Consider the following 144,179-nt stretch of genomic DNA (forward strand, 5'->3'; position numbering starts at 1 on the left):
GCCGTGAAAACATTGACATGGCAAAAGGTAAAGAAAATGCAGGTGAGTGGGTAGATTGTCGGGGGGGGGGGTATAGTAAAGGTGATACAAGAAAATGGAAATGTTAGAGAAGTAACTTATTTTTAATTAGAAAGTCTTTATCATATTTTTTGCACGCCACTGCATCATCTTCAGGTGGGATCTTTTGACGGCTTGTGTGCTGCTCAGTCCTCCTTGTGAATTTCCTTGTTCACCCAACTCATCCATTTGCGCAATTTGAATACCAGGGGAAAGCTGAATCACAGAAGGTGTAACACACAACGCAGATTTATAGACCAGCTTAGCATAATGGATGCTAATAATGAAGCGCATGAGCACATGCCTGTTTGGCCTAAACTGGAATCCCAAGAAACTATTTGGTCATTTTTCCTATTGGAGTCTCTGGACAGTCCTATTTATAGTTTGTAACTCTTAGAGCCTTTGCTAACCATCTGGTATTCAATTGCCGGTTTGCAGTCTAAGGTATTTGGATTTGAATGGTCAGCCATGAGTACCCAAAAAGACAAGGTAATTCTGTTTACGTTCTTCGTTGGATTGGGGGTTGCTGGGTAAATAGATTCACAATCTGCACCACTTTTCTTTTGCAGGTTTGAGAGACCGTACTATGAATACAATTGCACAGGCAGAACAAACAGGTAATTGTTTGGTAGAGTTAAACTGGTGCATCTTGTACATTGTAGCATAACAACATACCTAACCCGTGTTTTCTTCTGTTGTAGGTTTCGCAGACAGTACATCACACATTTCAACGGGCAAACAGGAGTATAAGCACAGCAGGTAATTGTTTTAGTAGAGTTCTGTAGTATCCTGGCTATGGACTCAGTTACTACCAGTTCACTTATGGTGCACACGGTATATTGCTGTATCACAATGTGCCGCAACAGTCTTTACTTCTATTGAAGGCTCTAGGGACAGTGCTACATATAGGTTTTGGAAGGGCATGGCAGAGAACAGAAAAATCCAGGTAATTACACTTTACATTTTGCCGGCGATGCCTCAGTACTATGTGACAGATTGCATTCATGAGCATAGGCATCAACTTAAGCCATGTTCCTTTATTTTGCCGGCTTTGTGGCACAGCAGGTTAAAACCAGCTGGCATGAAAATGTTCAATGACAAAGCTGTAACTTCGGGAGACTGCAGTGCTTCACCACAAAGGAAGAAATGTTGCCTTGTATGCAAGGAAGAGTGGATCAAAGAAATTGTGGAGGCTGAGACACAGAAATCACGAAGCAAGGTTCGCGTGCAACTCAGGGAACTATTTCAATACAGTCCAGACATGTGCTTCATTTGCAAAGCATGTGCAGAAGCCAAGATTGTTGGGGACTTTTCTACAGGAAAGAAATGGACTGATGGCTGGAAACTGGATTACATGAAACTCCACCTGATTAGCAAAGTTCACGAGTCTTCCTTGGTGATATTGAGAAACAGAAGTGCTGCTGCCAGGTTTGGTTATGGAGTGCGGGGAATGCTGACAGAAACTGCCACTGACAAAGCAAATAGAATGGAAGTGGTTGAACGACAAAGATCCCTGCCTGAGGAGATAAAGATTCTCATCAACAACATGTTGCTGGCAGTCAAGATGAATGCTTCAATGTTGTCTGTACAGGACAGCCATGACCACCTAGCTTTGTATGTGAAGATACCAGACAGCTGGAGGAGCAAGAACAATGCCTTTGAGTTCCTTGCGACCATCAATAGCGTGATACACTGTGAAGCTATGGCAGAACTTTGTAACGCTTTGTATCACACATTGATAATTGATGAGAGCACAGATATTTCTGTTACAAAAATGCTCATGCTGTACTTCAAGTTCCGACCTGTAACATCAACAGAGCACAAAACACTGTTTGGGCGCATAGTGTAGTTGACTAGTTGTAATGCTAAGGCTATCACTACTGCTGTGAAAGAATTCTACACTGCCAATAAACTGGACCTTATGAAAATTGTCATGTTTACATCTGATGAGGTCTGTGATGCTGAGTAAGTATAATGGTGTTGCTACTCGCCTTAAACAATCCATTCCTAATCTTGTTGAGCAGCATTGAGTCACCCATTGAGAAGGTTTTGGGAGTTGATGATGCCTGGAAGAGGGTTCCAATGATTAAAGAGATGGAGACATTATTGAGGACTGTCTACACTGTTTTCTCCAGATCTCCTGCAAGGAAGTCCAAGCTGGATTAAATCGTATCGGTCACTGAATGTGAAGTGGTCTCTGTTCGACCACTGAATGAAGTCCAGTGACTTTCAAGGCATTTTGCTGTTGGTGCACTAATTCGGAAGTACAAGGCTGTTCTTAAGTACTCTGAGCATGAGAAAGTTGAGGAGAATGATCCAGTTGCTAAATATTGCTACAAAAAGCTATCCGACGGAAACTATCATATTTCCCTTGCATTAATTAATGACATTCTGGGTGAATTTGCATTTTTGTGCAAATTAATCCACAGAAGTTCTTTGACTACTGTTGAAGCTGTACAGTATGCTAGAGCAAAGATTGGCCAAATTAAGGAACAGTATTTGGGGGACACTGTCGTTTGGAGCAGCACTGTAAGAGATCTGATGGTGTTGTACAAGGAAAGGCAAGAGTTTAACAGTGGGCCTATTTTGCCTTTTATTTCCCTTCTTTGTGAGCACATGCAAAAAAGGTTCCCTGAAGATGAACTGAAACAATGGGCAAGTTTTGAATTCCAGGCAATAGCAACACAATCACATTTTGATTTTGGGACTGAGAATGTAGAAAGACTTGTTGAAAAGTATAAAAATGTCTTGGTCCTGCGTGATTGTGAAACACCGCAAGATGTTGTTCGACAATACAGAGAATATAAATATGTGGTGGCAGAACATGTAAAGGGTGGGTTATTTACCATCTTTCAAGACATGGTGAATTTCACTGTAAGCATTGCTGCTCAGTATAGTGTGGTGTCTCAGCTTGTTGATATCTGCGCAACATTTCAAGCATCTAGTGCAGATTGTGAACGAGGATTCAGCCTCGTGAATACTATCAAGAGTAAATTGAGAAATAGACTAGAGCAGAAGCATTTGGATATGCTGATGAGGACAAAGGCCTACCTCCTGAATTTGGAAGTTGACCTCAATAGTTTATCAGCACTGGAAAAATGGCAAGGATTGATGTGAGAAGCAACCATGTCCCCATCTAGTGATGGCACTGGACTTGTGTGACCGGCCCTCTCCCACAGTCTATTTTTGCCTGGCTGTCACACTTTTACAAACTATCTTTGACGGGATAGCCCGACATTACTCAGTAGCATTCACATCAAATTGTAAATATGTTATGTAATTTTGTAGATGTGATCTTGTATAGGCTCTCAACTTTTCCCTACCAAATGAGCAGTGCTCCAGTTAAGAATCTTTAGTAAAATGTTATGATGGTACCACCGTTGGAGTCTTGTGCTTTTCTAAACCTGAAGTGTACTTGCCTGTGTAACCAATTCATGTCATGGCGTGTGTATCCAAATTGCAAACCTGCCTTAAGATCCTTAACGTGGCGCTGTATGTGTGGAAATGCACTGTCTTTTTAAGCAAAAGTTTGGAGTGCTATTTGGAGCTGCTCAAACGCGTGGTCTGGTTCCTGGTGCACATAGCTATGGTTGCCATGAACAGAGACCCTCCACTGCCGCACACATAGGGGAAATATTAGAGGGAACATTGGCAGGAACTGCACGGCACTACAACTAGGATTACTTTTAATTGTGCTAACACTCTTTCATTGCCAGTCAGAGAGAGCAGTGTTGTTGCCACAACTATGTCTTGCCAGTGTTTTTGTAGATTTAAAGATTAGAGTCAGGTGGACCTTAGAAACACCACTCCCCTTGGTACAACCTATATTTTAAAGAGGGGGGGGGGGGGGGTGTATCGCCGCAAAGGATATTACAGGTAGGTGTCACCAATGTTCACACAAGGAAGAAAAAAAAAAAAAAGGTGGGCATGATGTTTATCTCCATCATCTTCTAATTCCTACTCTAAAGCGTTTGCCCGGCAGTCCACCTACTTGGCTCCCTTGAAGTCCTGAAGGTTGGTATGCAAAGGAGAGCCCCCATTAACAATCAGAAGAGCACGGATGCCAGCCATGGTGCATGCACGTCACACACGGGGCATGTCTCACCTGCGCCATGAGGTCACACGAACAGCATGTATACTGCAGCCTCCAATGATACGGTGTGGGTTATTCATAACCAATTGTCCTCATTTGGCCTAACTGCTTTGTTTATACTGTGGTACATAGGAAAACGCCTTCTTGGCATCTTTATTATGGTCACATTACGATGCACATGAAATATATTCTAAGCATTTTTATGGTTTCGTGATCATATTTAGCATACATATCGAATGCTTTGTTGGCAAAATCTAATACATATAATCAACATTAGGAATTATAGAAACTGTCCGATGTTGGGGACCTACTACAGCCTGAATGTTATAGTATGGTACACATAATGCATGTGTATGAATGTGCCATCTAATGTTTGTTTTTTTAAGGTTGCGAGGGTATAATAGGATAAAATGGTACCCACTCTTTTTTATTCCAATATGTCACTATATTTCATTAACCATAAAATGTCATCATTCAGGACCCCTTTCTTATAATAATAAAAAAAACTTTTGTTTTTATTGGCTGCAAAATAAAGATGCCATATAAAGAAAATGAGAAATGCCAAAATACAATGACCTTAGGTTACAAGGATAACACATTTGCCAGTTTTCCAAGAATCCATATCCTGTAACGTCTGACAAAGGAGAACTCTGCCAGTTTCTGACATTTTTTTGCCTTAAAATGGTCGCAAATGTAAATCATAAGGTAATTCAGCACTCAGCCCCGCCCTGACCCATAGGTTAAGCAACACAGTACAAACATCTTGTCGATCATACAAGTACTATACATGGCTGTTTCAACAGTCTAGACAGGTGACAATCCGAAAATCAGTTATTGAGGGTAAGTGAGCCATTGAGAAACACAGAGGTTTCGGCCAGCCATACAAACTGTAAACAATGTGAGGACGATCACCCCCCCTACCCACAAACCCAATGTGCCCAAGGTAAGTAAGAGAAGAACAAAATATAATCCAAGGGGGTTTGACCGACACCTAGGGAGTTCTCTGTGAAGGATGAATGTCCCCTTCCAATCAGGAGGTGAGGATAGTACATATGCAGTTTGTGTGACCTCATCACACAAGCAGGACATGGCCCCTGTGTGTGACGCGCATGCAACACAGCTGACGTTCACGCATTTCCAATTGAAAAATTAGGGGGGGCTCTTCCCTCGCATACAAATATACAGGACTTACAGGGAGCCAGGTAGGTGGTCTGCCAGACGCACACTTTTGAGTAGTAGGTAGAATGTGTCAGATTCTGTCGCTTGAGGTAAACTTTGTGCAAATTAGATGACAGAGACCAGTATCATGTCCACTTTTTCTTCCCCCAATGTGTGAACATTGGCGACTCCTGCACATAATATCCTATGGGGCGAAAGCACCAATTTTAACAGCAGGTTATACGAAAAAGAGATGTGTTTCTAAGGTCATCACGACTCAATCTTTAAATAATCTACAAAAAACTCTGGCAAGACATAGCTGTGGCAGCAACACTACTCTCTCCCATTGGCAGTGAAAGAGTGTTAACTTAATTAAAAGTAATTGTAGTAGGAGCATGGGGTTATTCCCAAGTGAATGAGCCACGGCATGAACACAGATGGCTCAACAATAGGAATGCTACACTTTACTAGTGTGTGCAGCGAATCACATTACAATATTTAATATGGGTGAAAATTAATACTGTCTCATAAAATGTGTTACTTATTTCCAGAGAACTCAAATAACTGTTAATATCCAGACCTCAGGATGACATACAAAGCTGAGAAATGACAGTTGAAGTAATGGGTAAGAATGTAAGAGTGGAGTGAGCATGAGTGCGCACATCCACAATACTCATACAAACAAAAAAGAAAAACAATCATTATAATACCAAACGGAATCTGTACGGTCCTCATGTAAGCCGGGTGACCTCTTGGGCTACATCTAACAGCAGAAATATGTTGACCTGTGGATGCTGTACCCAATAGAGTCTCCTCAAATATCCCACCCTGTTTTTTAACAGCCAAGGGTGCCCTATGAGTAAAATAATTTTGGGTACACCTGAAGGCTATTTTAATATTAAAAAAAACAATCCCTTCCAAATCCTTAGGACTACCATCAAAGTGCTTACCCCATACGCAGGGTTGTGCAATTGCACAACAATAGCTGTGCCGATTTAGGACTCAATGGTGACGCATGCCACACATCTGTGTGGTAGATAGTCCTTTTTTTTTAAAACATAAGGACTTTTTTCCAGATTGCTGATAAGAAATAGGTGGTACATGAGCAATTACTCAGTAGGACTCCTCCTTAAATATTAACACTAGGCTGTTAGAAACTGAGCTGTCCTACCATAAACTTCTCACTCCTTCACGTGATTAGGGCTACCCTTCAAAACTACCCACACATTCTTCTTGCCGGTTTACACGCTAAAGTCCTGTCCACACTTTCTGTCCTTTTCTGGGCAGGTATGACCCACAAAAAGTTGCCATTCTCAATATTAGGCAGGATTGGTCTGGGCGGATGTCAAACTTTATTATTAGGCCGCACAAATGATTCCATTAATGAATGGCCACATGGGAACAGAAATTACCCCTTTCACAAAATGAAACTCGCATATATTGAGAGACATGGTACACTACATATGCTGTATGGATGACTGATTCCACATTCTATTTGTCCAGTCACCAGATTGACCCTGCCGTGTTGGCAAGAAGTGTTGAAATACATTTGGTGCCATGGTATTCCTACTGCAGCCACGCCTCTTTGGCAGGGAGCATGGTTTCGGCATGTGGTGTACCTTCAACAGTTTGTTTGCACAATGGGATCTCTACACTGGGGTATGTGTGGACACACAATCATATCAAATCCTCTGCAGACCTTAAGACAGAATCCTCACTGCGTAAGTCTCAATTGTTTAGATATCTTCAGTTGAGACATGCCCTAGCTTTTCATGGGGACTGGAAAAATAAATCAAGGACAGCAACTCCATTTAGTAATAAACAGGATGGGGGATAAGGTGACCTCTGGTATCTAATGCCCCAACCCTCTCACACAGCTTCTTAGTAGGTGGAATTTAGATCTTGGTGAGCTAGACGACAACTGGGCAGAGGTGAGGATGGCCCCTCGGTCTCTCGTTGTGTCATTGTATCTGTCTCATCCAATTTAAATACCTTCATCAATATTACTACCCACCTATGCATCTTTGGCGCATGGGAAGAACGTAATACCCTAACTATACTAGACCTAATTCTACGGAAGGCTATTTTTTTTCAAATTACCTGGACATGCCCTGTGGTGGTTATATGCTGGGGTAAAATCTGTTCCACTCTTAGTAAGGTGCCAGACCGTACTATCAAGCCGGATCGTTCTACTGGGCCTGCTTAAGGAATGGGGTGGTTCGCATTATACCACTCTATTTGTGGTCATTGGCTTCTCGGTGACGAAGAGAGACCTCAGGCAGAATTGGCCGAAGCACTACATGTAATGAGTGGACCAAGGTTATGGGCTTTTGTGCAAATGTGGAGTAATTGGTTTACAAACCTTGTGGAGCCAGCAAGAAATAAACAAATATGGGACAGTTGGAGGGAATTCCCACAACCCTGACGTGTGTCCCAGCTTATATGTTGGCCTGAGTCTACAATCTGTCTAGGTAAATTATTATTGCTTTTTATGACGTTTCCGGTGAACTTCACGATACAGAGCACTGCCTGGGTATTACAGTTTTGATGTTGCATAATTTTGAAAACCCAATAAAATCTTTATATATTTTTAAGAAAAAGTAGGACATGTAAAAATGTATTGCAAAACTTACAGTCACAAGGTCGCAAAAGCTATTTTCATGTAGCAGGGTTAGCTGTTACCTAGGAAAACAATGGGATAGAATATTAATACAAATTAAATAATGTTTTCTTTGCCTATGAAGGAGCTAAACATGTAATTCTTGGAATTTTCTAAATATTTTTATAAGTCCAATTAATTCGTAAAGTCAGATTTGTAATAAATATTTCACAAAAGATAAATTTACCAGTCTAAAACCTGTAGAAGCCCATTTGCGTGGGCTCCCAACTGTCACCAAAGTCCCTCATAGCCCCTTGATGAGGAGCAAGCGTGCTCCCAGAGCTGAGACAAAGGCCTTGAGTGTGGGGAGATGTTCTGTTCCTCTGATAGGATGATCATCTGGGCAGTTGCCAGGAACTTAATTAACCTAGAAATGCCCCCTCTTTTGTCCTTCTAGTCAGTCAGGCACCAATTCTAGTCAGAGATGAAAAGCCCCCAGAACCAGTAGAGTGACCCTCTAGGAGGGGTCATTTCCCTGGCCCCACCTCTAGAGTGGACACAGGAGCTCTGCAATGGGGGACGGTTTTGGATTTAGGTAAAGCTGGGCTCTGTGGGATTGTTTACAGTAGGGCACACAGGAACTGCTTCAAAAGTAGGTAGGGCTACTTCAGATAACTTTCTCTGATTTTTTCCTACCCACAGGCTAGTGGCAGGGACGAATGTAGTACTCCTGGGGTCCCTCTCAAGAATACTAGTGGACCTGTGGGAAACAGAAGATCTGTACCTCCGGTTGAGATCTGTGAGGAGAACCCTAAAGGTTGGGCCTGCTCCCTCTGTACCCAGGACAAAAGAGTGGATTTCGAGGCTCCGTTGGCTGATCTCCTGTTAAGCTACAGGGAAGCAAAAGCTACAGAAACCCATTTTCCTGGAATAGCCCAGCTGACCAGTTTCCACAATACCTTCACTGGACCCTGCTAGTGCCTCCTGTTGGAGTATTTCCTGACCCCCAAGTGTTGTTCCTGAGGTCCTGGAACCCTTAGTTACCACATAGTCATGATGGAGGCTGTGAATAATCTTGCGGCAGGCCAGAGTCAATGCCTCCTTCTTCCCTACTATCAGGCAGTTTCTGGAAAACAGAAGACCATCTTTAAAACAGCACAGGAGCCTCCAGCAGTCCTGGAGGTCTGAGGGTGTGAATGTTCCTGGGGGAAAAAACATACATTACAGATTCACGCTGTATCAGGACCCCAAGCTCCGTGCTTAGGGTCCTCAGCAAGTCCTGAGCATAGGCGCCTCCCAATAAGACATGGCAGGACATATCATCTGCCGTGCATCCACTCTGACTGGACCTGAATCGGTTGTGTCCTTGCTTGTGCATGAAGGCTCTCACTAGCAGACTTCCTTGGATGGCCTACCAGGCAATGACTGTTCTTGTTGGTCAGCCATCTCGAGGTGAAATTCTTCCACATGTGGTCTACTGTTGAAGAGGGGATGGTGCCCATCTGTTTACTGCCGTCTCTTTCAGAGATCTGTTACGGGACAATCTTCGGCGTTCACTGGTATACTGTTTCCACACTGGACTCTCAGGATAACAAGTGTAGTAGTCAAAGGCTTCTCAGGGAGGTAGTGATAGAAGCAAAGACTCAGAAATTACCAATCAAACAACAAAACACAATTACGTACTGTCCAGCCTAGTAGTTGTCTTAGCAAAAAGACTCATTTTAATAGCACAGCAAAATTTAACTACACACATTAATGGGGTTAAGCTCAATTGCAACAGTTTCTGCTCCACTCCAGCATCCTGCAGTGCCTACACTATTTTTGTTGAACAAGCAGAAAGGCAAATCTCCTGAGCTAAAAATGGCCATGGGTTCTCATTACGGAAGCATCACAGCATTCCTTTTCAGCATCTTCTGCAGCTGCAGCGTCCAGGCTGTTGAGGAGTCTTCTCCCACACCGGTGATGACATCCCTCTCCAAAGCACATTAAACAGCAGCAGAACAAATTCCTAAGATTGGTGAAGGGATGTTAAACGGCAACTTATAGAAGCTAAAGGTTGTGGTCGCTTCGTGCACTTCGCCACATGAATCACACAGCTTAGGTCGGCACCAGTCACACTCCAGATTGTATTTTGGCTTCCTTTAGGTGTAAAACACCTGGCACATGGCTGGGCGTCTCGTCCTGTACAATCTCTCCTCTTGCAGTACCAGGCACTCATGATTCTCTCTCTGGGCAGGCAGGCATCTAGGTGCTAGGCAGCCCTTAGCTCTCCAGCAACTGAGCAGACTTCAGGTGATAGCCCGTCTCCCAGGGTCGATGCAGACACCAGGTCTTGATCACAGCAGCTTTTCAAGTACTCTGTGGAGTTCTCCTTTCACTTGGTCAGCAAGACTTGGAACTGGAACAAAGTGTAATACACTTCCACTGCTTAATAAAGCAATTCCCAATGCACCAAAAGAACACATTACTTACCTTCGGTAACGCTTTTCCTGGTGCACACAGTATTTACCTGTGGTTTCTTCACCTTTCAAATACCCCAATGCGCCAGCATTCCATGGACGTTTCTTATCAGCTCTCCTATGAGGACGTAACAAAGCTCATGTCCCTACGTGACATCATTGGAGCCATAAGCAGCCATCGTCGGCGTGCTGACATTAGTTTCACCCTTTTTTTTGTGCCGTCGAGGTGAACGGGTGAAACCTCACAAATGCAATAGCATGTTGTAAACTTTATATCAAAGATTTATATTTATGCACACATTTATACATGGAATGCAAACTACATGCACAATATACAAATAGACTTCTTTTTGGTATAAGCAGACTAGCAACGGGGAGGAGGTGGGTTAATGAGGAATCCCCAGCTAGATACTGTATCCACCAGAAAAAGCATAACAGAAGATAAGTAACTTGTTCTTCTAATGGATACATTGTCCTCAACTTTTGAATAAAATCAATAAGCAGTTCTGCATTCGTGCAAAACAGAATGAGCAAAGTGACCACCTCTCCCCACTTCAGAGTCAAAGCAATAGTGCTGCTTTAAAGATGTCAACTATAGGGACATCTCTTGCTAAAGCAGAAATAGAAGACTTGGGTTTAGTGGAATGAGCTCAAATACCTTATGGTGGTTCTTTGTTAGCCATGGCATAGCAGATTTTCATGCACAGGATAAGCCCTCTGGATAATGTTCTTTAATGCACAGCTTTTCCTTTTAACTTTACTACATAGCCAACCAACAGCTGATCATCCAGCCGGAGATCACCTGTCCTGTCTATGTTAAAAAGCTAAAAGCCCTTTTTTAGGGTCAATGAAGTCTTTCCACCTCTTTAGATGGATGTGGAGGAGGATAGAATGTAGAAAGGGTGATAGACTGGCCCAAGTGAAAGGAAGTAACCACCTTTTGCAGGAAGCAGCCCTGGTCCTCTAAACCAACTTATCCGCATAGAAAGTCATCAAGGGAGGCTGAACACTTAGGGCCTGGAACCAACGAAGAAGTCTAGCAGACATTATGGCAACAAGAAAAATTGTCCTAAAAGTAAGTAGTCTTTAAGGACAACTATGTAAAGGTTCAAATGGATAATCCATAAGGTAAGTTAGTACCAAATTTAAGATCGCACTGAGGCATGATAAAGGGAGTGGGAGGGTATTTGTTAGTAAGTCTCTTAAGAAACCGTATCAATGTAGGAGACTTAAAAAGAGAAGGTTGATCAGGTAAACAAAGAAATGCCGAAAGCGCAGACAAATATCCCTTAATTGTTGCAACTGCACAAACATGGCGCGCTAGGGAAAGCGCAAAACGTAAAATACCAGACAAATAGGCCCTTAAGGGGTCAATAAAATTTTCTTCACACCACTTTACAAACCTAGACCATCTGCCAGCATAACCTGGCTTGCTGGAGTGTCTTCTGGCCGATAAAATAGCAGCCAGTACATAAGGGGTGGGGGGGGGGGGAACTCAGGTTGCCCCGTTTAATCTCCAGGAATAAAGGTGCAGGTTCTGAAGGTAGGGGTGCCTGCCACTGTGACTGGGAGATGGAACAAAGGGTACAGTGATCGGTGTAGAAGGTCTGTATACCACACCCTTCGCAGACAATGGGGGCTAATATGACTTGGGCCCGGTCTTGGTGAATCTTCCACAGAACCAGAGTAATTAAAGGTATGGGGTAAAACGTGTACAACAGCTAGGAGCCTCAGTTCAATTGAAACACGTCCCCAATGCTCCCTGCATCGGATACTGGAGGCTGCAGGATGACGGGCAGTGCATCTTCTCTTGAGTGGCAAAAAGGTCTATCTGAAGAGTCCCACATGACCAGAAAATGTGCAGCACCACTTCTGGATGAAGATGCCACTCGTGATCGACTGCGAAAATGCCGACTGAGATTGTCGGCACCCAACGTTCTGAACTCTGGCCCAGGACCAGAGTCGTAGAGCTTCTCTGCAGGGAACATACGACCCTGCTCCTCCCGGTTTGCTTTTGTACCAAATTGCGGTAGAACTGTATGTTAAGACCTGCACTGACTGACCGCAAATGGAAGGGAGGAAGGCCTGTAGAGTCAGACGTATCACCCTTAATTCCATCAGATTGATATGAAACAAATTTTCTTTTGGAGACCAATGTCCTTTGACCTCCTGATCCCGAGATGAGCTCCCCACCTTAGAGTGGAGGCATCTGTTATCACTGTGATCACCGGAGGTGGAGGGTGAGCCAGCTTCCCTTGAGACAGACTGCCGAACACACCCCACCATTGAAGGTCCGCTGCAGTGCCTCCCGAGATCATGACCGACTCTTTGAGATTCATCACTGTTGCGGAAGCACAGCTGAAGGGCCCTCATGTGACAGCATACATGGATGACCAACAGAATGCAGGAGGCTATCAGACCCAGCAGGCGCAAGACCTTCAGGACTGGAACCGTAGCGCCATTCTGAAACATCAGAATTTTATTGATTTATTTTAATTTATTTTATGAGTTTTATAGAGCGCGAACATGACCCGTTAGGGTACCAGAGCGCTTTAAAGGAAAATATAACAATAAACTGAACAGATTAAACATCAACCAGTTATGGATCGAGTAGAAGAGGACAAGGTGCAGGATACACGAGGGAGATAGGGGCATGTATTTGTAGGTTACATATCCAAATACTCATGACACAATAACATATTACAGATTACATTTACAAATGTACAAGACAAGGCTCCAAGTTTCTGATGGGGTAACTAGATAATCCGAAGGGAGGCAATAGACAGCCATAGATCAGGGCCATAGTGATGGAGGAGGTCAAGTTTAAGCTAGAAATGTACCCATAAGGAAGGTTTTGGCCTCCTTCTTGAAGCGAGTCAGAGAGGGGATTCTTCTGATGTCGGGTGGGAGAGAGTTCCATATTCTTGGAGCAGCCCCAGAGAAAGCCCGATTGTAAATTATTTTCTTCCGAAATCGCGCAGGTTTGAGCAGGTCGTCTCTGGCAGATCGGGAGTTTCTGGTTCCTCCAGAGATCACAAGTTCGTGCGCCAGATATGCAGGGGATTGAGAGTATAAGGCTTTGTGCGTGATGCAAGCTACTTTGAGCTGTATTCTTGCCTCCAGGCGAAGCCAGTTGAGAGCTTTCAGGTGTGGTCTTATTTCCTCGTGCCGGTGAGTAGTCTGGCGGCCGCATTGAGGCAGGCTCTTAGAGGTGCCAGGGAGATCTTGGGTAACCCCGAGAGGGTAGAACAGTCATATTCCAGTCTGGAGATGACAAGTACTTGGACTGCCATTTTTAGGTCTGGAGCATCGAGGAAGGGTTTCAATTTCCTAAGGTAGCTCAGGTGGAATCTGGCTGATTTGGCCATCGAATTGATGTTATGTTATGTTATGTTAACAATGATTTGTATAGCGCACTGACACCGGTTGGTTTCCTGGCGCTGTAGAGACAGGGGACAGTCAGAGTTGGGAGCCAGCGGAGTTAGTAGTAGGCTTGTTGGTAAAGCCAGGTCTTTAGGGATTTCCTGAATGATATGAGGTTGGGGCATAGCCGGATCTCAAGGGGAAGGGCATTCCACAGACGGGGTGCCAAAGTGCCAATTCTGCAGCCACCCGAGCGTTTACGTTTAAAGGAAGGGGTTTGTAAAAGGCATTGTTGGGCTGAGCGAAGGCTACGGGACGGGCATACTTTATAATGAGTTTAGTGATGAAGGTAGGGCTTTTACAGTGGAGCGCTTTAAAGATCATACAACTGACTTTGAAGGTGCAGCGTTGGGCGACTGGGAGCCAGTGAAGACTTTTCAAAAGAGGGGTGGCAGAATGCCATCTAGGCTGGTTCAAAATCAGTTTTGCTGCCTGATTCTGCACCATCTGAAGTCGTTTCAGAAGGAACTGGGGGAGGCCCAGATATATCGAGTTAGCGTAGTCTATATGGGAGATCACGGTTGCGATCACCACCTGTAACAGGGCTTCTTGGGTCAAGAGGCGGCGAACCTTCCGGATTTTTCTCATTTGAAAGTGGCACTTGGATATCACCTGGCCTACTTGCGTTTTTAGAGAGAGGTCACTGTTTAGGGCGATACCAAGCGTCTTTGCCGAAGATGAAGGGATCGGAGCTTGACCCATTTCTGTTGGCCAATACTGTGGGCCCCAGTATTTAGCACTGTCCCCAGTCAGGACCAGCTCGGTTTTTCCTGGGTTCAATTTCAGATGATTTTGGTTCATCCAAGCTTGGATGAACCTCATTGTTGATTGAAAGAAGGAGATGGACGTATCTGAGTTGTCAATTGTGAAAAGGAGCTGAAGGTCGTCCGCGTAGTTCAGCACCGTTACCTGTTTATCTCTAAGAGCTTGGATTAAAGGGGAAATATAGAGATTAAACAGGTGGGGTGACAGGGACGAACCCTGGGGTACACCGCATGTAATGGTCAGCTTAGTGCCCGCTAGGTTACCCAGGTGGACTGCCTGGGAACGATTTACTAGAAAGGACCTCAGCCAACCGGCTGCCATGCCCCGGATGCCAGCCTGAGAGACACGGTCGATCAAGATGGTATGATCGACCGTGTCGAATGCGGCTGACAAATCCAGGAGCACTAGAGCCTGTGGAATGCGATTGTCTGCGCAGTCCCTAAGGGTGTCCATTACTGCCACTACCACCGCCTCAGTTGAATGGGTTGGGCCAAAGCCCGCCTGATGTGGATCAAGGCAGTTGGATGTCTCTATGAAGTTGGACAAGCAGTTGCCGACATGAGCCTCCAACACTTTAGCAAGAAAGGGAAGAAGGGAAATTGGGCGATAATTTGCATTGCAGGTCGGGTCTGCACCTGGTTTCTTCAGGAGAGGTATTACAATCGCTTCTTTAAATGCAAGGGGAACTAATCCAGTGGCCAAAGAGTTGTTTAGAAGGGTACAGGCGGGGGCCGGAATAGCTGCTAAGCAGTCTTTCAGGATATAAGGAGGGCATCTATCAGATGGGGCGCCAGATTTTACTCTTACCAGTAATTCCTGGAATAATTCTGGGGTAATGGGGGGGAAACTGCTAAGTGAATCGATAGTGTTGGGGCTTGGAACAAAAAAGAGAGGACTTGAGGTTTGAGGAATACTGGCTTTGAGGGATGTGGTCCCGCATGTTCAGGTTGCTGTCGAGGGTGATTCCCAAGGATTTGGCCGAATCCACGATGGTTGGTGGGAAGTTTAAGGCTGTGATAGACTTGATCCATGATTGAATCTCAAGGTTGGTATTGGGCGGGGAGATCAGGAGAAATTCTGTTATCTTTGCATTGAGTTTGAGTTCATTGGATGTGAGCCATTGGACAGTGAGTTTCAAGGCTTCGTTCAGGGAGAGAATCTCTTAGAGTGATGAGGTTTTGATGTAGATCTGGGTGTCATCAGCATACATATGATAGGAGATCTTAGCAGTGCGTAATACCTCTGTAAGCAGTTCCAGGTAGAGGTTGAAGAGGGTGGGGGACAGAGTTGATCCTTGAGGGACTCCAACCGTGACAGGGGATGGTGCCAATAGGTTGCCGTTGATAAGGAATCTCTGGGACCAGTTTTGGAGGAAGGACCTAAACCATTCTAGAACAGTGCCTTCCAATCCCATCCTGCGTTTGAAGCGTTCGAGTAGTTTTTCATGGTTGACCGTGTCGAAGGCCTAAGATAGGTCCAGGAGGATTAGGAGACAGGTTTTGCCTTGGTCAAGGGCTTGGAGAGCATCATCAATAATGTGGAGCATGGTGGTTTCGGTGCTGTGCCCTGGTCTAAATCTGGATTGGAAGTCGTCGAGCAGGTGGAAGTTGTTGATGTGTTGACTTAGCTGCTGCTGCACACTTTTCTCCATCACTTTGGCTAAGAGCGGGATGTTGGAGATTGGTCTGAAGTTGTCAGGGGAGGCTGGATCCAGCAACGTTTTTTTCAGAATGGGGAAGACTTGGCCGGCTTTTAGAGCGTCTGGCATCGTTCCCTGCCGGAGAGAGGCGTTAATTATTGTAGTCCAGCAAGGAAAAATGGATTGGGCAACGGCAGCTAGGCAGTTGGAAGGGAGCAGGTCATTAAAATGGTTATTAGGGTTTAAGGTAGATAGGATTTTAGAAACTGAGTTTTCGTCAGACTTTGAAGTCAGTCCAGTGAGCTTGGTTTTTGGGTGGAGCCTGTGGGGGCGACGTGGCTGGAGGAGGGGGGGGGGGTCAGGAAGTGTTTGAGGGTATGTGATGGAACTGAGTTCTTTTCCAAGGGCTGAGATTTTTTCAGTGAAGAAAGTGGAGAATTCCTCTGAGGAAATAAGAGAGTTGGGGGGATTCTTTTGAGGTTTTAGCCAGTTTATTAGATTGGTGTTTGACCAGTTCGAAGAGCTTGTGGGGTCTGTTCTTGGCCTTCTCTAGTTCAGTTCTGAAGAATTATTTTTTAGACTTGAGTATGTTCCTGTAGTAGACATTTCTGGCATGGCGCAGGAGTTTTAAGTGTGCTGCAGACGGGTGCTGCTTCCAAGATCTTTCAGCTTGCCGGAGGGCTCTCTCATTATTGAGGGATCCCGTGAACCAGGGGTTTCTGTCCTTGATTTGGATTCTTTTCAGTTTTAGTGGGGCTAGCTCATCCAGGATGTTCGATATAGTGGCAGAGTAGTGATCGTTGAGGCCACTGACTGTTGTGATATGCGAGGGGGAGGGGAGGTCGGATTTGCAGCGAGCCTCAAGTTCCCTGCGGTCCAGGTTCTTGGTGTCTCTGATCCAGCGTTTAGGGCTCACCGGTTGCGGTGCTCTTGTCTTGTGGGTGCCAGGTAGAAGGAAGGTGATGGTGTGGTGGTCAGACCAGTCGCATGGGTCTATAGAGATAAGTTTGACTGTTGATTCTTTGGAGATGATCCAGTCAAGAGTGGCCCCTTTTGAGTGAGTTGGTACTGAGCAGGCTTGGGTCAGAGCTTGATCAGCCAGGAGGTCTTTGATGGTGTTGACATGTGAGTCCTTAGGGTCGTTCCAGTGCAAGTTAAAGTCACCCAGGAAAATATCTTTGGCATTGTTGGAACTCTTGGCTGTGATGATTTCCATGACGTGTTCAGTGAAGGAGTCGTTCATGCCTGGAGGGTGGTAAAAGATGTGCAGATTGCAAATAGATTGTGAATAGCGAGGTATTCGCAGGATTCGGTGGTGTCTGCCAGAAGTTCCGTCACCAGAAGGTTGGAGCGGTAGATGCAGGCAATGCCTCCTCCTTTCTTGTTCGATTGTCTGTCCAGCCTTGCGATGTTGTAGTTAGGAGGGACTAGGAGGTCCAGGCATGGGGATGAAGAGTCGTTGAGCCATGATTCTGTAAGGATCACTAAGTTGAAATGTTTGTAATGGATGAGATCCGCAATATCCGCGGCGTGCTTAGCTGCCGATCCGCAACTGATTAAAACACCATCCGCAGCACTTAAAGACTTGCACTGGCTGCCCATTTCTCAGCGGGTCGAGTTTAAAGCTTTATGCTTGGTCTTCCGGGCCCTTCATGGCTTGGGACCGTTGCCCCTACAGGAGATGTTCTCTTGGTACATCCCTACTAGATCTCTCCGCTCTGCTTCAGACTACTTGGTAGTTGTCCCCAAGATCCGGAGAAAGCGGATGGGTGGCCGTTCCTTTGGCTTTACGGCATCCAAGTTGTGGAATGATCTGCCACTGCCGCTCAGATGCTTAGGAGACCTTCTCTCCTTTAAAAAAGAACTAAAAACTCACCTGTTCCCTAGGATAGTGTAGCTTGCTGATATAGTATTGACTGTGTTTCAGGATCTGTTAGATCACAGCGCCAGGATGCCCGTTGGGTGACAGGAGCGCTTTATAAGTGTGTTATACATACATACATACATACCAGACAGAGAAGATTTGGAAGGAGATTTGAGAGTCTGGGCGGACAGGTGAACAGGCGCTAGATTACTCTTGACCACAATTCTGTTGCGGATGGTAGCTGGTCTGTTGGGGTTGATAGTGACCGTGCGAATGGCATGTTCGGCCTTTACGTCGAAAGGATAAGAGGTAGCTGGGGTAGAGTCGTAGTCCCGGAGGATGGCGAGGATTTCCATTTCATTGAGGTCTAGTGGACTTGGGGTGGCAAAGGTAGAGTTGTAGGATAGGACAAGAGCCCGGGTCTCTTCCTCAGAGAGGCAGCATGGGTGCTTGCGGGGACGGAGATTTCTCAAGGATAGCAGAAGCGGTTGTTTAGAGAGCTCTGTCAAATGCGGGGGGGGGTGGTGTTAGGCAGGGGCATGAGGTTGGCGAGGGAGAGTTCAGTGAGGTGAAGGAGGTTCATTAGCTCCAAGATGGAAATATGAACGCTCTTGGTGAGATTGGCAGCTCTGGCATGCAGGGATTCGATGTCCCTATAAGAGGGAGGTGCTGGAGGGCAGGGGGGCAGAGGTTCGGGAGCAGTTCTGACAGTGTGTATAGGTGATAGGGAGGGGAAGGACTAGTGCGGCCAGTGCTGTGAGCCATTGGATCTAGGATGGAGTCCCTTTGCAAGTTGGATTGAGGGCTTAAAGTGCAAGCGCGACCTTTGTTGTAGGTTATTGGGGGCGTACTGGTGATATAGTCTACTTGGGGAGCTAGTAGGGAGGGGACCAAAGGTCTAGGGGTGATTCTGTTGGCAAGGCTGGGAGACGTACTGGAGTGGATAGGGTGGTCAGTGTTGGGAGACCTAAGAGGGGTTTGTGAGAGGCTAGCCACGCTGGAATGGCTGGATGAGGACTCATCAGGACAGAAAGGGAAAGCCCAACCTGTATCACAGTTCCTTAGGGGCGTACCAGTGGCATGGTCTACTTGGGGAGCTGGTAGGGAGGGGACCAGAGGTCTAGGGCTGACTCTATTGGCAAGGCCAGGAGATGTACTGGGGTGGATAGAGTGGTCAGTGTAGGGAGACCTTAGAGGTGTTTGTGCGTGGCTAGCCACGCTGGATGGGCTGGATGAGGACTCATCCAGACAGGAAGGGCAAGCGCGAACTGCATCATAGTACTTAGGGGGCGTATCGGTGGCATGGTCTACTTGGGGAGCTAGTAGGGAGGGGATCGAAGGTCTAGAGGTGATTGTGCTGGCAAGGCCGATAGACGTGCTGGAGTGATTAGGGTGGCCTGTGTTGGAGGACATTAGCTGGGTTTGAGAGAGGTTAGCCATGTTGGATGGGCTGGATGAGGACTCATCAGGGCGGGAGTTAGTTACCCTGCCAGTGTCGTGCACGTGGTTTCATGGCCTGAAAGTCCAAAATCCTCTGAGGAGGATGGTAGGATTGCTTCACCGTAGTGTCCAGTACTGCCAGTATGAACAGGGTGCACTGAGCGGGCTCTAGGTGGGACTTGGGTTTGTTGATAAAAAAGGCCCAGGTTGAACAACAGCAAGTGATGCAAAACCAACTCTGGAGACTTTGCTTTGATCAGTTAATCTTCAAAGGAAAGAAATACTGTTATTTCCCACCTTCTGAGATGTGCTATGACCACCGACATAATTTTCATAAAGACTCAAGGTAAAGAGGAAAGACCAAACAGAAGACCCGCAAACTGGTAATGTGGAGACTCCATGTGAAATGGAGATACTTCCTGTGTGACTGCGGAATGGGGATGTGAAAATATGCATCCTGCAAATCTATCGAGACCATCTAGTCTTCCTTCTCCAGTGCAAGAAGCACCTGTGCTAGGGACAGCACTTCGAACTTTTCCTGCTTCAGACACCTGTTCAAAATCCTGAGGTCCAGGATCGGACGCAAGCGACCATCCTTTTTGGAAATCAGGTACCAGGAAGAGAATCCCCGTTCCTGCTCTAGAACCAACTCTACTGCACGTTTTTGAAGTACGGATTGGACCGCCTGTTGAATTAGCAGAAGATGGTCTTTTGAACAAAAACCTTGTTGGGGAGGAATGGGTCGTGAGATTTTCTTGGAAAGGTAGGGCTTACCCATTTTCTACAATATTCAAAGCCCACTGATTCAATCTTAAGGATCTCCAATGTGGTACAAAATGGAACAACAGTCCTCCCACCGGCAAAGCATGCTCCTAGATTGCTAAACTAGGGCTGCTTTACTGTGACGTTGGTATGGGAAGAGGTGCAAGAGGAGGAGGAAGATGTTTGACGGGTGGCTCATCATTGTCTACCTCTGTCCCACGCTCTATACTCCTATAGAGGAGATTGGTTGGCTGCTGGTATTGCTGCCTTACACAAAGTAGAAGTTCGGCCTAACCCCTGGAACCTCTGAAACTGCATGTAATCTCTGGGCTGTGATTGAAAGCCCAAAGATCTTGCTGTTGCTTTACAATCCTTGAATCTATCCAAGGTAGAATCAGCTTTAGCGCCAAACAGTCTTGATGCATCAAATGCCAAATCCATCAGAGTAGCTTGCATATCCGGCATGAAACCAGAACCTCTCAGCCATGTATGCCTCCTTGTAGCGACTGAAGTCTCCCTGGCTCTTGCCACCATAGCAGCCATATCCAGGCCAGACTGAATAACCTGTCAAGTGAGGCCTGGCTTTCATTCAACAAAGTGTCGCTGAACATCCACAGGTAGTTTTGGGAACACTGTTTTGACTGACTCCATCAGAGCATGAATGTTTCGTCCCAGCAAACTGGTGCGTTGGTTGACTTTAAAGCCATGCTACCAGAGGAAAACACCTTTTTTGCAGACTGGTACATTTTCTTTGATTCCTTGTCAGCAAGGGACGTCGGAAAAGAACATAGGAGTTAACTTAAAAGAACAGGAAGCCTGTACCACCAAACTCTCAGGGAAAGGGTGAGTGGATACAAACAGAGGCTCCCCTGGAGCAGGCTTGTAGCTCCACGCAATGGGTCTGGATACTGCAGAGGAGGACATAGGCTTCTGCCTAATCGCTAGAATCGGCTCAGACAGTGCTTCATTAAAAGCCAATAAAGGCTCTGATATCAAAGAAGTAGAATGCAGTACTTCTGTAAGCAAATTAGATTTGAGTTCAGCTGAAGGAAGAGTCAGTTCCAACATACCAGCCACCTTCCTTATCGCTGAATGGTACATGACCTCAGGTGGAGGAATGCCTTTTGGCGACAGCAGTTCTCATTCTGAGTGGAAGTGTCTAGACCACTTACCACTTCCAAACCCTCGATCCGGATCAAGTGACACTATTTCTCCCAATTCCAGTTCAGGGTCTCTTTCCCCCAAAAAACTGCTACTCTCCAATAAGCCTCTGTGCCTTCCTTCGAGAGCTTTGTATGGACTATAACAATGGTGTCATCTAGGCAGTACCGGCGCCGGTGATGTCAGTAACGGCGCCGGTAATGTCAGTAACGGCGCCGGTAATGTCAGTAACGGCGCCGGTAATGTCAGTAACGGCGCCGGTAATGTCAGTAACGGCGCCGGTAATGTCAGTAACGGCGCCGGTAATGTCAGTAACGGCGCCGGTAATGTCAGTAACGGCGCCGGTAATGTCAGTAACGGCGCCGGTAATGTCAGTAACAGCGCCGGTAATGTCAGTAACAGCGCCGGTAATGTCAGTAACAGCGCCGGTGACTTCGGCACCCGAGTAGAAAAGGCTAATGGCAGTCCAGTGATGCGACGCCACAGTGGATCCAGCTGGCGGTGGAGAGCGTGCAACCGGTGCTGGAGACTCCTGTCGAAGGAGTTGGCTTTCTCTGTGTCGAAGGCCAGGATACCTGGGTCATCTGCATAAATGGCAGGAACGGCACCTGCTGATATTTTGCCAGCAAACAACACAATGAAAAGGAAAGCAGACCCACTGGGCCTGCAGGCACATCGGATAGAGTTATCGCCCTGCTGAAAATGCTGTATATAGCATTTAGGCAATTCAGAGGGTCAGCCCTGGAGCCAGGAAAGTTGATACTCCTGACGAGAGGGTGGAGGTGGAGCAGGAGGAGGAACTGGATCTACCTCTAGCTCCACATTAAGATGTCCAGGCAAAGTCAGAGGCTGCCTTGGACTCAACAGTGATGCCAGAAGGGCTACTGGAGACAGGGTCAGAGTCCTCTCACTTCTATCTTCATGCGACTTCGGACGTGGAGACACTGACCTCGGAGACTCCTCCCTCGAAGATCGATGCCGGGGACTATGATACTGCTGATTCTGGTGCTTCCTCTTTGATGACTTGGAGGAATGGAGAGACAACGACTGAACGAAGATGAGATTTCTGATGTCCTCTCTTCTCATTCCTTGCCTTGGCATGAAGAGCTTCGGTTCTCTCTCCTTCAGTGCCTTTGGGTTCATATTTTGGCATGATGAACAGGCATCGACTTTGTGGTATAAACTAAGACATCAAAGACAATCTTGATGAGGATCAGTGATTGGCATCTGACCCTCAAACTCCCTGCAGGGCATGAACCCAGACTTCCTTGGTGGAGACATTTCTTCCTGCATCAACGCTGTGTTTTCTTGAAAAAATGTTGCAAGACTCCTAACACAAATCAGAGTCTAGGGAAAAAAAGTTATGCATCCAAGGTGCGGAAAAAAGGGAACGGACATCAGCACGCCAATGAGAGCCTCTTATGACTCCGATGACGTCACACTGAGCCGTTTGTGGAGCCATAGGCCTTGTCGATGTGGGAGAGCTGATGAGAAAAGTTTCAGGGGAATGTTGGTGCACTGGGATATTCAAAAGGTGAGGAACCCACAGGTGGATCTATCCATCAGAAAAACACTGTTTATGCAGATTTACTATTCTCTAGATGTCAGCCCATTTTTTCAGCTTACAGATAAAAATAACCAAGCCATGCAACACTTTTTGGACAATTGGGGTTCTTGGATCTTCCAATGAGTGATAATATTGCCAAAGCCAGACATGCCTTTTATTTCACCAGGAATTTTCCCACTGGGTTGCAGCTCTTGTAGGATGGTTTTGAAAGCCCAGGGCTGCTCCTTGTGTCTCTGTCACTTTCCCCAGCTCACCAAAATTAATTGCAGTAAGCACATATAGGCTTCAAGAGAAAGAGAGGGAAGGGGAAGGTAGAGAGAAAGCAACCAGAAGAGAGGAGAGTAAGAGAATGCATGGATGGGGAAAAGATTGCACAAGGAAAAGGGAGTGGGGCTGATTTGAGCATCTTTGTCAAGGCTGCTTTTGGTTTGTCAGTCCGGCCCTGAACATTGCTCATTTTACATAGAAAGATGCCCATCAGCTTCCCTGCTGCCTACAGCATGCAGTTCAAGATCCGATTACATAAATATCCACAGAGTGCGCTGCTGAATTCAGGTGCAGTTGCTAAAAACCATGACTGTGTGTGCCAGGTTTGAAGGCACTGTCAGAGCATTTAGCTGCTGCTGGCACTGTAGCTTGCCTGGAGCTGAGAGGTAGATGTGTTAGTGGCATTTGGCTAGTCCCAGCTTCCCTCTGCGTTGGGACTGGATTGGCCTGGCACCAGAGAGGGGCATGTTATGAGCGGTGTTGTGAAAGCTGCTGACTTGCAGCACATGCAGTGTCTCTACTTAGACTAATGACAAAACTATTAGTGTGGGACCTGAGTATCACACCCATGCCAGCAAGAAGGGGGAGCGGATGGGTGAGACAGCCTGTTCCTCGTTTCCATGCCTGTTAGCAAATGACATGGTTACGGATACTTCCTGAAAATCAGGAGCCTGCAACCTGCTTCTGAACTTGAGAAGATGTTTGGTAGCAGGTGCAGCACACCATAAATCATCCAGTGACTGGAGTGGGTGCTGACTGGATTTGGGTGCCTCAATCCCACCCAAGCAGATCTAGCAAAGAACAGGCACTTAGAAAATGCTCTGTCAATTAATTACCCTCATCTTTGCTCTGAAGGAGGCAGGGCAGATAGGACAGCATTGGATTGGGATTTTCCCCACTTCCTAGTGAGGCATAGAAATCACAGAGACTGACTTGTGGTGCGGCATTGGAGGAGGGGCTCTGCCTCCATTCGGATTCTTTTAAAGGAGTGGGTCGCTACAGGAGTGTCTCATTTTCAGCCGACTAACGTGCGACATTCTTGTTTTCCGCGTGATACAGTATTGCATTTTGACATCCTAGATATGACACCTTGAGTAACATTTCACTCTACTGTGCATCTAACACTAAAGTAAATGCTAACAAGTGCACTTGGATGTGCTTCGGAGGAATCATATCGGTTCTCTAGCATGGCACATTATTTTGTATTTCACATCTCTCGTGATGTCGTGGAAGTTGTAATATTAGTCAATACTGCCTAATTCAAATAATCCAATTGTTTATGAAACTTTTTCCTTGAAAAGTTATGAAACTTAAGATCGATATAGCTAAATCCCTGCTGCAGCACTAATGCTTGGTACATTAATCCTAGTTTCTTTCTAGCAATCCCATTTAAATCATCATTAGCAAAACCAATAGGTCTGTTTTGCTTTTTTGAGACAAAGCAGAGCTTTGCCAATACTTGTTAGTTTTGGAAATGGTTTGTTAGTGGACGTCCTTCAACCTTGTGCTGTACCTCGTACATCAGCCCATACAAATCAAAAATCTTTTTTCTCAACTGAAATACTCTGTGCTGGAATTCCAGTCTATAGTCATTGACCAAGGGTCTATATTCTGTTCTCAAAGGATTGGTCAGGAATAAAGGTCTCCTTTTGAATGCCAAGCTTATGCTCGATTACCAAAATATGTGCCATTTACATTAGTTCTTTTTATTTTTCCTTAAAGACTGCTCTTTATGAAGGTATGTTTATTGCCTTTTCTTTCTGTACTATGCTATAGTAGGTGGCTCAGTCTCTAATAGAATATGCAAGTGGGTTAGGAGTTAGATTGGGATATAGAGTACATTCCTGGGGCTACAAATAGAATCACAAACTGTTTGTCAACACTATACTATGATAATCGCAATGAAACTGGAGTCGAATCAGTTGATAGTGTGTGAGAAGTACAGGGCATGCGAGGTCACATGTAGAGCAAAAAGTGAGTTTAAATGGAACCAAAAAGACTTAAGAGTTATAAGAAGTAAAACAATGAATCCAAACAGAATGGGGCTCTAAACATTCTTGTACTATGGGAAGCAAGACATTTTGGCATATTAAAGAACAGCTTGCCGAGGATGAAGGACTGCTTTTTAGAGGGACCAGATTAGTTCCTACTGCAAGCTTGAGGTTGGTACTGATTGAAGGAGTGCATGATCATCATCTTGGTATTTGTAAGACCAAAGAGAGATTACAAACCTACTTTTGGTGGACAGGTTTAGATGAAAGGGTGGTACAAGACTTCACAGAAATTCTGCATAAATAGTGACAAGATATACAAACCCAGAGGACAGCCTATGATCTTTAGAAGATTAATGGAGAAACCTAGGGAAGATATTGCTCAGACATAATAAGACCTGTACATGCGCACAATGTTCAACAAACTGTCATTGTTCTCATGGACATGCATTCCTGGGGCCGTATTACGTATTGGCATTGTTTGCGCCCAGCCACACCTTTGAAAAGGTGCGCGGGATGCAAACAATGCCAATGCGCCCCATTATGGTGAATGTGCTACCCTGGGGGCAGCCGCAAACTTGCGGTGCCCTGGGGGCAGCGCATTCACAGTGCAGGCGGCACCCACCTGCAAGGGGTTGTCTGGGGGTCCATGGGACCCAATGTAGCCCCTGCAGAGGGCTGCTGTCAGGAGGCGCACTGACAGCGCACCACCTTTTAAATAGCGCATTGCCAGTGCGCCTCCCCAGGGCTTCTTTGACTCTGCGCCCGCGTTTGTAATATGGGGTGGGCAAAGGGTCAAAGGAATTCCCTCATCTGCATAGGGTACATCCCTTTGCAAATGAGCGAACACCCTCTGTTGATAGCGCTGGCGTTTTAAGTGAGTCAGCGCAATTGGCATTATAGAAGGGGACGCACAAGAGTCTGCGCCCCCTTCTATAATACAAAAGTGCCCCAGAAGCGTGCAAAGCGGGCGCAAACGTCCGTTGCGCCCCCAGGCACCTTATGTAATATGGCCCCAGGTGGCCAGAAATACAGAGCATCAACAATATTGAAAACAAGACTTTGGTAAAATGTCTTGTTTTCAATATCTTCTATAGAGGGGGACTCCAGAGCATACTATTTGCTGACAATGGAGTCTAATTAGTATCTAAAGAGATGGAAGAGAATCTGGAGAAAAAGAGGGATGAAGTGAATGGCATGAGATATTAAACAGAGTACTGAAATAAAACAACTTGCCAAATCATGTAAAGAGAACTGGAAGGAAGAAATATTTAAAAGGGTAGAGAAATACAGACTAACTTTACACACCACAACAGGGCGCAAACCGTTTGAACTATGAGGAGGCAGCCAACTGAACACCATGCTGTCCCCGGCATCAACGGTAGATAAAGGTATTGGCAATTCCACTGATGCGGATTAGAGAGATAAAAGGATGGGAATGCACGTAAGAAATGGTTTGACTAAAAAATGGTACAAGAAAAACACATGTCCTGATTAGGGATATTGTCAAAATTAAAAGTTCTGTAAACAAGTGTAACAATTCTAACGATCCAAAGTCATGCAAATGTGTTAAAGTTGTTATCAAGGTGATGAAAACCAAGAATCTGGCAAATGAACAGAGTGGCTCTAGTAAAAGCCTGTGTGAGTGATGGCCCTGGTAATGAGCGGGTAAGAAAAGAGGTGACAAGAAAGTCGAAAAGGAAAATGTTATCATCAGTGCTTCTGAAAGATTAAAAAAGAACATAAGAGCTGTGCCTCATTCCTTTGTTTTTCTCATTGTCTCAGTCATATTTACTCATCCACCATCTTCCAAATGGATTTTTGTTGCTTATGCATTAATTTTATGTTTTACACGTTTTAAAGCTAATTTCTTATTTTAAGAGCAGTTTTAGGAGGGAGGTGGGTAGTGTTTGGTTTGTGGAGATCGACAAGCATTGGTGCATGGTTTGGAGAATCGGAGAGTGGAACCCTTGTATGCAACTATGTGAAGTTGTGCTTCATTTATTGGAGAGAAGATAGATGAGCTGGGTGATGGGCATCTCTTCTGCAGATGGGGATTGGGGGCTATGATATCTGCAGAAGTGTGGTGGATTGCTGAACACTGAACTTAACTACGTCTTCCCAACTCATTGACAGGATCGTTATGTATTACAAGTCCTTCCCATGCGCTCAAGCAACCAACCTATTATGAAGTTTAAGGAAATTTGATTATGTACACCCTGCATAGAGAGGGCTGCACCGAATTCCGGGATCACATAGGATTAAACTCTGGGCTGAAGTAGGGACTAAAATGTGCAGACTTGATTCTGATCTCAATGTTACCGTCAACAATCTCAGGAGGTTAATCCACCTTGCAGTGGTTTGTTAGCAGCCCTTATGATGAATTTTAGGAAGCTGTTGCTGCAAGAGCAAAATGGTCTCATTTCCCGTACCCAAAAATATGGCAACGTTATAATCCATAGGCAGAACATCTGTTAGGACTGTTTGAACCGATCACTTGACTGTCTCTCTAAAACTGACTACACCAAAAGGACTCGTGAATAAATGCATAAGCAAAAGAAGTAAAAAAAGGTGGCTGGGTTCGATCCGGTGCACTCAACCAAGTTACAGTATTTTTATAACCAATAATAGTTTACAAGATTGGAGCTCAAGGAGGGATGTGTGCCCAACTAAACAGACCTCACCTGGAACAGAGTACAAATATATCAAATGGCCTCAGCGAGCTCCAGCAAAGCAGGGTGAAGACTGCCAGAAAAAAAGGATGAAAGACTGGTCTCTCTCTACTTTTCTGGAGTCCTCAGAGGCAATTTGATAAACACATAGGCAGTTGAGGAAAAGCAAGTTACACTGACGATTCAAACAGAAAGCAGCATTCTGATACCTTAGACATTCATAAATGTCCTCAGAGTATTCTCTCTAGCAATAAGAGGTTTCCTGAATAGGAAAGAAAATAAGAGTAAACAAAGAAACAGAAGATAAGAAGCCAGAACAAAGACTTTGCAGGTACATATGTGGCGAATTAGTGTGCAGATAGAAATAAGTGCAAAATTGTCTGCTAGTTTAGCAGAGGCAACATCCCCAAGATAGGGTAAGGCATTCAGGATCCTGTTCTAATTTACTATAGGATCTGGAAGCACCATCAGTTTGCCTCATTCCTTTCCACAGGGCCTCAGGTACTTCATTAATGTTGTTGTTCACCACTACAGAAGGGATTGCGTCACTGTGCTGGGATGTTTAGGGTTTTCCCCAGACAACATCCATAGAGATCGGTTCTAAAGTCTGACAAAAAGTTTTAAACTGGTTTCTAGCAGACAACTCTACAAATAATGAATTTCTCAGTAGTCCTTAATTCTGTTCTTGTTTTTATTCCTTGCTTTCACCCAGTACAGTTCCAGCCTGCCAACGTTTCGGAGGTTTACACAGAAGACACTGTGGGACACTCTTGAGCAAGATAGCATTCATGAGGAAAGCTGCTGGCTCTTAAAGGGCACACAGCAATACTGACTAAAGCAGTACATCGGGCTTTCCTACAGAAAATGATGAATTAATCTGTTTTAAGTTGAAATATGTTTAACACTAGAAATCTGACCCCTGACTAAGTCCGTGGTTAACACCCATTTTGACGAAACAGGTGTAGGCTGGCTAGAACAGTAGTGACTAAAAGCTCGAAATAAAAATAACTTAATTAAGGACTACTGAGAAAAAAGCTATTTGCAGGGTGGTGTGGTAGCAACCCGTTTAAAATGAATTTTGTTTCCAACCTGGAGAGCATGGAAGTTGCTGTGTTCCCTACCTGCTGAGCACTCAAAGGACCTGTTACTTGAATGGACATTTACTTGTGGATTGTTATATCCACAGAGTAGAGACGTGAGCAGACATTTCTCTAGTCACACGATCTTATAAAGCCCGATTATATTCAGCACATATTTTTGTTGTGAAACAAAACTGTAATTGAAATCTAAAATCTATATTAAAGTTGAAAATGTAAAGTAATCAGCAACACAATGAAGTATGTTGTCTTCCTTCAACCAAATGCGGTTTCATGTGGTGGATGACATTTCAAAGCATTTGGACTCCTTGTACAAGGTCAACGTTTAATCCTAGGCACAGAAAAAACAGTATGCTCTTCTAAGGGTATGGAACATCAGGTTTGGGCCCATGTGTTAATGTTAAAGTTAAACCAATAAACTATGCTGGTTGTTAGTAAAAGAAATATTCTAGGACTACAGATTGTATTGTTAATAGCTACTAAGCAAATATTAGATATGTTTACGTTATGAACATTTTAGTTTGAAAAGCTTTTTGTTTGAAGCACTTAGCTTTAAAACATGTTTAGTCTGAAAATATGTAGTTTGGTTTTGGGCATGGGTACGTGCCCCAACTTGCTGTAGCCCAAATCAGCTATGGCTGGAGATGAGATCGTTATCTGTTCAGTTGAAGTAATGATAAATCAAGTTAATGGTAAAGATTTCAAATATGGCCATGGCAAAACATTATCAATTTTAAACCTTTCGTTTCCAAACTAATCAACAAAAATTATTTCAAAATAAATTTAAAAAAAAAAGTTAATTTTGAACTCAAAGTTACAAAATTTTAACCAAGATTCAGAGAAGCAGCACACTAGACTTCAATTTCTGAAGTTGAGACTTACCCCCTCCAATTTAAAAGGGCTGTATACAATTATTTGGGAAGTAAAAAAGTATTACATCGGAGTTGTATGCAGATGTGAATTATTTTTATTGTACTAGAATTATGTAACATCTCTACAAGGAAACATCCAGATACCAACCTAGCTAATGCACCTGTAAAAAACATGTGATCATTAAACATGAAATCATTGCAGACAAAATAGAATTTAATTAAATTAGACTTGTTTATTCAAGTTACATAGTCAGTTTATTTATTAGACATGATGGCTGCAGGTATACCAAAATGAACGCAGTACAGTATTCTAAATGTCAACACTGAAGCGGTAACTAACAATATATATAACCACCATCCTAGGGAGCAGGAGGGTAGAAATGACTTTGTAAAGGAGTACCACAAAACACGCTCTAGTCTAGGCCAGCATAAACCCTATCTCAACAAGCGAGTTGTCGCTGCATGCATGCTGCGGTACATCTCTCAGTGAGCGGTGACAGAACTGCATAGAATAAAGTACAATTGCTTTTTGTCAAAAATCGAGGCCCTCTGGTTTAAATTAACTAAAAAAATGCAATAAATGTATGCTGCAATTTTCAAAACTTCAACATAAAAATAAATCTTAAAAACATTGACAAAAAAAGATTCATAACTGATGACCGTAAACACTCAGGAGAAACAAAGAAAAACACAAAAAAAAAACGATAAGACGTGAAAAAGCACACAATTAAATGACTCACTGAAACAAAATCTTCAAATTACATTCAACCTAAAAGCATGAAGGCAAACTGTTCAAAAATTTAAAAAATGGCATTCGATCACCTCAAAAAATTATAAAGGAGAAACTGTTTTAATCAGTAAAATCCGCTGCTCTCGTAAATGCACTCTCAAATATGCCGCTAAGCAACTTAAATTTACATTCCTTTGAAAGATGACATTAGGAAATCTTACTGATCTTGCAAAATGTATTTATTGCAGCATAAATGTTATAGTTTTAAATGCTGCAACCGTTTCAGCCCACATTCGAAACATGCCTTGTAGTATTCATGCTATGCATTTAAAATTACAAAATGGGTGGAAAGGGCAGACTTGTGGAATGCTCCTTAATCTACTAAGAGAGAAAATGAACCTTGCGTAGAACCTAAGATGATAATTAACACATAATTCCTTGAAAATTATTTTTAAAAACCTATTAGGTGAAGATGTTCTATGAATGATCACTAACCTATCCCTTGCTATGCCATCTGAGCTCTTCACTCTAAAGAAACATTTTATGTTGAAGCCAGGGGGTATGATTCTGTAGGTGGCATGAGACAAGACACTGACATGCATAACAACTTTTATTGCAGATTTTCAGAAGTCTTTCCCAAAATGGAGGATAAAAATGTATATCACACTAAAGGGAGCATGCCGGCTTGCCTTCCAAGTTGTCCGCTCTAAAAATTCATGCTTACCAGAAGTAGTATTTTCTGTTCAGGTAGTGAGCAAAGGCAATCAAAATGCAGGGTGACATACGTGTATTGAACAGAGGTCCGTCGACATGCGCTCCATATTAAGGCGGACTGGAATGAGACTCTGGCATACTACCTTCAAAGGACAATCATCTGCTTCTTGTTGAAGCATGAGATCCTCAGAGGTTTTACTTTAATGCCCTCTACCCATGTCCACTTCTAGTGAGAACAACCGCTTTCATGTCTTTCGGACTGTAAGCCATTTGTGATTGCACCTTGTGTGTGAACGGCTTGCCCCTACTGCTTTTGTACAGTTTGTCATTACACTTAAAGTCACGGCACTGAATCATTAACATTGAATGTGAAGGGGGTATTTTAGGGGGTGATCAAATCTGCAAGAATCAACATCTGAACAGTGGCAACTGCATATGTGCACAATATTTTAGCCTATCATGCTTTTATGTATATATTATCTAAGTACTTACCCAATCATACAGATGAGAATGGAGTAAAATAAAGAACACGTCTGCATGTGGTTTTCCCTTTATGCTACAGCACTGTTCAGATCAGAGTACCTCATAATTCTCGTTGTGTAGAATATGAGCTAAAGTTAATTCAAAAACTTCATTTAGAATAACACAGAAAATTGACTCAGCAGTGAAGCTTACAGCCTTTATATAAATAAGAAAGAAACGTCTCCTCCAAAATTTAGCAGTTCAGCGTTACTCAGAAGGATCACTACACTTTTTGTGGTGCCTTACAGCCAAGAACTAACCTTCCACCGTCAGGAGCTTAATGGACGATGTTCCATTCAGTCCTATAAAATTGGAGATTGTACACAGATCAGTGCAAGTACATATTTATCCACAAGCCTACACAATGTTTGCTGTGCATTTATCTTAACTTATTTCTCATCTTCCTTCATGAATGTGCAACTCAGATTCTTAAAGAATTTCCATGGTTAGGCAGTACATTGGCTGATTTCCAGGTTCTGGAAGAGGCCCTGATTAGTAACAAGCAGTCCGACACCATTCGTTGTTCTTGTATTAGGCACCATTTTAAACATACTATTTAAGTTAAAAACACTGGTAAAAGCAATGAGTACATAAAAAAAACATTTTTCAGTAAAAAGAACAATTTGAACAGTTTAACAGTGAAATATGTAGGAAATGCCCAGAAAAACCTTTCAGTAGAATAATTTTCTCTAAATAAAATAACAGGTGAAATTAAGTAAGATTTAAACACACATACGCAGGAAACCAGGATAAAAAGTGGAAATACTATGAATAGCCAGGTCTTATGATTAAAAGGTATCATATCATTCTTGCTGTGGTGGGATTGAGAGGGTAATTGAAAATTTCCTGATGGCCAATAAGGCAGCCAATGTTTGGCTTCAACTTCTAATGTATCACCTCCAAAGGACCTACAAAGTGTACACAAGAAGGAAGGATCCCAAAACAGGTATCTTTATTTTTGGTGTCTCCCTCAAGGTGCAGTACTGATGAATTGTGTGAGACATGAAACATCTAGAGAGGCGTGTTGTACCAATTATTTTCAAAGCATTTTTCGGTGTCAATTCTTGATTATATTCTATAAGACTTGAAACTTTTTCTAATGCATGTTTCCACATTCTCTTAGATTTTAGCTATGCCTCTGTGCACGATTACATTTTATACCCAAAAATGAACGCAGACATTGCATCAAATTGCATGCACCATTCCCACACTGTAGTTTTGGAAGATGTCTGGGTTAACTTATTTTGCATTTTATTGGTTTTACTTATGGGACCTTTTACAAGCACCTGATCTCTGACTGACCAACTGGGGTATACTACCAGCTATCTATCATTTATATTCGATGTTGGCTTAACACGTACATTTTCAACATAATTTTGTAGATAATGGATATGGGGAGGTGAAGTGAAATTCTTCAGTATTCAAAAGATATACCTTGTGGGAACTGGGAAGCTCTGCTTGGCGGAACACCTATACTAGAGAAGAAGTTGCGCGAATGGAAATTAACACAAAAAAAAGGGCACAGCCTACAAACTAACAGAAGTGGCAATATGCTTTCAACCCGTAGTGTCAGAGGATGGTAACTGTGCTCAAGAGCATGCCGGGCATTGTTAGGTTTGTAGGACCATTATTCTGCAAGTTTCTGACCTTCTTTCCATACTACAGTTACAAGGAACAAAGACACAGAAGATACCACCTTTCAGGGTTTCCATCTTGAAGGGCTAAGGAAACGAACAGGCTTTACAAGAACTAGAAGGGTTTTCAGTCACGGAAACCTCTGCAGAGCACACGTTGATTCAAGGTTTACCACAGACAAATGCTGCATGTGCATTCTGCTTCTAATGAGAATGGAAGATGTTCTACACACCATTATATTAGGGAGGGCACGGGATTAATGCCTGACTTACACATTTTATATGAGTTCCCTAGATAATTTAAGGTCTGGGAATAGGGGTCCTCCTTCAATATCAACATCAGCTTATGGTGCCCCCTCTCTTAAACCGTTCATCTTCATGATTCATTATGTGCGACTCACGTTTTCTACATCTTTTGAGTCACGTTAACTGCACCAAATATCCAACAAGTGACCACAATACCTAAACAGAAAAATAAACCAAAGCTTTCCATAGTGTTCCAGCACTCCCTCACGCTGACACTAGGTACACAAACATGCACTATGTACTACGATTCTGAACAATCAAGCTTACAATACACATACAATCTGATATCTACGGAAACTTACATCCCTGTAACAAATGACGTCATTTGAGGCACGGCCTCAAGGTGGACATAACCGAGAAAAGTATACAAAAAAGCTGTTTCCTCTTGACATGATTTCAGGGGTTGCTGCTGCACACTTGCCAAAGATGTTTGAGCAAGTGTGGCAAAGTAAGTGACAATTAAGAAATGGGAACCAGTAGGGATTTTCTTTTTGCTTATACCGTTACACAGCAGACGGGTGCGCAATTGTTTTTACAAAACCCATGGGGGTTCTCGATGGGAAGCATAGTTTTTAGCTAAGGACAATATCCATCGTCAATAATACAGAGATACTGCCAGTACTGGCCCGTCAGATTAAGATGTGCCTCTCACCACCAAGGCAATATCTAATAAATAAAACCACAATGTTGTATGTGGTCGTGCGACCCGTGGAAATGAAGTAGTTCCTTCTGTTCCCTTTAAAGAAAAATAACACAGGACAGACAAGTATTGTGCTCGTCCAAACAAGTACAATGAACAGACTGAGTCTTGTTAAAAGTGGATATGCGCCCGTGCCTGAAAGCAGTCCTTTGGAGGAACACATGCAATGCAATCCACTTGCTAATAACACAAGACATATTCACGACACACATTCGGCATTTTAGGTGAATAGTGTTAACCTTAAAAAAAACAATTTTCTAACAGGTTTTACAGACAATAGTGTGCAGTACAAGTCAATGACTTAAAGGCCTACTTCAGTTGTTTTAAAATAGGAGTTCGCGTAGGAGGTTATTGTGGGGGTTCCAATCAGAACTCCATGTATTTCCACGTACTTCGAGCCTCTGGTAAGTGAGTCAATGACGCCCTAAGGTATTTGTCACCACTGGCTTACGATTGACAGCAAAAGAAAATTAATTCTTCACTGATGTTTTTTTTTTTAAACTTTGAAAAAAGGCCGCTCCTTTCTTTGGCGCGGCTGTGTTCTCCTTCCTTCCCTGGGTGGCCGGCTGTGGTGCGTACAATGCAAAAGTTCAGAAACGCTTCAAATCCTTGAAGTAGTAGGCACTTCCATTCCTGTTTCAGGACTGCATGGTGGTAACAAACACTGCTACTAAGTCAGACACGTTTCAGTGGCCTTCTGCGCTTTTCTATGGGCTTGAGTCCAATTCTCCCACAGTGAGATAAACCCTTCATTCAACACGTCCAGTGAAATAGTCACCCAAAAATTGTGTGGATTTCTTCATCTTGTTCCTACCCGAGGCAGCAGGGTACTCTACATTGCACATGCCGGACAAAGTACGATTGAAAGGGCAACTGGACGGTTTCCACGTGTTCAGAAGACTTGTAACTGTCTTCAACATGTTGCACTTCCTTGAAATTCTCATTTCAATTAAACTAAACCACCCTTGTTTTCAGAAACAGTTAACTTGGATACAACATTGTCTTTTAAGATAAGGTACCTTCCCTGTGCGATGGCATTACCATCAACCACCAACAGATTTGTGGAGCTTTCCCACTGTAGGAAAGGGAATAATATCCATTTTTGTCATCCTCATCCAAATAAATGGTGGGCAATTGAGATACTCCTAAATAACAGCCACAAACATACATAACGAGAAAACAGAGTTATCATTTCAGGATAAGGTGCCAGTTGAAAGTTGAGTATGCTGGTGGAGAGCTGAAGTGGAAAACCCCTTTAGTCGTGGTTTGGCAACATTCATCTTCTAATCATCAATTCAACGTCCATGCCTGTAATCCAGCACCGTGCATCACTTCAATTCCACACATATACCCGTAGCAATGATGTTCATTGGATCCTTTGAATCATTTCATCATTACTGTAAGGCAGGAAATTAAGTAGCATAGTGGGGGTAGAGGGGTTCTACAGAGCTACATGTATCTCTGCTGATGTAAACGTTCCTAAAGTGACACCTCTTTAAGTTGCTTCTTTTGCAGGTGCCCGCCGCTGCCGTGCTGACTTAGGTCGAGGTCTGGGCGGAGTGGACTGCGCTTCTTGCTCAGTTTCGGACTCCGATGGCTCATGTTCCCCTTGCAGAGCAACTGTGTCTCCTATAAGCTCTCGGAGGAACTTAAATTTGGACAAGAACAGCTGCCAGACCACATACCAACCTGCAGAGATTGGGGGAAAAGATGCAGAAGAATTAGCCAATTGATTTCAAAAAGCAAACCCACATTTTCTATATAATTTAGAGTCTGCTGATTGTTAGTCAAAGATAGGCCAGCCCATGAATAATATATTTTTTTAATAGAGCAGAAAAATGTTCAGATTAATGACAAGTGATCATAAGGGGTGGTATACTTCACAGGCCAAATTATAAAATTGCTACATGCTATCCTCTTGGACGGCTGACCAAATGCATTTAAGAAGTAACGCTATGCTAATGCAAGAGGTTAGAATGACGGCAATGCAAACAAAATCACAATGCAAAATGTCCTTGCTGAGTACATTTTTGTTTCTGATCTCAAGCCATGGGATTGCTGAGCTAGCTGTACATTCTTCAGTAAAAGGCCTCCTTGATGCACCCTGAGAAGGGAATTACCCATGTGGGAGACAGCAAATACCACACAGCCTTAACCGCGCAATGCCTGAAATATGCATGTAATAGTGAGACTACATTTAGGGTTTTGAGATGGGAAGTGGTAAAAGGGAGGTTAGCATAATTTAAAGGTTTAGGGCTGGGTAGTGGTAAAAGAATATTAGAAGTAAATTTAAAAAATGCGTGGTAAAGGCAAGCGTAGTAAAGTCATACAACAACCCACATGCACTATGTAGGCTTTACTTCAGAATCCGCTTTTGCCTTAATAAGTCACACCATATTTCTTCTTTGTTTTAAAGGCGAACTCCAACAAGGCATTTTACCTTTACCCCACAGTTTTTAGCCCCAATAGCCTTTACCCGCTGTCTTTACTGCGCAGGCAAGTACAACACAGGTAAGTATGTGCAATAGGTTTTTACTATTTCCATGCATTCTTTAACCTGCAGTACTTTACTACAGAAGTATATACATTTTTTAAAGAACACATTTTTATACCATATTAAAAAAAGGGGGGGTTTAGGTGTGGGTAGAGGTAAATGGGGGTAAGGATAATTTTGTGGTTTGGGGTGGGCAGAGATAACAGGAATTAAGGGTGACTTTAAGGTTTAAGGGTTGGTAGAGGGAAAGTGAAGTAAGAGAAATTAAAAAAGGCGGTAGCTGAAACGTTGTAGTGAAAATATTTTTGTTCCTTGAGGAGTCCATCTGTTTGAGGCCTGTTTGAGGCATTTCTTTCTTGGATATGGATATATATCGGACTTTAAAAGATGCAATGTGGGCTAAAGGTATGCGTCGTAAAGCCCTGCATGGTATTACAATGTGTTGTTATGTCAATATTTTGTAATGCCCCTAAGTAGAGGCATGCAGAGTAAAGACCCGTGTTGTAAATTTGATATTCCTTCAGAAAACCCACCATTCAAACCTCACCTACCCTCCAAACATTTTTATAAAAATGTTTTTGACCTACACGTGGAAACATTAAGGTTGTAGCAAAGTTATTCCTCGGTCATCGTTGAAGAGAGGAAAGGGAGGGCACCAGACACCCTGCAGGTGACACATCACAATGTCAAAACAAGCATTGGCATAGCCAATAGGTCTCGCCTTTGGGACCTTATAAGTGTTTAGCCATGCAACAGTTGCATAACTAAATACTTATAAGGTCCCAAAGGCGAGACCTATTGGCTATGCCAAGCGGCTGTGTGGCCGCGAAAGTGATCGCGATCAAACATCAAAGCGAAAGTGAAAGTACTTGCGTCAAGCACGGCGGGCGCGCCCGCGCACATGCACTGTCTGGGCTTAACAAACATATCCCACATATGCCTTGCTTTCACTTATGTGCACACATACACAATGTACGCACAGACATGCACGCTTGACAGGGACACAGGATGTCAGTTCAATGGTCTAGGTGTCACCTGGAAGTGGAGCATTCACCAGAATAGAAATCATGGGACACACATATCTTGCTGACAGAAAAAAAGGTCTATTCAGGACTATCAATTTGCAAAACCGGTAAACTGCCACCACTGCTTCATGTTAACAACCCAGGGCATGGCCAGTAGTTCCGAGTCAGCAAAAGAGGGCATGCTTGTTGCACCCACCAATGTCATGGAGCTATATTACTATGGATAGGCCTAGGGCACAATGTGCATGGTAGATTTCACATGGGGTAAGTCAATCCAGGCAGGGGTACATGTCCGATGCCATGTAGTGGACATTTCCGTCCACACACAAACACGGTTTTCAGGATCTCCTTCCAATATCTTAGAACACCAAGTATAAATTTTCTGGTCTCCCTTTTTACCCATACGGCTTAAGCTTTCATGTCCGAATTATGTCAAAGCCCAGTATCTAGATGCACATGATTATGTAGATGAAAGATGCAGAACGCTGTGGCAAGACGTCTGCTGCATCTCCAGCCACCTTACCAGATCAGCCCACCACACTGCACCCAAACCATAGAAGAGCACAAGTTACCAGCACATTACTTTTACCTTGTACTAGACTACTGTAAATCAACAGGTATCTGCCAGACTGTCAACACTTCCAAATATTGGGGAACTGATGGGTATGCTAATCACTCAGCATAGATAAACCTGCCAACTTCTGCGCATATTCAAAACACAGTTTTGGCACTCACACAAGTAGCCTTTCTGATTCTACATGCATTCACTTATACGATTCAAACTGCGAGATTATGGTGTATCGGCCATACTAGTGGCTTCACTGTCCTATAGAAACAGCAGTGACAATTCTCTTCCCCACCAACTCCCAAAAGCCCATAATCAGGACTGGTTCTTGAAAATAAAGGTTGAGAACTTTACTCTACAACTCACTTCCAACACAAAATACCTAGGATTATTCCACAATCACTGCTACTTCAAGATCCACACAAGCTAAACCATTCACTCTGCCTGGTATAAAATGTTAACTATTGTGAAAAACACAGTCCAAATCCTGGCACAGCTAAAAAGGGGCAAGAGCCAACGCATCATATTTAAATAGTGATGGACTACTTGCTGTGATGGAATGCATACTGATGAAGTGCAGGCTGATGGTTCAGCAAAGTAATGCAACACCAAATTGAATCACAGAGTAGTAAAAATTGGTTTTAGTTAAACGTTTTGCATCAAAATAACTTTCTCCCATCATTTTCTTGTAAGGCCATGGCCACTGCTGACAAGCTTTGCAGGCATGCTGTGGGATTTATAATATCCTTCGTCCCTCATAGAGGTATACTGTTTAAGCTCCACAACCCAAGAAGAACATTTACCAACATTTCAATGAAAGACTACTCCCTAAAAAAATTTGAGGATTACCAAAGGTGGGATGCATAGACACTAACATGTGTGCAGTGCTTAACTTGTAAAAAAAAAAAAACAAGTGCCAGGGCTCTTTACGGGAGGCCTTTGCAGCTTGCACTACCCATTGTCACTTCCAGCGTTGCCAATGACAGTGCCTACACACCTATTAACTAGCACACTGTTAAAAGTGTGACAATTCAGACTATTCAAGGCCTCCAAAGCTATAAAAATTGCTTGGGCGCCAGGTATTAGTTGTTTTAATGCATACTGAATTAATAAATAATTGCTGCTCTGCTCATTTCTAAATTATACAAACAACGCCACCACGTGGCAGCTGTCATAAGTACCGGTGTTGAAAATTAAGTGCCGGTGGGCAAGCACGGGAACCACCAACTCAGATTAAGCACTGTGTATGTGACCGCAAACAAGGCCCCATGATGGTGTGCCTTAAGGTTCTTGTTATATTTAGATACTGCTTCCTTGTTCATAAATCAGTTTGTCAGTGCAGTTGTATTTAAATAATAAATTTAAGAGCTACACTCCTACAAGAATATTAAGATCCAAATGTCTACATTCACTAGTGGTAGCCACATTCAAAATAGTATTTCTAGGAAGGCGAACCTTTACAGTACAAACACTTTCAGTTGGAATGCCTTTCAAACTAATTTGAAAAAAACTGAAAGCCATGTTGAATGCTAACACCTTTCGTATACAATCTATTGTTTGGCTAAGCCTCATGATAGCTTTTGCAGGTCGGCTCTAAATGTATATAACTTCAGATATGTCATTTCTGTGTACATTCACTGATCGAGCTAAGTCATTCTACCCTAGCAGTCTCAAAAAGTAGCATTGACAAAGCCAAAAGGTCGTAACTTTTAAACCTATTGGATTTGCCAATGCTGGCCAAAACGAAAAGCTTTTTGCCAATTCTGTGCAGCATCGATGGGCCAAGGGAGGAAAAAAAACACAATCAAGTTGACTTGATCCAGCACATGCATCATGACGTATAGAATCACAGGTGTCTCCCTGTAAGAGTAAGCATATGGCATGACATGTCAACCATTTTTTTTTTTACTGTTCAAAGATACGAGACCCAATGGGGCAGGAGAGCAATAGAGGTGCTGAGGTAGTGAAGTAAAAAAAAAAAATGTAAAAACAAAAAAATGCCAGGAGGGGATGGGGAGCAATGGATACGCTGGGGGTGAAGTAGAGGAGGAAGCAACACGAAGTCAGTGGGACGAGTATATAAGAGGATAAATAGCACAAGGAGACAGCTAGAAAATGAATGCAATCTTGTGCAGTACTGAAAGAAAAAGGGCAATGTGGTCCCCTGAATGTGAGCAGTAAAAGAATAATCCATCCAATAAAAAGTATGGTAAAGAAGCTATGCTACAGAGGCGGGACAAACACAGGAAGGGGACGGGAAGCCATCAAATAAGAAGCCAACAAATGGTAAGCATGGGCTACCTCTAACCTCCCTTCAAGGTTTTGGTTTTGTACTCAAGAAATCTTTGAAAAACAGTGAGAGCTATAAGAGGAATATAGGTGAGATCTAACTATGAATGATTGCTTGTCAATTATATCTGTGTTTTATAAATTCCAATGGTTCATTTTTTTTTTCTCAAATCAATCTTTATTCAATCACAACCATTAAAGATAAAATTACAGAGCAAATACTTTTAGATAGAATATCATAAATGCGATAAAATTGAATAAAAAAACATTTAAACAATATACAATAAAATATATCGACAAAATATCAGTCGAGTTCGACTGTCTTGACCTAAAAGCTACCCGAAGAACAGAAGTTACAGCAAAAACAGTGTACTCATTTGACAAAAGTTGCAAATGCATGAGCAGCACGCGGGCTTGGGTAAAATTCTGATCTTTCAGGAGAGGTCCCAGATACGGCTTCCTAGGCAAGCTAAAATATTTAGATAAAAGCACAAAATGCATGGTGTCTTGTGGAGACCTACGCACGTAGCCATAGGGCCCTCTCATACTGCATTTAGCCCAGCCGGATAGAGTGGCCAAAAGATGGTGAAGCTGCTTAAACCTAAAACGGGCCACCAAAACCCTGTCTCTTTCACTAGTAAGAAGAACAAGCATTAAAAATGCAACAGGTCTCGCCTTTCATTAAGTAAAAGCCATTTGCTTTGCTATACAATACCATTAGCAAAGCAAATGACTTTACCTTGCATTTTCAATGCTTATTTCTTGTTGTAGTGGGAGTTACAGTACACCGTGGGGGTCAGCGGGGCACACAACTCCTGTTTGCTGCGAAGCATAAACAGAAACATGTAACGCAGGCAAAATAGTCAAAACCAGATGTCTCTCAGTGACGCGGCAGAGGCCAATATGGCGCAGGGTGTAGTGCTTGCAATGTTGAGACTAAGAGTCGACAACCCCACAACCCCACTGACACCCCAGTTCGTTCAAAAGCAAACTGCAATAATATGCTTGCCTATTAACCATTGCTTTATTTTTGTTATGAAAGCTCCAACATTTCCGAGGTATAAATCAATAACGTCTAAATTAATAACTGCTGTCTTTGTGGTTATACTATCTCAAAATTAATTTCAGCAATCTTATTCATACCTGCGCTTGTGGCTTCTGTGTCAGGGGAAGATCTCCAAAAGGTTTCTCTCCAACAAGTTAAAAAATTGAGGAAAGTACTTTACAAAACAGTCCAGGAAGTCGGACATGCATCCTATGAATGAAAAGCAGGCGCAGTGCTGGTCACCCACGCCCATACACAGAATCATTTCAGTTTGCACGGGCACATCACATATTTTATATTTTGTTCATGGAGAAACCTTCATCTAAATCGCAGCACTACTCCACTCCAATAGGCGATGCTGGATCTGTTGCCATGACCCAGCACATTAGTGACCTATGCTGTTTACAGATCCTATTTAATGTGACCGGGTTGACTGGGGAATAGTTTTGGCACGATTGCATGCCCTTTCATTCGTATGTGTACGCTAGAATAAGTCCTTTGTGTTTTCGTTAACACGTCCGTGTGTACATGACGAATTGTGATAACTATTAATAAAATAACGTTGCAGTAAATACGCATGGTAAAATGCACGCAGATATGTCTTTTGATGCCATTATGTATTTCGATGTCATTAAAATTGCATTACACTGAAAAGGAGTCCTTATTATAAGATTTAGGCAGGCACTCACTCACAATAAGGTCTTAAAAGATGAGAATCTATTCAGTCGATCATACAATGCAATTAAATGACTGACTGCTATCTAGAACCACAGTTATTCTCCATCAAGTATGTGGTAACATTTCGAAAAACTAGAAAATATGTGTGAATAATGGATTTTTGTGCACATGCGGCCAGTCCATGAAGTTTAGTTTTTTACTTGGGCGATTCACATTTCTTTTTTAAGGGTGCGGAGTGAAGCCCTTTTGGTACGTGTTGGTGACATTTCACAACTTCGCTTGATGTAAATATTTGTTTCCAGTCCCTGCCCTAGTGCTTCGCTCAAAAACTCTGAAACGGGGAACGCTTGTGAGTTAAGGTAATATTATTTATGAGCAGCCTGAATGGTTGGGTTCATTGGCATTCCCTCAACTTAAAAGACAGATCGACCGAGAGGCGAGAAAGAAGCAGCAAACACAAGCCCGCGAGTGGTGGGCGCAAGCCACAGCGAGGCATCTGTTTTGAATTATCGCACACACGTCTGGGCACAATAATTCAAAACTGATGGTGCCTGTACGGGTAACCGCAAGCAATAGGCCACAAGCACGAGCGTGTGGTGAGCTTTTTGAAGCCCCCTTACTATAGGTCTCGCCAGAGGAGCGCATGAGCGCTGCACTAGGCTCGACCTAAAAAGGTCACTCTCAATGCCCTGCACAGTTTTCAGCAATAAATGCCCCCCTCACGGCAGGCTTCTAAAGCTCAACGCTTTCAAATGAGAGAGGGCATACTTAAAGAACAGATTCCTTTACATTCCTAAGCTCACAAGAACTTAGAGTCATAGTAGGGAAAGATATCTGCCCTGCCTAACGTGGAAAAAGACGTCTTTACGTAAGAAATCCAGGGAATTTTATGCACATTGTTAAGTGACAATCAGACGATTTAGCTGAGCACACTCACTGGACCATATCTCCACCTAAGACAACAGACGCTTTACAGCAGAGTCAGCAATATACTGGACGCCAAGCTCTTCATGTACAGAAAAGGACAAAGTCCACTGGGGCACCCTCATGATCCGCCTTAAAAACTTGTTTTGTGCAAGCTGTATCTGGTGCCTCCATATAAAACCTTAGAGAGGTATTTCGAGTAATAAAGATTTATTAGCACACTAGTCAACCAGGAGCCCAGTCTCTGGGCATAACTAGCTATAGCCTCTATTGACGTATTCATATTGCACAGTATTCCCTCTACCAAAGGTTTTCAATTCAGTTTAACATCAAACAGCATTCCAAAGTGAGAGAAAACCGGGACCTTTTCCATGGTGTGGTTCCCAATCTTAAATGTTTTGGACCTAGTCGACTGAGGGCCAACTAGTACAATGTAAGATTTTGTGAAGTTGACTGTCCGGTCCAATCTGTCCATAAAAGAAACAAACCTGTCTATTAAAGCTTGAAAACCCACTGCGTTACGGCCATAAGCACCGCCTGATCTGCCTACAATAAGACTGTCAATGACTTTGCGCCTCCTCTAGCCATCAATATACAAGGTGAACAGGAAGGGCGCAAGTATGCCCTTGAAGAACACCGCTTACACAACTGAACTGTTCTGTACGGCCTGCCCCTTGTAAATATCTCACTGCTACTGTGGTGTGAGCGTGGAGGTTCTTTAATAGGATTACAATACCCGGGTCAGCGCCCAAAGAGGAGCACGTCCCAAAGCTTCTAACGATTTACCCTATCAAATGCAGACGTAAGATCCATGAATGCTAAAAACATTGAGCCAGGCTGGGTACAGTATATTTCTTAATTATTAGATAGAGGTTTAGACACTGATCAATCGTTGATTTGCTCGGACGAAAACCATACTGAGCCTCTGTTAATAGCTCATTTGTGTTTGTCCATAGCGACAATCTATCTAGTAAAACCCTAACAAGGACCTTAACGACTGCATCGATCAGAGAAATGGGGAGATTAACAAGGTGGGTTATCCTTGTCACCTTTTTTGAAAACCATTACTATAGTGGCAGAGGTCCAAGATGACGGGACACCCTCCCTTCATTTAAAACGAGGGTCAAAACTGGTCCCTAAACCTCTATATTGTCTCGAAAAAGTTCAGGTGGAATACAGTCAGGCCCTGGAGCCTTATAGCAGGACAGAGCCTGAATTCTCTGACAAACTTCCTCAAGGGAAAAAGAGACATTAGTTTTCCTCAAAGCCAGGTCTACCTCCACCTCTGTCCCTTCATGGAGTCCACAATTATGCACACCCTTAAAATGTTCTACCCATTGCTGTGCAGTGATATGATGACATAAAGCTGGCCCTATAGGCTCCAAAAAGCAAGGTCTATTTATGACCCGCCTAAAGAGCTCACTAACCCTCAACTCATTGCTTTGATAAGATCGTCCCAGGCCCTCTTCTGTAAGGTTTGCTTCGGTTTGAGTGCCCACTTATAGTGTATGCGACAACCAGCTATAAGTTCCTTGTCACGGAGAGACTGCTTAAGAGCTCACTTCCGATGGCAAAGGGCCCTTGAGCACTCGCTATCAAACCATTTAGGGTTATCTGGGCGACCCCTAACCCCGGGGACCGTTAGCAATCCTGAAACCCTCTGTGCGATTGTTACGAAAGAACATAAAATCTCTCTTCCCCAAGATTAGAGGGTCCAAACAGGTAATTATCTGCTGTTGGCATGCTGAAAAACGTGAATGGTTACCCTGGTCAGTTAGGGTGAGTGAGCCTGTCAATTTACAAGAGGTCCCCAACCAACACCTGGTCCCTCAGCTACCTGGGACAGGGGCTTATGACCGCTAAAAGGACTATGGATAATATTAAAGATCACAGAGGACAGGTTTAGGGGAGCTAAACAAAAATGAAATAGATTACAGTAGCACTACTCCTCCCTTTTAAATGTGGGCGGGAATTGCTCGCCTGATTAATTTATCAGCTTATCCAGGGAAATAAAACAAATTATGGGTAAAAAAAAATTATTGTTTAGAACCTTCAGGAGTATGTTCTGTGTGAAGACCCTCCATAATCATGCATCTTGATTAGATACGAGTAGGTGTTAGAGGGTTAAAACACAGGTGGCAGTAAAGTCCCCTGCTAAGACAAGCTTCTCCCGTTCACGGCCACCCCCTATAATGAATCAATAGGGCCACATATGGCTGCGAGATTTGAGGTCCCTTGCGCCCCCCTTTTTGAATTATAGTAATTAATCAGGACAAAGAAAATAGATCTCCCAACATGCACTTTAAGGCCCTGAAAACATGAGAATCCAACCTGAGATCTTTAATGGAGTCACAAAGCTGTGAAGCAACAAAGATGATTAGACTCCCCCACCCCACTTGCCTTCTCAAAAGCTGACTCCACTGCTGGGCAGAAAAAGGTTTTACACCCCTCCAAGAAAAAGTATTCTTAATTTCCCACGTTTCCTGCAGACATTTGATGTAATAAGACTTGACAAACGAAATCCACCTCTCATTTGAGATTTTTCGAATAAGCCTGCAATATTCCAAGAAACAAGCCTTAAATCCTTCTAGATGCCCGATACAGGGCCTGCTTGAGGAGTTGAGGGCCCTACTGGAAGAGAGGGAACCTAGGGGGAGTGCTTCCTTAGAGAAAGGTGGCTAGTGCATGATTGTGCAAGAGATAGATACATAATGTGCAAGAGATAGATACATAATGTTAGAGGGGGTCAAACTAGCATATTTTCCATAACTTGGATAGAAGTCCCTGGGAGAGTACTCTGAGACAGAGTCGCAGTAACACAATCAGGGAGTCAGTCTAGATCATTAAGATCCACAAGAGGAGCGAACCGATTTGGCTGTGCCAGCTGGAAAGCAGAAACATGGTCAACAACCCCAAAGCATCTAAGCTGGGTGGAGCTTGAAACAAAGGAAGGGGGTCTATAGAAGCAACCCAAAGGCAGATATTTAATGCTGTTATCCGAGGAAGGGGTCTGACCAGTCCCACTCAGAATGTTACATATAATTTCTGGGTATCTACATTTAACAATCACACAGTCTACCTCAATAGACTCCCATGAGGTCCCAATCCATGATACCCGCCAAGCCATCAGAATGTTCTTGTAATCCAAGATGTTGAATCTGGAGTATTTTACGAGTCAGTGGGATACCTTCGTAATCAGTTGACCAGTGGACTCCTGCTTATAAGTGGAGAGCACAGGGACACCAGTCAGAACCACAATATAGAGGTAACAAGCTGGGGAAAGATTAATCATGAGTAACAAAGATCTGTTAACGGGGTTGAAGGAAGTGAAATCCGCAGGGGCAGACATGGGGGGAGCGCAATATACAACAGGCAGGATCACGGTTAGAAGAAGAGATACCTTGATGCTGAGTGTCAGCAATCAAGCCCTCTTGGCCTGGGAAGGAAGGTGTACAAGTATGAGACAAGCTGGTCCTTAAGTTAACACTGGAGATAGCACCTATTTGGGTAACAGAGGGCATCAGGGGTGATGGATCATTGACAACAGGAGTCAGTTGTTTCTCAAATCTGCTTAACATTTCCCCAATGCTTAGATGAAAATTCAACACATCAGCCTTCCTATTTATCATTTACTGATGCAACACCTAACACGACAATGTAGACAAAAAAAATTGGACTATGTGCTGGTCAGTACCACACCCATAAGTGTGAAAGAATGGGCACCAGTGTTCTTTTTATTTTTTACATTTCAAAACAGACTTGCTTGCCTCCGACACATACACAGTTCAAGAAAATATATTTATGGCATACGGAGCATTTGATGAACTGCATGACATTTATTTCACTAACACTGGGCTTTTCCTATAGGAGGTTCAAAGGAATACACAGGCTAATTAAAAAGTGATCTGTTTAGCCACGAAGGGCCGGTGTAGTTGATTTAAGTACTAGTGTTACGTGCAATCTTTTACATTCACTTTCAGGACCAAGGATCAAAGTATTTGGGAAAGCAGAGTTACATGCTATTAGCATAATCAAGCTCTGCAATAGACAGGGCTAAAACATTGTGATTAAGGGCCATCTACAGCCCAACGTTCAATCAAAGAGAAATTCAAAAATACTTGCAGAAATAGAATCTTTCGCTGCAGACAGCCACTCTTGCTGAGCATCTCGTCTTACAAGAAGATGGACACGGTGTTACCTCCCAACTTCCTGGGACATTTCAGCAGCTAAATTATAGCATTCCCTCCCAGCAAAGCCTCAAAAAAAATCTGGAAGACTGGGAATTCAGGACGTCACTACAGACCGGACTCTTTCCTAAACAGACGAACCAGACCTATGCAAGGAGGGTGTGATCACAGATGTCGCAGGAGCATTCCCAGCTGAAAAGCAGAACCATATCTTCCTCACTTGGTTAGGACGCACGATGGCCTGCACAACTATATCTCACTCTACTCCACTTGATTCCATGCATAAAAGAAGCAACACAAGAAATGGAAGCCCTACTAAGTGTACACAATAGCAAGACTCCCCACAGACACTACACTCACCATTTAAATTCTTCGAAAACTACATTACAATTTAAAGATTTAACGTTCCATTCTGCACTCTATTTGTTCAATTACGTGCTCAAGCACACAATACATGACAATCAATATTCTTTTTCCTTCTCAACTTCAACTGGTTAGCACTCAAGAAATTCCCCTGATTCTAACTAAAATAAAATCTAGGGAGTTTCTTAAAGAACCTGAATCCCCCTGGCCTTTAAGACGACAATCCACTCTTTTTGCACCCATTCTTCATTACCCTATCTAAGTTTCCCATGGTTATGGATTATTGAAAGACCACCTAATAAGCCCTCTCATTAAGAAATTAGCTTGTTTCCTTTGGATGTACTGAACTTGCTTCCAATACCCTTCTTACCAAAATTAGCTGAGCTGCTCAGTGTAGTTCAACAACTTCAAACCTTTAAGGACTTTAATGGGGTTTTTCGGTCCATCCAATCATCTCATGGACCTGAATCAGCTATACTAGGGTACTTGGATGGAATGCTTACATTTATCGATGAGGGTGTGGCGTCCCTGTTACTGATGCTGGATCTATATGCAGCCTTTGACAACGTGGCCCATGACATTTTCTTGGGAGCACCAGGCCCCCACAGAAAGGTCCCCAGCAAACTCCATCAAATGGTTCCATTCTCTCCTGGATGACAGGCACCAGCATGCTGAAATTAGACATTTTTGTTCCAAATCTTGTACACCAATTCAGGGTTACTCAAGGGTCAGCATTCTCCCCGGCACTGTTTAACATTTATGCACATCCACTGATTAATCTTGCTAAGGATCATAGCGCTTCCATTAAAGCTTATGCAGATGACTGTTAGATCTAAAGCAGGCTCTCATAGGGCATCCATTTAATGCAACCTACTGTTGATGTTCCACTCCTGCTAGGGGAGATACAGATACATTTCTTTAGCTGAACCAAGTTAAGACATAGCTGATAACTTCTGGAGTCAAGGGATGGCCGCCTCCGACACCCCTAATGCTTTCTGCATAAACTTGGCAGGTAGACAAAGTAAAAAATCTAGGGTTTCTGTTCGACACAGAGGTCACTCTTTTTTTATAACCCTTCTTATTGTATTTTCTGTCGAACTAATGCATATCATACAGTATGAAAATTAATTAACATTGAAGCTCACACTCTGAGATATCCTAGCTTTGAACAGCGAATCCTAGATATAGTTGTAAAATGTATGCAGCCCATTAATATCCCCTATCCGCATCAGACTCCCTACCTGGGAGTCACTTCCAACACCTAATGCATCATGTTCCACCGTGGTGAACATCTTTTTTTGTGTATTTCTGCAGGCCATCCTACCCCACAAATCCCCTTTAAGCAGCAGTGCAAAAGTCCATCACTCTAGCCCTCTGGAACATTGGCAGGACATCTGAGGATCTCCAATGCCAGACAATCTCCCTTTTTTGCAATTATCAAACCCAGTGCAACCAATTTTTTTTTACCTGTCCAGTTCCACTCCCATCTGACATTATTTCCTGTGTTGCCAGCTGGGGAGTAGATGTAAGGTGGGATCTAACCACCCAGGCCAATGTTGCATCTATTCCAGTCCAGCAACAAAATATCACCGGGCATTCCCAGCCAATATGGATAAAGATACCCATGTCTCTTCGACATCTAGTGCAGGTTGGTTCAGGACTTCTTCGCAGCTTGTATAGGCATGCTGACATGAAGTAGACTCTGTGAAAATATTTTAATTGAATGAGGCTAAGCCTCACCAGTATCATTGGCTCCCTGGCTGCCAGTCCACCTCTTTTAGGGGGCCCACATTCCCTTCCCACCAGTACGAGAGTCTGCATTGGGTTTGGCAGATACACAACAAACAGCCTACATAAGCAAGAGATGACCTTCTTCCCCTGCCTTTTTAACAACATTTTGCATCCAGTGGATTAAAATCTGGGCCATTCTGTATGTGCACTATCGATTCCTCCATTGCATGTTTGACCTGGACATATTGAAAATATTGTGCTTTAGGACGATCGAACACCTTCTGCAATTGATGAAAGGATGTCTCTCAAATAACACCTATTCTGGATACCCAGTAACGTCCCATCCAAAGAATCTACTCAACAGAGACACCTTCGGCACTCATGTGCCCTGCCTTAGAGGTGTAGCTTTCATAAGCCTTTTATGCCATTTAATATAAAGTGCCCAATGCCAGTAGTCAAGCATGATTCTGGTAACTTTGGAGACGGCCCTGTTCACAAAATAGCTATGTAATGTGGTTTTGTAGAGCACTGAATGTCACCAGTGAGAATATCCAGGCGCTGAGTAGGTGTGTAGGCTTGTGGTGAGGCTAGGCCAGTGTACAGGCAGTCTCGATGGTTCCGCAAAAAGACTAATTGAAAAGCCAGGTCTCCAGCTTCTTGTGGAATTCAAGAAGTGAGCAGGAGGTCATAATGTGTTGTGGGATATCATTTTGAAAGAAGCAGAAGTATTCCTGCAGTTGTTGCCTTTAGCTGCATTGTGGAGTCTGCCCCATCTGCATAGCACCATTCATTTATGGGCAAAAGCTGGGAAGCTTGATGGTAGCTTCTAATGTCTGCCAATCCTAGACCCCCTATCATAAGGTGATTGCATGCAGTTACTAAAGGCTACCTTCAGTGTTTTCTCAGTCCATATATAATTAGTAATGGCAGCTTGCAAGGAGGTGAAGAAATCACTCTGGAGGAGTCTTTCTCAAGCACCAGCACAATCCTTGTTAGGGTGAACCATAGAAAGTCACTAAATTTACCTCTTCTTAACCCCCTGGTAGTTTGGCACAAAAGCAGTCAGCCTTAAATCAGAGGCAATGCGTTAAGTAGTTATGCAGCATTTCATACAGTAATATATTGAAAACACAAGTAAAATCCTACATTAATTTAGAAAATACAGTATATTTTAGTAAATTATTTGAAACCAAAATGACAACCATCCAATCAGTAGAGCTGGATTTACCCTTTTTTTAAAGTGAAAAATACCACCTAAAAGACTAAAGCTCTAACCATGTACATCTAGTAGTGCAAGACCGGGGCAAAGCCGAAAGTTAGGACCGATCACGAGGGAGCAAGGTTCTGATACACAAAGTGGATTGGACTCAGTCTCCGCTTACCTTCGGAAGAAATTTCGGAAAAATTGTCTAAGGACAGTTCAGCGGGGCAAGGCAGCCACCGGTGTCCAAAGAGGAGGCGTGGTCATCGGGGAGCCGCAGGAAAAAGCTGTGGTGAAGATTTCTATGTTCGGACTAAGTCTCTTTTTTGGAAGTCGAAATCTCCAGCAGGGCAAAGCTGCAGGCTGCAGCTGACAAAGGCTCTATGAGGCCAGCAACTCTTCTGGACAGGAGCCGCTGAACAGGATTTCTTGCGGCAGAGAAAAATTTAGCAAGAGCTACAGTGAAGTCAGGGTGACCGGTGATGCACCTTCGGCAGACCAGCAAGCAAGTAGGTCCTGGTCTCCTTTCTGACTTTTTCTAAGTTCCAAGGTTTGGATTTGGGCTATCTGGGCACCTTCAGTACCACGTCCAAGAGTCCAGGACTGGAGGGGCACCACCTGGAGGGCCAGGACTCACTCAGGCTGGCTCCACATACAGGTTCAAGGTGGTTGGCGCCTTTTCTGTCCCTGAGGCTATGATCAGGAGACCAGTCAACTAGCCCTTGGAGTCACTCTGGAAGTCTCGGGTTCAAGCAGAGAAACATGCCTCAAGCAGCAGGGCTCTCCTTCAAAGGCACAGGACAGGCTTCATGCAGCAGGGAAGTTCTCTGAAGTACTTTGCAGGCCACAGGTAGAAGGGCAGTCCTCTGAGAGTCCTCCACATGTCCAGAAGTGAACCGAAAAGTTGGTCTGATGGTCCTAGTTGTATACGTAGGGCCAGCTTTGAAGTGGAAGAAACTTTTGGAGTTCTTCCCCACCCCCCACAGAAGTGTCTGGAATAATTGCAGGATGTCTAGAGTCACAAAAGAATAATAGTGTGAGGTTCTTTTTATCTGAGCTGAGGCAGTGTCTTTGAAGTACAAATGGGGCTGTGCACAGCTCTAGCTCCCATCCTGTCAACGCCTGGTCCCCCCTATTGTATGGCTGTCAGGGAGGAATACACAAAGGCCAACTGTACCTAGTCATATGACCCAGACACAGGCTGCAGGCACCAAATACTTAAGGACAAGAAAATACCAACTTTCTAATAGAGGCTATTTAGAATTGTGCCTTAAAACCTGACTAAAGATGATTTAAAATTGCAATTCGTTAGACACCAAACATGAGATTCCCATCTGTTCCCAAACAAAAGTTATCAATTATTAAATCCAATAAGGTATCCCACAGGTAGGCCTCTCAGTAGTAAAAAAACGAATTGGTAAATGTTTCACTACCAGGACATGCAAAACTTAAAAGTACATTCCCAACTTTTTAAATGCACTGCACCGTGCCCTATAAGGTGTTTAGGGAAGACCTTAGGGGTGAAATATGTATTCAAAAGGGGTTTTTAGGCCTGGCAAGGAGTTTATTTTGCAGGGTTGAGTTAACAGTTTGACAATTCACACACAGGCTGCAATGGCAGGCCCAAGACATGTTTTAAAGAGTTACTTTAGTGGGCGACAGAATAACTGCTGCAGACCCATTAGTAGAATGTCATTTACTAGCCCTGGTTATATGGTATACCACTTTACTAAAGACTTATGAGTAAATGTAATATGCCAATTGGGTGGAAGCCAATTTTACTATGTTTTAGAGAGTGAGCACAACCATTTTAATTAACACTGGTAGCAGTGGCCAATAACACTTTTTAGCTTGCACCCATAATTTAGTTTTCAGCGCTTGGATAGCTATTTCAAATCTGCAAAGCACTGGTTGGTGAGAAATTGAGAGGCCTTCTTCTCTAGCTCCATCATTGCACGTTCAAGAGCTGTTACTTCCATCCGCTTTCCTATCTTTTTTTGTCTTTTGTAGGAGATAATGTACCCCCGGATGACTGCCTTAAGAGACTCCTACAGAATGATCTCAGATAGGACTGAGCCTTATTTCTAAAAATTGTTCAATAGCTTCACGAGTTGCCACTAGAAAATCTACCTCCAACAGGAGCCAAGTAGTCAAACTCCAGTTTACCCAGCTTCCCAATTCACCCCAGCACTATACCCCATATAGAATACAATGATCAGTTCGACAGTGGATGATAAGTATCTCGGGAGGATTCTCGAGTTTGTGACCTGAAGTAATCCAGCTGGGACAAGGATGTAGTCTAATCTGGATTGAGGGAGCTGCTTATATGAGGAAAAAGTGTATATGCAGTCATGACGGTGCATGATTCTCCTGACATCACATAAGCCCATCGATTGTGCCCAGCTCCTGACACCCATTTTTCTAGACTCCAGACTAAAATCCATAACAGAATTAAAGTCCCCAACTTATATCAATGTGCTTGGGGGAACTTTTGTAGGAGCGCTAGAGTCTTCTGGACTGTACCATCGATCAGCGTACGTTCACTGTACTGACAGGGTGGGATATGTACCCTCCATATGTACCTTTCCCATGATTAGCATCCAGTAACCCAGAGGATTGTGAAAAACCTCTTTAAATCAAAGGGGAAAGAGCAATGAAGCAGGATTACCGCCAACCTGGAGACCATGGTATATCCGGGGGGTGGAAGACCCTGAAATAGTCATGTCTGCCCAGAAACTGACAGTTTGTGCCCTAGAGATGCATTTCTTGTAGCAACAATACAACTGGGGCCCCATTTCCTGGCCTGCAAAATAACTGACCCCCCGTAATCTTAGCTAACCCATTCACATTTCAAGAGACCATTCTGTATAGGGCTTGAGGTACCTCCATCCCAATACATGCAGAGAAAGAACATTGAGGCACATCTCCGAGCAAAACCATTTGAGCTGCATATCAACAAGATAACAGAACCCCAAAAGTCCCTCACCCACCCCAGCCCACACTTTGAGAAATTAATGATTTGTTGGCCATTAAACAAGGACTAGCAAGTTATCTAAGGTTTGGTTTTCGATAGTTTCATTTGCGGAGCATAAAGTACTAAGACCAAATTGTGGACAGGCAGCAAGCTGTAATGGTAGCCTAAGTTCAAAACGCCACTCCACCGCAACCCTCTGCCAATCAGTGTTATCTGAAAACGTCAGAGTGACCAAAAAACATCTGGGCTGACGACCAGCACGAGGATTACAAGCAGTACGGTAAAGGTCACTGGGAGCACCCTCACGTTGTCATCCTATTTGCCTATTCCAGTCACTCGCCTCCGACTAGGATGCTCCATCCATTTTGTTTGTTAATCTAGGTTTCTGCCTCGGCCGGCGGCATTTCCTCCTCCACATACTCAGACCAACCGACCTGGTTTGGTCCCCCTGGTCCCTGTCTCCATTTCGGTCAGTCAGTGAATTCTTCTGCTTCAGTAAATTCTTACTTATGCATTCCCCAACCTGGATGTCTAGGGTGGGTGTTCTGACAAAAATCCCCCATTGGATGATCTAAATCCCCATTACTTAAAGATAAGGTATGTAGGTCACTGCCTTGGTCACAGGTTGCAAAAGAAACACAGATGATGGACGGAATGCAGAGCAAATCAAACATTTGTCCCCAGTCAAGAAATCTGGGTTAAATACATTGTTCTTTTGCTCACCATGCCACCCTAGTTTAGACCCAGCCATATGCAAATCAGGCTTGACCCTGTTCCTCATGGGAACAGTCCAGCTGGAACTGCCAAGCCAGACCCTCCCTGTACCAGAAACAAGTACCCGGATACCAGTTTTGGGTTCCCAGCCGTCCTCGCACATGGCACTGGAAATCCCTCTGGTGGGTCCAAAATCCACAGCTAGGCACATTGCGAATAAGGGTCAGTTTTCACTAGAAAGATGTGATACGTCCATGTTGCGTTTCGGGTCATTTCCTGTCGCAGGCACTAGGCCTTCCCACACAAGTGAGGTACCATTTTTATCTGGAGTCTTAAGGGAACACGGAATTGTAGAGCAACTGTTATTACCTATTGACTTACCTGGAAGTAGGATGAAAGCCCAAAAAGTAGCAAAAATAGGGTATGTCCCAGTAAAATGCCAAAACTGTGTAAAAAAATGTGGTTTTTCCGACAAAAGTCTGTCTGTCCCTGAAAGCTGGGAAGCTGGTGATTTCAGCACCACCAACCCGTCGTTGATACCATTTGCAGGGGGGAAAAACAGACCCTTTCTTCTGCAGCACTTTTTTCGCATTTTTTCCAAACAAAATGTAGCTGTATTTTGGCTAATTTCTGGGTCCTCTCCAGGGGAATCCACAAACCCTGGGTACCTCTCAAATCCCCATGATGTTGGAAGAAAAGGACGCAAATTTGGCATGCATACCGTATGTGGACAAAAAGTTACAGGGGCCTAAGCGCGGACTACCACAAATAGCACGGGGGGGGTGCGAGGCCTAGCGAAAGGGTTAATGGGCAACTGTGTTATTAGTCTCAATAAACAGTACAGCTGATCTTTATTGTTCTGGCCTTAAAAGTAACTTTAGCCTTTTATCATCTTCTGTGTTTTCTTTACGCTGTGCTTTCAAAAGCCTGTCATTTGTTCATTTCACAAACCATGTTGTTCTATTTCTCAACTGAATCAAACAAATAAAATCTATAAATCCATCAACGTACTGCCTGTATGTACATTGTGTTTCCAAGCACATTCAATGCACAATATTTGCAGAAGAACGTCACTAAGAGTAGACTATTGTTCATTGTGCCAAAGCTCGATAGTAGTAATGCAAAAGTTTTATTTTCTACCTGCCTCTTGTCCAAGAATGAGTTTACTCCATTATCTAATAACCATGGATCATCAGGATTATAGGAGCCATTGGGAAATATATACAGCGGAGTATGGAAGTAGTTTATGGAATAATGCACAAAAATAAATACCAGAAATAAACAGCATTCTTATTCTTCCACAATTCCCATGCTTTGCTCAATATATAATAACTTAATAAAAGGCAGTTTGAGCTGCTTGTTCTGCAGAATGTAATCGCCACATTGCATGTCTGCCCTACACACACGCTCTTCCACAATACCTGCTTGCACAAGTCATGCAGCATTTCCACCTAAATAGCATTACAGAGGAAAATTGGCACAAACCACTATAAGGGAATACACTGCCATAGTTTTGAAGGCGAGTATGAATGCAATTCGGAGGATCTCCTCCCAGATAAGGAACTCTCATTAGCTGTTCCACTATCCAGGCAAATTTGCAAAGCTCTTCCTCTCCAGGACATAATATTTCTACTGTGCTAGTGAAAAACAGGTATGGTCCATAGGTCTTATGTTAACTAATTCTGAAGAACAGCCACATATAGATTAAAAGTTTAATATCACTTGTAGCCATGGCCTCAAAACGTGATGGAAACAGCATGGGCAGAAGAAAATAAAACTTCTCCTGTAGATATGTACCCCTCAAACAGTGTGTCAGGTGCTCTCCCAGTCAATAGGGGGAGTAAGAAAACCTGATCTAATGAAGGAACAAATACAAATATTTATGTAGGTAACTAGACATCTCAAAGGGCCAGGTGGATTATAGTGTGGGCCGTGTGTTAAGTGATTGTGGAGTGAGAAATAAGAGAGGACAATTGTGTTTTCAGAGGCCATAGAATTACTGATGCAATTGTTTAAGCCACAAAACTGATAGTACATGGCTCGAGAGTTTGGGTAACAGGCAAGAAAATCTGCAACACCTAAACTGGATCATAGACAGTTAGCCGGCAAACGACTGCAAAGTCTCAGACACACGAGGATCTCATCTCAGTGTACACACTAGTATCTCAGTGTTTGTAGGATGCCTTGATACATAGGCCTGCCCATAGTACCACTTCTCAACAAACCAGAGATATCAGGAAGTAGGAGAGCCCTTCACTTTCAACAAGTGAAGGATCCACCTTGCATCAGAAGGATAATGATGAGGAGGATGATGTTGATGCAGCATCCTAAAGCCTGCAATAAATATGCTTTAATACAAGGATGGCTTAACCCCAGGTTCGGTGGTAGTAGAGCTGCACCTGTTGTTAACCACCTTAATACCAGGCTGTGGTAGAATTCTAAAACTCTGAATTATAGGGCGAAAAATCTTAACACATGGGAATGGCTACATCTGCAATTTCATCACATCAAAGTATATGTATGAAAGTAAGATACTCAACGCACCCAAAGTCTGCAGATTCCCTCTTCACGCATTTCTTCAAACAGCATTAAAAACAATTAAATAATGGGCATGTGAAGGTAACTGAATGTTCTAAGAAGAGTAACTTGTGTAACTCCTAAATAAGCAATGATACTCATATTGTGACAAGATCGCAAGTGACCAATGAGTAAAATATTCCTATGATAAAATATTCTTCACATAATTTTCACAAAACAAAACTTTCAAAATCTTATTGAACTTAAGTGGCCGAAAGGAATTTCATACTCCATTCCATCAATAGCTCTGAAACTATGGATAAAAAAAGCATAGTACATGTGAATTTATATTAATCATGCAAAAAAGATTCAGGTAAGGTGACACTTCAGGTATGTTTATTATATTTATAGAACATATATTTAACAAAGGGTGAAAAAAAGTAAAATCATATCCAGAATGGCTCAGATGAAAGGGAGCACCTGAGAAGGACAGGGGTGTGACTTTGGCATGTTGACAGAGAACCCTAATGTTATGCAGAGTCTGCCATGACGACTAGTTGTTAAAAGCATGCTAGCCCCTGGCAGACTCTTCATAACATTAGGGTTCTCTATCAACATGCCAAAGTCACACCTTACTCCTTCTCAGGTGCTCCAAGTGTGTACTGCATCCACTACCATCACTTTCATTAAACACCAGAGGGGCACTGGTGAGGCCGAAAGGGAACTCTACACACTGAAAATGCTCTTGGCCCATTGTAAAGCGCAGGTATCACCTCTGGGCCTGCAGGACAGGGATATAAAAGTAAGTGTTCTGCTGATCTACATCCACCATCTAGTCTCAACAGTCTAAAGGAGAGAGGACTTGTGATAGTGTGAGCATCTTAAATTAGTCCTTCCAAAGGAAGGCATTTAGAGGACGGAGACCTAAAATAAGAAAATAGGCCTCCATCCTTTTTCAGCAACAGGACGTAGCAGGAGTCACACTGGCTCCTACTTCCTAAACAGTCTGTTGTACCCAAACCTGAGTGAATTACAAATTTAGATGTGTCACCACCATACTGGATAGCATGGGTAAGAAACACCCGGAGGTCACCCGGAACTGCCGGTTTAGACTTTCCACTGTGTCACATAAAGCATGTGAGTAGCAGCCTAGGGAACAGCCAGAGTTCCAGGATCACAGTGTAAGACTCATGGAGGAAAATATGCCTAACGACTCTATTCTCTTTGATTCACGATCAGGAGGGGCTGTGGCGAAGGTGATGGAAGTAACCTTACTGGTGGACGCTTGCACCAATGAGCTCTCTAGTGCAGGATATTGTGGAAGAAAGTCATGATCGCCTGGTCTAAGTCGCCAAATGACCTGCCTATCGCTGGGGGTCCCAAAAATGGTTTGGCCTAAATTCGCTAAGGGGTGTCTGTAGGCACTCATTAAATGGTAATAGAAGTCCTGTAGGCACTTGATCAGGCTGAAGGACCTCAGGCAGAACATTAGTCTTCAACACTGTAGTAGGTAGCCATAGGTCTAGTATTTCCACCAAACTCCACATAACAGCATAGGAGGAGCTTTTCTTGGTGGCAGGGCCAAGAGGAGAAACAAGGCCAGTATCTGGAGCACTATCCAGGGCACTGATATCCCATAGTTCTGTATTATATTGGGCAACAAAATAGTTCCCTTCATCATAATTGCCAATGTCCGAGTCAGCGCTGAAAAGGTTGCCTAAAGTGTAAACCCTATAACATGGCAAGGGCAAAGTATCTGAATCGGAAGATTTCCTGCCAGCGTTGCTCAGGTGGGAGTTGAGTGCAGCCTTGGTCAAGGTGGATTATGCTCGAGTCAGAAAGCACAATCGACTGCAAATCTTCCTCCAGTATCGATACGATGTGAACTGACACAGTGGGTAGCGCCAAAACCAAAGTCCATTCCAGAGCTGGTATGGAACCTAAGCTGGGTTCGAGGGGTACAGAGGGTGGACCTGCCAGTAGATGTCTGACTGAATGCCCCTTCTGATCCTTGGGGCCTGAAGGCGCACAGCAGGTAGTCGGTAAAGTTCCAAAAATGCACAGCATGGCCTCCACTTAGTGTGATGTAGCTAACGGACCTACATAGTCGGGATGCATTGGGACTAGAATCAGAAATGGCTCCGATCGAAATTTGGGAGCGTGACTGGGTGGCAAACTGGCGCCCTAGTGTACTCTCTGGAGTTCTGAGAGTGGAACAAAGTGGCCGATGCTCGCTTTAATTTCTTGTGCATCATCTTGATCTTCGACTTACCTGAAGACTTTGGCTGCGACAATAATCTGCCAATGCAATGAATTTGGAAGAGGGACTAGGACTTTTCTTGTGAATTCGACCAGTCACAGCAGGGTGTCTTCTGATGTTTGGTAACATTGCGAGCCTTTATGGCATTCGGATTCACCTGGGCACAGTCATCACAGGCCTTGGAATCGTGCTTCAACCCCAGGCACTATAGGCCTATTTCGTGAGAGTCTGTCACAGATATCTGTTTGCAACAATCTCTCCATGGCTTCAACACTGTCTTGGGAGGTAACATTTCCCCTCACACCCTGCTAAAATTTTGAGAAAGGGTCCAGGAATCTCCAAGGAGTACCTCAGGGTCCATGTCTTAAAGTGCAGAAATAAAGGCAATTACATCAGTGCACATGGATGACGCTCACATGTGGCTCTACTTGTCACCTCTGGAGAGGAACAACGTCAAAGTGGAGCTGCCTGACGTCTCCTATTGGTGCACAGGAGTCCTGCTATCTATTTTCCAGATCCAGTCTGACACCTGGGAAATATCCACAAGGCGAGGAATCTGCAGTTCGAAGTATATATCAGAAAGTATATACACTAAAAATGAGGTGGTCCTCGGTTTCCCACCATGAGAGCCATGCACCAATCGAAATCTTGCACACTATTCACTTCTGAAAAACATATGACTTAGAAAATCCATGTTTGTATACATTGACATCGTAAGGCTTCTGTATGCATTATGCACTTTGAGGACAGAAACACTAAAAATATCACCATTTAGACAAATAGGTGTTGGAGTGATGTTTTTACAGGGGCAGGATACCAGTATAAAATGCTACTGGTGCCAGTGTTGTCGGAGACTTGAGGCAAAAAGCATGCACAAGTTAGGTTTGGTTTCCCTTACCACGCCAAATTTGAGCAGTCGCAAAACAACAAACAACGCCACTGTTTGAGGATCACCACCAATGTGTGAACTTACCCTTAAGGGAAAATTTTCACTACACTTGGCGGACCATATCAGAGAAGACATTACTGGGTGAGGACTGGACTATAGTACAATCCTCATGATTTGTCCCTCTTACGCCAGGAAATGTGATGGGAAACGGTAGTGGAGATTAAAGACCTAGGGTGAAGGAGGATTGCAGATGGTTTGAAAATGTTTGAGCAAACATTTTCATCACAATTTCTGTTCTCCGTGAATAATTCCTAAGTGGATTGAGTATTTGCACAGACGTAGCCATCTTGATGCCCAAATTCTCAAGCTATAGCTCACTTAAGGAGCCCAATGAGGGAGAAACATGCCTGGGGTACTTTGCAGTCTGCACGCACAGCCAACAGACCAGAATACATCTTTTAGGTGACAATGAACTGATTTCTAAGCCTCTTCATGATTCTCCAAACTATGAAGTTTACCTGGGAATGAAAAAAAACTAAATGGAGACACGCTTTGTCCCATGATAAGGAAATGGTGAGCAGATACACGTGACCACTATGTAAGTTAATTATAAAACATGAGACCGTACAATCCCTTTATAAAAGCTTGTCTCCAATTATCTTATAGGCGAGTTGAGATCTCTCTAAAGAGGTGGCGTGGCTGCTTAAACGTTAAAAGTTATTAAACGTAAAACTTTATTCCAGTCGAGTGTTGACATCCTAATGTATGTTACTACAGCCAGCAACTGAAATTAAAATCAAGATAGAGTGAAAGTACAGCTGGAGTTTAAACAGGAGCTGGCTGTTCAGTCTTTGGGTCTTTTTTTCACTTAAAAGAAAAATTGCTCAGTAGAAAGTAGATATTTGCGGCAACGTGTTTTTTTTCTGGTTATATGTCATTATAGGAAAGACAGATTCTCGGCATGCTGCTATACAATCTGCGAAACATCATTTTTAACCTGGATTATAGTAAACTGATAATATTTTTGCAAAAATTACTAACTTTTTGGGTGTGCTTAATTTCACGGTACAGATTCTGCTTTTATTCTTTTTTTCTGCTATTAACTTGAAAGAACAAAACACCAAGGATTTACATGATGGCAAGGGTGGCCGTGTGACAATGTTGAATCGCATAAGATAAAGTAACCACTGTCTTATATTATAAGGAGTTTCCCGCCTTCGGCCTCCTCACTCTGTATGGCCAAGGAAATCCTCTGAGACTTCCAATATCCTTATAATGTATGGAAGTGTGTATTTTATCCCATATTTAAAGAGGGACTTGTCCAGCTTACTTTGCTCTCCACTTTTATTGTATTACCTTTGGATGCCCAAGCAGTTGTTGAACTGTCACCTACTCTCACTTTCTGATTATCAACTCGATTAGCAACTTTTTATTGTCACCTGTTTCAAATGACGTCACCCCTCCTAGTTGGAATCTGCTTTAATAACGAATACTCATAGAAACACAGTCCATAGGAATTCTGGGAAATTTATGTTGAGCCAATTTAGGTTGCTAAGTGGAAGGATTTGTCAGGCTAGCATTTTCTTACTGTTGGAACATAAATTTCGTAGCACTTAAACAAGAATGCCAGAGGAACCATATTTATCACTTTAAAATCTTTATGTAGAGCCCATTTAGCTCTTGAGGACAGCAGGGCCATAGAACCAATTTTTTTATGCCTATAGATGCACAAAGAAGAAGAAAACCAACAACTTTCGGTGCACTGTTTATGAAGGAAACAACTGTAGATCCTTTGGGGGCAATGTTCTAATGTATGGCGATTGTTTAATGGATCATTTGCATACGATGCAGCCTCTTCTTTCTTTTCAGTGTTCCTACTAAAAAAAAAATAATAATAAGCTACAGCATCTCATCTGCAATGATAGAGGATTTGTAGGTGAAGAGTATTTTTACTGAGGGCATTCGGGGGTAAACATTTTTGAGAAAAATGAGCAAGAGTCATGGAATATAATTTTATGCCAAGAGTTGTAACTGGAAGGCAATGTAAACAAACATTGGCTTGTGTTCTCAGTTAGACGTATTGACTTCCCAAGCACTGGAGCTGCACCTACTGAATTAGCTGCCAGAGAATAGTTGCTCAGCATTCAAGATCATCATATGAACCCAGGTTGCCCACTACGCACCATCATATTTAGAAATTCGGGCCGGAATATCCGCCACGATATGGGTTACAGGTGTGTAACATTTGCCTTTCCTTTGCTTTCCAATTTTCTCTCTTTTCTCAAATGCTTGGGAAACTTTGTCTTTAATTTAATTTGGAAGATCTCTTACATCACTGGTGACTTTAGAGGTGTTTGGTTTTGATTCAGGAGCCAGGACTGTGCTGGACGAGTCAAGGAAACTGGCTGTGATTACAAAGGTGCTTCAGAATGCGGTTTTATGCCCAGGCTAACGGAAAACCTCGTGATGTTTGTATAACTCAGGGGTTCTCAAATACGTATCTTGCTGCTCGTGCAATTTTCTTGAAGCAACTGTATACAAAACATATAACTAATTTTGTTGCTAGCTATTCACAAATAGCTAACTTGTTCTTCTCTTAATCGGTTTTGAGTTTTTAAAAAAAGCTAGCTTGTTTAAAAATATTTGAAATGGTTATGAAGGATATTAGCATTTTAAGGCCAACTGGCATTGAAATTGCTTCACATAAGAGAAACATACTAATTAAGTGATGTAGATAAGTCACGGTTGTTTTGCTATTTCCGGGGACATTTTCCCAACACTATAATTACAATCAGAGATGGTTGATTTTCAGCGATTCACTGCCATGCGTCATCCTGCCAGATGCCTGACCACTGGATTGGCAGCTATGGCCAGACTACTGGCAGCAATAGAAATAAAGTCACCACATGTTCTGCAGAATAAACTGGTCTTTGCCTGTTGTGAGTGTGGGTGTTCCCTGCTACTTCTGATTTGTTTTCTCATCCCCAGCCAGGCTCCCAAAACCTCTTTCATTACTAAGGTTTTTGCTTACGCTTGTCGGATAAAGTTAGGATTTCTTTAGTGTTCCATTCCAGCTTCAAATCATTCTTTCTCTCAGGAGTCTCCTGTAAGTGTTCCTACCTATTGCTTTTTCACCCAGTTGTAACTAACGCCTGATGTTCAGAATAAGACCAGCAAAACCATAGTGATTACAATCATTTCCATGTGAATGCCATGGAAGGAATGCGGGGAGTGGTTGTAAATAACAGTTATATTATTTGGTTTTATGTTTTTATAAATGTGGCCAAATGCATATTTATTTTCCAATTTGTACAAAGACTGGTTAATTAATGTATAGTTGTTGTTTCTGTATCCTTCAATAAAGAAACAGCTATCTAACGAAAACCAGGTCTGTGTAGTTACCCCTTGTGATAATTAAATTACACAGTCATCCAGAAAATAATGCATTTGCCATTTTCCTCAGAAGGCGAAGGATCAATCCATTCAGTTTGTTCTGTCCGATTTAAACATCACAATTGGACAATTATATATGGGGTAAAATACCTCCGGCACTACACTATAAGGATATATGCAAGTTACCTAGGAGTTCTGTGACCATACAGGGGAACGAATTAGATAGAACTGCTTATATTTAGGACTCACGATTTTATGTAGTTTTTCTTTTACATTTCCATCTGTATTGATCCATATTTTTTTTGCTAATTGTTTCTGACGAATCGTCCAAAAGAAAATCGATTTTCTATATGTTTCCACATTTAAAAATAAATACAGAAAGGAAAATAGATTGTTTTCTAACGGTATTTATCTGTAAAATCTGTAAAAATGAAAAACTGGGAACCTTAGTTATAACTATGGCATCTTTAATTTATTCCTTATAATACCTGGTCACATCATCAACCTCACTACAATGCACTTAAACCTTTGGTGTAGTGCTCGCTCATATGAAAGAGCTAGGATGTTTCTAAACATGAAAAATAAAATTATAATTGCCAGTGTAAAATTAATATACCAAAAATCGGTTAGAAATTTGTTGCAAAAAGATACAATAAGTTTAATACAAGTCAGTTTTTTAAACAACACTGTAGCTCAGAAGGTTCACACTGTAGCTCAGAAGGTTCAGAAACAGAGAGATTTGTTCCTTCGTAAATTAACTGAAGTGTGGAAAAAATAAAACATGTTGCCATAAATATCTCCTGTTTGTCACTGTTCATCTAGAAAGAGAGCAGAAGAAGTAAACACCAAGTTTCAGTTTGTACAGTGCATCTTTAATATAGCCTTATAATACCGGCTATTAAAGGCCCGCTGCAGCGTTAAAGGCCCGAGCCGAAGGCGCGGAACTTTAACAAGGCAGCGGGACTTTAAAAGCTGGTATAGCCCTGCTACGAAGGGCTATAAGGCTATTAGAACATTCTGCCACTAGAGGACAATGTTTAAACAAATTAAACAAAGGCTTCAGGGAGCGCAAGGGGATTGAAATCCCCTCAGGCTCCCTGAATTCTTTGTTCACAGCCACTAAGAAGCATTGGAATGTTGGAGCTCCGGGCTTATACCAGCCATTATAAGTTCGGAGCACTCCATTGTTTTCAATGGAGCTTCCAACATTCCAATGTTCTAATTATGCTTTGTGACCTGCCTTTCCAATCTGTTGCTGGCACTGTGATGTCAGAACTCAACTGTAATATCGTATTACGGTTGAGTGGCTCCATCATTTCTTTATTACAGGTGACTATGGACAACAGAGGTCACCTGCAATAAGGCAATAAGAGATGGGCATTTATAAAGGGATAGCAGGCTGTCTTGTATTATAAAATCCTCAGTTATCCCAACGCAATAATACATCATCCTTACAGATTGTTGACAATGTCCTGTCAGATAATGCTCCTAAACACGATCAGAGATGGTGTTAAACCTCAAGCATGTATGAGACAACATGTCCCTGAGAAGCACCCAAACACAAGATCAATGATTAGCATTTCAAGGGAATAAATCCTCTGAAGTCAGTAAAATGGAAAACGATGAAGGTTTATTAAAACAATGCAATACAGAATTCACAAGCACCTTCATACTAAATCAATTTAGGGAATTAGCATAAAGTTCAATCAAGTGCAGCAGTAAATTACATAAAGACAAGAATAAAAGATTCTAAGTCAAAAGCATAAGATGATCAAACAAGGGTTCTGCCTCTAATGTCGGGGAGTCAGAAAACATGGCTCACCTCAGGAAATGCCAATTTCGCAACAGAAGTCAATAGAAAACCCAAAGTAAGTATTAGGTGATCTGATGTATCAATGAGTGGTCGAATCAGAACACAGAATTATACAACCTCATCTAGTGCCACAATTCTAACACTAGCCTCTTAACTGCATACTAATGTGCCCTATTCTAACCTAATGTCTACGGATGTGATAGGAACCTATGAACACTGGTCAAACCTCAAGAACAAATCTCTTCATTACCTCAGCTCCAAAATTGGAAACAGTAAGGCCCGGTTTGATGATTTTAACATGGTCAGGCACATTAACTGGATTGGTCAGTCTTTTAAGTCTTTTTCTGGGGATTGTGTGGTGTTGAGTTTTAAGTCTCCTGCTTTGGTCAAATATATATTGGAAGCTGCTCACCACCAACCCCCAGCACTTAATTCGATTAAAATTCTCCCGTTGGGCTTTTTTTACAGGCCAGATTACATACAGCCTATGCGGGATAACCGTGCCTTCCCAAAACTTCCTGTAAGGTCTAATCTGCCCATTGTGACCTCCAATCGCTTTGATATACTTTCTTCATTGGAGGATAATGATTGACGCATGGCTGGTTCTTCTTGTCCCCTACCGACAGTTCCTGGGACTTTGGGTCCCATCTGCCAACAGAGCCCGGATATTATTATTAAGTTACCATCTCCTAGTGATAATTCCTGTGTCTTTAACCCTATTGGCTTTATACAGCCATCTTCTGCTGGAATGAATGATCTCCTGGTTGTTCCAGGACAAGCAGGGGAAATTGGGGTTGTAAACTCTTTATTAAAATTGGGCTCTTGGAACATCGCAGGGTTGGGACCTAGGCTAGATATTCCCGACTGGGCCATTTTTATTGACGACTTCGAGATATGGGCATTTCAAGAAACCTGGGCACTGGTTCCCCATTTCCGCATAGGTTTTTTGAATTTCTTTAAACCTGCTGTAAAAGGCCATAGGGGCAGACCCATGGGTGGTTTAACCACTTGGGTCCGTCAATGTGAGGGTGTCACTGTGACAGAGGTCCCAATCGATAGTCCAGACATTTTGATTATTAGGGTCCAATCTCGTAATGGCCTTAATCTCCTTATAATAAACATCTATGTAAGGGGTCTCCCGGGAGGTAAATGTTCTCCCACTTGTCTCCTCTTGGAGAATTATTTAGAGTCCGAATCAAATTCTATTAATAAGATTGTGGCTGGAGACTTTAATGTCTGTTTTGAGCCCCTGGGTGTCGATTGCGGTGACTTCACTGAGGATGAAGATTCTTCTTGGGGTGTTCCCCAGCTGGAGCTGGAACCTGTTAGTAAATGGACTCAAGCTGCCCTGTTTATGAAAGGCTTGTGTCTAAATCAGGGCATGAGAGCAGTTAATGGGCGAACAAAATCGGATAGGTCGGGGAGGATGACCTTTGATAATGGCAGAACTGGGAGCCGAATTGACTATATTTTAGTCAATTTGGAGTTGTGGTCGCTCATAGACTATATGGTGGTAGTAAGTAGAGTTGAGAGCGATCATAACCCTCTTGCGCTGTGTATTAATGATAATAGTTTAGCTGACCCCCCTACTATTCTTGTTGGCCGTTCTACTATGGATGTTATCCTCACAAATGATTTAAGAAGGATGTGATGGCCGAAAATCGCCACTTGTGAAACCTCACGGGTGGCCATTAGAAATTTGGTCAACAATACCTTGGTTACACTTAACCAGATGAAGTCTCATGATTTGATTACGGATAATATACGGGATATTCATAACAAGGTCTTTGCCTAACTCAAATCATTTTTTGTTAGATCCCCTCCCTCCATCGGTAAAGGTAAAAAGAGTTGAGTCCCCGCACGTGGTTCAACAAGGATTGTAGACTGGCCCAAAGTGCTTTGATAAAGGCCGTCAAAAATGGTTCTCCTACCACTATTCAAAAATGTAGATCTGTATACAAAACCGGCCAATTTAAGGCTAAGCAAAATTGGGATGAGGATCGCATGGAGGGACTTATATCAGGCTTGCCATGACCGTAACATGGTCCAATTTTGGCATCTTCTTAAATGGGGTAACTGTCCCTCGGATATTCGTCCCACTAACCAAGTTGAGCCACAACAGTGGGTAGCGTATTTCGAGGAACAGTTTAAGGTTGGTGATAGGATGGCTAATTACACCTTCTGTCCACCTCCTGTCGAAAACCTTTTAGAATTCTCCCCCTGTGAAGTTAAGTCTGTGTTAAAATGTATTAAGAGTGGTAAGGCCCCGGGCCCAGATTGTATCCCTGCTGACCTATTTATTCAGGAGCAAGATGTATGGATCCCGTACCTGACTATGCTGGCAAATGCCCTTGCGGGTGGTGCTGCTGTCCCTGACTCGTGGCTTGGGGCAGAGATATTGCCGATCTATAAGAAAGGCGATCGCTCTGCCCTGGGCAATTATAGACCTATTAGTCTTATTGACGCAGTACAAAAAATTATAGCCCATCTTGTACTGGGTCGTATACAAATCTGGATGACTGATTTTGATGTGCTGTCCCCTCTTCAGGCGGGGTTTCGTTCACATATTGGGACCCTGGACCAAGTATTTAGGGTAGTACTTCTTTACTGGAAGGAAGTTTTCCTGGGGGGTGGTAAGCTTTATGCGGCTTTCGTGGACCTAAGGTCCGAGTTTGACCTTGTGCCCAGGAATACGTTCTGGGAAGCACTTTTGGAGATGGGCATGCCAAAAGAATTGGTATCCTTCCTGGTTATTATTCATGAAAATACGTATGCCCGTGTTCGATGGGGCAAACCAGGGGAGGTGACGGATAGATTTAAAGTGTCCAAAGGAGTTCGCCAAGGGTGTGTGCTCGCTCCCACATTGTTTTCATTATTCATTAATAGGGTTATAAATTATTTTTCAAACAACCCTACCGATGCTCCCTTCCTGGCTGGAATGGAGATTCCCCTACTCATGTTCGCGGATGACACCCTTTTGATCTCAAAGACGAGACAGGGCTTGCAATTAGCCCTGTCTCGCTTTGAGATTTTTTGTCGCGAGCATGAGTTGGAAATAAATGTTGGGAAAACTAAGTTTATGGTCTTTCGTGGACCACGGCGCATTAAGGCGCAGGTGTGTCTGGGTGGTGTCAGTTTGGATCAAACGGCTGTGTTTACCTATTTAGGGGTCACTTTTAGCGAGACTTGCAGCTGGTCTCATCAGCTGGATCTTCTCGCTCTTAAACATGCCCAATTAGGTGGAGCTTTGCTGAAAGAGCATAAACATTCCTTAACAAAACCAATAGCTCCCCTAATGAACATCTATGGCTCCAAGATTCTGCCTGCCATTTTATATGGTGCTGAGATTTGGGGCTTTAGTAACTTGTCCAAGTTGATGACCGCCCAGAATAAATTTCTCCGGTCAGCAATAGGGCTACCGCAATCCACTCCGCGTATTCCCCTATTATATGATCTGGGAATCCAGCCTTTACAGGACTTGGCAGGGTATGGACCCCTGGCGTTTTGGCGTCGCCTGTGGACTACACCTGAACTATCGATCTACGCTAAAGCCCTTCTGGAGGTTAAAGGGCTGGAGGGTTCGCTTAGGATACCCTGGTTGTCTGGTATTAAAACCCTGCTGATTGATCTTGGGATGGGTGACCTTTGGGCTAACCCTAATACTGTGGTCTTTCCGCCGAAAAATGTCCTAAAGGACGCCTATTGGTGCTTTATTAAGAATAGGAGATGTGTTTCCCTCATAGGCACCTCGATGACCACCATATTCCTAGTTTTTAAGGATGAGTCTGTCTATGAAGGTTACTGGGATACCATTTTGAAGTATTTTGATCGCAAACTGTATCACCAGTTTAGAGTGGGCGCCCTACCACTGCGAGGTCTCACCAAAAGCTGGAGTCCTCTTGGTAGTGATAAGTGCCCCTTCTGTGTAGATGCAATCGAATCATTGGACCATTTCCTTTTCTGTTGCCCAATTTATTTACTCCCTCGTCGTGTTTGGCTTCGTCCTGTTTGCAGATTAATGAGCACTCGTTCTGCACAGGTTGCTAGTAGAATTTTGAAAACAGATACATCAAAACCTGTTGTAATAGGTGTTGCCAAATTTATTAGTTGGGCATGGATCCTTAGGGCACGGAAACTCAAGTCGTGATATGTGTTCCATAAGGCTTTAATTGCTTTCAATTAGCACCATATTATGGACTATTAGGTTGACTGGCGTGTCTCTTATTGTATTTTATTATGCTTGTCATTATATTTTAAAATTACCTGTTTATTATGTAATACTTTTATGGTTTTAGAACTTTTATCCTGTATTGTAATATGAACTGTATTGTGTATGAACTGTTTTAACATGTGTAGAATGTCTTTTATGATGTTAATCGAATAAAGACTCATTGACTGACTGACAGTACAAACGAGTTACAAAACAATGGAAGACACACAAGGGCATAGTTACTGGCAGAAAAAGCCTTGAATGTTGCAAAGGCTTCAGCTCGGTTTCTTCAAGAACAGCAGGCCAATACAAAGCATTACAAGGGCACATTTTAAATACGTTCGGTGAACAGAACAATGGAAACACACACATAATAATAACTGCTTTAGGCAATGGAAATGGATTCAAGGCCTAGCAGTGTCAAGCATGGGAAAATAAAGCTCTACAAGTACAGCATTTATTAAATCGAAATCTACTTTCTAATGATACAGCAAGGAATGGTGATTCCAGTGTGAAATGTTACCACACCATTATGGGTTTCATCCTAAGGAACAGCGAATTATGGCAGAAATCGGGTTTCTGCATCAATTTCTGTGTTTTTCCAGATTCAAGGCATTTTTTCACAGATATACTCTGCAAGGTTTTTATTGCCAAAATGCTGCCATGAAAACCCCTGCAAAGAAAATAAATGTATTTGTCCGAATACTGATCCAGGAGGAAACACAGTTTTCATCTAGATCGGGATTATTTAGCAACCACACAACGAGGATCCAAGAAGGTTATTCCATGATGTAAAAGTTAGGAATATTCACAAATAAAGAAACTCGCCATAAACCAATATCACATTTCTAATACTCTCAATATAATTAAACACAAAGAAAGAAAGGGTCTGACGGAACCACTCCCGGGCCCCTTAAAGTATAAATCTTACCAACAAAAGAAGGAGTAATTCCAAGTTACTGCATTGAACGAGGCAAAAGGAGTAACACTTAGTTTTTAAAAGAACCCTCACTCACCAACCTAGTTGGTGACATGCTTCATCACAGGGTCCTCACCCAAGCGGCAGAATGCCCGTGGATCCTGGACCGGGAGCATAACAGGTGCCAGAAGCGGGTATTTGGTCTTCGCGTAAGTGTGACTACAGACCAACACCCCCCAATAGGATCCATGGGGTAAGAACTTACTACTTCCCATAGTATAAATTTGTTTTCTTTCAGACAACGCTGAGAGTTTAACCGTAAGTTTGCGGTTGATTGGCCACAGGGACGGGTGCATCTTAGCGAGTGCACACCCCTGTGGCACCACTGGTCCTGAAGAAAGCCTCGCAATTTTGCATGTGGAGTCTGAAACATGTAGACCTGCTCTTGTCACTTAATACACTCAAGGATGTCAATGGCCAAATAAACCAGACAGGACATCCCCTCTTGTTTTTAATCTTGCCTTACTATTCCAGCATAAAAGTTTAAAGACGAGTAAAGGCAATTTTGTATTACTGTGTCACTGATCACTCATCCCACATCTAAAAAAAAAAACCCTGCGCTGTAATCAGCCGTTGTAGCACACCTGAGAGGCATTCGGCAGCTCGGGGGGGACGGACCCTATGATGAAGCACTGTGATAATATTCTCAATAGCCATTGATTGCAGTTATTGGACAAGATAAAAGGGAAAAGAAGCCCCAAAAAAACACTAACAGAAGGATAGCTAGGGCCCGCAACATGGTTTTCCACACGGGTGACGCAGAGACGAATCATGGTCCAGCAAGATACGGACGCAAAAAAGCAGACAAGGGATATTCTGGGAGCTGCACTCTGGCAGAGAGGACAAATGAGCACTGCCCAATATTTGCTCCCCATAACCTATTCTGTCACACGAAGAAGCTCTTCTATAACCCAAGCAAGGCCAAGGTGAATGCCGCAACGAGAGAAGACAAACGACTGTTACGGAACGTGAGAAATCACGTGATTTCAGAAGTAACATTACTTTGCCTAAAGGTATGCAGGAGAAGCGGTAATTTAACAGAAGTGTAGTCAAGTGCTTTATGAGTTAAAACTTAAAAAGTGCATATCTCGAAAATTAACCCTTTTGGTGTGCACATGTCTGATTGCACGCAAATTACATCAGTTGTTCTCTTCAAAACAATGCCACTTGATCACCAGTGAAATTGTTTGCAATGCAAACTAGGGGGTTTGGGAAATCATGCTTATATAAGAGCTAGCAAATATTGAGAAACTTTTGTGCTGCAGGACAAAAAACGAAAACATATTCACGACAGGTGTTCTTGGGGGATGTCCTCCTTAAAGAGCTATTTCTAGAGAACCAGGAAACGAAGAAGACAAGTACACTGAAATATACATATGTATAAGCAGTGCCTGGTTAACATTTCTGACCTGGGTGAGGGAAAGTATAGTATGTATTGTTGATAAGTGATCAACCATTTAATCATTTAGAAATGGTTTTTCACATTCAAATATTTGAAAAATTTGTGAAGAAGCTAAGGCCCACACAAGAATATTTTCATTTAGTCTACCTACCAAATCCTTTCTGGACAACTAAAGAAGCCTACAGTATTCTGGTCTGGGTCAACTTACTTTAGGTGCTCCATAAAGGAAGGTCTAGTTCACAGACATATCAAGACGCGTTTATATTTGAGGAGGGGAAACTGACTGGGTCGACGCCATCACACTGGTTTTCAGTGGCCACTGAGTCGATTGAAGCATCAGTCAAGTGATATATAGAATTGATGGTCTGGGATGTATGGAGGCAGGGGTAGGTGGGAGGGTGAAATTGATCTTTTACTGAAGATAGTCGACTGACTACCCCTTGAACCCAGCAATACCTACCCCCGGAACTTAAGGAAATCACAGATGAAGCGGCAGATGTTCAGGCAACAGCTTATCTTGGTTATAGGTAAAAGTCATGTGGTGGCACTGTCTTCTAGTGTGATATGTGTAGAAAAAAAGAGGCAGATATGTGAGAGAAGGGACTTGTAGTGCAGGTAGTGATGAATGTCTGGCTAATGATGGAAGCGAGGGACTTTGGTCAGCAGTCTATGAAGTAAGCAATCTTGCGAGCAAAATAGTTCAGATGATAATTTGCTGCAGATACAAACTTGAATAAACACAAAGTCCCATATAGCAACTCGTTATTTTTTTTAACAGACCTCGATGTAAATTCATTGCATCTGTAACGTTAAGTGTGGAATATTGCTACCAGGCCACTTTCAAACCTAGTGACTTTCTTCTTTATAGTAGGATTCTTAGTTGAGTATTCACGTGATGTGGCAGAGGTGCTATGAGAAATCACTTTAAGGTGCCGCCTTAACAATATGAAGTGCCTGATCAGCTCATCCTTCTGGTTCTGCGTCAAGCGAACACGATAGCTAAGCTATTGTGAAGTAGCGAAAAACAAAGATATGAGTAGTTTATCAGTTCTACTGTGACCACTGAGGGGAGGACATGTGCTGAAGAAAAGAGGGCATCTCAGCACTGGATGTGAAATTGATGACCTGTAAGTGACTGCATTTTGAAGTAGGGACGAATTTGATTTCTATGCAGTAGTATAGGTGCTTGAGTGATTGAGCAATTACATTTTGGCCCTGACACATGAACACAGGTAGCAAATCATGACTATTGTGTTACTAAATGGCCTACTAGTATTTCTATGCAAGGGACTACTGTGTTACATTATGATTATGGTATTATGGTATGTTACTTGGTGTTTTTATAGCACTAGTCTGGTTTTGGCATGGTCTTGGAGCTCTGTGGGAAGTCACAAGTGTGTGAGGATCACACAGCGCCAGGAACGTTTATAGGCCAGAGTGTGGGATATTTGTTTTTAGGTCTCGCCCAATGACGCAGCGCATGCGCTGCTCGCTTGGTGGGATCTATTGTCGTCGATTTCTCTGCCGAAGGGGGACAGGAGATGTGCACGCGTGCGGAGAGGAGATGTGCACTCCGTACGAGTGCACATCTCCTGTCCCTGCGTAGGACTGGCGTTTCAACACAGCGCGCGCATGGCGCGCTTTCACTTTCCCTCCCACCCTCTGCATTTCAGCACAGCACGCGCATGGCGCGCTTTCACTTTCCCTTCCTCCCTCCCCCAGTTGGCTCCAGATCATCTTGGAAGCTCCCGGGGACCCTGCACGGCATCAGCAGTCTCAAAGTCAGCTCTTCGAATCATGAGGCAGGTTGGAACAGGGTCATCAAGGTGCTTTAATCCCACCCGAACCTCTGACAAGTTGAGAAAAGGGTGGGTTAAGGAGGAAGGAGGAGCTTTTCTCTAATCTAGACCTCGTCTTGACAATGTGTGTGCGTCTGTGTGTGCGGGGGGGTTGAATCTATGGTGGAAAGCTTTAGGCTCGTTGGTGCGCACAAATGAAGACGCGGTGCACTCGTCCAGTAGAGTGGTGCTGCAAGGGGTGAGATTCATCCTCCACCCTCCCCAGCCGCCTGTATCTGCTGCCTGCGCCCGTCAACACATCTTCTCTGTTTATTTTTGAAATTCGCACTGCTGTGCAGTGTCTGCTTTGTGTGCCTGTTGCTGTCTGAGTCCCTCACTAGCCTGTACCTTGACTCCTGTCTTTGTTTGCTTGTCTCTTTCGCTTCCTGTCCAGTGCTGGCCTTTGTTCTCTGTTGCTTACTTTTCATGCCCTTGTAGTCATGCCTGCCTGTAATGTTGCCATTCGAAGATCTCTAGCTTCCGATGTATAATCTACGAGGCCCTGGAATTAGACTTACAATTTCACAAATCAAAATGAGAAAACAGAAGGGCGTGGTGAAGAGTGTACATTTTATTATTTGCCTAAGAACTCTGTTTGCGTAAATGAACAATTCATTTGCGGAGACAGCAAGCCACAGTTTCAACAGATAGTTCTTTCAACATAATTTGCAACTCTTCTTCACAGATCATAGCTCGGCCTTTGGCGCACCTTCTGATCGTGGGTAAATGCCCTCATCTCCTGGTGCTGGACTCTAGAGTGTCTGGGAGATGTCTTTGGCAAAAAGTGAATGCGTGACTTTTATTAAGACATTACAGACATGGACCAGTGATGGTATTATTGATCTAGGTCTAGTGCCAAGAAGCTTCTGCAGGGCGATATTTATTCATTGGTCAAATCTTTATCTTTAGTGAACCCTTCCGAGGGTCACATAAATCCTGTGTTCATTCTGTAGTCAGTCACCATGTCAGTGCCATGGATTTGGTCTCAAACTCCCGAAAATTATTTGTTGCGATTCCCAAACGTGGGAGGAATGATCCACCCGTCAGCTCTATCCCAGCCACTGTGGACCATCAACAGGCTGCAACATTAGGATTATGGGGCATGGGCACAGGCACTTTTTTTCACAGCAAAGATTTTTCCATGTGAAGTAATCTCTTCCTCGACACCACCTAAACAAGCATTTGCAATGCAATTGATCTCACATTTACGCAAGTTTGAGCTACTGACATTGTAAATGACAATGCCTTTTATTTTTGTTTTTAAAACATAAAGAAAAGGCATTGGCATTTACAATGCCAATAGCTTAACCTCGCGTACATGCGAGACCTATTGCATTGCAAATGCTTGTTTAACAATGTAATTGCTTTCATAAAGGAAGAGTTGAAGGTGGTAGCAGTCCGGTTATGCGAATCAGAAATGAGCAATGGCATTCGGCAAAGACCAATGTGTCACCCTCAATGTTTGTGTCTATAGCTCACTGTGTGCCGCAGCAACACCCAGTACCAGTATGTGTTAGTGTCACATGTCCTATTGTATGTATTTTTTATCTTCCAATCCCAGTCTGTGTGTTTGGGCTTTTATAACATACCCTGGCTTCATATTCCACCTCTGTTGGAAATAGCCCTTTTTGCAGGGTTACCCCAAACGTTTTGCCTTCCTTCTCTTATTTTCCGGACCTTTTTGTTGGCTTTAGGACTCTGGGCACTTTACCACTGCTAACTAGTGCTAAAGTGCATGTGCTCTCCCCTCTAAACATGGTAAACTTGGTTTACACCGGTTTGGCATATTCAATTTACTTGTAAGTCCCTAGTAAAGTGGTATACCATATACACCGGGCCAGTGAATTAAATGCTACTCGTGGGCCTGCAGGACTGACTGTGCCACTCACAGAAGTAGCCTGTCACACCGGTCTCAGGTTTGCCACTGCAGGTCCTGTGTGTGCAGTTTACTGCCACTTCGACCTAGCATTTCAAACTACCTGCCAAGCCTTACACTTCCCTTTTATTACAAGTAGGTCGCTCCTAATATAGGTCCCTGGCAGCCCTACAGGTAGGGTACTGTGCAAGTAAAAGGTAGGACATGTACTTTTACGTTTTGCATGCTGGTAGCGACAAACAGCCAAATTAATTTTTTACTGCTGCGAGGCCTACTTCTCTGACTGGCAGGCATTGGGAATTCCCTTATATAATTTTAAATGGTAATTCCTGATCAGAAAGGAATAGCTTGAACATGTTTGAAATGGTAATGATAACTCCTCCTTACCTGTGTAGATGGGTTTCACATTACTATGTTAGAAATGCCACTTTTAGAAAGTGGCTATTTCTCTGTGCCTCTTTGTGCCTGACTACCTGTCTCCAACACCCGTCTGGGCTGGGTGACAGCTACACTTTGTGCATTCCCCCTAGACAGCCAGAACATAGGAAGTGCTGGGTGTGACAAGGGATACATCTGCTTTCATCTGCAAAATGATAGCCCTCCTGGGCTGGAAGGAGGATATGTGGCTCACACTTACACATAGGTTGTGTCCTGCCCTCACACATAGAGCTGATTTACCTTCCACTTGTAGTCTGGAGCCAGGGCATGGCTGACCGGGATCTTTGTGCACTTCATAGAGTTCCTTTGAAGTCCCCCCCTACATCAAAGGTACTTTTGGGTATAAGTGCTGGGGCTCTGACCCCCATCTAATCAGACACCTCAAGGGACTTGTAACTAGATGCAGCTGGCTCTACATCTGCACATTGCCAGAAGAATGTCTGTGCTATTAGGAGGGACTGTCACTCTGCTAACTGCGTTGCTGTGTTGGCCTGCTGTCTGATGAGCTGCAGGAGGGACTGTCACTCTGCTAACAGCTTCATTGTGATGGCCTACTGCTTGCTACCTACTGCTCTACCTCCAAGGCCTTGTTGGCTTGTCCCCTGTTTTTGGAAATCTCAGGGCCATCAAAGATTCTCTCTTTTCATCACCGCCGTGGGACTCAGGAACCTGGGAGTCCGGCAGTTGAAACGGACTTGAATCAGCACTTCAATCGACCAGGGCTTCGTTCTGCCTGAAACTAGAGCTTCACCAGACTACACGCCAGCACTAGGGCATGGAGTGTGCCCCTGAAAGCGGCACCTCAGGCTGTGTGCAAGCGAGCCACATTCTTGCCAGAAGCGTTGCCTGGGCAACGCAGACTACACCGTGACATCCATACCGCCACCAAGAGAGGGGGAAACCAGCACTGTGCTTCAGTCAAGCTGAGGAGCCTGGAGAGGGATAGTCATCCCGAAGAGCAGTGTACTGGCCAACGGACCGCTGAGGCTGCCTTAACTACACGAGGACAGCCCAGTACTACCCGCCTATCTCCCCGCTACTCTGGCCGAAAGGTACTGTAATCCTGACATCGCACCTCCAAGGTCCAACTTGCCACCCTGCGCACTTGCATGTGACAGAGCTATAATGACTTTCCCTGGTCCCATGGGAGCTGCAGTGAACCCTAGTTCCATGCCTCTGGAGCCTTGAGTCAGTCTTACACCCACTGAAGCCATTCCGCATTCCTTCGCAGGTTGCTCGGTTTTTGACAAATTACAACCAGAGTGGCCCGAATGGCTCTGGACTCGCCAAAATTTGGAAGCATTGCTTATTCTGCATTCTGGGGCGAAACCTCCGTGGAGGACCCAGATGGAGGCGTGTGACCGCCACAAGGAGACTAAACTGCCTGGACAGTCATAACAGTGGTCATCAATGCTCTGAGAGTTTGTGCTTGTCAATCCCCAATAGGGATCCTTGTATTTGCACTACCGAATTGACTTGGATGACCCCCATGGAAACGAGGGTGCTTCTGTGCACACGGTTAACGTGGATTTTTGGAACTACATAACAGGAGATGTTCTTATGTGATCTTCTTCGGTGGGACCTTGTTTTCTACCATGCAAAGAGTACCATTTTGAAAAGTGCATTTCTTTTAAGGGGGGTGTATGTGTGTGTGTTGCACAAATGCTTTACACATTGCCTTTGTAGGTAAGCCTGACTGCTCTGTGACAAGCTACTAAAGCGTGAACAAAAGGTCATCTTTTTGTGTATCTAGCTTATCCCGACTACATTGGTGGTTCCTGCCTGGCCGAGGTGCATACCTCAGCCAACCCGGAACCCCATTGCTAACAACTTCTCATTACTTGAAAATCATTCATGCTGTAGAGGGAACAATGATACCAAAGAAAATTGATTCCAGTGTAGGGACACAGTTGTTGCAAAAAAAGAAAAACTGAGCTGCTTGAAAAACATTGAGGTAAAATAAAAAAAGGGAATGCAGTTCTCCTTATTGCCATAGTACAAATAATGGGGAATACCAGACATCCTCACCCATCCATTTGTGAATGTCACCCAGCCATGCCACTGGCATTGCTTTAGAGCTAGCCAGGTAATGGGTATCTCATTTAGAATTGTGATTTTCTAGTGCCACACATTCCATAAGCTAACTGGCTTCATATGACATGTATATAAAGGCCTCAATGTCAAAGTATCAATATCTAGACAGAGCGATAAAACCATAAAAATGTGACACGGTTCCCTATATTGATACTGTTTCTATATCCACCCCTCCAAATAATAAAAAGAAATTTGACAGAGGAAAAAAGTTGCCATACCATCATTGGAGACCCAAGAAATACAGAGGTGGGCAGACTTAAAGGACCAAAATGTATTCACAAGAAAGAGAACAGTGACAAATGCTCCTATGTTAACATACAAACAAAAACCATGTGATATAAAGTTCATGCATATGGAAACAGGCAGGTACAAATTCAATTCAGAAGATTTACAACAAGATACGACAGATGACCTACATCCTATAGCCAGTGGTTAAACCTCTGAAAATGTGATTCGACAGGCTTGTTTAAAAAAATTGAAATCACCAGATATGGACAAAATGCCACGGGAATGAGGTGGTTGTCTTCTTTTTTCTATGAATGGAATAAAATAGAGTGACCTGATACATCAACCACTGTGGAATATTGAATGGAAATTTGCCAACGGAACTTCAAAATTTGGTATTGTTCTCTGCAGAACTACTGATAGAGGATAAAAGTAACAGGGCTTTGGTGTGCTTTGGTGCATATGTTGGACACTGCCCCAAAACATTTAGGGGTGTTAGGGTGAAGGCAGGACAGTGTTAAAAGAAGGGGAGGGAATATGTCCTGCCTGAGGGAAAACAGTCTTTACCACGCAGGACCTTTATCCCTTCTGGTAAGTACCACATAGACAAGTATTTGTACCTTTACAACACTGTATTTACCACGAAAGCAAGTATTTTCTTTTTAAATAACATACCTTTTATGTTGTTAAAAAAAAGGTGATTTTAGGGTTTAGGAATTGGTAAAGGGGGTGATTTTAGGCGTTAAGGCTGGATAGAGGTAAACAAAGGAAAGGGGACTTTTAGGGTTTGGGGGTGGGTAGATGTAAATGGAGGTAAGGGTGATTTTAGGGTTCCGGATGAGTAGAACTAAAAAGGCGGAAAGGGCGATTTTAGGGTTCATGAGTGGGTAGAGGTAAAAGGAGAGAAGAACTATTTTTTGGTTTGGGGTGGTTAGCCGTAAAGGGAAGTAAGGGTGAAACAAATAATTTGAAAACACTGCGTGTTTGATGATGAATAAAACTGTCTCTAAATAATATGAGGTAACCAACAAATAAGTAAATGTAACACTGCGGGACACGTTAATTCAGAAAAACACATACTGTATGGCAAAAGTCTTAACTGAAGGGAGTATGTTTACAACTTCATCATCAATTAAATCGACAGATGGCCAAAATGTATGCTTTAACCCCTTCGCTGCGGCGCGAATTCCGCCGCAGCGCTGGGGGGTTTGCGGCGTCGCCATGCTCATGACGGAACCACGCGAGCTGTGCTCATGACGGCGTGATTCCGTCATGACTCCACCCACTTGCGCTAATCGCCCACACAATCCGTCATGCTGCGGCCGTTGGCGGGAGCGGCCGCCAACGGCCGCAGCATGACGGAACCACTCTGTCATGAGCACACGGCGCCCGTGGCTCATGACGGAGTGGTTCCGTCAGAAGCATGCAAGGGGTTAAACACTGGTCACATGTAACAAAGTTTTGCTATTGCTAGTCGTTTGCACTTAGCTCTTGGAAATACCGGTAAGCACAACCTTCAAGTTTGATAGCTTCCAGTAATTTTGCAAGCACAAATAAAAAAATAAAAATACGCTTGCTGACATGTGCTCACCAATGTAAAGGAAGACAATAAGCGGGAAAAGGAAGCCAACCAATAGTAAGTAATGGGTGGGCTAAAAGTCACTTTTTAGAGTTTTTTTTTTTTTTTTTAAACAGATCATTGCAAACGACAGAGCATGTGCTGTCTCAGCGAGATTTAAAAATTTACTTTTTTAAGCACCTCCTCTCTTTCAACTGCATCATACTAAAAAGGCTCATTGCTTTGCTTTCTAGTCTACATATTCTTGGAACAAAACTGTAGAAAAAAGAGATCACCTGCCACACTCACACAAAAGATACCAAATTCTACAGTAAAATATCAAACCATTCTTACATAACCACTGTAAAAAAACCTCCCCATTCTCTCTAAAGCGCCCCCCTAAAGCAACAGAATTTCTCATTCAATACTCCAGAGAACCCCTCCAGAATTACAAAAATCTCATTCCCCTTGGCATCTCACCCACCAAGGTTACTGTTGCCCAATCCTGATGGTTAATCAGTCATCAAAAGAAATCTGTGGTACCTCACATATCCAAACTTACTAAAACGGCTTAATCCGTCCTGCAAATTTTTGAGGAACAAAAAACAATACTATGTGTCAACCTTCAGTATCACGATTGAGGCCGTAGTTCTCTTATGCCTGGAATTAAGCAATGCATGAAAAGATGACCATCTAAAAAGATCAGTAGCCTTCGCAAAGTCAAAAAACATGCTGCAGTCTGCCTTGTCAAAGCGCTTAGAAATCAGAACACATGACCCTATTATGAGAAAACTCCAACAACCCTGCATTGAAGCCAGAATCCACTTCAAAATATTCTGCATCTCCCAGAAAACATTATATCTAGGCCTAAGCGGTTATTTCAATAACAAGCTACAGATCACAGGAAGTGCTCCTAGAAGCCCAGAAAGCTCAAAAGTACAAAAAGCTGAAATTAGTCTTCTCCTGTAAAGCTTCAAGACAGTGTCTGCCTAAGGCTTTCACACTCAATTCCCAGCCTGCTCCTCTTCAGGGGAAACCAGAAGCCATCCATACACACACTCCCTAAAACAATATATCTTGTGCCCTTATGTCCTCGCAGATTACAGAGTTTTTGACATGTCAAAATAAAAAAGATCAAGAATGTGGATTGGGCGTACATTTGAGGGGAGATGGACACAGCCTGGCTAAAATCCAGTGAATGGTGGGATGCAGGTTATAGTTATTTGATTAAACTATAACTGGTGTATTTCAGTGTTTTTGCGTTGAGCTATTTACTGATCCAACTAGGATTGGTAAATAAAAACAAAAAACGTCTACACCATTTTGTAGGCTTGCATAATTGTGTTGCACACACCTACAAGAGGACCCAGGCTGACACATCATAGTCAAACTTAGGGCTCAAAGCAAGATGTGTTGATATTGTCAATGCTTGTTTGATCTGCCTACAACTTTTGACAATGTGGAAGCAGCAGTACAAGATTTGACAAAAAGTTTACTCAGCTAAGGTCCAGCGTGTCAAATTTCCCGCACCTTGAAAAATAATTAGAGGAGAGGGCTGAAAAAGGATGTGTTTTCCCATTTAAGCTCCAACAATAATTATTTCTTGTGCCTGTAGCAAAAACCGCTTAACATATTAAATAGCTGCCAAATTGGCCTCAAATGGTTAAAGTTTTTGTACATGTGTGCCATTTAATACCACAACTCTAAATATTATAAATCCAATCAATCACATTTGAATATTTTTTTTTACCAAATATGATTAGGTGGTGAAGGGGGTTAATCATTTTTCTGCCATCTTGAAAATCGCAATTTCGTATAAAGATTCTTTATTTAAAAAAAATTCTACTGCAATTATACCGCCACCATTTTATGCCACTGAAAAATGCACCGCTTTGTGAAGAAAACTGCAATTTTTGTGAAAAGGAAATATTAATAAGAATCACAATTTATTTTTTTGTCCATTTTACAGATTTTTAATACAAATGGAAAATGAAGCCAAGGGAGGAGGCCAACGGGACTGTATAACTGAGTGGTGAGCCAGAGGGCAATTAACTGAAAGGGGACGCACTGGTCAGCGACATAAGGGATAGCACATTGATATAAATAATTGGTTAAAGACACAGATTTACATTAGAGATGCACGCCAGACATTGGGGGGGGCATGTTTTAGTTGTGGGTGGGGGGAGGATAGACGTTTGGTGTAGTTGATGTAGAAATGTTTCCGATTATACTGAAAACTTGACCTAAAGAATTATGGGGCGAGAAAACGAGGATTGATGTGGCGGAATGCACGGTAATGGGACAAACCCAAGGAAAGTGCACACAGTTGCAGTTGGCTGCTATTGGCAAGATGGGGTCAGGATCTGGCTGCATGCAGAAAGTGGAGTGTAGGGCCTTTCCACATACCAGGCCCTGTGGCCAATCCCTGCAGCACATGGCTGACGGTACGGCGCAGTGGGGGGGGGGATGACCACCGACAACAGGTTTGGTGCAGGGCATGACCATAAATCAGCACTTGAGATCAATCCCAACTAAACATGGGGGAGTCAAGAGAAAAAAGAAGTGTATTATGAAAAAAATAAATGAAAAAAGAGAGATAGAAATTCAGTGAAAAAAACCCACTTAAAAATGGATATATTGTTCTGGCACAAATGTGCAAAATTACTACATTTGCCAGTTATGGTATGCAATGCACACCATACCTCACATCAACCACCATGTTCAATAAAAATACCGATTTACAAATGAGATGGGCAAAAAAAGTCATCCAATCAAGAATACACTGAGTGTAGATTTTACTCTATTAGAGGCAGGTCTTCGAATAAAACATGTAAGGCTGTCTATAGACGAGAACTAAAAACAAAGAACTAATCAGGCTATCAGTTGGGCAATAAAAAGAATGATTTTGGTAAAAGGTGACATTATCATGGCAACCTAATATTAACTGTTACTGCTCCTACTGGTTGGTTGCAAAATCAAAGAAAACCCAGCATAGGTCTCATAAAGCATTAAAAGAACCTATTCACAAAATAACTTGAAGTTATCACATCATGCTCGTTTTTCAGGAAGGAAAGAAGCAGAATGCTAGTGAGAAGCTGAGAGAAAATGGCAATGCATCAAGGGCATTTCTGTCTTTTTCCACAAGTGCTTGAATAAAACATACAAAATTGATGACCGTCAATAAAATTAAAGTTTCAATGTTCACATCTCTTATTTCATAATTTGTGTACTGGTTTGATGTGTAGTTTTTCTGTATGTTTTTTTGAGGTTCAAAATCGTAGAAATGTCTTGATTGTCCGTCCCCAGCTTCCAGTACTGATTCAGTGGTGGTCCACAGAAGTCAAAAGGATAAGAACTGCTGCACTAGAACAAGCAGACTTGCACACAACACACTCTCCTAGAACCCCAAAAATCAGTAATGCCTAGCGCTATGAGATGACCCTTTGTCACATTAGCACATTAAACACCTATAAAGGCAGAGAGGGTGATTTTTCCTTCCTGACACCATGAACTGGAGGAAAGTGGTTATTGCCAGATGTAGATTTGGGCTGTATATTCTCCACTTAGGGCCTGATTACGGCTACTGCTATGTGTAAGATTACATGTAATTTTGTGGTCTGGAGGGCACCGTGGGAGTGCTGCTTAAAGACTCATTGTGAGCCTTAAACAGCACCATCGCGGGACCGCCAATGCACGTTTCTGCATGGGAAGGAATGCACCATGTCATGCATTCCTTCCTGTGCAGGAATTGGGAGTGCAAAACTACAGGGTGATGTATCTTGTGCACAGCGGCAAGAGGGGGCACTACAGAGCCCTCTGTCTGTCCTCACCACCAGTGGTTACATAGAGGAAGAACATCCATGTCATCGTTGGCAGTGAGGAAAGTCGTAATATGTTTGCCGGTGCCTCAGGGCACCGCCAAGCCTATTTCGGCCACCCTCGGATCCCTGGCAGTTGCAGCAGTACAATGGCGGTCTGACCTCCCTATTTGCAATAGGGCAGGTGGAGCGGTGGTGGCTGGACTGCCACGGTCACATCTCCGCAAGTCTGACTCGTAATCAGGCCCTTAGTGGAGGAGAGCTTCCCGAAAACCATGCTAAGGTGACACATTTCAAATTGTGGCTCAGACCACGAAAAAATTCCCCCTATGTCGCTAAGTAAAAGCAACAAAAGTTTTATACACCCTTCAATAGCAGCAAGTACAATAATATTTCGATTTATACTGTGCACACCAAAAGCTGCACTGTCCTTCAGCACAACATTGTCTTTCCCCCTCCCCTCCCACAGCTTTTGTCATCAGTTGTCCATCATTGACTATATAGTACATTTATGTGAGCAACCATGTCAGAACAAATACAGGGTCGATAAAGAGTTTGAAATGCTCTTTCAGAGATATGTTGTGCAGGGTGTGGTATTTCGTTGAGCAATCATAGGTTAGTCACAACTGCAAGATGGTCTTCTAAGTAGCGCAATGTAAAACAACGCACAAAAGGAGACAAATCAATTAGGGTCATGAGTTACATCACCAGTAGAGCCAGTTCTTCAACCCAAGTCAATTACAACTGATGTAACTGAGACACAGGCCAGTAAACACATTACATATGCCTTGCTGTGTCACCTGACGCCACTGTCACTCAGATACCTGAACAGAAATGGTAGGAAACAAGACATAAGCATTGACAAATTCAATGGATCTGGGTATTAATGAGTTCATGCAAGTAAACAGTCATGCAGAGACGCTCATTTCATGGGCTGCATGCACAAATTAAGGTTATCACATTAAAGCTTGACAACTGGCTGTCGAAATGCTGGGAAAAATGCAGCAAAAGGATTATTTCCTTTACAGAATGCATATAGGAGATAAATGACTAAATGTGAAAAACAGGTCAGATGTAAAATAGTCTCTCCAGCTTTCCAATGGAAGCACTTCCTGGGAGGCAGAATGATACAAGAAACAACCATTTCCTGCTGTTGCAGGAGGCCAGAGAGTTATACTCCTCTGGATGGAGCCAAAGCCCACTCTTTAGCCCGGATTCCAAGTTTGTCAGAATGAAGGTGCTATTTATCGCACCTGATAAATAACGATAGTGTGGGGTTTGTCATTTTTCGCATCAACCTTGACTGTTCTTACGGGCTATACTTGCGCGGCATCTTAGCTTGTTATGTATCTTTAGGTTTCTTTATTTTGGGACCCTCATCCCGTGTACTTTTAATGTTGACTGTTTTTATTGCTTATCATTGTCTGCTTTGATTACCTCTTGCATCCTGTTCATGTGTAAAGCGCTCAGATACCCTTGTGTGTCATGTTCGCGCTATATAAAACTCTAAATAAATAAATAAAATTCAACAAGTGCGATAAATAACAACCATCACAGGTTTTGGGAAAATCACATTAGGAGCTTAGTGCCTACCGCACCAAATTCCACTTGCTATTGCATACTTTTTCCCTGTTAAATTCCGTCAAGTTTAACCTGCCGAAATTTAACGAAGGGTGAGATATTTAACTCACTTGGCAATTCCTGGATGTGATAAATGCCACCCAAATCAGGATGCAAATCCTAGCACAAACAGGGGTTTTTACTCAGGGAGTCGAAAAAGTCCGACCAACTTGTAATCAGCGCCTATATATTTTAAAGAATTTATAAACAATATGCCAAAGACAGCTACATTGTCAAGCTAGTCCTAAAAACAACAAGCATTGGCATAGCCAATTGGTCTCGCCTTTGGGACCCTATAAGTATTTAGTTATGCAGCACAATATCCTAGGTGCAAAAACATCAACTGTTGCATGATTAAACACTTATAAGGTCCCAAAGGCGAGACCTATTGGCTATGCCAATGCTTGTTTTCCTTCCAGACAACGCGTTTGAAAGTCAAATCCCAGCAGACAGTTCACTTTCAGAACCCTCTTCGTTTGGCTTCATAAGCAGTAGGAAAATACACAGAGGCACCACTAATGCACCCAAACAATCAATCACCGGCAGTTACGCCAGACACTGGTCACCAATCAAAGGTCCACCTTCTCCAAAACAAACACTGCAGGCCATGCTTCTCTTTCAGAAAGAACACTAAGAGCAGCCTGCCTGCCTCTCAAGGACAATCAAAGCCACTTGCTGTGCTATTGAAAAACAAACACAATACAAGCAGGAATTGAAAGCGCAAATGGTACCTTTTGTGGGGGGGTGTCTGCTTACTTAAGTTAGTGAGGCATGAGCCAGGGAGTAGATGACCACTTTAGAGGGCAAGTAAAAACCAAGTATTTGCAATGCAATAGGTCTCGCATGCACACAAGTTTAAGCTATTGGCATTGTAAATTACAATGCCTTTTATTTATGTTTTATAAACGAAATCAAAAATAAAAGGCATTGTCATTTATAATGTCAATAGCTCAAACTCGAGTAAATGCGAGACCTATTGCATTGCAAATGCTTGGTTTATAATGTTTTCCCATTTCTAAGCTCTACTAACCACAGATGTTACGGTTACCCATCTTAATGATACTTAATTTACTGCCCCCAAAATGGTGAAAGACTGGGTTGGCCTTTCCGAATTTAAACTTGTAGTTCGCATTAGATGTAAATTGTAGATGTTTAACTCACTGGCCATTTTGCCTACAGATCATCATGTTAGTATTTGACGTTATTCATACAGTAATGGTACGTAGACGAGCAAAGACAGGCGGGCCGGCGTCTCGAGCACATGCATGACACAGTGACAAGGCGCACACAGAACAAGCATTGGCATAGCCAATAGGTCTCGCTTTTGGGACCTTATAAGTGTTTAGCCATGCAACAGTTGATGTTGTTGCACCAAGGATATTGTGCTGCATAACTAAATACTTATAAGGTCCCAAAAGCGAGACCTATTGGCTATGCCAATGCTGCTTTTACTTGTTAACACTGTCGGGGCATTAGTTGCACCTCATTAGTACCAGTTTAACGCCCAAATATAACAATAAACTACAAAAAGGTGACCAGTCAACCATTACAAAGGGCCTTCCACTGTGCGACAACATGTGTCACTGCATTCTTAGTAACTTTTGAACCGTTTAAGCTAGAAACTATATTTTTGTTAACATTTGCAGACAATGCAGCAGATGGGGGATTATGTGGAAATGCAGCAAATCTATAATTATGCATAAATCGCCATGGATTATAACCAATTAGACTACAAATTAAATGCTTCCAACAGACTAGTGAATCCTCTTTTGAAGCCAGCTGATATTCCAAACATTCTAGAACGGAGGGGGGTGTTTGAGAAGCAGAATGTTTTGTGCCTGGGATGAAAGCCCTTTAGTCATCCTTGTGAGCCGAAGGAAGAGGCTGGCGTATGATTAGCCAGTATCCAGTCTGTCCTGGCAGGCAACAAGTGATTGTCAGTAGTTTAAATTAGCTATTTTATGGCCAACATCAAGGTGATGCGGTCCCTTTCTCAAGAACAGCAGTTGGACAGTTATCAAAAGCACACGAGATGGGGGAGGGGGAGGGGGAGGGATGGCAGATGACCAAGGAAAGTGGACTGAACACCTGAGCCCCTGCTTTTTCTTTTGCGGAGCGCGCACAGCCATGGGTTCTGGTAAATAAAGCCTGCGCGATAAAGAGTTTAAAGTATTTAGCCCTGTGGAACTACCTTTGTAACGCATGGTTTTTGCAATGAAATAATTGTAAAGGGTTCTTTTAACACTCCTATTTGCCATTGTTTTTCCCAAAAGGAATTGTTTGGGTTTCTCGCCCAAAGCAGTTCTGTATAATTCATGTCAAGTTACTGACAAACAGTGTTACCATGAGCTACAAACGTGCTAATGGTTCCTTTCAACACGGACTACACACCCCAGCACCACGCTGTTAAATTCTGTGTTTTACCTCGCAGTCTACAACAGTGGAGAAGGGGGTACCGCAGGGTTCTACCTTGAGCCCCACATTGTTTAACATCTATGTGGCCTCATTGGCTGCCACTATAGAATCCTGTGGTTTCCAAACCATCTCCTATGCGGATGACACTCAGGTGCTTATCCCCATAGAAAAGGATCATCTATTGACTAGAGAGAGATTTAAGAGCTGCATGATTAAAATCTCCAGTTGGATGAAAGACAACTATCTCCAACTTAATCCCAACAAGACGGAGATTTTATTGTTTGGGCAGGCAGAGGAACTATGGACAGATGAGTGGTGGCCAGAGGTATTAGGCTCCCCACCTCTCCCAAAAAAATGGATAAAAAATCTGGGCGTGATTATGGATAAAAATGTATCCATGGAACAACATGTAAAAATTTTAACAGGGAAATGTTTTGGCCTGATGCGCACTCTAAAGATTTTTCCATGGGTTCCTCTCTCTGCTAGAAGGGTTTTGATCCAGTCACTGCTAGTCAGTAGACTTGATTATGTGAACGCTCTTCTGGTAGGAGTGAGGGAGGATCTACTGTCAAGGCTACAAGTCGTACAAAACACGGCGGCCAGTTTGGCTTTGAATAAACCTCCACTCACGCAGTCTGCCCTGCTTTTGAGAGATTTTCATTGGCTACCGATCAGAAAGAGGGCGCTCTTTTAACTTCTTTGCCTAGCTTTCAAGGCACGGGTCGGACAGGGGCCGGCTCATCTAATAAAGAAGCTGGTTTGGCACTCTCCGGTCCGGTGTCTTAGATCTAGCGGCCAAAAATTTCTTCAAACGCCAAGAATCAGGAAGATGAAAATGGGGGGGCGTGCTTTCTCCTATCTGGCGCCCAAACATTGGAATCGGCTGCCTTGGGATCTGCGTTCCTGCACAGATTTAACCATCTTCAAGAAACATTTAAAAACCTGGCTATTTAACTGAGCTGCCGGGGCCATCAAAGCCTACCTTCATCGGCACCGAGAGGTCCCTCTGGGGATGATTTGTGCGCAATATAAATGTAATAATAATAATAATAATAATAATTTTTTCCCATTTAGTAGGGGCTGGACGATATTTTTTGGGACGAAAACAAAACAGAAAGGTGTTTGCCAAATTACAGATTTATCCTTAAAACGCCACTGCCTTTAATTACATGCAGTTATTTACATGTGTTGCAAGCAAATTATTTTGTTACAAAAACGAATCAACTTGGGATACAATGAAACTAAAGAGTGACAAAAATAATTGTTTGAAACAAACATAAAGGCCACAGTCATTTCCATGTCATAATCCGGAGCAAAAAGGTATCTGGATTGGGAGTGTGGTAATTTATCAAAGCTTTGGCCTCAGTAAAATAAAAAAAATAAAAACTCACTACACCTGCTATGCAATGCTTCAATGTTAGTAGTCATTCTCAGGCATTCATGGTGGAACAAAGACTAGACAAAGGAGTCACACATTCCGTGGGGCTTATATGTTCCAAGTGCTCAGGAAGAAAAGACTGCATGTCCCAGAATTCCCCAAGGTTGTAGCTGATGCCTCTGGTAGTGAGACAGCACATGGTTTTAATATAAAGTGTAGTGTTGCGAGTGTGGGAATGAACAACTTTGCCTTGTTAAGATCTGCTGGCTATGATTGCGCTGTTTGCTTCCATGGAACAGTAGCTGTGCTCGGTGTCAGAAAAGGAGCGGGAAGAAACCTTAAAGTTCCTAGCAGCACTGGTCCAATTAAAGGGTTTTCCAACCTAAACGTTCCTAAGAGAAGGTTTTATCGAACAGACGGTCAGAGGAGGTTGTCAGGTGTGTTAAGAAACAGGCTATTGCCAGAAGAGGGCATGAGCTACAATATAGGAAGAGGACTGCCAATCAATTGACATGGGCGGTTGATGGGAAGACAACGACCTTCTCAAAAAGATAAAACTCATGAAACTAACTCACCATAGCTTGAAAAAGACACAAGGCGGCACAGTCCTGCTTTGAAATCAAACACACCAATAGGACTAATAACACGGGAAGTGTGTGCTTCTAATAAATACATCACATGATGTTGGTGGATTGCATAGGAAACACTCATAGAAGGTTTAGTACATCTCTCAATACACTTTGACTTATTGTAAATGTAATTGGATTTATATAGCGCTTACTACCACTGACAAGCTGTCGAACTGCTTTTCTGCGAGTAGCACGCAGCTCCGGAATCCAAAAAGGGTTAGTATAGGGAACAAGCATTGGCCACGCGCTCAAAGTAAAAAAAAAAACAAGCTGCGAGACGCGCTCTGTGGTGGGGGAGGGACATTGAAGCGAGGCACGCGCGCTTGGCCGAGCGAGAGGAAAGCCATATGGCGCCTCTGCTCGTGCCTGTGCACGTGAACGCACGCAGAATGCCAGCCAAAAGTGCGGTCGCACTTTTAAAAGCCCTGTTTACTAAATGTCTCGCCGAGCAGCGCATGCGCTGGCTCAGGCGAGACCAAAAAAAGAAAGTGCACAAATGCAGGAACGGATGTTTATTTTGTGTGGTCCGACGTAATTACAAATCCAATGCGTGCATAAAGCAGGGGGCCACCCCAGCCAGTTTAGCAATCTGACCCACCCCGATCAAGGAGATCTATTATTCTAGGAGTCAAGTGCTATAGTCAGCATTTCAGCCCACCCAGCCAGGATCGTCGCGGTTATTTAAAGCAAATCATTCCTGGAAGTGTAGAGGTGGTCCAGGAGAGGAGAGGTGGATGGCTAAGAGGAGAGAGCGAGTGCATTCCTCAAGGTTGCGGGGACGAGGTTAGTCTCAAATTAGATAATAAGGGAATGAATGTTCCATAGGGCAATTACTCTCATTGGCTTTACCAGAGGGCCTTGTGATTTTTGTGGCTTCGTATGTATAGTGTTGGCGCCATCTAACGGTTTTTACAAATAATTGCAGGCAGCTGAACGTTCTTTACTGTGTTTTACAATCCTTCATGGGGAGTATTTTAAACAAACACGGTGCGCGTGCACTGCAAGGAATGTCAGGTATGCAGCTGGCACCCGGCTGCGCTGCTGCGCGCTCTCGAGCTCCCTAGGCCAGGGGAGAGGGAAGGCGTGACATGCACCCGCCTTTGGCCAATTGCGTGCTGTTTTTCTTAGAAAGACGCATGCAAAGGCCAAAAGCGTGTGAGCCCAAAAAAAAAACAAAAAAATAAAAAAAAAAAAAAAAAAGAACACGCACGAGCGTGTGCTCCGAGTTAAAAGTCCTTACTAGAAGTCTCGCAGAGCATCGCATGCGCGCTGGCTCAGGCGAGACCTAAACAGGCAACAGAAAGCAGAAGCGAAACCAATCCAAATGAGAGAAAAGATGACATCCAGTGCCAAGAGATGATGCGCTTATACTGACACTAATAGCAGCCACAATTTAACACAACATGCAAGTTACAAACATCCCCGTACAAATCACTTGGCTGTTATATATACTACCCCGCAAGAGAATGTACAGATGCTCAACACTCCAATTAAAGAATAACCATTAAAACCCTCACATCACTTATGGGAAATATTGGTTTTGGACAATCTATTTTTCTTAATTCAGATTTTTGGGAGTTTGAAATGGGAGGGGAGATTCTGTGACAAAATAAGTTGTCACAAGTGAAGAATGGATTTTGAAAGGTTCTTCTTACAAAGATAAAAAGAAACAAACTGCACGAATTTCCAAACAGATGTGATTGATATGGAGAGGGCGATGTGCCTTAAAGTGAACTCGGAAAAGAGATAAATAGCAAATCAAGATAAATTCAAAATGCACGATACAAAATGTGAAGTTATAAACCATAAGATAAGCATAAAACTGATTTGCTACCAACTGTGAATGACGATTATTCAACAACAGAACAATATTATATGCAGTTTCACTAAGTCAAGTCAAAAAAACTTTATTTCGGACAAAATGTTCTAGAAAGTACATGTAAATAAATAAAAGCAATACAGTTATGCATACAATTCCAAATTTAGGAAATCATCAAAACATTGCATCGTAAAATTTGGACAGAGATATCACGGTTTTAATTAGAGAGTTCATGGTGCAATAAATATATAAATTAAACTAAAAACAATTTTCCAATAAAAATAGGAAGAAAGATTCCTATAATTAAAACTAATGCATGAATAGATAGGTAAGAGATAAAAATACAGCATATGCTAACGCAATCAATTTACATTCTGGGTTCTCAAATGGGCCCTTCTAGTGCACCATACCGAAAATAGAAAACCGGCCACCGAATAAACTATTGGGATACTTGTATAAGATTTCAGTATCCTAAATGCTTCAAAACAAGATCTGGTGCCAAGATTCCTGCAGATCTGGGCCAACCAGCGACTCTTTGCCTTCTGGTGCCCAGTGCAACAGAAAAAAACGTGGAGCTCTGTTTCCTCAGGGTGATCACACATTGGGCAATGGGTCGGATTTTGTTTACTCCATTTAGATGTAAAACAACGTAGCGGAAGTACCCCGTATCTAAATTGTGAAAAGAGCTTCCTGGCTGCAGGTGGAGTAATGAGATCAATTGCCGGTTCAAAGCGTGAAAAGGCTTTGATTTCTAAAAAGGCACTAGTACATTTCCCTGTCCCAGGGGAATTATTAAGTTGTGCTAGTTTATAATCATTATAACAAGCCTTCATTTGATACTTTGATATTAACAAACAAGCAGACTCAGGATGTAGCCAACAATCTCCAAGGCCCAGGCTAGTTAGGAGAAGTCTTATGTTGTCAAACCATGGAATTTTCAAAGAACCACATGACCTTATAAGCATAAAACTGATTTGCTACCAACCGTGAATGACGATTATTCAATAACAGAACAATATTATATGCAGTTTCACTAAGTATCAAACAACATAACTGGGGAGTGAAAGTTGGCCATGGGGGGATTAAAAAAAAAAAAGCGAGATGACCCTTTTTAGGTCTGGCACTTGACATAGGTTTCGCTGTCTCTCCAGACTATAGTTTAACAAAATGTGCATATAAGGAGAGGCTTTTGGTCAGCAGACTTCATTGATTGGTCTTTTGAATTGTTCTTCACATGTTGCTTCTACTCACCACAGCACATAGCACGGGGCAATGGGGCAGTAAGCTTTACCCATTAGCTTTCTTCACTTTTACTGCATAAGGGCTATACACATTGTTCACATTCACCTAAAAATAGCTATTTGGTAACAAAGCTGACTCAAAATGCATCTTTTTTCATCTTTAAAAAACTGCTATTTGTTTTGCATACACTGCAAGTGATTTATTTTACACCTCCTTTTAAAGTTACTCTTATAAAGTGTGCAACTGGGAAAGAGGCAGATCCAAGATGGCCGACTGAGCGGACATGCTCGATCTGAGATCCAGTCAACATCAGCATAAAGGGACCCCCCCCCCCTTTGACCCTGCTGACCTCTCATAAGGTCCGGACAGCTGCCTTGAGGTGTTCCTCGCCAGCTGCTTTGTTCTGAGGGACTCAAGGGCCTTACCGACCGACACTGTGGGGGCCGACGGGCTGCAACCCCAGAGGCCTTGGGCGGCCTGCTGCACCCGGAGCTAGCGAGTGGGTGCTAACACTCTCAGGCCGTTATGGTGGCTACCGCTGAGGGCGGATTCTCACCCGGGGAGGAGAGTTCGGGAGACGGCATGGATGGCGGTGGCGCCTGCCCCCTAGCAGCAGCATTTCTGGAGTGAATTGAGTTACGGCAGCGGTCCGGGGCAGAATCACAGGGCCACGAGGGCCGTGATTCAAGTAGGAGGTGAAGCGGAGGAGGCCAGACGGGGAGGCCACGACCCCCCCAGTAGCTACATACCACATTGATGAGCTGCTGGCGCCGACTGGGCCCTTGGAGTGGAGAGGTTGGCGGCCAGTTATCTGCGAGGGTGAGCTTGTTTGCACCTGGCCCTGCAAGTGCCACAGGATTTTTATGAGTGGTGAATGGAGCGGAGTATACATCCTGCATCCCAGTTTTGGAGCAGTGATACGGTGGGGCTACCCCTTCTGGCCATTTAGTTTTTTTTTTATATATTCTGCAGGGATGGCCTGATGGACTGAGTTGTATTTGGTGCCGGTCCAGTGTGCAGAAGGACCCAAGAGAGAATCCATCCTATGTGATGGACTGTGCTGGTGGGGAGGGTTTAAAACTTTCCTTGTAGACCGAGTTTACTGGATTTTATCTTACTGCGCCTTTGGCTGGGTTGCGGAAGTGGGAATGGAGGCTCTTCCACGCTCGCATGCTGCCTAAACTCATAGGAGGTTCGGTGCGGTCTCTAAAAATCGCAACACCATAGGGGAGAGTATAGCTAAGGTGGCGCAGGCTGGGGCTGCACACAAGATCGACATGGAAGGAGAGTCTACCCCTCCATATAATTTAGACATTAAGAACTTGATTATCAAAGGAAATAAAACCATTACCGAAAAGATAGATGGTGTGGCAGTTATAGTGACTTTTCTGCATCAAGATATGGATAAACTACGTGAGCGAGTTAAAGATTTGGATAATATGCGCATTTTTGGATTGCCAGAGGGAACGGAGACGACACCCGTGGAACTGTTTTTGGAGAACTGGCTTCCTAAGGTGCTACCAGAACTAAATGTGGAGGGAGCATTGAATGTTGATTGAGCTCATAGACCTCCTGGCGTCAAACCCAAACCTGGATGCTCCTCCCTGCATGCTTATTGTGTGCATGTTGTGCTACAGAGATAACGTTCAGATCTTGGCAGTGGCGCGTGCACAGAGAAAAACAGAGAACAATGGTGTTACACTTTCTTTTTATCCAGATTATGGTATGGTCACCAAATAAAAAAAATGGAAATCATTCCTTGAAGTTAAAAGAAAGTTGAGAGATAAGGGTGGGACTATGATTTGCTCCCACCAGAGTGCTTGAGAATTGACTGGAAGGGGAAGAGATATTTTTTCAAACAAATCGGAGGAAGCTATACAGGTTGCTGAAAATCATGAATCACTTATAGTCGCCACTTATTTAACAAGCAGTAAGAGATGATCAGGTTGAATTTAAGGGGGTGGTTTATCGCTCTGCTATACTACTGAGCGGGGCCATATGACATACGATTGAGATCGGGGAGAGTTGACTGGAGCAAAGAAGGGTAAGCGGAGTGTTCTTCTTCTAGGGTGTTTGTTGTAAACAGTGTTGCTGTCTCTGGGAGAACCTGCACTAGGAATCCAGGGGAACGTCAGGCAGTTGAAGGGAAGTTTGATTGCATTCAAGTTAGGGGAGAGGGTGTTGTTCATGGCGATATATGTAGAGGCCAAGATGGGGTAGGCCACCCGGGTGGTGGAAGGGAAGATTTATTGACCACTGTCCATGTAGAAGGGGAGCGCTATTTTGCAGAAATCATTTGATTCGATTGAAGATGTGGGTGAATTGATTTCAAATCATGGATGGTGGTGACAGTCTTGTCTTGGAATGTGAAGGGTATTCAAAACCCTATTAAGCGACAGAAAATATGGTCTTACACTCGTAGACAGCAAGTAAAAATACTTATGATACAGGAGACACATTTGCTGCCCCGAGAAGCAGACAAGCTGCGGACTAAATGGAGGGCGGGGGAGGGGGGGAGAGGGGGAAAACTATGGTACTCATGCTTTACTTCCTCAGCACGTGGAGTACTGATGGGGGTGCATAATAGTGTTCCGCTGCAGGTTCAGGTAGAATTGAAAGCCTCGGATGGAAGGTACGTTGGGGTGGTCGGGGAGATGGAGCAGCAGACCCATCCTACTTTTTACGTCATATGTGGGACTGACGAGGGTTCTGGCCACCTATGCTCACTATAATATTATCTGGATGGGAGATCAGAATTGTAAATTGAACGGGAGTAGGATAGCTCCAGGCAGGTACAGTGCCCACTAGGTAGAGAGTTTATGGCAATATTGGAAACTATGGACATGTTAGATTTGGTGGGGATGTGGAGGGCTGCCCATGGCCGTACTAGGGGGTATTCCTTTTACTCCCCACCCCATGGCACGTTCGCGAGGATCGACTATTTGTTGACACACCCCGAGCAAGCAATTGAGTTTGAAAGGGTACAGTACCTTAACCGTACATTGGCAGATCATGCCTCCCTGATGACCATGCTGCAGTCTCATGCCCTTGCTAATTCACCTTCTTTTTAGAGATTTTCTAGTCATGCATTACATGATCGGGCATATAGAGAAACTATCCGAGCGGAGGTGAGAATTTTTTTTTAGATCAATACTGGCACGGTTACCTCAGCAGGGACGCTGTGGGAAGCTTTTAAAGTAACTATAAGGGGTATGTGTATGGCCGCTATATATGGGGTCTGGCGATCCTTAGTGTACACAGTGATGACTCTGGAACTCCAGATTGGGGACATTGACCGAAAGGCAAGGCATAGGGATGAGGTTTGGGAAGAGTGCTGTATGTTGCAGGGAGACTTAGATGAGCCACGGGAAACTTTGGCTTGCCAAGACTACAAAATATATATGTAAATAAAGAATGAACAAGGTGATGTTCCAGGGTGGTTACTGGAGTGGCTGGTAAAGCGAGAGCGAGCTGGGAGTGTAATAGCTGCAATAAAGGATGCACAGGGAACCATTCTTACAGCTTATGATGATATATTACAGATTTGCAGAATTTTACTCAGATGTATATATCCAGTAACAGGGCTCAACAAATCCACTCGACCGCTCGCATTTGCGTGGAAAATTTAATGAGGTCGAGCTATTTTTAGGTCCTGCTCGCCCTTTCTGGCGAGTAGGAAAACATACTAACTTTTGTCCTCTGTCTTTGAAAATGGAGAAAATGTGACAAGATAACAAGATTTAAAGGCCTTTTTATTGCTCACGAAGCAAATGAGCAATAAAGATGCCTTTAAATCTTATCTTGTCACATTTGCTCCGCTTTCAAAGACGGAGGTCAAGTAGGTTACTGTTGGGTCGAGGAGATTTTTCAAGGTACTAGACCTGCAGGACTAGTACCATTTTTCAGAGTTTTCGAGCCCTGAGTAAGGAATGTATGATGAGGAGGGGGTGGCAGGGCTATGGGATGCAGCTTGATTGCCAGGAGTAGACGCCGAGATGTGGGAGGTATTAAATGCTCCAATAGACTAAACCGATATAGGCTGGGCAATTGCGCAACTGAGTGTGGGAAGGACACCTGGGAATAATGGCTTGGGAGTTGAATTTTATAGAGAATAGGGGACCGATTCACAGAACTAACTTAAGACAAAATCCTAAACTTACTACCATTTTGGTATTCACAGAAGGCACTTACTCATTACGGTATTCACAGAAGTTAGTAGTCCTAACTTTAGGACTCCTAAATGCCTTCTGTGAATACCGAACGTCTTAAAGTTAGGCTTTTTCTCAGTTTAGGAGTAGTAAAGTTAGGACTTCTAACTTTACTACTCCTAAACTGAGAAAAATCCTAACTTTAAAGACTTTCGGTATTCACAGAAGGCATTTAGGAGTCCTAAAGTTAGGAGTCCTAACTTTTGTGGATACCAAAATGAGTAAGTGCCTTCTGTGAATACCAAAATGGTAGTAAGTTTAGGATTTTGTCTTAAGTTAGTTCTGTGAATCGGGCCCTATGTGTATCTGCTATGCAAGCCATTATTAAATATTTATCGGGAGGCATTTGATAGAGGTTTTTTCCCCTGATACTTTGAGGGAGGTACATACTGTTGTTCTGCCAAAGCCTGATCGTGATGTAACCGAATGTGAACCATAATGTCCCTCATCTATGATTAATGTGGATGCTAAGTTATTGGGGAAGATTTTAGCTCATCGCTTGGCTAAAGTGGATTGGACGCTGGTCCACCCTGATCAGGCAAGGTTTGTGGGTGGACGCACTAACACTACTAATATAAGGAAAGCGTTCCTTCTATTGGAACAAGCCCAGAAGGGAGGTGAACCCTGTGCATTTGCGAACTTGGACACACATAAAGCATTCAATACAGTAGACTGGCGATACATGATGGCCGTGCTGAAGCGGTAAAATCTGGGAGATACTTATCTCAAATGGGTACGATCACTTTATACTGAAAGCCGAGCCAGGGTGAAAGTGGGCAATAGGTTATAGGACGGTTGAAAGGTGGGGCAGGGCACTAGACTGGGTTACCCCCTGTCTCCATTGGTATTTGCCTTAATTATTGAGCCACTGACAAGGCCAATACGAGCTCGGCATAAGGGAGAGGGAGTAATGGTTGGAATAGTAAAGGGAAATTATATCTTTGTATGCCAATGACATCTTCATGTACCCGATACAGGCACAGAGGTTAGGCAGAGCGGACCGTTCGCGATATCAGGTTGCAGAGTACACCTATTAAATATCTGGGAGTGCATTTGAGCTCAAGTGCAGGGGAAGTGTATGAGGCCAATGTGGGGAATATATTGAAAAATGTGAAATGAAGAGTTCAGCGCTGGTTAAAGTTCCCTTTGTCTTTAATAGGAAGAATAGATGTCAGTAAAATGATTCTTCTTCCTCGGGTACTGTTTGTTCGACTGCATATGCCAATGTGAGTTCCAGATACATGCTTCAAGCAATTGGATGAGTTGCTTTGCTTATTATACTAGGGTACAGGACGAGCATGGGTTTGTGTAAAAGTGTTGCCACTGTGATGGTACAGCAGGGGATTGCAAGCCCCACATTTTAGAAGCTACTACCAGGCGTCCCACTTACAGCATATCACTGAGTGGTTCATGGAACCAGGCATTGGCCCCATGACGAGTATGTTGTCTAGATTGGCCAGGTCACGTGAGCTGTTAGCTCTATCATTAATTCATCGGAGAAACAAAAAGTCACTCCCCTCACAACTCAGTACATTGTTAAATATATGGGAACAAGTAACGAAAAATATGACAGATACTTATATATACTTACAGCAACTGGTGCCTTGGCTGACTGATATTAGTCCTGTGATGTTGGGGTAGATAATACTCCACGCACTATAGGGGATCTGTATGAGGATGGGCGCTTGATGAGTTGCACCACTTTCTGCACTAAATGGGATATGATGGGCGGCAACTTCCTAACTTATGCGGGTTTGCTACTGCTATTCGTGGGCCTGGGAAGGGTTCCCGCAGGAACCGGACACACATGTTATCAACCAGGCCTTGCCAGATATAAGGAGGTGAGGGCAAGCTTATCAGCAGATTATACGGATTTCTTTTTACCTAAGGAAACACCTCGCATGAACACATTGCGTTTGCAATGGGAGGCTGATCTTGGTGAACCACTGCGGAACATTAAGTGGGATACAATATTGAGAAATTGCAGACGAGTGTCCCGTAATGCTAGGCAAAAATTGATCCATTATAAATGGCTGCACAGAGATTATGTTACCCACAATTGGTTACAGAGGTTGGATCCCACTAAATCAGATGCATGTCCAAAGTGTAAACATAATGTTAGAACATATATACATTTTTGGTGGGAATGACAGGGGATACAAGAGTTTTGGGAGGATGTTATTAGTACCTTGCAGGACTTAACAGAGTTACCTCTACAATGTTCCATTCAGGTATGCTTGCCAGGATTGGTGTCGTGTTCTAAGACTAAACATGCTGTGAAAATCGCCGTACTGGGGATAGTAACTGCAAAGAAATGTATAGCAAAATTTCGGATTACACGTAAAACTCCTAAACATAGGTATTGGTTACGAGAATATATGCGGTGGCTGCGAGCAGAGTGTGGTGTACGGCGCAAAATAGTTCAAACTGACCCTGGACAATAGGGAAGGACGATTTGGGACTTAGCGGCAATACAACTTCAGCAAACGTAGGATGATTTAACAGTGACAACTGTAATTGTACCAACCAATATTTTAGTACAGGTTATTCTTAGCCTGCAACGTGTAGTGGCGTTTGTTGTTATTGCACTTTATGATATGCGCCTAAAATGCTATAGTTGAATACTATTGTATAACTACGAATACATGTAAAATTTGCTTTCATGTCACTGTGGACAGGGGTCGAGGTGGAGTGGGAACTGATTAAGGTCTCTACTGTTCTGATGCAAACTTAATAAAAAGAGATTTTTTTTAAAAGATAATAAAGTGTGCAAGTGACATTATAGCTGCCTGCATTTTGAGTGCATGGTTAGAGCCTTTTACTACGGATGCCCCGGGACCTATCCTACTATAGATCCTAAGAAACTGGGCCAAGTACTCCTTCAGCATGTCTCTCAGTGGTAGTGCAGGGAGGGCAGTCCAAATGCTTCTCAGGGTTGTGGGCAACTATTAGGCTTATTTGTGTGTTACATTTTCATTCAAGTTTGTCACATTGGCTACAGTTGTTCTTTTTGGGTTCCCAAACTATGCTACAAAATCAACCTTTGATTTTAACGTGGCCGGGGCACAGGAGACTAGCTGTTTATTTACAGGTTTATCATTTACCGGCAACTACCCTCATTTTAGCCTTTCATCTACTCGCTCATTTTGAGTGTAAGGTGATAATGCAGATTTAAAACGTGTATTAATGAAACAAAAGCATTCCAACACCACCCGTCACAGGCAACTCCAGAGGCAATATCTTCTGCCTTCGTTTTGTTTGGTGCATCCCATTGCCAGGTGATCGTTGGTTAACGCCATATAAGATAAAGGGTGACTCCCTGAATCAAGCCTGTTGTTTGGGCCTATTAAGGCCTTAGACCAGAACACCTCCTCCAGCAATGGCAAGTCACACCGCTGCCAGGAAGAACTCAAAATACCACGTTGAATCTTCACAACCTGAAAGAAACAATCCTCGCGTGGCACCAAGAAATTGCCTGTAAACATGTGCTGCATATTTTGTTGCACCTGGGTGGACCCATAAGGATTTATATTGCTTACTGGAAGCAACTTTATGCCCTGTGCTGCTCCTCTGTCGTTCCTGGGTGGCCCCAACGGTCATTTTATCTGGATGCCTCTAACTAACACTTGCCATGTGCTACTAGTAGTGCTCCTGAAGTTTGTATTTGGCACTTATCCTGGCTGCCTGTTATCAGTATATACCATCGCTGACTCCACCCACAGTCACTCTTAGGTGGACCCAAAAGGCATTTATTTGGCTGAATGTTATAACTGCATATCATGTGCTGCTTCTTTGTCACTGCTGGAGACTGCCTGGCATCTTTCCTCACTGCCTGTAACCAGTGCATGCCAATAGCGCTCTTTTGTCATACCTGGGTGCACACAATGGGCGCGTATCTGGATACCTGTATGTGATCAGTGCATGTAAGGTGCTGGGCCTCTGTTACTCTTGCAGACTGTAGTTTGCATTTATGCTATCTGCACACATAATTATTTGCAGTTGAATACTATTCAGCAGGCTGAGGGGAGTCTTTGTACAACAGTCATTATGAATTCCAAAGTTATTTTATATTTCTTCCTAGGTGACTGAGTGGCATTGTGATCGCAGAAATGGTTCCAGGTTAAGGATTTCACAAGGACTGAGGGACGTGAAGTACCCCATCCAATATTTGTATTATAATGACAATAATGAAATGCTCGGGGAGGCTTGCAGCTATGTTGAATGCTAGTGCTGGGTAGATATGCCACTGCATGTGCCGTGATGGAGGCACTGTAGGGTGGCTTTGGGTAGTTTTCTGAAAATCAAAAGATCAGATTGGTGGTGGAGCCCTCCAAGTAGCTTCTTCTAGATGCATCAGGTCATGAACAAAATGGAAAATAACATATCTGTGCTTACATCGAATATGTCTCAAAACCACTAGGCATTACTGTGTCTCCATTATTAGGGTGCTTTACATTATTAAAAAATATTCTGAGTATTTCAAGGTTCTTAGATGAACTTAGTACTTGGAAAAAGGGCAACACACTTGAAAGAAAGGTTATCCACCTTTTATGAAGAAACGTGTCCAAAAAGCATGAAGGTTGCATGGCAAGCCGACAACTGGTGAGTTAATTAGGCGATCCTGAATTACTTTGGCTCGCCTCTTGAAACAGACAAAGATGATAATAATTTTCCTTTTGCAAAGTCCACGCAAGACTATGGGGAAGCAAAGGCATGGAGAGGTCAAGTAGGACTACTAAGGAGCTAAAAGAGGGCAAAAACAAGACTTACATTCAATAACTATTGGCGTGCAGTGGATTAAAGCCAAAGGGGGGTAAGCTAAACGACTTCTGAAGCACTGCGAAAAAAATCCACAAAACATGAACCATTTCCACCAGTCTTAGGTTGCTTCAAACCCCAGGCTAATAAGTATCACCTTAGTTATCTCGAATTGAGTGGGAAGGGTCAGCCTGCAAAATTCAGAAACCATGGAAAAAAAGACAAGCACGTTTCAAAAAAAGCAATTAAATACTAGACAGATCATCAATCCTGTATTCAATTTCTTTTTACATCTATGCAGTTTGAGGGACCCCTTGTTGAACCCTTCTTTGATAAAAACAAGTACTCACAAAGACAACTAGTTTTCCCTTGGCAAATTATGCGAATTTTTTTTATTTTTTATTTTACTGTTTTATTGCAAGCATATTAAAGAAACACATGCCTCCCTATAAATGTGAAGGCCAAAGGTTTGCAATAAAAATGTTAATAAAAAAAATATGTATGTTATAATTGGAACATTGCAGGCACTTCCTAGCAGACACGTACACTTACTAAATGAAATGAAAAAGTGCTATTGGATTCGAATTACTGAAACCATAGCTTAAGTATACATATGTGTAAAAAAAAAAAAAAAAAAAAAAACAGCACTGGCAAAATAAAACATTAGATACTGAAGGTACTCTTTTTTTAAACGTACGTGTACTACTTAATAGATAAAATGCTGTCACTCACAGTGCAAGGGCCCAAGGATGAATCCGGCAAACTACAAAATATATTTTACCCCAGTTTTGTGCTTTTCTAACGTGTGCTCATTTAATGTAAGGTAGTGAGCTACATCTGAACTTACTTACAAGTACCCGGGCACTGTTTTTTTTTTTAGTTAGCACGTGCTCTTTTTCCAAACTCATTATTTCAAAGCATTACAACGATTACAGCTATTGTTTCCCCAGAGCGATGCATTATCCATTTACCAGGTAACTGTAGATGTTTAACGTAACCTCCTTTCACCTCATGTTGCTATGCCAAATCGATACTGGGAGAATATTTTAACTAGTGAAGGTCGAAAGGCAATGGAAGACCGAGGGTAAATATTTTAAAAAACAATACTAAGCAAGTAGTAAAGATATATTTAATTTTGATTTAATATTGGAGTACAAATATTAAACTTTGCGCATTCAATACACAATATAAACAAAGCTCGAACTAAAACAAAAAGTGGCCTTTTCACAAAGGTGTTCTGGAGAAAGCAAACTAGGACCTGTTTTTTTCTTTTTAAACAATCTTGCATGCCTTTGCGAACTAGCCCCAAGGTATCTAAACTGAGAATATTCATATAGATTAGGGGGAAAAAAACAAAGGATTGTGCCCTGTTTCCACTAGGGAGTTGGATGTTTTGTAGCCAAGTCACAAAGGCATGTAAAGTATGTAAACGAGTACTCCAGTAATACTCCTTTCCGCAATTATAAATACTTTCACGAATGGGCCCCTAAGGGTGGAAATTACTCCATTTATGAACAGTCCTCATTTCAGTGACCTCAGCGCAGGCACCACCTAAAAGATGCGGCCTTACATTGCAGATATAAAGCTGCCATTAAAAGCCACGCAGCCAGAAAGTTAGCAAACTAAAGTTCTTAACAAGCAGTTCTTCGTATTAACAAAGAGATTCCGTATACAAATCATGACCTCCTATCCTGTAAAATACATCACACTAATTGTTAGGCCTTTTCTACCGGTCCTGGAGTAGTGAGTGGCTAGTGGCCAGATTCTGGTCAGAAACCTTTGTAAATGGTGTCCCAGCATCTTTGGCACCATTACACAACTCATTAGTTGCAAATATTCCTATTTTGTTGAAAATCCAAAGGCATGCATGGTCCATTAATCAAGATTTCAATCTAGGACGCCATGAGGTTCAGCAATAGATGTGACAAGAAATAACTCAGAGGCATTTCTTTGAAAAGGTTTTATTTACAATGCCAAAACAAAGGATTGCTCAAATGAATGTGTGTATAACCAGAAGTCCTAGCACTTTCTATTACTGAGAAACAGCCTCAAGCAGTTTTATGGTGTTTATGCAGTAATGCACTATAATTAAGAATAAAATGGAGTCTACTGTACTATGTTATCCTACTGATAACAGATCGCGAGGTCACAGCGGTACTCAGAAACCTTAAGTTGTCACTACTTTTACTATGACTTTATTTGAAGCCCCAGGCAACAGCACACAAAAGCCAGACAGAATGTTATAAATGTATTAAGTTTGCTAAGATTCATTTGGTCTCTGTCCTACTTTCTCAGAGGCTCTCGGTAACAGGTGAGACAACTCTGTGGGTTTGAGTTCAAGAGGTTGAATCACCACAAATCAAATCATGTTTGTGTAACGTAAAAACACACCACCACACTAAAGCAAGTGTAGCCTCCCAACTACAGAAAAATCACCTATTTATAAATCCAAATACCTGGTCCAATGTAAAAGTACCTATGGCTAGTTAAAAGGGTTACCAGAGGCACTGGCCAGAATTCAACAGGAGACCAACAACTGGTCTACATAGTCATAACAGAAACAGGGTGGCTATACACCCCTCATAACTGTCTGAGGCAAAATGTAAAATGCTGGGATCTCCTTCCAGAATGTGGCGAGATTCCCATATTCTATGGCCTTAGCCTAGAAGAGAGTCAGATCAAAGAACACCTCCAGGGGTGTAACACAGGCCCCCGCCGTGCGGAGGCGAGCTATAGGGGCCCCCCCTCAGCACAGTACTCAGACTAAGCCTTGAGCGAGGAGTGCATACAGCGATGCCTTTGACACTCGCCCTAACTGATTTCTTTTCAAATACGTGTGTTTACTTTTTTAAACTGTTCTTAACTTGTTTATCAGCTTTGTGTGTGTGTGTGCTGATTGCTGCCATTTTAGCTTTTTCACCGCTGCACTTCAAAATTGCACTGTACTTCAAAATTGAACACCTGCACTAGTGGTCACCCGCTGTTCCGCTCCCCGGTCCACCACACCAATTAAGATCGGTGATTGAGTGGAGGGAGTCGCTCCTGCCAGGAAGTAGGTGTTTCACCCACTTCCGGTGGGACACTTTCGGCGACCATCTTGGAGAGGAGACGCTCTAGTCTCCATCCAATTTAAACCAAGGCTTGTGTATATCTGGGGCGATGGAGCCGACGTGATGCGGACGCATGGAATGGACGCGCGCTGAAGGCGCGTCAGTTGCGCGTCGAAGGCGCGTCAAATGCAAGCCCGTCAGCGTTCCGGAGGCGGCCAGCGACAGCCACGCTGACCGTTTGAACTTTCTATCTGCCGGACATATAGCCGTAATGATCTTCTTCTGCTTCGACCTCAGCCGTGTCTCCAGTCTACCAGATGGGAGGTGTTAGCCCTCCCTTCTTTCGTGTGCAATAATTGTAGTTTTACCCTGCACCCCGGCATGGACGCACCCCAGAACCCCGGGTCCTGTTCCAGAGGCAATCGGAAGGGGCACATGTTTAGAGCAGCCCTAATTAACACCCGGTCTCTAGGCAGACATCACCTGGACATCTTTGATCTCCTGTCTGATACAAATGTCGACTTATTATTTATTATCGAGATCTGGCTCAATGAGTTTTCAAACCCTATCATTGAGTTGGCAATACCTGGCGGTTTTAAGATTTCCCAGGTTGATCGCAAAGTCGGGAGGGGTGGTGGTGTTGCGGTCATCTTCAGGGATAAATGGGCCTTTCGCTGTGAAGAGTCCTCTGAGTTAGGAGAGGGTGATGTCCTCGATTTTAGTGTCACTATCTCCACACACGTCTTGCTGGGTGGCACATTGGTTTACAGGCCCCCGGGGCCTGCTGGTCCTTTTCTCAAAAAGCTAGCGGATGCTATCATTACCCTCGGGTTGCGGTTTACGAATTCTCTTTCTGGGAGATTTTAATATCCACTTGGATAAAGATGAGGTGGGAGACACCAGGGAATTCACTGACTCTCTTAACCTAGCCCAGCTTACTCAATAGGTCTGGGCACCGACACACGCAGGTGGACATATCCTTGATCATATCTGTTTCCATTTCCCTATCAAGGGGGAGGATCCTCTGCCAGTGCCCTGGTCTGATCACTTCCTAACATACTTTTCCTGGGTTTTGGAGGGTAGTATTCCCCTGAGCAATACCGGTCAAAGCCCGGCCTTTGCTAAAATCGACCCGATGACCTTCAGCTGTGCTCTAGCTGAGTCCAGACTAGTCCCCTCCATTAATTTGGAGGATGCTCTTGAAAACTTTTCCAGTTAGATCAAGAGGGTGGTGGCCTGTTCCTCTACCATGGCTCCCCAACACACTATCCAGGGATTCTCCATCCCAGCCATGGTTTTCACATGAGCTTAGACTGCACAAACATCATTGCAAAAAGGTAGAACGTATATGGCGGTTGAACTACTGCCCTTTGGCGACATCGAACCTTAGGAAAGTCCAGAAGCTGTACTACACCTCTATAGCTCGGGCCAAAAGCTTTTACTATGTGGATCGCATCGATCAAGAAAGGAACAATTCTAAAGAAATCTTCTCCATGGTCCAGAACTTATTGGCCCCTAGGGCGGAATCTGTCACACTTCCCTCGTCAAACATTTGGTGCAAGGTACTTTCAAATTTCTTTATTGATAAAGTTCTCCATCCAGGCTTCCTTTATTTTAGGTGATCACTCTATGACCAGGCCCTCGCCCTCGTAGGGGCTACATACTGGGTCTTCCTCCCTGACGGCTTTTTCACCTATTGACCTCCCTGAGTCACTGAAGATCCTTAAGGCATTGAAGTCAGGCTCCCCAACTGATCCCCGTGCAGCCAGACTCCTGGCCTCGGTCGCAGAGGCAGTGAACACTAAAGCTAACACTCTTATCAATTTGTCCCATCAGGAGGCCCTTGTTCCTTTAGTATGGAAGCAGGCTAAGACTCTGCCCCTCTTTAAGAAACCAACGTTAGATCCGCTGAACCCAGTTAATTACCTTCCCATCTCCCTCCTCCCTATTATGGTGAAAGCCTGAGAAAACGTGGTCAATAAACAACTCACAGACTTCATCCAGGGTGCTGGCCTACTTCATCCAGCTCAATCCGGATTCAGAGCCTCCTATAGCAATGAGTCAGCCTTGGTGGAAGTCTCAGAGGCTATTCGGGAATGTTTGTATGCAGGAGGGAGGGCAGCTCTTATTTTGTTGGATCTCCCGGCAGCATGTTCCCCATTCTCTGTTATTCACCCACCTTGCAGACATGGAGATCTTGGGTGCTGCCTTGAGTTGGCTTAAATCTTTTTAGGAAGGGCGCACTCAACAAGTTTGGATCCCTCCATCCTCCTCCTCACCTCAGGAGGTGACCACTGGGGTGCCACAGGGACCCTCCTTGAGCCTGTGGGTAATCAAGCCAAGTTTAAAGCCCTGACCCATCGTGCATTACATGACTGCGGCCCCTCCTATTTGCAGAACAGGTTCCAGTTCTATGTCCCCGCCAGATATCTTGGTCCTTCTTCTCAGTTCCTGGCCCTTACTCCCCGCTTCCTAGTCACTAGAGTGTGGGGCAGCTCACTTGCTGTCAAGGCTACCACAGCCTGGAACACACTCCCTCTGGCTCTCCGCAGTATTCAAGACTTCTGACCATTTAAAAAAAAAAAAATGAACTTATCTTTTTACTTAAACAAATCTTCAGGCGTCTGTGCTTACTCTCCCTTTCTTCTCCAGGCTCGCACCGGGACACTCCTCGGAGTATCTGTACGCGCTACAAGTGCAAATAATAAAACTAGGTCCTGAGAGCTCTCTGTGTACTTTGCAGGCGGGCCCCCTCAACTTTTGTTATGCCACACAACACCTCTAAAATGTTATACCTCCAGAATATCAGATAAACCTCTTCAAAACGGTTAGAAAATCAGGCCGACCATCCTCTTCCAACGGAACACTATCACAAGGTCAAAGTGAAAATGATAGCCCTTGCTTTGCTCTGTTACTACAAAAGAGATGATGTGGGATTTCACAACAATCAAAGGGGGGGGGGGGGTGCTAAAGAAGCATTGCAATCTCACAACAGTTACTGGATGCGTCCTGCAAGTCCACTATTTTTTAGATGTTTAGGTGCTACCAAGTTCAGTCACAGGAAGGTGGCATGCAATTTATTCTGGGCTCCAGCACCCACTTCCTTGAGACATGGATCTGACGACGCTTGCTGTTCCTTCCCCTAGTAAGGCCATTTCCACGCAACACTGGGCTATCTTGCAGCTCCTTTTCCAGACCTTGGCACAACAGCAGGGAGGCTCTAGTACACTATGCTTAGTCACAGTCTTGTGGTGTTACAGGGTATGGGAGAGAGAGAGAATACCTGCCTGCTCTGAGCTGGACTGCAGAGGTCCTTCTAAGTCCAAAGCAAAGACTTTGAGTTCACCATGGATCACCAGTGAACAGGAGAACCATTCCTTAAGTCCCATGAAACCAGTACAGGACACCCCTTCACAAGCATTTTCATGTAGGAGGGGATGGACAGGCACCAAATGGTCAAAGAAATGTATATTCAAGGGCAGAGAGCACAGACTCCCCAAGATAATTATCTCCAGTTTCCAGGTAGTTGCACACTTAGCAGAAAGGGGAAGGCACAGATGTCTGTTGAGAGGTAAACAAAGTCCTACATACCTGGGAGGAGATACTGGGTATAGTTCCCAGACTTATCCGGAAGAAGATCTGCCAATGCTGACAAACCAGATCAACTTCATTTTATGTTTCCTGGTATCTCTGGCCTGAATGCATACTATACACTGCAATTTGATGAGAGCGAAAATATTATAGGGTCTCAGAGGAGGAGCATCAATCCACAATGGCCCTAATCCTTAGCAGCGGAACAACAACTTTGGGCCTCATTACGATGCCAGTCTGAAACCAAACCGCCCGACTCCTTGTCGGAGTCGGTTCCAACCAACTGGCGATTGGTGGTTCCTCCCGACTGATTACGATGCTTTTGAACACCATTCGGAAGATCTCCCATTGACTTCTATGGGAGCCTGTGTTCCGACCGACAACACAGGCTCCTATGGGGAAAATGGGCATCTGTGGAAAACCAACATAGTCTAGAAGAATCTGACTGTCGGTCGGAGCCTTTCCGCTTGACATCGCAAACGGTCCCTTAGTATTAGAGACAATGTGTCCTCAACAGAAACATCATTCATACCGCACATGGTCTCCACAACCGTTCATCATACACTGGAGTGGAAGATTGAACAGGTGAAACCACAAGGATTAATAGCAGCTCTCCGATTAATACAGGCAAAAGGCCAATGTTTCTGCTTATTAACCTGCCACTGACATTCACTCATCCTACAGCTTGGTGAGAGGGGCAACAGCCATTATAAGAGGAGGGTACACTTTGTATGTCAAGTTCAGATGAGCACTCTGCTGGATCAGACAAGTACATAATGAAGCAACCCACTGGTCTCAAGATTTGAGGCTACTGGACAAAAAAAGCGGTCAGTCCTAACTGCACAACATAGTGGCAAGATGCCAAGCGGGCCATCCAGAAAGATGACGCTCGTAAGTTGAAAAATAATTGCCATTTACATCTCTCCACGTCCTCCTTTTTCTAGGGAATATGTTGACACTCATGTAAGACTAGTTATAAATGATATTTGGGGAGGAGGCGTAGAACTTTTGTAACATTTCACACTGTCCTAAAAGGGTTTTTAACAGGACCAAGTCCAGAAATGGATTTTACGTTAAAAGAAAAAATAAATACTACACTGATACCAGTTGCCATAATGAAGGAACAAAATGTAACAAGTGGAATTGGGGTGTATTTTTTGCAGTTCTTGCTAATAGTTTGCAAAAAGTACAAAAGAAAAGGGACACGCACATTTACTTAAACACCCTCGTTCTCTATGAGAAAAACTAAACTCACCCATAATAAAACAAGGACAAATGGCTGTAATGTGAGGGGGGAAAATGCCCCCGCACCCACTTCTTTTTTTTTTAACATGACACATTAAATGGAAGAGCAACACAATCATTCACCTACAAACTCCAGTCTCTAAAAGACAGACAAACACCTCCATGCAGAAGATGCTCAAGCTGCCCCAGCCCCTATATCTTTTACACAACATGTTGTACTCCAATTTACTTGTTTCCAAGCGCTCACTGGAAATCCCCAGAGGCTTGTCTCATAAACCAAAGTATCCACGGCAAAAAAGCATCTACATTTTTTTAAAGTACGTTATTTTTGTCCAAAATAATAAAATCTGATACATAAATAACTGTGATCGTCTTCGCCTATCACTCACCACAGAGCATGAAGAGCAGCACACACAGCAATGTGGCCACGATCACCAAGAGGGTCAATCCCACACTCTGCCACATCCTGCGGCCGCGCACCGACGGGTTGAGGTACTGTCAGAGCGCCCGGTGAAACAAGATGCTCTTTCTCGCCGTCGCAGCAGGAGGCATCCCTCGCACTTATTCTCTGAACCGGCTTTGCTGTTGCTGCATCTAACTGCGGCAGCAACCGCTGCTCTGCCCCCGGCTCTGACGCGATTCTCGGCGCCGTCGCATCACAGCAGCCGCAAGAAGCAGCTAACAGGTCTAGTGTTGTGCTTCCAGCCGCCGGATGCACGCTAGAGGTCAAAGAGAAAATAGAACTTGTAGAAACAAAGGAAGGACAAGTGCCAAAGCAACAGCCATCTTGTAGTGGCATCACTATAACAAATAGAGTACTCCAATTTGAGGGTGGTGTGAAGACTTCGTGTGCTTTCCCATCACAAATTAGACGGATTTGGAGGCTGGAACGAGAAATCACACCAACAAACATGCTACATTAGGAACAGAGAGAAGGAAGATTTAGGAACAATTCGGGGTCACATACATTTTTCATTAACTTGAATTGGTGGATTTTGTAAATAGTAGAGAGTTGGGAAAGTCAATAGATCTCGCCTATTGGCTTTGGCAATGTTTTGTAGGCATGTTGTACAGCATCACCGATGCTTTGCAGTAGTGTGGCTAGAATACTTTTTAGGTCTCACCTAGGTAGCGCATGTGTTCTCTCTTCAAGATATGCTGTGTTCAATATGTGGGCTTTCATTCCACCTCTCACTGCTAATTTGTTAAAGTGTGTGTCATTCTGTAAAGCTTGTTTCTCGGTGGTTTATTTGCATTCCAAGTTACACCTTCTCGAGTCTTGCTCCTCCCCTGGAATATTGGCCTATTACGGTATCATTACACAAAAGGGTTTTTCTATGTGTTTGCGCACTCTTTTATTTTTGTTGCATAGTGCACAAGATTTCCTGGCTCAGCACGGCACCCGCTTCATGCACGCCACTCTTATTCGTTTACAGACGCTCTCTCTCCTCTCCATTATTTACAGGAAAACAGCCCCATCACAACATGGCCGCAATCTCTGCTCTACGACTTTTATTACAAGATGAAGTTGCTAGGATAAAAAATGTGTTCGCTAACGGCCTCGCAGTGTTGAAAAAAGTGTTTGTGTGATAGGACTCCTGACTGAACTTACGCATCTGCACAATGTTGCTTGGTTGGCACAAACACAACTAATTATTTAAGAGCGTCCCCAGCCCTTTAACACTATTACTACTAAATTTGCTTGGCCTATAATCATTTGTGTTCTTTTTTCAGCATGGAAAGTCTGCTTCTAGATTAATATTCATTTATGGGTGATGTAATTATTTCTTATATATGGTGGCTTAGATTGTTATATATCATTACACAGAGATCCAGCACTGCACTGCCCTTTATTTATTTCCGTTTATCACGCATTAATGTAGCACCAACTAGGCTCAAAGGGACTGAAGTGCTTTGCTTGAGCACAACTTACTTTGCACAGGGATCCAGCACTGCACTGCCATTTATTCATTTATTTCAGTTTATCACTCATTCACGTAGCACCAACTCAGCACGAAGGGACTGAAGTGCTTTGCATGATCCCCACTTACATTTCACAGTGATCCAGCACAGCACTGCCCTTTATTTATTTATTTCAGTTTATCACGCATTCATGTAGCGCCAACTCGGCACAAAGGGGCTGAAATACTTTGCATGACAGCCACTTACATTACATAGGGATCCATCACCGCACTGCTCTTTATTTATTCATTTCCATTTATCGCTCGTTCACGTAGTGCCAAATCGACACAAAGGGACTGAAGTGCTTTGCATGAGCACTACCTACATTACACAGGGACACTTAGCCAGCATTCCATAAAAGTGCATCTGCAGCCATCTTATTAAGTGTTAACCCACCACCTGCAGTTGTTGTTTTGAACAAACCAATGCTTTTGCCTCCCCCTACTTGTGGCCCACCACGTCCTCCTCTCTGATCTTTGTTGTTTACCCAATCTCCCTACGCCCCGCTTCAGCCACATCCCGTGACCTCCCTCGTGTTTTGGAATGCTAGTAACCAACATTACACATGATTCTACTCGCAAACAGCCTCCAAATCTAGCTTTTGGATCACAGAGGACTTGACTGGTAGAAGCGGAGGGAGACAATGACTACCCCATGTTCAATTACTGTATGTGCTAGTGGAGCTTGTATTTCTGCTGTACACGCTGTAATTGTAACAATAAACAATACTGCATCTATGTTTCCCGCAGTGTTGCAGTCTACGCTATGACTATTCTCCACATGCAAGTAAAGCTTTACATCAACATATACTGCAGTTGTTGTTTGTGTCTTACTGAAGCAAGAACATTTTTTTGCTTAACAAAATCCAAAATGATTGCCTTTGTCAAGCCTTGTTTTATGGAGCCCACAGGCCACAGCTCGATAAGTTGACAGGTCACAAATTAGTACATTTGCATTCTAAATCCCAGGTGCACTAACTTGAAGCAAAACAGGTGGTGCCTCATTTGCCATTGCTAGGCCATAAATGGCCGGTTTATATCCTGGTAGCCGTTTGGTGACCTCTCCAAAAGTGTAGCGGCCTCCATTAAGGATCAGTCTGTGCCACTAATCGAGATTTGTGAAATCTTTTTTTTATTAATTACACAACAGATCATTTAAACGTAAAAAGGTAAACGCTCATAATAAAATAGTAAACCAATTTGCCAATATGCCCCATTTAAAATATAAGTAAACTATTTCACAACAAAATACATAAATTAAATGAACAAACAATGAGGGCGACTAAAAATATATCCACTGGATGTAGAATTGTTTAAGTGACAGAAGGGCAAAAACACAATCCAATGTAAGGGAGCGCTCCAACAGACTAAATTTGATTTTGCTGTTGCACCACTAATCTTTACACCAATGTTCACCAGTATACTGTATCATAGGCAGAAGCCAGAAGGACAATGTCAGGGACTCCATCGCAAAGTGGATCAGAGGGACCATCAATGTTTTATTATAACGTTTTAACAAGCTAGACAGCCGCCACACTGCTCTGCAACATAACCTTAACACATTGGCATAGCCAATGGCTCTAACTAAACACTTAAAAGTTCCCAAAGGCGAGACCTATTGACCATGTCAATGCTTGTTTTAAATTAGTATTAGCCACACTGCAAAGCATCCTCACTGCTGTACAATATGGCTACAAAACATTGCCTAGGCCAATAGCTCTCATTTGCGAGACCTATTGGCTTTGCCAATTCGTGTTTGAATTTGAGGTATAAAAACACTTGTAAAGCACTCAAGTTGGTGCTATGTGGCACTGAATGTAATTGGTGCTCTTGTAAAGCACTCAAGTTGTTGCTATGTGGCACTGAATGTAATTGGTGCTCTTGTAAAGCACACACGTTCATGCTATATAACACTGTACATAAAACAGAACAAAACAATTTACTGTTAACATTTATCACAGTGGAGAGTATGTGGCGTTATAGCCAGAGCTGCTGACTTTGGAACTGGGGAGGCAGGTTCAAGTTCAGCTTTGGCTCAACATTCTGTGAATCTCGGCAAATAACCCTGTGCCTCATTAAAGAAAAACATAAATGTAACGTTGACCCTGTGCCCAATTAAAAAAAAACATCAATGTAATGTAATTGGTGCTCTTGTAAAGTGCTCGAAGTCGCGCTACATAACACTGCCCCCCCAAAAAAGGAATAAATAGCTCCAGGGAGGCAGAAACACTGAGAAGGGTGCAGTGGGAGGGGAAAAAAATCACCAGGCTTAAGGGGGAGTGGAAGGGGGAAAAGGAAATAGTGCCTCAATGAAAGTGTGAGCAGCGGACAGACACTAATTAACTTAAATCAATCTGTAATTGGTCTGTGCTCTGGGAAGGGAACGGAAGTGATTGCTTAGCCTGTGCTAGCCAATAAATATGCACCAAAGAAGAGTGACAAAGAAGCCAATGAATGGGAAGCAATGGGCGGGTCTCAAGCCCTTTGTTATACAGAATAGTCTTGCAAGCGAGAGTGCATGTGCAAGGAGAGCATGCACAAGGAGCGCATGCGCTCTCGCAGGCTCGACCTAAAAAGAAGGTGACACCTGCAATACACAGGTGTAGCTTATAGGTCTGAATTCAAAGATTTATTTTGATTAAAATATCTGGAGTCATCTGTATACATGCCAATATTTTAGGGCAAGGTGAAAGATTAAAAAAAAAAATAGGAGAATGTATTTTCCACACTGACTTATATTGAAGCAGAGGCAATCTGCATTAATCAGATCTATTGGTCTGTATAGTGCCAGACAATCAGCATTTCTTTTTTGGCAGTTTAATAACATAGCGCAAACAAAAACAGAGTTCAAAACACTGGCAAGCAAAACAGAGTTCTAAACTGTGTTTTTGTTTGCACTATGGAAAACTGCCAAAAATAAAATGTTGAAGCCTGTCACAAGCTCTAATCTTCCCCTTCAAGAATTAACGACAATGCATTAACCTTTGATGTCAGCGGTGATGCAGGGCTCTGAGCCAACCCTCTTACCATTTGTTCTCCGATGAATCTCTCCTAAATAAAGTTTAAAATAAATAAATAAATCTCTTCTTTCCCGCCTGAGAGGGGATGGGAGTTTACATTTCATCAATCAATTTCAATTAACAGTGTAACTCATTTGGCTACTCGGTGAGGACCAGGAATCAGTGACTGTAGTTAAGACAGTTTATTACAAGTTAGCAGTCAAGTTAAGATACACAAATCTCAGCACTGATCCAAAGTTTACAGGGCCCACAATTTATTTTGTTATCTCTTTGGTCCTTGGATGAATCCTGCTCATCACTTTGAAGGGTGAAGGAAATTTGGGTGGCAAAACATTGGTTATCCAATGAAGACCAGGAATTGGTAACCAATTTACAGATTAGTAATTAAATTTAGATGTATGACTCTGGACCATACTGTATAAGTATAATATAGCAACAGGAAGTCCCAATCTCTTTAATAAATTCACACAGGCTAAAATTACACGGACTAACAGCTCTGCTACCCCAATACAGAACTGCAGCACCAAAACAGGATGTTCAGTGAACAATTTTTGTCTACCTTTACTACACAGTAATCTAAGAATCCCAAACACAGTCCCGGTGGAAAGCACATTCATGGAAAGTAAAATACTCAGATATTTAAGAGTTTCAATAAAAATAAAAATAATTAGTGACAAGTAAAAAAGCAATAATCACCATTTAGAAAGCGTGGTCAAGAGTCTCAAATAAGTCAGTTACAGGTGTAGTGTAAAACTACACATTAAACAGAGTCTGAGGAATAAAGGTTCTTAAAGTCCATCGGTCAGCGCAATGAATGGAAAGGGTCTAGAAAGAACGGGCTCAAAGGGGAAGTTCAGCAGGGTGTTACCAAACTATGGTTCGGCAAAGGAGTCCAAGGAAAGTCCATTAGACAAGGGGCTCTTGCCGCTATCAGGGCAGGGAAGAAAGGTCTGCAAAGTTCTTAGGGTAAGCATGGAGCTGGGGAAAGTTTGCAAGCTTCTCTCCTCCAAGCATCTCCCAAGGCACGAGCCAACGACAGAAATGATGAAGAAGACAAATGGTAAGGATGGCAGTATCTCTCCATGACTTCAGGGAAAATTGGTGTTATAGTTCATCAGTCCGGGGGGGGGGGGGGCACCCACTGCATCACACCATCCCCATCCGACATCCATGTGGTGATCTTCCACTCACAAGGTACAAGATGGCAAGAACTAGAAATTATCCCAAGCCAAGCATAGGACTGATTGTCCGTCACAAGGCACACATATTGATCCGCAAAACGCTGTTCATTGCTGAAGCATCCAGTGTGTTAGTTGCTATAATACAGTTCTAAAGGAATCATCAATATTCTGATTTTATGTATCAACTTTCTTAGCTTCTCATGGGAAAATACAAGAATTCTACATGAGCAAAACTGTAATGAAACACTTCCTAACAGGTATCATGAAAAAATGCAGGCCTAGGTAATAATGTCAAGTTAAATGCATTTTAAAGTAAGATAACATTATGAATGAGCAAGTATACATTTAAACATAAACATATGTAATTTCATTTAGACATTTGTCAAGACAGTAAATAACACAGATTGTTTCATAAGAATGTTGTTAGAAAAACCCCACTCCCACACCGGAAGGGTGGTGGTAATGGGGTCTTCCCAGACATACACTGTGGTAGCTTGGCTCGAGTGGTCAGGGGTCAGGCACCGTGTTAGGCATACGACATACCCACACAATAACCATGCGTGCATCCGTTCCAAAAACGACACTACACCTTAAAAATTATACTGAAAATATATCTCTTTATCTTCTTTTCTCTTAGTTGCTGATTAAATAAATAATAATACAATCACAGTACACAAGGCTTCTTCTTAAAAAGTGCAGGTCAAATAAATAGTAACACTTTACAGGTGCGATAAATAGGTTCAGGTCAAATAAATACTGTGAGGCAATAAATACTGTGCAGGAATAAGTTAGCACAGGACAATAAATACATCACAGGAATAACTTAGATAAATACAATAAATACAGTACCCTCAATAAATAATATCAGCCAACAATGACATTTGTAAAATCAGATCACATTTAAAATACTATGGGCTGATTTGGCCCAGTCACAGCTTGTGGTTAGGTGGATGGCCTGAGGGGTAAACTCCCTGGCTTGGACAAGGCTGAGGCCTAAACTGAGGTAGATCAAGGGGGAATCTAGAGATCTGGCTCTCCCACACTACACAACCCCTCTGTATTAGTCTCAGCTCACCCCTGGCACAATCAAGCTGGTTCCAGCACCTCTCTAGCCCCTAGGATAGTCTCTCAGGGCTCCACAGGGCCTTAGGCGCCCTCTATTCCACTTACTGCCCTTTTTATGAAGCTCCGACGCTGCTGGAGTCGTGTCGACGCCGTGAGGCGGTTCCGGTTCGATGTCGGCGGCCTCGGCGCTATGTCAGTTCTTGACGACGTCGATAGGCGGTTCCGGTTCGATGTCGGCGGCCTCGGCTCGGAGTCGACCTCCGGTTCGATGACGTCGGGCAGTCTTGGCTCGATGTCGACTTCGGGCGGCTCCGGTTCGATGACGTCGGGCGGCCTTGGCTCGATGTCGACTTCCGGCGGCTCCGGAGTGCGATCTCCACTCCCGACCTCCGGTCCTTCTTTCTTCAGGTTCCGGCGACTCCGGAGTGCGACCTCCACTCCCGACCTCCGGCACGATTCTCTTCAGGTTCCGGCGACTCCGGAGTGCGATCTCCACTCCCGACCTCCGGCACGCTTCACCTCGGTCTCCGGCGACTCCGGAGGGCGGACTTCACTCCCCCGTCGACGCCGCTCACTCGACCTCAGGTGTCTTCCTCCACGACCTCTGGTACTCTCCACGACCTCCGTCGGCGCCCCCTCTCGACCTCTGGCGGCTCCGGGTACGACGTCTGCTTCCCAGTCAGCGCCGCTTCTCCACCTCGGGCTCCAGGTCTCTAGGCTTCTCGACGTCGGACTTCAGGTAGTTACCAGTAACCAGGTCAGGTACTTGCTGTTCTTTATTTTTAAGGCCTGTTCCTGCTGTCCAGGTCCTCAAGATGGTTTTTCTTGCTTTCTCCCACACAGGGCTCCAGGCTGGGCTCAGTCAGTAGGGACTAGTATCAAGGGTGGGTTTATGGACCCCACTCCAGGCACAAGTTTCCACCCCTGCTGCCTCACTCCTTCCTCCTTCCTCCTTCAGGTTTCTGCTGCTTTCTCTTCACCAGTCAGGTGCCAACTGCCAGCTCCAACTGTCAACTCTGGCTTAGCTTCCCAACATTCCAAACCGCCTCCAACTGTCACAGGGTTCCAGAATGTTGCAGAAGTTTCTAGTAGGTTCCAGTGATGTCACAGGTGACAATGGGTGGCCACCATTTTGTGCTCCAGGCCCTCAGACAGAAGTTCCAGGGGTAGATAAAATGGCTCCCTGAATCTGCATCAATACTAAAAAGTCTGGTGGTTCCCAAAAAGGAAAAAATACTAACAGGGTTTGAGGCAAAAGTGGGACAAAATAAATAATGATGAGGAGGGACCACCCAAAGGGCTGACAGGTCTAACACGCGTCCCCCCCAGCTGAAAGTGGGGAGAGCTACCCAACCCCTTGGGAGTTCTCATCACTAAGGCGGAAATACCTTGAGAGACCGTCTGCATTGGCGTGGTCCACTCCAGGCCGATGTTCCACCTGAAAGTCCATTCCCTGTAGGGAGATAGACCACCTCAACAACTTGGGATTCTCCCCCTTCATCTGCATCAGCCAACGAAGGGGTCTGTGGTCGGTCTGAACCAGGAAGTGCGAGCCAAACAGGTATGGCCGCAACTTCTTCAGAGCCCATACCACTGCAAAGGCTTCACGCTCTATTGCACTCCACTTCTGTTCCCTGGGAAGTAGTCTCCGGGATAGGAAGACCACGGGTTGATCCAGACCCTCTTCATTGAGTTGCGATAACACTGCCCCAATGCCATGTTCTGATGCATCCGTCTGGACAATGAACTCCTTGGAAAAGTCTGGGGCCCTTAAGACCGGGGCCTCGCACATGGCTTGCTTCAGCTTCACGAAGGCCTGCTGACAAGCCCCCGTCCAGACTACCCGTCGAGGTTGTTTCTTGGACGTAAGCTCCGTGAGGGGGGCTACAATGGTTCCGTACCCCTTCACGAAGCGGCGGTAGTATCCCGTGAGGCCCAGAAAAGCTCGGACCTCAGTCTGTGTCTTGGGGGGTTCCCAGGCCATTATGGCCTCGATCTTCGCCTGGAGGGGTTGCACCGTTCCCCTACCCACCAAGTGTCCAAGGTACACTACCGACCCCTGCCCGATCTGGCACTTGCTGGCCTTGATCGTCAATCCAGCTTGTCTCAGGGCCTGGAGAACAGCTTGCAGGTGACGCAAGTGATCCTCCCAGCTGTTACTGAAGACGGCTATGTCATCCAGATAAGCAGCAGAGAAACTCTCCATTCCGGTGAGGATCTGGTTTACCAGGCGCTGAAACGTGGCAGGTGCGTTCTTGAGCCCAAAGGGCATCACACAGAACTGGTAGTGGCCATTGGGTGTGGAGAAGGCTGACCTTTCCCTTGCTCCATCAGTCAAAGAGATCTGCCAGTACCCAGAAGTAAGGTCAAAGGTACTTAGATATTGGGCAGCTCCCAGCCGGTCAATCAATTCATCCGCCCTAGGGATCGGATGAGCATCAGTTTTGGTTACTGAATTCAGTCCCCGGTAGTCCACACAGAACCTCAGTTCCGGTTGGGCACCTGGTGGTGCAGCTTTTGGTACTAGTACCACCGGACTGGACCAGGGGCTGCTAGAAGGTTCGATCACTCCTAGCTCCAGCATCTTAGTGACTTCACTGTTAATGCTGGCCTTCACCTTGTCTGACATCCGGTAGATCTTGGACTTCACAGGTGGGCTGTCTCCTGTGTCCACATCATGGACGCACAGGTGAGTCCTACCCGGAACAAGGGAGAACAACGAAGAGTACTGTCCCAGGACCTGGCGGCAGTCCTCCTGCTGTTCAGGAGTTAGAGATGGGGAGAGAATCACTCCCTCCACCGACCCATCCTTCTCTTGAGACGCAAATAAATCGGGGAGAGGCTCGCTTTCCGCGTCCTCTGCTCCGTCAGTCACCATCATCAAGATGACTTCGGGCCTCTCGTGGTGGGGTTTGAGGCGGTTGGCATGCAGCACCCGTAGGGGCTGACGAGGGGTCTTAAGATCCACCAAGTAGGTAGCCTTACCCTTCTTCTCCAATACCTCAAAGGGTCCTGACCAGCGATCCTGGAGGGCGCTAAGCTCTCTTGGTTCGATCACCCACACCTTCTGGCCAGGCTCCAACTCCACCGGGTGAGCGTTGTGGTCATACCACGCCTTCATTACTGCTTGGCTGGCCTCCAAGTTGTCAGAAGCTTGCTTCCACAACTTAGCCATCTGGCTTCGGAAGGCCAGCATGTAGCTCACCACGTCCTGGGGAAGCTTTCTGGGAGTTCTTTCCCATCCGTCTCTCACCAGGCTGAGAGGTCCACGTACAGGGTGCCCATACAAAAGCTCGAAGGGGCTGAAGCCCACTCCCTTCTGTGGCACTTCCCTGTAAGAAAAGAGTAGACAGGGTAGGAGGACGTCCCATTTCCTCCGCAGGCTTTCAGGCAGACTTCTGATCATGCCTTTCAAGGTTTTGTTAAACCTCTCCACCAGACCATTGGTCTGGGGGTGGTAAGGAGTTGTGAACCGGTAGGTCACTCCACACTCCTTCCACATGGCCCGCATGTACGCCAACATGAAGTTGGTCCCCCTGTCGGACACAACTTCCTTGGGAAAACCCACTCGGGTAAAGATTCCCATCAGGGCCCTAGCCACAACAGGTGCTGTTATGGTCCTCAGAGGTATTGCCTCTGGGTACCGTGTGGCATGATCCACCAGAACCAGGATAAACCTGTGACCAGCTGTAGTAGGTGGATCTAACGGACCCACAATGTCGATGCCCACCCTTTCAAAGGGGGTGCTAACGACAGGAAGTGGTTCCAGGGGAGCTTTCAGCTTCACCCCTGTTTTCCCACTGGCTTGGCAAGACACACATGTCCGGCAGTAGGTATTGGACGACACTTTCATTTGAGGCCAATAAAAGTGTGGGACAAGACGGGCGAAGGTCTTGTCTTGCCCCAGGTGTCCTGCCAAGGGGATCTCGTGAGCCAACTCCAGAAGGAAGGCTCGATAACGTTGAGGGACTACCAAGGCTCGTGACGATCCATGTAGGGGTGCCTTGGGTTCACTGTAGAGGAGGCCATCCTCCCAGTAAACACTGTAGTTCCCTTCAACGTTCCCTGCTGCCTGGGCTTTGGCCTGTCGCCTCAGTCCCTCAAGGGTAGGGCACTCCTTCTGGCCCTGGCAGAATTCCTCCCTGGATGGGCCTCCCTCCACGTGCCACTCGGCCGGGATGGGTAGGTCCTCCAGTTTGGTAACATCCCCCACCGCGGACTCCTGGTCCACCACCTCCGGTGGCCTATCCGTCCTACGGGGGGCGGACGCCGAGGCAGGCTCCTCCTGTCCTCGGTTCTTTCCTTGACTGGCAGCTGGCTGGGCCTTTGTTCCAGGCTCCAGCCTGAACGAACTCCCTCTCCGGGTAGTCGCGGACCTTGTGCTCACACAGGCCCAGTCAGGTGTACCCAGCATCTCAGTATGAGTCCGGTATTCCACCTCCTTCCAAGCATTGTGCTCCATGTCATTCCCCAACAGACAATCAACCGGCACGGCAGGGCTTACGGCAACTCGAAGTGAACCTGCAACCCCCTCCCATTCAACCGCGGCTGGGTGGAGTACATCGGGAATTACCTGCTCTGGAGACACCAGTTGGCTACGCACCATAGTCATACTGGCTCCTGTGTCTCTCAGAGCCTCCCCTCTTTGGCCGTTGATGGTGACCCACTGCCCATACTTTACGGTATTTGCGGGCACCTGGATCTTAGGAACCATCTCCCGTTCTCCCAGGGACACTAAAGTGACACCCGCCCACTCCGTTCCCTTAATTAAGGGCATCTCCTCCCCGAGCACTACACTAGCTACTCCGGGGGTCTTTCCTCCAATGGGAGGGGGTGGTCTTTTCGGGCACTTCGCATCTCCCTTATAGTGTCCGACGCCACCGCACTCGAAGCAATGGACAACCCTTGGCTGCTGACTCTGGCCAGGATTAGGGTTTCTGGGTGGGTTAGCCCTAGGGATGAATCCTGTTCCCTTTCCTTGGAAGTTATTTTGGGGGCCTTTGGAGAACTCCTTTTTCTTTTCCCCTCCCTCTTTCTTCTGGGGGGCGCCCTGTCCGGCCTTTTGAGTATCCCCTCCAGTCCCCCTTGTGGACACCCGGGTACTAGCCCAAATGTCCGCCTCCTCAGCAAGCTTCCGGGGATTGGTCAGCTTGCTATCCACCAGGTGTTGACGCAGTTCAGGGAAACATTTTTCGAGCAGGTGTTCCTTCAGTACTAAACCAAACAACCCCTCATAGTTCCTCACTTCACTGCCCTGAATCCAACCCTCTAGTGCCTTCTTTGCATAGTCCAGGAAGTCCACCCAATTCTGTGTGCCCAGTTTGTGACTACCCCGGAACTTCTGTCTGTACTTTTCGGGTGTTAGTCCAAACTTTCTTATGAGCGCCACCTTCATGGTGGGGTAGTGGGTCTGCTCATCCTCCTCTAGGGCCAATAATGCATCCCTACCAGCTGGAGGCATGTACTTGTTGTAACGCCCTGAACGTCTCAGGATCGTTTAACAGACACGATAATGAGAACGCAACCACTTGTGAAGGTTTAGTTATTTTAATGAAGGCAAAAATAATACAAGGAATAAACAAAGGTTATAGTCACTGGAATCCTCCAGGCTAAGTACGTTACCAGCCCACAGCACGGATGGTCCTAACCGTCCTCTGCATATACGCCGATCCCGGCGTATGCCAACAGAGGGCAGAAATGAAATGGCCGACAATGCCAATCGGTAGGCTGTGAGGGGCACGAAGAGTGTTGGGGAGAATCGAGGAGTCAGGGAAACACCCAGCCGGGGTCTCTACCTGAAGGGAGCAGCCGCTCAACCTCTTCCTCAGACTGCACCGGGACGCGGAGTCACCTCCTGGTGATGCGTCACCGATACCCCAATCACAAGCAAAGAAGACTGAACCGAGAGCAGCCGCTCGATCGATCCTGGGGACTTCAGAGTCTGTAACGCGGCAAACACCTCCTGGTGTGCGTTACAGCTGGCAGTCCCTGTATCTCTGGTCGGGCTGGGAGTTACGACTCCAACCAGCAAAAGCGCCACTGCGCTTTGACTCAGCCGAGTCAAAAAGCGAAGCTCAATGGTTATCCGGTAGAGCTTCCGGGTCCTTCACAGGTGACGATGGGGCAAGACACGGCCCAGGGAGTAACGACTCAACCTACCTCCGTTCTTGCCTTACAGGAGCACCACTCCGAAACACTGCTCTTCACTAAGCAGGTACGTCGGTGTAAACACAATATCCGACAGCGTTGTACCTCCCGGTTCCTCCCTTTATAGGGCGTGTTTTCCTAGAGTTATGTAACAGCTCTCCTGTTTACATAAGGGCGTGTTTTCCTTGAGTTATGTAACAGCTCTCCTGTTTACATAAGGGCGTGTTTTCATTGAGTTATGTAACAGCTCTCCTGTTTACATAAGGGCGTGTTTTCCTTGAGTTATGTAACAGCTCTCCTGTTTACATAAGGGCGTGTTTTCCTTGAGTTATGTAACAGCTCTCCTGTTTACATAACCTCTCAACCGCTAAGCATCCTGGGAGATGTAGTCCGTTTTCGCTGGTTACCGTTTTCCTCCCCTCGCATGACAGGAATTCTTGACACTTGTACAATCCCCCTCCCCAGTACTTCTCTGGAACCCCATGGGCCCTTAACGAGACCTCATAGGCCGCTAGCCACTTGGCGATATTGTCACCCACACCATAGCTAGCTACTATGTCCTTTGGCAGGTAGGGTTTGGGTTCCCTGGTGATTTCTTGGTCTTTGCTGCCACCATTAGGAACAGTGTGTGCCCCGACTCTTAGGATCTGAAGATCTATCTCTTTCAGCCTTAACTCGTGAGCCATCCTCTGTTCCTCCTTCTCTTTCTCCAGCCTTGCTAAGTCCCATGTGAGCTGTCTTTTCTCCCTCCGGTCTGTTAACTCCACTTCAGATAAGCCACCGCTAGAGACAGTGCTGCCCTTCCTGGAAATGGTTCTGGGCCCCGCTACTAGGTTCCCCACCTCAGGTTGGTACAAACCAGCTCCCTCACTGTCGGGCTCTCTATCCCTGTCCTCCTCCTCAGCCTTGCTTTCTCGTCGTGCCTCCCCCCAAGCCCTTAAGCTGGTTTGGAGTGCACCCTTCTTTGCTCCTGGGGGACAATACACCCCCTCCCGCTGACAAAACTCCCTGAGTTGGGCCACAGTATAGGTTTCCAGGTCTTCTAGCACAAACTCCATTTTTCCCACTCAGAACAGAAGACAGGTTTTTACAGAAGCAATGCAGGGGGGTACCTTATATAATACCTCCTCCCACCACCAGAGTAAATTTGGAAAAACAAAAACTCACAATTAGGAAGGCCGCTTTGAGAAAACTCCAGGTGTAGGCCTATGGACTACCCACAGTTATTGTCGAGTATACGTAGGCACAGCTCAATCCCACCACTGAACACCAATTATGTTAGAAAAACCCCACTCCCACACCGGAAGGGTGGTGGTAATGGGGTCTTCCCAGACATACACTGTGGTAGCTTGGCTCGAGTGGTCAGGGGTCAGGCACCGTGTTAGGCATACGACATACCCACACAATAACCATGCGTGCATCCGTTCCAAAAACGACACTACACCTTAAAAATTATACTGAAAATATATCTCTTTATCTTCTTTTCTCTTAGTTGCTGATTAAATAAATAATAATACAATCACAGTACACAAGGCTTCTTCTTAAAAAGTGCAGGTCAAATAAATAGTAACACTTTACAGGTGCGATAAATAGGTTCAGGTCAAATAAATACTGTGAGGCAATAAATACTGTGCAGGAATAAGTTAGCTCAGGACAATAAATACATCACAGGAATAACTTAGATAAATACAATAAATACAGTACCCTCAATAAATAATATCAGCCAACAATGACATTTGTAAAATCAGATCACTTTTAAAATACTATGGGCTGATTTGGCCCAGTCACAGCTTGTGGTTAGGTGGATGGCCTGAGGGGTATACTCCCTGGCTTGGACAAGGCTGAGGCCTAAACTGAGGTAGATCAAGGGGGAATCTAGAGATCTGGCTCTCCCACACTACACAACCCCTCTGTATTAGTCTCAGCTCACCCCTGGCACAATCAAGCTGGTTCCAGCACTTCTCTAGCCCCTAGGATAGTCTCTCAGGGCTCCACAGGGCCTTAGGCGCCCTCTATTCCACTTACTGCCCTTTTTATGAAGCTCCGACGCCGCTGGAGTCGTGTCGACGCCGTGAGGCGGTTCCGGTTCGATGTCGGTGGCCTCGGCGCTATGTCAGTTCTTGACGACGTCGATAGGCGGTTCCGGTTCGATGTCGGCGGCCTCGGCTCGGAGTCGACCTCCGGTTCGATGACGTCGGGCAGTCTTGGCTCGATGTCGACTTCGGGCGGCTCCGGTTCGATGACGTCGGGCGGCCTTGGCTCGATGTCGACTTCCGGCGGCTCCGGAGTGCGATCTCCACTCCCGACCTCCGATGCTTCTTTCTTCATGTTCCGGCGACTCCGGAGTGCGACATCCACTCCCGACCTCCGGCACGATTCTCTTCAGGTTCCGGCGACTCCGGAGTGCGATCTCCACTCCCGACCTCCGGCACGCTTCACCTCGGTCTCCGGCGACTCCGGAGGGCGGACTTCACTCCCCCGTCGACGCCGCTCACTCGACCTCAGGTGTCTTCCTCCACGACCTCTGGTACTCTCCACGACCTCCGTCGGCGCCCCCTCTCGACCTCTGGTGGCTCCGGGTACGACGTCTGCTTCCCAGTCAGCGCCGCTTCTCCACCTCGGGCTCCAGGTCTCTAGGCTTCTCGACGTCGGACTTCAGGTAGTTACCAGTAACCAGGTCAGGTACTTGCTGTTCTTTATTTTTAAGGCCTGTTCCTGCTGTCCAGGTCCTCAAGATGGTTTTTCTTGCTTTCTCCCACACAGGGCTCCAGGCTGGGCTCAGTCAGTAGGGACTAGTATCAAGGGTGGGTTTATGGACCCCACTCCAGGCACAAGTTTCCACCCCTGCTGCCTCACTCCTTCCTCCTTCAGGTTTCTGCTGCTCTCTCTTCACCAGTCAGGTGCCAACTGCCAGCTCCAACTGTCAACTCTGGCTTAGCTTCCCAACATTCCAAACCGCCTCCAACTGTCACAGGGTTCCAGAATGTTGCAGAAGGTTCTAGTAGGTTCCAGTGATGTCACAGGTGACAATGGGTGGCCACCATTTTGTGCTCCAGGCCCTCAGACAGAAGTTCCAGGGGTAGATAAAATGGCTCCCTGAATCTGCATCAATACTAAAAAGTATGGTGGTTCCCAAAAAGGAAAAAATACTAACAGGGTTTGAGGCAAAAGTGGGACAAAATAAATAATGATGAGGAGGGACCACCCAAAGGGCTGACAGGTCTAACAAATGTTCAATAGCAAGTATAGTCTATTACTGAATCGGAGACCCTATACGTGTACCATATGTGCATACATTGAAATAAATTTGTCATTTTAGGATATTTGAGTCTTTTCACATATAAAGTTCACACCAGGAAAGTTTTAGCTTTCTTGCTATTAATATGCACATTTTGCACCAAGTTTTCATTACTCATTTATGTATTACAAAGATACTAATAAATGATAGTTTTTAACCCATAACACATTTACCTTCTGCAGATGAACCATTTTAGCTTGCAAATAAAGCTTAGTTATGTATCACAGTTATACCTTTCATATAACAATTTTTAATAATTAGTTAATTGCAGAGGATGGTCTAGAACTATACGTAAATGCAATGTTAGATCATAAGACCCACAGTATATGCTTTGTCACTGTTTCTACAACCTAAGAACTCTTTTACGTTTACCATATTTTTCTCATGATCATTGTCATTATCTTAAGTCATATACAAGGTGCACATTCATTTCATGTCTGTTATTACTCTCATTGTAGGTTTAAGTGTCGTGCAAAGAGTGAGCAGTTTCTAAGCTGCATCAGTCACCCCTTTGATGGTGAATCAAGCCATCACATCAATTATTTATCAGATGTCACAGATCACAGTTTAGTTGTCTTCATTTTACGTCTGGAATCCTCCAGAGCTTTCATATCATGATAGTATTGGCTTTGTCTATCCTCCATTTCTACATCTGCTCTCTTTCTTTTCGCTCCCCTTTTCCTTTGTGTAGTTCTGCACCATTAGATAGCTACAAACATCAGAAATACACATAGATCAATTATCACTAAGTACCTCAAGACTTTTCACACTGTTCTACTCCCTAGGTTCCCCAACCATCTGCTCACAGCAGATAATCCTTTCCCTGTTGATTCCAGGCAACATCAGCTTTTAACCCTTTCAAGTCTTTGCATAGATCAGTAATATTCTTAATGTAATCTTTAAGTCCTTACTCTTGTCAGGTATATTGGTGCAACATAGTTGAACTTTTAACATTCAACAGACTCCACTCTTTTTTGCGAGCAGGAAGTCTAGAACAAGTCGATTCTGCAGAACCATGGAGCAGATCGCAACCATTTCAGAATCAACGGCCAAGAATCCTTCAGCTATACTAGTAGCTAGTTTGTCAACTACAGCATAAAGCTTTATAAGCATGTGAGAGTTGAGTATCACTCCCACAGATGGTATAAAAGCACCAAATATGTCTCCTACGATTTCACTTGCACTGGCACTTCTCTTATTTTCTCCCAAGTTGCTCTTTTGTTGATTCATCAATTTTTTCCACGTGATACCATTTTGGAAAAACTATTCCCATGTAACGGTTCCATACCATCTTTTATGTAATCCGTAAAAGGCATTTTTCCCACAAATGTAATATACGCCAGGAAAGACAGGATCTACTTCTCCGAAATAGCGTTGCCAATGTCTATGAACTTCAAATGGATGGTCACATTCACTAGTAACTACAAAATTTGTGTCTGTATTAGATCTTCTCACAAATATACGTAATTTACCTTTATGTTGCCAATCTAAAGCTAGGGCAGCCATGTTTCCCAGTTTTCAATGTTCTTCTTCATGTTATGCCCAAAGTGGAATTTTCAAATGGTTTGCAGCTTTGGCTATGACATCTCTACGCCTATCTTCTACTGAATCTATTAATTTCTTTTCTACTCTTTCCAAGTAAAGGTTAGTTTGTGTTGGTGTGCATAAGTCATACCCAGTGACAGAGTCGGTATAAAGAAACTTCCCATTATTTCAGCTGGTTTGACTTCAGTATGAGGATTTAAATGCTTCAACACAGGAATTTCTGAAAATACCAAATCATAATTTGAATAATAATATTGTAAATGAGCTGTCCCATGAAATACACTTGTCAATAAACTACAGGAAATTTCGTACATCAAAGGAATATGATGGTATGTAATTCCCTCTGCAACTGATGTAGGCAATTGCATGTATACGTAGCAACCCCTAGCATCCATGGTGCCAACATACTCATACAACAGCTAAGTATATACTTTCAGCAAATTATCTCCCTGTGAAGCATCTAAGTGTATATTCTAAACATCCAGAGCAGACTAGACTATTACTAGTAGGTGAGTAAGCTTTAGGATGACGTGTCGGCTTAGGATCTTCTACATGTTGGTCATGAGGCAAATTCAGAATTATAAGCAAAATAACAAATGCTACTGTAACGACAGCAAATACTCCTGCACATCAGCGTTTGCATCTAAGAGAGGTTGCAGTAGCAGGCTCCATGGGTTATTAGAGTCAGACCATTTAGCTTTAGAAGATTAGCAGCAAATTGTTTTTAGCAGCTCAGTTAACTCGGCACAAACAGCAAAGCACAGTTCAAGTGTTCTTTTCAAGGCTGCTAGAATGCGATTTCTTTGAGTAAATTCGCAGATCAGGTTCATTGATGAGCATTTCCAGAAGTATTTGAGTCAGTCTATTCAGTGGTACAGCAAATTTAAATCTCAGTTCAACCGCATAGTTCGATTCAGGGAGGTTCTGGTGAATGCAAATTGTTATAGTAAAAGGTATGAAATTCTCTCTCGCAATCATGGCTGCCAAGTAAGTCCAGTCAGGAGAGGAGAACTTTTGGATGAGTACTCTTGCTCTTTTTGATCTCGTCACCGCTGACCCTTCTTCATCACTGTCAATCTGGTCAGACTGGCCAGGACTCTCAGGGATGGCTTGAGGAACTCATGCTTCCATCAGACAGTGTCTCCCTCTTTCTTATCTTCTGGGCCAATGGTCTCTGGGTACAACTCACATTACTATTGCACTAAGCCCTTAGCTAGGGTCTGTAATCCATGTAGTCAACTCTATTAGCTGTGACCCTTCTGTTCTGACAACAGTTGGCTCTCTCGGACCACCCTCAGGACAAACAAGTGCTGTCCCAGCTGCTTGCTGGTCCCCAACAGCTTGACTAACCTGCCCACTCTGTCTCACTATAACTATTGGCACATCAGGAACAGGTGCTGTTATATCATCAAGGGGACATGGAACTCTACGAGTATGCATAGCATGTACCCATTTCGTGAGACCTCCACACTTCACAGCAGTAGTGGTAACCACTATTAACTGGTATGGCCCACGCCAAAGATGTTCCAAGCATGACTTCCGTACGTGCTTCTTAACCATTGCCCAGTTGCAGAGACTGAAGTTATGACAATGCTCCTGTTGAGTCGAAGATCTAGACTCTCCGACCTGGCGAGACACAGAACGTACCACGTCAGCCAGTCTTTTGCAGTAACCAAGAATCATGTAATCTGTAATATTTACGAGCGCACTTGCAGGCACAGCTAGCTGTCTCATAACCCTTCCCCTGATGATTTCATGAGGTGACAATCCTGTTCTCCTGTTTGGAGTACTCTGCATACTCATGAACACAAGAAGCAATGCATCAGGCCATTTCAAGGCGATAGAGGCACACACCTTCACCAATCTGGATTTCAATATATCATTAACTTGCTACACACGGTAACTGCAATGGAGCCTCTGCTCAACTTGTAATGCTGCACATTACATCTTCAGAACCTCATTGTTAAAATGAGTTCCTCGGTCTGAATCCAAAGAAGTTGGGAAGCCGAACTTCGGTATCAACTCCCTCAACAACAGCTTGGCTACTGTGAGACTGTAATTCCTCCTTGTCGCGTAGGCTTCCACCCACCCCGAAAAATACAAACAATCACCAGGACATATCTCAACACATTACAAACAGGCATTTCTATAAAGTCTAATTACATTCTGTTAAAGGGACCTCCTGATCGCCCTATGTGACTCATTGTGACTGGTGTTTTTCTTCCTGCATTCTGTTGTGCAACTCTACACATCAGTGACATAAACTCTCAGCCATCAAACTGAATCTTCGGTTAAACTAACTCTGTCAGAAAAGGCACATCATTTCGTCTCTCCCTACATGTTTATGGCCATGGTAATGTCTAGCAATAGGTGGTAGTATGTGTTTTTTTTTTTTGTAAAGCGCACTGCTGCCGAGGCATCGTGGCGCTGTAGACCGCTGGGGAACCCATCCTGGCTATCCCTGTGAGATGGTCCCTCATGGGTATCTCCAAGGTGAAACCAGGCATCCCCGGCGAATGTGGGGGGCCGTTGTGGAGATGAGGCAAGCTAATGCCCAGAGTTGCCGAGTGTGATCCCTGGTTAGAGTAGGCACCGAGGCGAGAATTATCGAGTCCGCTGGCCCTGGTCCAAGACCCTGCCACGTCGGGAATTGAACCCTGGTCCCAGGCCGTCCTCTGCTTCCGGGTCTGCTGCCTCTAACCAGTGAGCCACACTACTCCACAAGTAAGCTATCAGGTAACACTGGTCTTCCATCTGTTGAAACCCAAATATCATCTTCCTCTCTTTTGGTACAACTAGCTCTAATCCAACTTTGCAGCACAGCTTCTGGCACTTCCGCCTGAAATCTCTTAACATCCTTCCAAGTATTAACAGCAGATAATAACAGATTGCAATTTGTGACATCTGATTTTTCATTGATTGGATTCCCATTAAAAGTACAGGTATTCGAGGAACAGTACCTGGTCGTCTCGTCGGCATACCGATTTCTGACTGTCACATAGTCTGTGCCTTGCCTGTGGGGCATGGACTTCACTATGGCAATTAGGTTTCTCATATTTTCTCCATTACGTATAGGTATACCAGAGGAAGTCATGAACCCACGCTGTGACCACAAATGCCCAAAATCATTTACGAAGCCAAATTTGTGCTATCAGTAAAAATTGCCACTCTCAGCTGGTCTGAGATACAGCATGTCCTCGTCAAAGCAACAAATTCCGCCACTTTTGTTGAAAAGACTCCTTGAAGCCAGGAGGCTTCGACCACACCCGCAAAAGTGCAGACTGCGTAGGCAGCTTTCAGGTTTCCTTCATGATCTTGAAAACAAGAGCCATCAATGAACAGCACATGATCTGATTCAGGCAGTGGCACATTTTGAAAATCTGGTCTTGGTTTGTACACAATTCAGTCACATCAAGGGAGTCATGCTCAACTTCATCATTCACATTCTCATTTCCAGAAGGGAGTAGTAATGTAGCAAGATTCATGGTAGTGCACCTCCTAAGGGTGAGATTCTCGGCACCCAGGACAATTTGCTCGTACCTAGTAAACTGACTATTGAATGTTAAGGTGCTGTGTCCGAATATGGGTTAGTAGCACCTCAACTGAGTGGGGTACAAAAACAGTAAGAGGATGACCCGTTACTATGCTTACATACGGTTCACGGGTCACACATGTGAACACAACAGCTTTCAGACGTGTAAGCAACGCGGCAGCTATAGGATCAAGCACGACTGAAAAATATGCCACAGGTCTGCATGCACTACAGTGTATCTGCGTAAACACTGAAAGAGCACAGCCCTCTACCTCTAACTGAAAAATAATACAAAGCACTTGTTGTAATCAGGCATTCCCAGAGCCGGTGCGTGACTGAAACATTCTTGCAACTCCGTGAAGGCACACATGCAGCTGTCATCCCATGGCACCGGATCAGACACGTCTTTGTGTGCCAACATCTGGAGAGGCTTGGCTGTTAGGGAAATGTTGTGAATACACTGTCAACAGTAGCCCACTATTCCCAGGAATATGCAGACTTCCCTATGGGTAGTTGACGGACTCATATTAAGAATCACTGAGATTCTTTCTTAGGACACTTTCCTTGCTCATTTCTCAATATGATTTCCTAGGTACAGGACCTCTTTATTGCAGAAATGTAATTTGGTCGGGGACATTTTATGTCCATTCTCAGCTAAGTGGTTCAGTAAAGCAACAGTGTCATGTTTGCAAGCCTATTGTATATTTGACACAATCAGAAGTTCATCAATGTATTGAATGAGGACTGAGTGATGAGCCATCACTAAGGATTCTAAATTATTTTTAAGTATCTGATTAAAGAAAGAAGGACTCTCCCTATACCCTTGTTGAACTCAGCACCATGCCAAGACATGGCTGCCAAAACAGAAAGCAAAAAGATAAAGGAATATAGAAAAAGGCTTGGCATATAAAAACAATGACATATAACCACTTGGCCTCACATGGAGTCTGAAACAATATTACAGCTGGATTTGGTACCACAGGACAACAGGGGACAGCAATTGAGTTAATTTTCCTCAAATCCTGAACAATGCGATATTTGCTGTAGGGTTTCTGAAAACCCATAATAGGTGAGTTACATGGACTCCCCATAATTTCACTCAGGATGCCTTGGTCAATCATTGAGTCAATCACAGGAGTAATCCCAGCAATGGTATCAGGGGTCAAATTGAACTGTGGGATTCTCGGGAACTCAATGTTTGGCTTCACAATGATGCAACTTGGTTCAACACCTTTGATAAGTCCAATGCCCTTCCCTGTAAAGTAACACTGAATCTCTCAATTCGATGGGCAAATCATCTTTGGTCAACAATTGATACATTCCAATATCCAATCTTTGTCTAGCAAACCTGAAGACAATGTTTTCATCATTCATATAGGACTTAATGCCTTTTGTGGCAAAAGAAATGGAACAATTTAGTTTGCATAAAAGGTCTTGTCCAAGTAGATTCACCTGACTCGAATCACACACCACAAAACACTGTTGATCCTCAAAAGATTTTATTTTGACAGATACCGCTTCTAAAACCGGACTAATCATTTGTTTATTTGTAACTCCTACAACTTGCATTCTTTCTCCTGAGAGAAGTAGGTAAGAGACTTCTGCTGCTCTTACATGACAGTGGGTAGCACCACTGTTGACAAGGAATGAGACAGGATCCCATTTACCTCACCATCCACATAAGGACCACTCTGGTCTACCTCTAAGGCTGCGCCCAGTTTCCAGTCCTCCTCCCCTCTCAGGCCCCATCATTGCGACAGGTCTGAGCAAAAATCTTCGGTTTGGGTCATGGAATACTGTTGGGACGTACTTTGATTCACAAAGGGATTTGTATTTACATTTGTGAATCTGATTCGTATTGTATATCTGAACATGTGCATTATGTTGTGGCATTAGAGCTTGAGGGACTTGCATTGTTTGGGGTACATTGGGATTTATAAAATCTTTGTCTTGGTGTCTGTTGAGCCTGAACCATGTTATTTCACTGGGACTGTGCATAACCTCAATTCTGGACTTGATTTACATTCCCTATATTATTATTTGTATTAAACCGACACTCGCGCTTCCAGTGCCCAAACTTGCTGCAACCATGGCAAAGGTTTGTTTTCTTTAAAGTCGGTACATAAACAACTGATTTGGGATCAGTCAGAACACCCTGACCTCTACCTAATGACTGAAATCCTTGTTGCTGAAATCCGTTAACACTTTGCATCATAGGCATGTGCTGATATCCTCCTTGCAGAGGACCCACACTATCAACAACTGTCGGATTTTGACCTCTCTTTGCAGTCTTCATTTGTGCAATCATTAATATATCCTTCAGTTTTTTGTGTTCCATTTCTAATTAACCTCCACAGTGTACTGCAAAATCTCCTCAATGGGCTTTGTTAGATCTGGGGGTCTCTAGTTGGCAGAGGTAAGTACCTTTGTCCAATTAAGGACCCTTGCTTCTTGTCAGGGTCAGGGGTAAACACACTGTTGATAACCCCTGCTCACCCCCTTGGTAGCTTGGCACAAGCAGACAGGCTTATCCCCAAGGCACAGTATAAAGTATTTGTTCCAACACTCACAGTAATATAGTGGAACACCACAAATGGACACTACACAAGTTGCTTATAATTATTAGTTATCTTTATAGAGATTAGGCAGATCAAAACAACATCAAAATCACATACACAATCAATCTTGTCCTCAGAAATGTTTCCTTGTGGAAGAAGTTCAGTTTAGCAATGTTCTCTTGTGGAGAAAGTACACTTTAGCAATCTTCTCTTTATCAAACGGATTGGAAGGAATAAAAAACTCCTGTAGGCTCAGTATGGCTGAGCCCCTGTTGCTAGCGTGGGGAAAGTTACCTCAGAAAATGCAAATGAGGCACTCCTCAACAATGACGCTCCTTGGTGTAGGAAGTAACTGAAAGAAAATGGTGCCCTGGACAACAAAATGCCCCCGCCGTAGCACGGAATGTGCGACACTTATCTGCTCCGTTTTGGAATCAGGAATTCCCCCTTAGCCAATGTGCAGGCACGCACCAGTCCCCAAAAGGACGCTGTCCTTTTAAACTGCCCTTGCTGCACTTAAAATCAAAAGGGCACCGTTCTCTTAAATGCCCCTGCTGCACTTGGAATCACCGCAAGGATGATGTCCTTATCTATTGTCCCCGCCGAAGCACGGGACGTGATCCACTTGAAATCACTCCCTTCTCAAATGCGTGGCCTGCAACAGCGCGTCAGCACACACAATTCCCCCAGCGCCAACTTCGGCCCCAGACCGGAGCCGGTTACCTTTTCGATGCGAAGGGGAACATGGCAGTCCGTGCGGATCCCCGGCTTTAGTCACAGCGTCTTTGTCGATGAGCGAGGAGACGTCTTGCGCTTTCTCCAATCCCAGCACGGCTCCGGCCTGACGAGCCCCTCTGTTTCTAGGCGATACACCGCGCTGAGTCCAATCTCGGCGCGGTTTTCCCCTGACGTCGGCACTGAATGGGAACGGTGCTGGCGAGGCTCCCGGGCCGGCGGCGGTGATGTTTCTTGATACAGCACTTCTCTCCTCCTTCCTCAGACCGTCCCTGCGGTGGTGATTTCGGCCCCTTTGATTACGGCCTCGGGTAGTGCACGGGCACGCACTCTTGAGCGCCGAGACAGCTCTTCAGGGGATTCGCGGTGGAGGAACAGCAGACCCCACGCAGAGCCCCGCTGTGTGCCGACAAGCATACCGAGTCCACACCACATGGGCAGGCAGGGCAAAGATTAGGAGGCCACCGTCAGTGCGCAGCTACATACACTCAGCGCTAGAAAGATTATTTCTTCCGCACACTTTTGTGTCCCTGAGTTTTATAACAGGAGGCCAGCTCTTCCCAGGCCCTTGGAAATAGGTGGACTTCAGAGGGGGCAAAGCACACAGCACAGCTCCTCTTCAAGTAAGGGGGACACAGCACACAGCAGACAGTCCCTTGGTCCTCTTCCTCAGCAATCACAGCAACTGCAGGTCAGCTCCCAGACACTCAGCAATGGCAGCACTTTTCCTCAGTCTTCCTGGCTGTTCTTCTTTGGCAGAGATTCCTTCTTGATCATGAAGTTTCCTAATCTAATTTTACAGGGGTCTTAGCTCTACTTTTATACCCCAAAGTCTTTGTTCTTCCTGTGTGAGGGGCCCTGGACCCCATGCAAACCAGTTCTGGGTGCACTCTGCCAGTGACACCTTCTTCCTTTGTGAGTGTGGGCCTGGGCCATCAGACGCACCGCAGGAGGTGAAGCCAGCATTGTGGAAGGCAGGCACAGCCCTATTCAGACCCAGGTGCCACTCCTCCCACCACTCTACATGCAGATGGGTCTATTCAGCCTAGTGCTGACTCACCCAGTCGCCTGGAGCCACCCCAGCCCCTGTCACTCACAAACCAGACAGTCAATCCACAAACCGGCAGAGGCACACAGAAAGGCTGAACAAGAAAATAGCCACTTTCTAAAAGTGCTATTTCCAAACTTAGAATTTAAAAACCATCTTCACTAAAAGATGTGTTATTAAAGGGGGGGCGTGGCTTCGGCAGCCACGATGGCGGACATGACTTGCTGAGGCTCCCGTCTCGGGCGCCTATGTCGAGGTCCTGAGAGCGTCACCGGGACTGCTAGCCGGTCACAGATCCGGCGGAACCTGCACGGCTGGGGGAGCGGTGCAATCGGAGGCTCGTAGACGCCGGAGAAGTCAATTCCAGACGGAGCTGCGAGGCGGGGAGCTTCCTACGCCGCGATTTTCCAAGATGGCGCCGGCGGCTCAGTGAACAGCCCGCCGGCGATCCGAAGACACAGCAGTGAGCGCGAGTGAGCCGCATCTGCCCGCGGCGGAGGCCGGACCCCTCGAGCCTCGGACAACTCGACTGGAGTGCGGGGGCGAGCCGGCCCCCCCCTTGTACAATTGGTTGCATTCGGGGACTGGGAGTGGACCTGGCCGCCTCCCCTCCCCCACCTCCTTGTTCCCCCCGCCGGACGGCTGGGAGGCTCACTGTTTCTGAGACCAAGGGGGCAGAGAGGCGGCGCTACTCATCGGCGGGGGCCCTGAGCCCTGAACTTGCCCATGTGGGGGCGAGAGGAGTTGTCTAGCCTCCGCATGGCCATCTGAGCGGCTTGGCGGCCTGCGGTGGGAGTTCCTGCCTTGTGAGGAGTTGCGGTGGCAGGGCCCCCCCCCCGAGTGAGGACGTAACGGAGTACCCCCGAGACGTTGCAGGTACACGGGGTGAAGGGTGCGTGGTGTGGGGACGAAGGAGACCGTGCCCATTGTGACCTTAAACTTTGCTGCCAGCCGGGCGCACCCCCCTGCCTGACCTCGACAAGCCCGCTTGTACGTGGCGTGGCCTCGCTACATTCCCTCCACAGGGGCCCATAACCCACGAGGACGGCAACTGTCCGCTATATCCGTGCCCCCATCGTGTATCTGGCTCGGAGACGCCATAGTGGAGGAGTGACTCGGCGACCAGAACGCTCCCCTGGGGGCCACCCCCCTCCGCCTGGCTCAGCGGACACTGCCCACATACCTGGACCCCTGGGTGAACAAGAGTATCCAGTTCCTGTCCGGGACTCCTTTCCCCTCCCCTCCTCCCTCTGCTGGGGGACCACACTTACGCCGGGTGCCTCTCCCCACCTCCTACACCCGATACGGCACCGAGGCCAGCGGGACCTGCGGAGCTCGCCCGGGGAAGGGCCCACCTCCCTAGCGCCACTCTACCATGGGGAAACCACGATCCACACAACAATGTGCGGTGCCGGAGACTGCCCCGGAAAAGATGCCAAAAACTTCTACTTGGTCCCCCAATACCACGCCTTCGTCGGATCTCTCCATTTCGGACAAACTAGATAAAGTCCTCGCAGCTATTGAACTCTCCCAGATCTCGATGGAGGAACGACTCGGCACGTTGACGACGGAAGTCAATTTGCTCCGGGATGATCAGCGCAAGCTGGCGGATCGGGTGCGGGCAGAGGAACGGACATTGGAGGAAATGCAGCCCGCACTGAAAGAACAACAGGCGACACTCCAGGGAGTCCTCACTCGCTTGTCTGCAGTGGAGGAACGGGCACAGGACTTGGAAGGCCGCTCGAGACGCTGTAATATTCGGGTGGTGGGGCTGCCGGAGGGGATCGAAGGAGCGAACCCCATAGACTACATGGACACTTGGCTCAAATCCTTTACCCCAACGGCGGACCGTACAGCGTTGTTCTCGATTGAACGAGCCCACAGGGTGCCGGCTCGGAAACCCATCCCTGGAGCGCCCCCTCGACCACTGCTCGCTAAATTCCTGCATTTTCGCGATCGTGACGCGGTACTTCGAGCGGCACGACAGGCGGCGCCACTCCGAATAGAGGACAAGCAGGTAATGATTTTCCCGGACTATGCTCGAGCGGTGCAACAGCAGCGATCCACTTTTCTGGACGTAAAGCGGAGACTGCGGGATAACAACATGCAGTATGCTTTACTCTATCCAGCTCGCCTCAAGGTTCTCTACAAGGGCTCTTCAGTCTTTTTCACGACCGCCGAGGCGGCGCGCGATTGGGCGGATCAGCACTGCACACGGACGCCCGATGCCCACCCCAGAAACGGCTCGCCCTATAACACGTTCCGAGCCAAAAAGCGCCCCATGAAGCCTCGTCACACGGAGAGGAAAGTAGTTTCTGGCGCCCACGACTCGCCGGACCTGGAGCAGATCATGAAGGAGAGGCGGGGGGCGCTGCAGGCGGTCATTGATCTCCGATCCACCCAACATACCGACTCCATTGATCGCCCTCCACACATCTTCTCCTCAGAGGGTGAAAATGACAGTGATGACACCGCATCGGGGATGGGCTCCGTGATGCCCTCTGGGGTCACTCCACAAACGGCAGAAGGACTGTTGGATGGACAGGCGTGTCCCTCCCCACCATGAGGCACCCAAGAACGCTAGACTGTCTACTTTGTATCCTTATGAGTAATAGTCAATATACACCCACCATCACAAATGTCGAGCTTGGCACATCCCTAGTGACGCGTAATGATCCTTCTCCCATGCCTACTAGACGCATCGGCGCGCAGCTTCAGGTCGCCACCCCCCAACATATAGAACAGGTTCATTCTCCCGGCGTTACAGGGAGAAGTTTGGACACACCGTCTCTTGGACGATGAGTCCTTTGCATTGGGACTGTTTCCCGTTCCCCAGCATACCGTTTATTTCCCAGTTCTTACACATCCCACACGTCATGGCACCCTACACCTGCAAGACCAAGCGCCCCAGCAGCCGGGATCACTGGTCCGTTATACAGCAGCAGCGCAGCGAACCCCTAGGCCCCCACACACCGACCACTCGGGTCGGCATCTCCCTTGGCCTGCACACTAACCGTATTACCCATGGCACGGAGGACGAGTGTAGCAGATGTTAACATACTCACCTTAAATGCGCGCGGTCTTCACACTACCCGCAAGCGTTATGCGACCTATGCCTATGCGAAGCGCCAGGCGGCCTCCATACTTCTAGTGCAAGAAACCCATTTGAATGCAACAGAGGTGGGCAGGGTGCAGGCGAAATGGCGGGGCCTCGTCTGCGCTACAACCTATTCATCATTTGCCCGCGGCGCGATGATCTGGGTTCGACCGGGTACTCCCTTCCAGGAGCTCCAGCGGGTGGTAGACGGGGAGGGTAGGTTTGTCCTGTTGGAGGGCCTGCTCGACGGCCAGACCGTCCTACTGGGAAGCATATACGCTCCGAATGTTGACCAGGATAAGTTTTGGGACAGACTCACGAAAATCCTAGCCCAATTCACACATGTACCTTGGATACTCGGGGGAGATTACAATTGTATCCTGGATCCCGGATTAGATCGCTCCTTCCCTCCATTGCCACGTTTCCCTACTTACAGACAAATCGATAGATTTAAGGCATGGGTAGCGCACTGGTCACTCACAGATGCATGGCGATTGCACCACCCTCATACGCGCATGTACTCCTTCTACTCTGCTCCTCACAATCTCCGAGTCAGGCTAGACCGGTTCTTATGCACGGCAGCGGTGCTCCCTCAGGTCCGTCACACAGATTACCTGGGTAGAGTCATATCCGACCATGATGCGCATGTGCTGAGTCTTCAATGGAGACCCCCACACCCCCCTGTCCCAACATGGTGCCTCCCACGCGATTGTCTGGCGGACCCGGTCTTCACACACGAACAAGAGTGTAGTATCCGAGAATACTTTGCCCGAAACGCGGGGTCAGCATCCTCCACCCTGATCGAGTGGGACAGTTTTAAGGTGGTGGCCAGGGGAGACTGCATTCAACAGCGCGTCGGGGTGAAGCGTACCCTGGAACAGGCCCTCGATAAGGCTGAGAAACGGCTTGCTAACGCCACAAAACTCACTGATCAATCGGTGGCAGTGGTGACGCAGCTTGCCCATGCCAAATCGGAATATCAGGGAGCGTGCGCGGATATGCGGCGATACAACTTTCGGGCATATGCGACTCGAATGCACAAAGACCGTGACAAGACGGGCTCGCTGCTGGCGTGGCTGGCTAAACAAGACACGGAGATGCGACCCATCACGTCCATAACTACGCAGCACGGCGTCTTGGTACACTCCCAGGACGAGATTCTTCAAGAATTCCGTCAATATTACTCGGAGGTCTATGACAGCCCCCGAGAGTGGAGTCAAGGGACGATCGATCGCTTCCTTGACCCGCTCCCTCTCCCTCGGATATCTGCTGCAGAGAAAACTGACCTGGACACGGCAATACATACCTCGGAGATCACACATGCCATACGTACATTGGCTCGACACAAAGCCCCGGGCTTGGACGGGTTCCCGCTAGAATACTATGCCACCTTCGCTTCGCTGCTGGCCCCCCGTCTATCGATGGTACTGGACACAGCACTGCGCGCGGGCAAATTGCCCAGATCCATGAGAGAATCGGTAATTGTCACTTTCCCGAAGCCCAACCGCGATCCACAGCTGTTGGCTTCTTATCGGCCTATAACGCTCCTCACAGCCGACTGTAAAATTTTGGGGAAAATATTGGCAGAAAGATACTCCCGGGTGATACGTCCATTAGTACACATTGACCAATGTGGATTTGTTCCGGGCAGGAACACCTCCCAGAACATACGACGTCTGTTCCATATCCAGGATCAGATTGATGACCGCTACCCCAGAGCGGCATGTCTGATCTTGGACCCCGAGAAGGCCTTCAACACCCTGACGTGGCAGTACCTGTTCTCGGTTCTCCAGCATGCTGGCCTCGGCCCCAAGCTAGTAGCCTACATCCGCCTTCTGTACACTAAACTCACTTCCCGAATCCGCATTGGGCGTCGTATTTCTTCGGCATTCACAATACACAGGGGTACCAGACAGGGCTGCCCCCTCTCGCCCCTATTATTCGCGCTGGCTGTAGAGCCCCTGGCTGTCCGTCTCCGTGGGGAGGGGCAGGACTGGGGCATACCACTCGCGGACACCACACACTGTGTCTCACTGTATGCCGACGATCTCCTCCTGTACATACGGGACATCACCGCGGATCTCACCTCACTCGGGCTCACCTTGACCGAGTTCGCAGAGGCTTCAGGCTTAAAGGTGAACTGGGAGAAATCTGTAGTGTACCCCCTACACCCCGACTCTGCCCCTCGGGAGGTATGGATTGGTGATCAGAGACTCAATTGGACGGCGGAAGCCCCTCGCTATCTAGGGATTCGCCTATATCACTCACCCACTGACATCTTCGAGGGTAACTATCGTAGGACACTTGCCTCCATACGTTCCACTATCGGATTCTGGCGGAACCTTCCGCTGGCCCCGATTGGCCGAGTAGCCCTAGCGAAAATGATTTTGGTCCCGCGCCTACTCTATTATTTCACTAATCTTCCAGTGATACCGCCTCGCTCTTTCTTCAAAGATTTGGACACTCTTCTTGGATCCCTAATATGTGGCAAGGGGCGACATAGAATCGCACTGGCAAAACTGAAATTACCCACAACACAAGGAGGCCTTGGAGCCCCTTCGTTCGAAGCCTATTTCCTAGCGGCACAGCTCCAATGGCTCTCCTATTGGACAGCTGACAGGCACACGTCCGAAACATACACGACCACGGGTCGGATAACGACACCGGAATTATGCCGTCTGCTTGTGCCAGGAACCCGCCCAGCGGAGACCTACCCCCTCCAGGTGGAGGTGGCCCGGGGATGTATCCGACGCATACACCGACTCGCACCGGACAGGCCCCCGTATTCACCGTTGCTTCCACTAGTGGGTTGGCCCAAAAACACCCAGTTCTTTGCCCCTGCCCTGCTCCGGGAGTGGACATCTAGGGAGGTCACCGAGGCAGACATACTGTTCGCGGAGGGACACCTTCGGCCATTCCAGCAACTCATTGATGACTATGATCTCCCCCCAGGGCAATTCTTGAGGCATCGTCAGCTCCTCAGCCATTTCCGACCATACTATGATCTCACACTAGGAGAGCCCCCCACACATCCAGTCCTCCACATGATACTGCGAATGGGACGGGGCCGTCATCTCACCACCTGGCTGTACAAGTCCATCCGGGAGTTAACACCCCCATCGCTGACCCCCTTACGGACCCTTTGGGAGGAGGAGGTGGGACGGGCGTTTCATGACACTGAGTGGGAAAGGGCACTCGAATTCCCCAAAAAGGTGTCTAGGAATGCCCGTTTCAAAAACATACAATATTACATTCTACATAGGGCCTACTTGACCCCAGCACGCCTGCAGCGTTTTTATCCCGCTACGGTCTTCCTCTGCCCCCGCTGTCAGGCGCAAGACGCAGATTTTCTCCATATGTTTTGGTCGTGCCCGGATATTCAGACTTACTGGTCGACTATCCACGAGACCCTCCGAGATCTCACGGGGTTGCCTCATCTAGATACATGGGAGTACTGCGCACTGGGAATAATGGGCCGGAAGACACGGCACAAAGTGCCCATACGATTTGTCTCCTTAGCACACCTCCTGGCTAAACGATGCATAGCTATGCATTGGCGTTCCCCCACGGGCCCCCCGCTGGCAGCATGGAGGGGGGCGGTGCTCAAGTGGTCCGCGGCTGAGGAGGATGCCCTGCGAGAGGAGGAAGCGAAGGGCATACGTAAAACCCCGATTTCCCTGGAGTGGGCGCTATTGATGCATCAGTTTAAACAGCCCCAGCCCCTAGCTGATCAGGGCGCGACCGCGACCATCCCTACTGCCACGCAGCCTTGCGCGACACAACCCCACTCGGATAATGCTCCCCCTAATGCCCCACGCCCACCCTAGAGTGACCACGTTCCTATCCCCGCTACTCCGGGGCCTGCACCTATGCCGTATGTCCGCCTGCATAGTCGTACCCCGACCAGGGGTTCCCACTGCGTTGTTTCACCAGTTACCTAACGGACCACATGTGAGATGGTCCGGCTGCCCTATCTCTGATAGTCCATGACTGCCCCTAGTTTACTCTCCCCCTCCCTGGTTTGTTTATTCATACGGCAAACACCTGTTACATTGCATATAATTGCAGTAAAGATATTTCTACATGTCAAGATGGAAATTACCTGACTGGAAAAATTTACTTAATGACGCCACGCTCCAACACTGATATGTAACAACTGTACTAACAAATGCCAATAAAAACAAGTTTTAAAAAAAAGATGTGTTATTAAATTCTGAGTTCAGGGATACCAGAATCCATATGTTTATCTTACCGCTATGGGAAGATATGCAGGTAAACATGTTACACAGCATTCCCAATGTTATCCTATGGGCAAGATAGCCTTTCAATAGTGAAAAACGAAATTGGCAGTATTTCACTATCAGGACATGTTACCCACACTAGTACATGTCCTACCTTTCACATACACTGCACCCTGCCCAGGGGGATACCTTGGGCCTACCATAGGGGTGTCCAATGTGTAAGGAAAGGGAAGGGTCAGGCCTGGCAAGTGTGTACACTGGCCAGGACAACATGGCAGTTCACAGACTGTGCACAGGCACTGCAGTGGCAGGCCTGAGACACCATTTTAGGGCTACTCATGTGGGGGGCACAATCAGTGCTGCAGGCCCACTAGTAGCATTTGAATCACCAGCCCTGGCACACTCAGTGCACTTTACTAGGGACATACTGGTAAAACAAATATGCCAATCATGTATAACCAATCACAGTAATAATTTAACCAGGGAGCACTTGCACTTTGGCACTGATCAGCAGTGGCAAAGTGCCCAAAGCATCTAAACCAGCAAAACGAAATCCATTACAGTGTCATAAGTGTAGGAGGTAGAGGCAAAAAGTCAGGGGAAACCACGCCAAGGATTCCAGGTCTAACAGGCTTAAAAATCAAATGCTGCTGAATCATTACAGTAATCTCATGTCTTAACCCATGCACAAACCTGTAAACAAAATGTCCCATCTCTTTCTCTGCCACATTCTCCCTTCCACTGAATTGCTTAAAAGGCTGCAACAATCTTTCATAAAAGGCATGAACCAATTCTTTGATTTCT

General features: G+C 44.6%; 1 protein-coding gene across 1 annotated transcript; it reads right to left on the bottom strand.

The window, feature by feature from the left end:
- Positions 1-35,837: 35,837 nt before the first annotated feature.
- Positions 35,838-110,551, bottom strand: SMIM13 (small integral membrane protein 13). Its single transcript, XM_085606970.1, has 2 exons — positions 110,337-110,551; positions 35,838-36,181 (listed from the first exon to the last, which is right to left on the bottom strand). The coding sequence occupies exons 1-2, from the start codon at positions 110,410-110,412 to the stop codon at positions 35,988-35,990; spliced, it is 270 nt and encodes an 89-aa protein (XP_085463096.1). The 5' UTR covers positions 110,413-110,551; the 3' UTR covers positions 35,838-35,987.
- Positions 110,552-144,179: the final 33,628 nt, after the last annotated feature.

This window comes from Triturus cristatus, chromosome 5_2 (genome assembly GCF_964204655.1).
Source record: "Triturus cristatus chromosome 5_2, aTriCri1.1, whole genome shotgun sequence".
Lineage (NCBI taxonomy): Eukaryota > Metazoa > Chordata > Amphibia > Caudata > Salamandridae > Triturus > Triturus cristatus.

Bases quoted from the DNA above. Each gene is read 5' to 3' on its own strand.
- SMIM13 (XM_085606970.1), bottom strand. From the start codon at position 110,412: ATGTGGCAGAGTGTGGGATTGACCCTCTTGGTGATCGTGGCCACATTG. The intron at 36,182-110,336 runs GTGAGTGATAGG...CAATCTCTGCAG, and splicing joins GCTGCTCTTCATGCTCTGTG to GTTGGTATGTGGTCTGGCAG.